This window comes from Mercenaria mercenaria, chromosome 11 (genome assembly GCF_021730395.1).
Source record: "Mercenaria mercenaria strain notata chromosome 11, MADL_Memer_1, whole genome shotgun sequence".
In the NCBI taxonomy this organism is placed as follows: Eukaryota; Metazoa; Mollusca; class Bivalvia; order Venerida; family Veneridae; genus Mercenaria; species Mercenaria mercenaria.
Window position 1 is genome coordinate 14,014,293 of NC_069371.1, and position 144,179 is coordinate 14,158,471.

At 35.2% G+C, this 144,179-nt stretch overlaps 4 protein-coding genes across 5 annotated transcripts; 3 read left to right on the plus strand and 1 right to left on the minus strand.

Moving 5' to 3' along the window:
• The first annotated feature begins 18,977 nt into the window (after positions 1 to 18,977).
• LOC123530696 (uncharacterized) lies at positions 18,978 to 23,174 on the plus strand. Its single transcript, XM_045311450.2, has 3 exons — positions 18,978 to 19,385; positions 20,299 to 20,513; positions 22,475 to 23,174. The coding sequence occupies exons 1-3, from the start codon at positions 19,083 to 19,085 to the stop codon at positions 22,491 to 22,493; spliced, it is 537 nt and encodes a 178-aa protein (XP_045167385.2). The 5' UTR covers positions 18,978 to 19,082; the 3' UTR covers positions 22,494 to 23,174.
• A 7,038-nt stretch (positions 23,175 to 30,212) lies between these two features.
• Positions 30,213 to 39,150, minus strand: LOC123532546 (collagen alpha-1(X) chain-like). The gene is made up of 5 exons (XM_045314004.2): positions 38,991 to 39,150; positions 36,775 to 36,851; positions 35,567 to 35,635; positions 34,507 to 34,695; positions 30,213 to 30,992 (listed from the first exon to the last, which is right to left on the minus strand). Exons 1-5 carry the CDS (start codon positions 39,083 to 39,085, stop codon positions 30,517 to 30,519), a joined length of 906 nt encoding a protein of 301 aa, XP_045169939.1. The 5' UTR covers positions 39,086 to 39,150; the 3' UTR covers positions 30,213 to 30,516.
• A 14,672-nt stretch (positions 39,151 to 53,822) lies between these two features.
• Positions 53,823 to 88,149, plus strand: LOC123532505 (ATP-binding cassette sub-family C member 3-like). The gene is made up of 32 exons (XM_053517962.1): positions 53,823 to 53,876; positions 58,072 to 58,248; positions 58,786 to 58,917; positions 59,949 to 60,077; positions 60,986 to 61,111; positions 61,447 to 61,508; positions 61,950 to 62,087; positions 65,904 to 66,093; positions 67,441 to 67,609; positions 68,153 to 68,304; positions 71,079 to 71,216; positions 71,546 to 71,692; positions 72,265 to 72,349; positions 74,373 to 74,442; positions 76,083 to 76,209; positions 76,901 to 77,077; positions 78,306 to 78,473; positions 78,727 to 78,913; positions 79,749 to 79,857; positions 80,188 to 80,287; positions 80,654 to 80,891; positions 81,570 to 81,714; positions 82,292 to 82,457; positions 83,115 to 83,314; positions 83,781 to 83,901; positions 84,277 to 84,378; positions 84,977 to 85,129; positions 85,628 to 85,786; positions 86,039 to 86,205; positions 86,514 to 86,629; positions 86,849 to 86,927; positions 87,394 to 88,149. Exons 1-32 carry the CDS (start codon positions 53,823 to 53,825, stop codon positions 87,503 to 87,505), a joined length of 4,395 nt encoding a protein of 1,464 aa, XP_053373937.1. The 3' UTR covers positions 87,506 to 88,149.
• Positions 88,150 to 101,631: 13,482 nt separating this feature from the next.
• LOC123532121 (uncharacterized) lies at positions 101,632 to 116,637 on the plus strand. Of its 2 annotated transcripts, none has more exons than XM_053518584.1 (6): positions 101,632 to 101,753; positions 102,587 to 102,752; positions 107,676 to 107,841; positions 108,864 to 109,384; positions 111,289 to 111,406; positions 112,168 to 116,637. In XM_053518584.1, exons 2-6 carry the CDS (start codon positions 102,612 to 102,614, stop codon positions 114,612 to 114,614), a joined length of 3,393 nt encoding a protein of 1,130 aa, XP_053374559.1. In that variant the 5' UTR covers positions 101,632 to 101,753; positions 102,587 to 102,611; the 3' UTR covers positions 114,615 to 116,637. The 2 variants fall into 2 exon arrangements, with proteins under 2 accessions (XP_053374559.1, XP_053374560.1); XM_053518585.1 differs by having other exon boundaries at positions 101,664 to 101,744.
• The last annotated feature ends 27,542 nt before the right edge of the window (positions 116,638 to 144,179 follow it).

The window sequence follows — 144,179 nt, forward strand, 5'->3', positions numbered from 1 at the left end:
AATTGTTACCATCGATTTAGATTAACCTATCAATCTGGTAACACTCGGTGCTGTTATAAGAGAACGTTCTTAACCAATGCATGATAAATAATAATAGCTCCATCGCTTGCATCTAGATTGGTAGTTGTCACTGGACCGTAGTAGGTGCATAATTTTCAAACAGTTAAACACTGTTGAATCAAATATTATAATTTCAGCTTTCCAGTTAAAAGTTTAAAATATGATTGTTTTTAAACTGCTCACGGTTTTTATGGTTTCTGTCTGTAAATTACATTCCCAGACAGTGTTAACTGACTTCGCTGTTAAAACTTTAAAATGTGATACGCTATATGGAGAAATATTGAGGACATCGTCTGTTCGCTATTTTCCGCAATGCGTTCGGTTGTGCGAGATAAACGGACACTGTCAGTCGATTCTTTTTAACGAACTGAACGGTACCTGTCAGGCTAACAGAAATCTTCTGTCCACAGGCAATGTAACTCAGGAGTGTGGAGAAACACTCAAATATGCTGAAAGGCGAAAGGTTAGTATATTATTCGTTACTTAAGAAATCTTGTATCCAAACAGTGATTTGTCATTGAATGAAATAATGTTTGGAGTTCAGATATGAAGGAAATATGTCGTGTGTGTGTGTGTGTTTGGGGTGGGGGGAGGGGGGGGGGGGGGCGCAGCTCACTGATAATACATACACATCTGAACGTTAAACAATGATTCTATTCAAGGGAAACTCTCTGTTTGAGATATATCATTTCGATTCTTACACGATGTTAAGGATTATGATGTTTATCTCAGACAAAGTCCCAAAATATCTGCTAGATGTTTTTGTTGTTTTCTTTTTAATTTCGCTGCTTTGACGCCATGGCGTAATAGCTGTGACGTAAAAAGGTGATTTTATTTAGCAAATAATCAAGGCCTTCGAGTTGTTTATCGTCTGATTTACCACGGTTCAGAGTTCAGATGCGTAGGAATTGAACCACGAGGGCGTTAGCCCGAGTGGTTAAATACTGAAGCATCTGAACGATGAACCGTGGTAAATTAGACGATAAATAACAAGAAGGCCTTGATTGTTTTCATTCTGACATGCTCATTGATATATTTTAATAGATATTATACTGGACTTCGTTTACGCGAGGAGTAATGTATCGAACATCATGCGGCAATATGACGTCATAATTGACGTCATAATGCTCTCTTACCGGTCCGCGCGTCAACCGTTGTTTATCGCAGAATATATAGAGCTTGATTTTCTTTTTTGTTTAACTTGAATCAAATCCAGCCATGTTAGAATTAGCAAATAATCAAGGCCTTCGAGTTGTTTATCGTCTGATTTACCACGGTTCAGAGTTCAGATGCGTAGGAATTGAACCACGAGGGCGTTAGCCCGAGTGGTTAAATACTGAAGCATCTGAACGATGAACCGTGGTAAATTAGACGATAAATAACAAGAAGGCCTTGATTGTTTTCATTCTGACATGCTCATTGATATATTTTAATAAATATAATACTGGACTTCGTTTACGCGAGGAGTAATGTATCGAACGTCATGCGGCAATATGACGTCATAATTGACGTCATAATGCTCCCTTACCGGTCCGCGCGTCAACCGTTGTTTATCGCAGAATATATAGAGCTTGATTTTCTTCTTTGTTTAACTGGAAATCAAATCGAGCCGTGTTAGAATGAATAATAACATATGGCTTCGGCCTTCTTCGTTTATAGAACAACAAATCGGTTCATGTTAGAATTTTGTTTTGAATTACTGGCTTAATTCAACAAAACATCAACAAGATTATTTCTTCATAACTTTGCAAACAAAAGAAATATAACCTTTTCCATAGTTTCATATAACAAAAAAAAATCTGTTAATTTTTTTTATACAAGTCGTAATAGCAGTAATAACATAACGAACGGACGAAAATCATGATTTATACCTATTATCTGCCGTGAGTATTTTTTTCAATGTTTGTTTTGATACCAACATTTTCAGTATTTTACAAGTTACATGTTTCAATACATTCTCCAACAAATCTGGCAGATTTCTTAAAGTACTTCTTATTAAACTTTTCATCGGCATGTTTGGTGTATCAGAATCCTTTCAACAAATGCATGTTTTAAGTTAGCACCAGCGTTTTGATAGACTAGTAAACAAACAATATCTTTCAAACGATACATTTTCCAACAGCTCCAATATATTTCATTTTAAATAGATATATAATCTTGATTTATCATTTTCGGCAATGGAACATAGCCTTCAGAGCGATTCAATGTATAAACGTACTAAAAAGGTTACACTATACCAATTCAGTTCCTTCTTTATTTCATATATTAATAAAACAATGAAATATTGAGACCTCATTTTCAGTACTTTAGAGCATTTCAATGATATGAAAACCATACATGGTCATTTAGTATAACATGTCTTCTTATCAAAACAAATTGAAATGTTATGTTACATATAAGAAAAATAATCTGTTCTGAAAAAACATCATCCTCTGAAAAGGCTCCGATGAAAATAGCCGTATAGCAATTACGCGTATGTAGACATTTTCTCAGTGATTGAAACTAAAATTTGGAATTTCACAATTAGAATGGTCTAGATCTCTTCTCAATACAAAGCCAAAAATATTACTGCCACATCATCATATGATTCATTATACCGGATTTCATCAACAGCATGGAACTACATTTTGGACTACTTCACATATACCGCTGAGTAGTCACTTCCTGTTTGGTGGTATGCCTCCTTTAAGTAAAACTTTCTGTACTATAATCGTGTCATTTTTACTTAAATTGTTCCAGTAACCTAAATGCATGAAAAAATACCAGTTATAGTTTGATAAAATCAATTTTCAATATTTTACGACTTTTTCGGTAATATATGCTAGTCCAAAAAAGCTGCCACATCATAATTCATGACCACTTCTCCTTGGTGGGATTTATTTTTGCCATATTTTATAATTTTTCACTCTAAACTGCACTCAAAGCACACACTTTTACTGTAAAATATACCCAATCTCACCTCTGACACCTAAAATTTAGCAATATTTAGTCAGTAAATATGCAGTTAAAATACACCCTAAACAGTAAATTGAAATAGTTTTTGTTTTCTACACTTCCTCTGCAACATTGCACTGAAATTGTCATTTTCTATCATAATCTGACCAAACTAGCCCATTTACAGCCACATTTAAACAGGTTCCAATTGTTACCCCTGCTAAACTTGGTTATAAAGCAGCACTCCCGGGCTATCAGATAATGGCGGAAAGAAAATCACCTTATTTTCCCAGTTATAGTAGCGTTTTCATGTTATTTATGAGCCTGTCTCTGTTTTTCTTTCATTGTGGATCTGTACCTGATACTATGGCAACATTTTCAAGGAGATATTTTGCATTAGTTTCTACTCCTAGTTTAGCTGTCAGTTTGGAAGATGTTCCTTCGTGTTGACTTGTCAGACAGAAAATCTCTCTTAGAAGATATATGTATATTTTTGTTTTATCGGTCATTTATGCACATAAGGTAAGTAATTTTTGTTTAAAATGGACCTGACTATGTGTGACAGCTCACATAAAATTGTTTATTTTATATAGAACATATAGCATTTTTAAACATGTGCTACCTATAAAAACAACAATGGCAAAAACTGAAATTTGTCCATATGACTTTGGTCAGAGTTTGATAGAAAATGATCATTTCATTGCAATTTTGCAGCAAAAAAAAGGATGAAAACGATAAATGAAATTCACATTTTCAATACTTTTTTTTTTCAAAATTGCATAATATTATGCGCAGACAAATATTATTCGCTGGAATATAAAACGATAAAGAAAGGCAACAATAGCTTCGGCTAGGAAATCTGGTTAAAAGTTATTGTGGGAGAAAATTGACGTTTCATTGAAAATGCCATAAATCCTTGAAACATTTTCACTAAGGTTATTGGTAGTACTTAAACGAAACTGACACTATGATAGAAAAATGCATTTAATGTACGAATGCTTTATTAACACAAGCAATGAGGATGCAGACCAAATAAATTCATTTGAAAATGTAAGTGATTGTAGACAACATAAGGAGCGCCAGTGCAAACATCAAGAATCTGAAAACGGACTGGGTGCTTATGGAAAAAATGGTTATTGATAAACTTACAGTCGATGAAATTACATGCAATACAGAGAATACTCTTGAAATAGTTCACACAAACTACTTTTAAAATCTGATTTCCAAACAGAGAGTTATTTTAGTGAGAGTATAAATTGAAAAAAAAATCCTTGCCTAAGGAAGGATGTGAATATAAGAGCTGATCGATGTATTAGAATTGTCAAAGGTTTACATTGAAAATTACCCAATTGCCCAAAGTTCATTAGAAATGTAAATTTGAAAAGGTGTATTTTATCTCCCTTTGCCCGTCTTGGTTGCGCAACCGAGAAAGAATGGAAATAAATGAATTTCGAAGCTACATACCTTTTGTAAATCTTACTATTGGTTTAGATTCTTGAAATTTCCAAATATCTGTCAAATGCAAATGTAAAACTAGAAATTACATTGAAATCAAAAGGAATAGTCCAATGTTTATAACTTTCATATTAACGGGGGTAATTGAAGGACTTCATAAAAAGAAATTAAACATACAATTCTAACGGGGATCTTATTTTATGTAATACAAATGTAGTTCTTTTTGTTCCTTTAATAAATCTATAACATTATGTACGAAAACTAAAAACTCATGAAATGTTGCTTACTTTTAATTTGCCAAAAAAAACACCGAAAAATCCAATAGCACTTTTCTCAGTATTATTTACAACTGATGAAAATCTATTCATATTTGCACTGTCTTACAAATCTAATCAGAGAATGATCAGTTATCATTAAGATCCCACAATGAGGAACATTTGCTTGTGGTCACAATTAGCTAAATAGTTTTCCCTATATATTCTATATAAAACTGACCTTTTATAAAGAACTACCAAACATAGCTAGACCCATTTCAGAGAAACAATCCTTACCTCATTTTAAAGAGTTATGATAAAACTGATATAAAATGAAGAGATAAGTAGGGGTCATGTATCTTCTAAGAGAGATTTCTCTGGTCACATTTGCTTACTGTAAACTGACATCAAAATCACACTGCTGTGGCCTGGAAGTACTACTCATACTAAAATTGAGCTTCACTTCACCAAATACAACCTGCTCTCCCATTTTTCCTACCAAAATGTCAAAAATACATCCACAATGAAATTTAAACAGAAACTAGCTTCAATTTAGACCTCTGTTGCCAGGCCAAGTGAAAAATTAGTGTTCAAATACCTGGCAGCCATTACGCGACTAGACCAGATGGCTCCCACGCTGGTTCCTTTAGTTTAGTTAGGCCTTGTTACTTCCCTTGAAAAGTTGTATGATAAAGCGCAAGGATAACCAAATATTACAATGGTCCCTTTCAGTTGGATTCCTCTGACTTTTTCGTTATAACCTTTATCCAAGATGTTGCGGTTTGTCAAAATAAATATGCTTTTTATGTGTAGGTTTCTTAATAAAAATGATTATTTAGCAGAGGGCCACTAAAACAAAACCTGTCTTTAATCGTTTTCATATCCAGTGAAATTTAGTATAGATATTGCTTTTGAAAATTACAAAGACGTCAACGATAAAAACAGAGGAAGGACCAATCTACTTCTTGGACATAATCAGGGGAAGTAACTGACTAATGTTCCCCATTAACCAATTAATACTGAAGGTAACTCCTTAGTTACTGAAGACCGTGGATAATTTCTGTCTGTAATAAACAAAGCAAGTATGACCAGAAGTATGTTTGCTTTCATATTCCGGTGACATAATATACATAGGGCAATTATTAAAAAGATTGAATTGTTCTACTTCAGAAGGAACAACTAAAAACGTTAAATGTTTTATGCCTATTCCAGGTACCCAAAATATCAAAAGTATCGAAATAAACGCCCAAGTAAATGTTTTAAAGGTATACAACTTATTCAAAACAATGCGTCCGCCCACAAAAGTCAAATTGTACAGTCATTCTTAGAACAAGGAAATTGTTATTCAGGTTGAGCTGCCACATTATTCTCCTGTCCTAGGTCCCTCTGACCGTTTCCTGTTCTCCTTGCTATAGAAAACGCTTTGCCACTAGAAGTGCCCTAAGTTTTGCTTTTGTTATAGTCTCAAGAATATCCAAAGGGGAAACTACTTTGCAGACTTTGCAGCATTTACGTCGTGGATAGCAATACTCCAAAAGTGAGTTTCTGTGCAGGGAGAATACTTTGTAGGGATGGCAATAAATTGTCTTGTATAAATAAATTTAGTTATCTGATACTAAAAACAGATATCAAGAAAACTCTAAGATATCAAGAAAACTCTGTGTTACTGACATATTTCATCAAGACTTAGAAACTGTCCTAATGCGGCTATGTATTAATTTCAATTCTTATACGACCAGACTATCTTTCCTGATTGAAACTGAGCTATTTTGCAACAAAGTCAGTGTTAGTACGTCTCAATTATTACGTCATAGCAGCTTTCGTTATATAAGTCCTTCGCGTCTAAACTCAAAACAATGATTGTATTCAACAAAAAAATACAGTTTGGAATGTATTATTTCTTAAATATATATCGTTATACATATTTGTGTGTAAGAAGGCTAGCATGGTGCATTAGATTTACTGCTGTTGACATGCTGTACCATTAATGTTAATGCGAGCACTTAGAACTACACTTACTCAATTGCTGAATTCAAAATGTCATTTTGTATTGTTATTTATAAATCATCCATACAGGGACCGACATCGACACCAGGTCCAATAAGTAACGCAGCCATACATGGACAGACATCAACACCAGGCCCAACAACTACTGCAGCCACACTAGGCACAACATCAACACCAGTCCCAACAACCACTGCAGCCACACTAGGCACAACATCAACAACAGTCCCAGCAACAACTGCAGTCACACTAAGTACAACATCAACAACAGTCCCAACAACTACTGCAGCCACATTAGTTACTACATCAACACCAGTCCCAACAACCACTGCAGCCACACCAAGCACAACATCAACAACAGTCTCAACAACAACTGCATCCACACTAGGTACAACAATCACAGACCTTGTTATTAAGAGAAGCCTTATCGAAAAAGCATGTTTTGGTAGCAGTAGCTGTACTGTCATCCAAAGTTCGTGTATAAACGGAGTATGTAAATGTCTACCAGGCTACAGCTATGACTCTGGTATTGTGTTGTGCGTTGCAAGTAAGAAACGTTACATTTGTTGCTTTATAACGTGTTTTAGCCCGTGCTAGACCGTTTACACGCCGGCGTCAATTTTTATAATGATAATCTGTCACAGGTTGTAGTTACATAGAAGTATGCGGTTCGAGGGTAACTGTTTTGGCGGTAACGAGGCTCTGTCTGATTCCTATCTGCATTTACAATCACTGGTAGATTATTTTTCTTGCATACCATTTTTAACGAAATAATAGAATAAATAAAGCAAAACGAAATACTTTCTTTGTCGCACTCTTTCCTACAGTAGCGTATTTAAACAAAGCGCGGGAAATTAACGTCCGTAAACAGAAGTGACGTCATGACGTTTCAAAATTCCAGTTAGTTTTATCATTTGTAGAGTAACGTTATGTTTTTCCTTAAAATAACTTCTTTTGAATCTAGAAATATACTAAAAGGAACGGAAAGCAACTATCAAGGTAATTGATTTTTATCAATTTTATTATATGTATTTTACATAAACAATATATAAAACGTGCACGAATCCTAAATTGTCATTAACAGTACGAGAGTCATCTGGCAAGGTGGTTGCCAGATGGGTTTTGCCGGAATGGGTAAAATCACTGGAAAAGCCGGTCTGGTGTACAAGAAAAAGCTATTCTTGCACATCGGACTGGTGTTTCCAGTGATTTTACTTATGCCAGCAAAACCCATCTGGCACCCCCGCCCCCCATGGCAGATGACTCTCTAGCTGATAATGACAACTAGTGGTTCATGCACTGATACTATATTGTTTATGTAAAAATACGAAAAAAGCAGGTACCTTGATAGTTTCTCTCCGTACCTTATAGTATATTTCTCGATTCAAAATACGTTAGGTTACCGTAAGACCATAATGTTACGCTACAAACGATAAAACTAAAGTGGAGCTTTATTATTGTGTGTAACGCAAACATCATGACGTCACTACTGCTTACGGACGGTAATTTCCCGCACTTTGTGTTCATTGTCTACTATAAGAAAGAGTGCTACGTAAGTATTTCTACCTTTTATTTGTAAAATACGGTATGCAAAAAAAAAAATAATATGCCAGAATAAAATGCTAGCATGTATACAATATGCAAGAAAAAATATCAGTCATGCGTTTATGAATTGGATAGAAATCTCCGTCCCGAGGGCACCTGCGCATTGAGCGGTAATGAGGCTTACACACATGACAGATATTATTATTCATATGTAAGAAAAGAATCGTACATCTGCGTCTTTTCACGTTGAATTAATTAAACTCGTTGAATAAAAGAGATATAACGTTAGACAGAGCATCGCATTTAATTATTTTATTCAACTCGTTTAATTAATTACATACGTAAGATTCTTTATGTAAACGAGAAACAAAATAAGTTGTACTGAATAATATTGTATCAATTTACAAATTAAGATTTGCCGCAATGCTATGCTAAATGTTGTGTCATAGGAAGATAAAATCGACAATAAATTATTTTGCTTCATAACGGCCATATATTTCACTGCTTGATAAATGTCCAATTCGCTTAACGAAAGGCGGATATGTTGAACCCTACATACAGTAAGTGTTTTCATAATTTTTGAAATTTTAGCCTAGCTGGAGTACTGGTTCCAAAATAGCCGCAATTACACTAATGTACATGAGATATTTATTTATTTTCCTTCTGTGATAAAGATATTCTATGAATGGAATTCAACTTTAAATCATCGTCCAGTAGATTAAACACAGTACACCAAACCCGGGAGCCACAGGTTTGTATCCTGGGCGAGTTGAATGTCTGTCATTCACTACCTTAGATCCTTTTGGAAAAATTGACAGCGTTAGTACATCTGGTAGTGTATAATAAATATTCCTAACACCTGTTGTATAGAAATTTAAAGTAGATTATCGTCTTAATATAATAATTCAAATACAAAGTTCCACATCAATTTCTGAAATGTTCTTAATTGTAGATTGCGGAATGTACGGTAGAGCTTTCCAGTTCCATCCAAACTCTCTACTTGTAAATTATAACGATCGTACGCTTACTGGAGTATCTGAGTATGAGTGTACAGAAGAATGTATCGACGAAAAATTGTTTATATGCCGTTCTTTAGACTACTTTCCGGCCTCCGGACTTTGTCTTCTATCGTCTGAAACGGCTGACTCTCAACCACATGCCTTTACGACGGATGTGAATGTGATTTATCGACAAAGAGACTGTTTTTGAGCTATTTGTCCTTTTTATTTCTGTGGTATTCTTTGAAAATTGTCCACATATGTTTGATCAAAAATATGAACATCAAAAAGATTGTATTCTTTGTGCTACTAAAGCATGACAACCGCTCGTGATAAGTTTTTTTCAGCATGAGCATTTTGGCCTGGGTGGTTCCAATACTCCCGCTTTCATAGCTTTGGGTATTGTTTAATCACCCCTTGGATATGGTGCCTGCTTTTAAATTTTGTCTTTTGGCAGTTCCTTTAATATGCAGGCTCCATAACCTCAGATCCCCTTTCTAAATTCCAGTTTGTTTAGTTCTGCTCATTGTTTTCTCGTTAAGGGCAAACCCATTATTTTAACTGGGGACCATACGCCGCTTTTCATGGAATTACACACTAGTGTAGCATTGAAGGTTCCATGTGCACCGCCGTACGAACACATCTGCGGATGTCTCTAAATTGTCTTTTGTACTTTTAGCATGTGTAAATGTTGAGTTCTGCTCAACACGGGGCTAGAGGGCGTGAACGGTAGCATGCATTTCCACTACCGTCCATGAACAGGCTCAATCAAACCGAGCCTGCAACATTTTCGTTTTTGTTGTTTTGAGCGACCTGTGGAGTTTCCACTTTTTCTATTTTATTCAGGCCTGTATCAAAACAACGAAAAAGACCGAAGTCATCGAATTCCACTTTGGTAGTTTTTACCTTGCTTTCTGTGCTAGCAATTACAGTTTAACTGCGCTGAGAACTAGACTAATGTCGTTATGAGCTGCCGAACAGAATTTCATCAATCCTTCGTCGTAATTTTCTTTTACAGCCTATCGAATTGACTTTTTTTTCTGATGAAGACGTCGTGAATTTGTAGAATTTTAAAAATAATATATACGAAATTTTAAAGTAACTGAACACATCTAATATGAGCCGCACCATGAGAAAACCAACATAGTGCGTTGGCGACTAGCATAGATCCAGACCAGCCTGCGCATCCGCGCAGTCTGATCAAGATCCATGCTGTTCGCTGACGGTTTCTCTAATTGCAATAGGCTTTGAAAGCGAACAGCATGGATCCTGACTGTGCAGGCTGGTCTGGATCCGTGCTGGTCGCAAACGCACTACGTTGGTTTTCTCATGGTGCGGCTCATATGTTTCGAAAATCCTCCAATTTCTACATGATTTTAGTGAATGTTATTTGAACGAAACCATTTTTTGTATTTAGGTTACATTATACTAATACTCAGTTCATTCTTAATTTCATATAAACAATGAAATCTTTAGAGCTCATTTTCTTCAGTAATTTAGAGCATTTCAATGATATGAAAACCATTATTAGCCAGATAGTATAGCATATCTGCTTACCAAAAATAAAAAGTAAACGTATTTGAAATGTTATTTACATATAAGAAACACAATCTGTTCTGAAAGACAACACCCTCTGAAAGTGCTTGTTGAGCAATTATGTGTATGTGGAAATTTTCTCAATGAATAAAAGTAAAACCTGCAAATTCACAACGAAAGTGGTCTAGATCTTTTTTTTTTTTCAATACAATAAGTAATAAATCCAAGCCAGTACTAAAACTGCCACGTTCTTAAAAATTATGCTCATAGTATCACATTTCATCAACTACATGGAACTACATTTTGGACTTCTTCGCACGTACCACTGAGAAGTCACTTCCTATTTAGTGTTAAAGCCCTCTAGAAGACTTATTTTTTGACGTAATCTAAACAAAGAAAACAAAATGTCTGACTAGATTAAAACTGGAATTACAGACATAAACCGACCACAATCTTAGACCAACATATTTAAACTAAATAAAATCGTTGGCCAATCAGAGGAGGTTAAACAAAACGAGATGTAGTCTACTTGATTTCAGAGGCAGAAAAAAAAGCTATTTAATAAAATCGCCTAAACTGCAATTTCAATGACAATCTGAGAACTAGCTATTACAATATATAAATTTAAAAAAACTCTCTAAATGAAGTTTATTTTTAATTTCTTTTTTTTTTTTTCAATTTTTTTTTATTTCACTTTAAAGCAAATGAAACAATTAACAACATATATACTTTCTATCTGACAATACAAAAAGACTATTCAGTTATATATAGCTATAGTTTTGAACTAAACGTTGTAACAATGAGAGACAGTGATAGAAATAAAGTATTTTGTTTTTGTTCATAAATGTTTTTTCACTCCATAGGGTTTGTATTGATTGGCATTCCCAAAACATATGTATAAATGTTTGTAATGAAATTTATATACATTTTGCGTAACTGCTCGATGGTATACCAGTTTTATGTTAATCCCCAATGATAACGTGAACGCGAGGACGAGTCCATTTTATGATTATTATTATTGTTACAAGTTTATTCAATACTCAATTCATGTAGTACATGACAATATGAGCTATAACATATATACAAATTATAATATATAAAAGATATGTATACATGTACGTGTCTCATTTTGTACAAAGGAGGGAGATACGTTTATAATAGCAGTCAACGTTTATAACTTCAATGTATATTACTTCTACATAGAAATATCAGATACAAAATGGACCGACAGATAATAGGTGGCGTTTCTAACAGAGACGAATTAATAAAACCAGTTAGTGCTTTGAAAACAATTCAAACTTTGCATAATACAAATAGTTCCTAAAATGTACCTGTTATGAAATTCATACTAATTTCCTTTACAAACATACAAAAATGTCTATATTTATTAAAATGTTTTATGTTGATGTTCATAATAGATTTGAACAGCATAATATTTGGGCGTCTTAAATTTTGTCGTTCTAGTAATCTTCTTCTTAATACAGACAGTTCTTTACATTCTAACAAATAGTGATATTCATCACCTATACTTCCTATACAGCTATACAGTGTACATTTACTTAAGTGAAGTTTTGTTCCATTCCAGCTTCCCGTTTCAGTCGGGAGTCTGTTATTACGCGTTCTAAATTTAATTACATATCTAAGTAAGTTATGAGGTGTATTAACTAAGTAAGGTTCAAACTGGAATTTTTCTTAAATAATCGATAATTTTTACATTTACTTGAATTATTGATGGTGGAATACCATTCATTCAAAAATAGATCGGAGAACTTCTGTTTGACACATGCAATCAACCATTTGTGGTTTGGAAACTCTTGATTAGTCCACACATTAATTAAAGAACATTTAACAAATATATCACGGATATGTTTGATCCATTGAAATGTCTGCCTATTAATATTTACACATTTATTAAAATTGCTAAGTACTATAAAGTATAAGGAACAAGACAGGTACAACAAGTTTAGACCAAAAGCTAACCATCCTGGTATCTATATCAATACTTAATGGTTTATCACCAGTTTCACCATATAAAATGCAATTGGGTGTACTTGATTTCAGACCCAATATATGTTTAAGATATTTCAATTGTATTTTTTCAAGAACATTATTATTACCATAACCCCAACATTCACAACCATACAATAAAATAGGTTTAACAAGTTTATCAAATAAATCTATCTGCATATCTATAGGTAATTGTAGGTTTTTTGCTTTTTTAATAGACACTACATAGCTTTGATAGCTTGGTTTGCAATATGATGTTTTGCCTTAGAAAAAAAGCCACTTCTACTAAATGATATACCCAAATATTTGTATTCGTCAACAATTTCTAAAATCTCATTCTTATAAGTAAAATTATACTGTAAGGGTTTTCCTTTGGAAAATACAATAACTTTTGTTTTGGGTGTATTGACCGTTAATTTCCAATTATAGCAATAACATTCATATAAATTAATAGCATTTTGTAAATCAATAGCCGACTCTGATACAATAACATTGTCGTCTGCGTACAGAATAACAAATAATTTAACTAAACCAATCAGTTCATTATTTAGAGTAACTCTTTGTGCACTATTTCTGCCTTCAAAATATTCATGTAGATCGTTGAGATAGAATGAAAACAAAAGAGGTGATAGATTTTCACCCTGTCTTACACCAATGGTGCATGATAAAAAATCCGATTTTTTACCATTTACACACACACATGTTTTAGCAGTATTATAAATACTTTTAACAACATTTAAAAACTTTTCAGTTATATTATAATGACTAAGTTTTGTCCATAAGTTTGGCCTATATATATAGTATCAAAAGCACTTTTCAAATCTATGAATGCACAAAAAAGCTTCTTTCTAGAGGTATGCAGTAAATCGATAAGCATTTTAAGTACGTACATATTATCAACAGTGGAATATCCCTTTCTAAATCCTGCTTGATATTGATATATAAGCTCATTTTCCCCTGCAAATTTTTGTAAGCGTATATTTAATATAGACGTAAACAATTTACCAAAGCAACTAAGTATCGTTATTGGTCTATAATTGCTGGGCTCAGTAACATCACCCTTGTTTTTAAATATCGGGTTAATTATACCAACTGTCCAACAATCAGGTACAATACCATGGTTAAAAACAATATTGAAAAGCTTATAGTATACATGTTTCAAAATAGGTATAGATTGTTTAATATGTTCATTCAATAGAAAAAGTAGAAACTCCTCAGGTCGCTCAACACAACAAAAACGAAAATGTTGCAGGCTCGGTTTGATTGAGCCTGTTCATTGACGGTAGTGGAAATGCATGCTACCGTCCACGCCCTCTAGCCCCGGATTGAGCAGAAGTCAACATCTAAAACTTCATCTAAGCCACATGCTTTATTATTTTTTAGCGCTTTCACAGCAAATGCAATTTCTTCGATTGATATTTTAAGCATATCATTATTGATAGCATGTATATTTAGCATGTCATTATCTGGTGGCATATCGTCACCATTATTACTACTGTTAACATTTTTGAAAAAAATCGTACATATCTTTTAACTGTGCGGCAACAACATTTTTCTTACCACCATTCAAAATTTTCCAATACCTTCTAGGGCTTGATTTCTTCAATTTGTTTAGTTTTGACCTTTTGAATTTTTTATGATTTTCATTCATAGATTTTTTATAAAATCAACTGCAAGATTCAAATTTTGCTTATGTAATTCATTTTGCCGTAATTTATACAAATATTTTGCTCGGTGAAAATTACGCCGTGCTGTTTTACAATCAGCATTGAACCACCGTAGCATAGAATTAGTTTTCGTTCTAGTACCACTTGGCTTATCATTAACACTGTTTCTAACAAAGCTATTTTCAACACTATCACTAAATACACAACATATATCTGTTACTATTTTGTTAACAATTTCCTGAGTACATGTATTATCATTTTCAATCTGACATAATTCTTCATATATTGTTTACACTACCAACATCAATATTAGAAATAAAATCTTGTTTTTGGTTTTCATCCCATAACTTAGGGTTTTGATTTGTACTCTCCTGTATATTTCGGATTATAGCATCTCCATACTCAAAAATAATTTGAACAGGAGTATGAGCATCGGAATACAAGGGACAAAAATCTAACACATTTAACTTGGAGATCAACTTAAACATACTAGTGGTACTGACAAATAAGTCCATGGTACTAACATTTTTGCTGCTTACACAACCAGTGCGGTCACCATTAGTCCGTCCATTGAGTATATACATGTTATTGTCTTTTAGAAAATCCAAAAGTTTATTGCCGTAATTATTCACAGACTTGTCTTCGTTATTTCTTTCTTGGTGTACATTTGTACCAAGAAATACATAAATTTTGCTTCATGTGATAGTTCATTAAATAAATCAGTCATGTCATTCTCGAGAAAAATATCATAATCAACATATTCTTGGAGACGTTTTGTTCTGGAATTCCAGTTTCCGAATAAACAGATATGTTCGTACCTGTTTGTAAATGTATCTAATTCTGTCTGTATTTCGTTAAACGGATCTTCGACAGCGAATACAGAGTTTTCGGGTGGCACGAACCATTGCAGAAAAGGACAGCTGGTGTCAACAAAAAAAATATGCGGTTCAAGGTTACTTTTATAGGCTACACAAATACCACCTAATTTTCTATTGGCAATCTTTTTTCTGTGATTAAAATATAATTTAAAGTTTTCCAGATTAACAGTATCGAGCGAATCAGTCTTTGTTTCTTGAAGCCCAATAACATCATATTTTTGTACCAAAGAATTGAATTCTGGAGTATTTTGTTTGGATACTAAACCACAGACGTTTAATGATAAAACAGAAAAGTATTTTGTTTGGCCTACATTTTCGGAGTTTAATCGTGAGAAGTTATTTTCTGCAAAATTACTCTGTCTACTTCCGCTAATCCTATTGTTCTCAATACCGCGTTCTCCCTGCCTGGCCTAGTGACCAGGTGCATTGGAATTTGCAGTTATGCTTTCATCTGTACAATTTTCAGGTTGAATTAGTATGCTCGATTGAGGCCCGTCTGGGGTGACAATAATTTCAGTGCAGTTTGATCAGATGGTGGATTTGAGGCACCCATAATTAAGCAATTATCACTTTCGTGCTCTTTTTCGACATGAAGTCTTTTGACGTAAGTTTCCTCTAGTGGAGATCGAGCTTTTTGCTTGTTTCTTTGCGCAGATTCAGAGCGTTCTCTATTAAACGCGCTAAATCTATTGGGGGTCCTGAAATCAATGGACTGTCTCTGTTGCTCGCGTCCGCGGGGAGGCATTTCTACTCGATTTGGGGACTGTTTTCTCGTGTTATGCGGGGCGTCATATGCGTTTACACGATTTGAATTGTTCCGTCTGTCACGATTCTCGTATGGATATCTTATTGCATATGCGTTTTCGTTTAGTTCTGCGTTATTGAATGGTCGTTTCGGATTTTTCAGGGTATTCGTGTCAGGGTCATACATCCTATCATTCACATAAAGTTTGTCACGAACCAGGGTACATCTGTTGTTTTTTTCTCGTTATCATGATTTTTTTATCTTTTTTAAGTTCGCGCATCACTGGATAGTGTTTTCGGTTTTCGGAAGATATATTTTTCTCTATAGACTGCAGACGTGTGTTGAGTTTACTGATCATTTGTATGAATAAACCAGTTTGTTGCTCGTTCGTGGGTTGTGCAATACTGGTCTAGGGCTGGATACTCGGCTGGGCGGATCCGGGCGGTGCAATATTGGGTTGTACAATATTTATCTGTGATCCCGTTTGACCAAACCTGTTATATGTTTGTGCATTTGGCATTTGAAAAAGTAACTGTTGTGCTGCATTTTGGTTCATCATCGGCGGTAAGTAAAAGTTTGGATCTGTATACTGCATGTTCTGCATGTTCTGCATGGTTTGCATGTTCTGATAATCATCTGTATCTGTACCGTTCGACACATTTATCCCACTGTTTATTCCATTTATTCCATTGTTATAGGCACCATTAACTCCATTCTGGTTTAAAACTTGTCCTTTGTTCGCGGTGTTGATATGCATGTTTGTTTTGGCTCCTTTGTTGTCATGTTCTGTTGTTTTTAGATCACTATTTACACTTTTTTCCCTCGTTTTTCGACTTATTTCTAGTCATTCTTATATTTGGCTACTTTAAAACTAAACAATCTGTTAATTCATTATTCCCTATATTCCAATTCTATCAATAAATTCCATTTTTTTTTCTTTATTTTTTGAATTGAGAAAAAATATCCGCCATTAAACGGAGTCTCGTTTTCCATGATAACTGATAAAATAACAATTCATAATGCTTGCACATTACTTGACAAGTAAATATTAGTATTTGTTTCATTTTAACTATCCAGTTAGTAAACTGCAACATAGCTCAGTCGGGTAAAATGCAGATAACAATTGAATATAAGCAAATCGTTTTGTGAGTTCGAATCCTCATGAGAATTTTGTTTTTCAGATTTTTTTTCCCTTTCGTTTTCAATTTTTGTTTCCATATTTTTCGTTTCTTTCTTTGATTGTTTGTATTTGCATAATATTATGCTCATCATTCCCTTGCATGCATTTAATCAATATCATATTTGATATTATGCTAAATCTTTCTCAATTCTACCATATCGGCTTTAGATAATTCTCTTGTCATGTCCGTTATGAACAGAATATATATCAAATCTTGTTAAATCCTATTTATGATAATTGCTTTTTCTTAAGATAGTAGAAAGTTTTAATGAATTTATTGTTTTTGATTACCTCCCTGACTCTGTCTGTAAAGTTCGTGTGTATTTTTAAGAGTAGCAATTTCCTAACCGTGTAATTATGCATATTGTCTATTTGGGCAGCTGTATCATCTATTTTTAACATTAAATTTAAAGCATTATGGAACTTTAATTGTTACTTCGACTTTCAATATCGCGGTTTCGTGATTTCGACTTACGATGTGAGGGGTTAAGGAAAAAAATCTCGATGGTACAAATGGAACACCATAGCACTTGCGAGTATGGACTACTGAGTGTAATAAAAAGCGATTTAGCTGAAATGACTAGTATAGTCAAAAAAAGCTAGTATATATAGAAAATTGTCTGTGTTTTATGACATTAATTTTGATACATTTCAACGTATCTTCAAACGGGTTTAATTCGGGGTTCGGGCGGGTATCCGGATACCTGCGGATCTGAACCACTTTTAGGTATGGACGATTAGCAATTTGTATTATCTGCATTTCTGTCAATGCATCATGCGACTTAGATCCAGTAAGAAAATTGATATACACGGTTGTTTACGAAATATGAACAGGTTAACATTTTCTATAGTTTAAGTAAAGAAGTAATCTCTATTAAAGTCCCATCAATGTACAAAAATACCTTCTATTTTTATGAATAAAAAACAATAGTTAAAAGTACATTGCCACTCTGCAAAAGGGTAATGTTAAGACATCCCAGTATACGAACAATTCTGCGACAACAATGATATAAAACTGTAATTATTAAAGCTATTTTTGTGCGTTTATACGGGTATAAACCATATTGGAATTTCTTGCAGATCATTCAAGAATTGCTTACGCAATTCGTGGATCTGCCAGAAAGCCTAGTATGATTTATACCCGTATAAACGCACACAAATAGCATTTAATACTTGAGTAGATTAACCACAAGGGTTATCAGGTCCTAGATTTCTGCTTATCCGATCCTTCCTTAAACGTGAAACAGAAGGCAAAATAAATATTTCAAAAAATTATCATAAATCTATACAGCTTGAGAACCATACCATATGTCAGGATTTCATGTTTTACTTTAGGTATCAGTTTTAAAAGCGCTTTAATTAAGAATTACCAAGGTCCGGAATAAACCATTAAATGAATTAATAAAATATCAAATATTAAACCTATAATAATGTCAAGGGTTTTCGAATTACAAAGCGCCCTATTTATACAAACTTTTTAAGAAAACTGAAAGAATACATTGACGGAAGTAGTGTTTACCTTGTGTATAATATCCTGGAACGTTTGAGTATTTTTGAATATATTAATTCGCATTGGTATTTGAAACTGCTATGGTAGCCATAAATATTTTGCCTCTCACAGTTGTTGCTGTATTGAGCAGGTGATTTTCGACATCGAATTCAATTAATATATTTGGTTTTAAACTACCCAAGCTGCATATAAAAAGGACTCGCACACAAAGAAAAATTGTTTGTAGAATAGTTTTACACAGTTGGTAAATCATGTGAAATTATTTGATTTAAATATAATTATTCAAAAACCTCTGATTGTATCTGAAATATGATTGTTTTCAAGTTTTTCGTAATTTTATTTCTTTCCGTGAGTAAAATACATTCACAAACAGTGTTTACTGAGTTCGTTGTCAAGATTTTAAAATGTGACACCCTGTATGGAGAAATACTCGGGACATCTTCTGTTCGATATTTTCCGCAATGCGTTCAGTTGTGCGAGATAAACGAATATTGTCAGTCGAATCTTTTTAACGAAGTGAACGGTACCTGTCAGGCTAACAGAAATCTTCTCTCCACAGACAATGTAACTCAGGAGTGTGGAAAAACACTCAAATACGCTGAAAGGCGGAACGTGGGTATTTTGGTCACGATTTGAATTACTTTTCCATATAACGGATTATTAATGAGACTAATGCACAATTTGAACCAAATATAGATCATGCATCATTTTATTTTATACTAATTGATCGTATCTCTCACACTGTGGATGACAAAAGTCATGAAATAAATATAAAATGTGTTTCTTTTCGCAAATATGGAATATATCTCCGCTCAAAATGAGGCATCGGTCATATTTTTCTTGTTCTTCACTTGCGCTACGCGCTTGTTGAAATCTAAAATTTGGCTAACTTCTAGAGTGAGATAATATTTAATATTCACGAAAACCAAACAAATATACTCATGGCAAAAACATATTTCCCTCGGATAGAAAAACTACTGTGTAAATATTTTGGAACATAAAACTTAGAAAAAGTAATGGAAATTCCATAAAATAATTAGTTAAAGAATTTTTTTCTTAAGTGGGACATTTGAGAAAATTGCACTTGAAACAAAAAATAGGATAAATTCCAAATTCTGTCAAATACTACGGCCTAAAATGATTTAAATGGACCTTTCAAAACTCATTATAGGCGCTTATTTCAAAACTAATCGAGCTATTTTGAAATAGAAAAGACAAATTACATTCGAATTGTAGGAATTTTATAAAAAAAAAACAAAAACAAAAAAACATTTCTGATGTCAGAATCTGAGCTGTTGTCCGTAGATAGCCGAGACATTGGAGTATTATTTTTCATCATGTTGTTAAATTCATCTGGACTTGGATGGAATAAAATATATCTTTATACTTATGTTCAAAAATGATATACCGGTAGGCTGGTAGGCTGCCGTTTCACAACTTGATAAATCAAAGTTGTACGATCAACTTAAGCGACATTCACTGAATAACTGATCTGTTTATTTCGAAATCATCTCCATCTTTACAGGATTCTACAACATCCACGCCGGCCCCGACAACCGCTACGTCTACACTTAGCTCTACGACCACGTCAGCACCGAGCCTTGTCATTAAGAAAAGCCTTATAGAGAAAGAATGTTTTGATAACAGTGGCTGTCCTGTTAGCGAAAGTTCGTGTATGAACGGAGTATGTAGATGTTCACCAGGCTACAGCTATGACTGTGATTGTTTTATGTGTTGCAAGTAAGAACAATATCTTCTTTTCCTTAGTATTTTATCAAAATTCAGAACATCGCAACATCTGTAATATCCGACATAATGATTATTGGTAATAGCTTAAGAAAAAACTCATTATCAAGCTCATTGCAGTTTTGCATACCACTACATTCATTCCGATATTTAGTGTAATTTTACGCGTTCAATTCAAATTCATACAGAAGCCAAGGCTTCTTAAGGTTTTAGCTTCCGCTTCACACTGCGCCGTTTATTAACAGAAACAGAAATAACATAATTCAGCATGGTTCGGACTTTACAGTAGTTGTATCCAATAAGATAGTGAAAAGGTATGTTCTCAGTCTTCTTGCACTAAATTTGAAAACTTTTGGGTATATTCATGTGCAGCCCTGTAAAAACTGTCATTGAATTAATAAATCATACAAACAGTATATTGCCAGGCAGGTAAACAGATATCCCATTTTATGTCGCCACCTGCTGTCCGATTACACTTTAAATGAAATAGTACCCGCATCCTCTATAATCTTGTCAGTAGGAATAAAAGCTTTACAAAGAAACAAATGTAACTAAATTACTTTCTACAGCATAAACCACGGAAGTTTTAACTTCCGATCACGGTAGATGCAGAAGATATTTGTTTGTTTTAGTGCAAGATGTAATTTAATTTCATTTCGTGAGCTTCTAAATTTTATTCTCACGAAGCCACTCGTGAGAATACTATTTTCGAACCTCACGAGATGAAAGATGTGTTTTCCGCGACAAAGAGAGAGAAGTACTGGTATTTTTCATTTTGTTCGATTTAGTGTTCCCAGATTGAATCCCCAAAAGCAAACGTGATAAATACAAATGAGCCGTGCCATGAGAAAACCAACATAGTGGGTATGCGACCAGCATGGATCCAGACCAGCCTGCGCATCCGCGCAGTCTGGTCAGGATCCATGCTGTTCGCTAATAGTTTCTCCAATTCCAATAGGCTTTAAAAGCGAACAGCATGGAGCCTGACCAGACTGCGCGGATGCGCAGGCTGGTTTGGATCCATGCTGGTCGCATACCCACTATTTTGGTTTTCCCATGGCACGGCTCAAATGCCAAAACAAGGTGTGCCAAAATATACCCGCAATAAATATTTGCCAAAAATAATTTCTGCCAAAAGATTAAATCGGCTTTATGTTCAAAATGACAGTTATCAAAGCCGTAAAATTTGAACCATCGCAACGTATGTTAAAATGTGTCCAGCGGATAAATATCCATGGTGAAGCATTGATACGGCCGCCATATAGGGAAAATATGGGAATCGAGGAAAGTTAGTTTGTATCATTTCAGAAACAAGTACTTGAATTAGTTTAATTCAATGCAAGAGTAAAGCGTAACTGTTCATTTAACAGCTATATTAATGAAATCCGACAGTGGTATCATATCACTCCTTTTACGATTTCAAGTTACAGAAGTACAAGATGAATATTTTGTTTCTATTAAACGATTAGTATCATTTATAAGAATACAGATATGGTAAAATATCAAGCCGTGTTTCTATTTATTTCTATGACATAACGACATAAAGAAGGTATTTTCCTGCCTTATAATAAAATCGCTCGTTTCTTAATACTACACATTTGTGTGTATTTTTGTAACTTTAAAAAAAATGGATTAGGTGCTAAAATTAATGACATATTATCAGAGCAGTATCCAATTTCGTTGAAATTTTAGCAAGTTATTAATCACTTACTGCTTGTCTCAAATATAATGGAGTGTGATATGAAAGATAATTCCAAGATATCTAAAAAGCGTCTGTTTCTTTAAGTGTACATTTACATGCTCAGATAAGTTTATATCATAGTAACATTCACACAATATCAGCTTTCACATATTTTAAAAAGGATTTTAATTTTTACTCAGACAAACGTAAAAGGGTCTCTGTTTTGCATACTCAATGTTTGATATTGTTACACTGTAGTATTATTTAATTGCAGATTGCGGTGCGTACGGTAACGCTTTCCAGTACTATCCAAACTCAATCCTCTCTAACAATAACGACCGTACGATTTCAGGTATATCCGAATACCAGTGTACTGAAGAATGTATCAACGAAACAGGATTTGTATGCCGTTCATTAGACTTTATTACAGGAATATGCCATCTGTCATCTCAAACGGCATCTTCTATGCCACAGGCTTATATAACTCATAGTGGGCTTTATCGACAAAGAGACTGTCTGTGAGCTACTCATGTTTTGTATGTTCTCACTATTACTATGTATGTCATGTAAATTATATGAACCTTACAAATATTAACAAATGTATGTTTTCATGAAATTTTGAGGAATTAGAGTTTATTCTACTGTTGACAGTTCCGAGGCAGAATTTCATCCTTTTCGTTAAGGAAAAACATATACCTTAACATAATATTGCTACTTTTCAAAATTATGTTGTTGTTTTTTCGCTTTTAACGATATTTTTCGTACCATCTTCAGTCATTAAGTTTGAATGCTAAAATTGTAGATTTCATTTGCTTGTTGTTCAAACGTAATGATATAAAATGCCATTCAATGGATCATAATGTCCCTGTCTTAATTTTAAAAAAGAAAGCTGGACTTTTCAAGTATGAAATAATTACATTTAATTAATAATTGTTATCAACATGGCTATTGTAAGGAATTCCATTGTAAACGGTGAAATGTTTTAGAAAGATATAAGTAATATTCTATGAAATAAACATGTTTCAACACGTCATGTTCTGGGGAGAACTCGGGATAAAGATTATGAACTTTTGTGAAACAAGACCAGATCCCTATTCCTTTATTTTCTCAATAACATTGCTAATAGTGCCATGCAAAACCCGGGGATGTCTTTTAATTGTATCTTCTTACATTTCCAGTTTTAAAAATTAAGTATTCCTTAAATCACCTTCACATTTTTTGAACTACAGTAAATTCTCACTGTGACTCTTTCTTATATGTGAGGAATATACATCACTCAATAAGTAATATGACTAACAAAGCAGTTACAGTACGCCAAATCTGTCCGTATTCATTTCTTTGATTTATTGCAAAATAATAAGTTACAGTGATTTTGCAGAATCTGCCCCTCATAGAATCCTATCATTAATTTGATACTAAAAATGCTATTATACTTTTTTTTTTATTTCATTACTATCACTATCAAACCTGTCTAGAACCTCAAGTGTAAGATCTGCTTGCAACACCTCATGCATTATAGTATTCCTAGCTTAACTGTAATATTCATGACGGTTTCTTAAAATTTCCTGCTATTGGGATCTCAATTACTAGTACAGGATTACATGTTAACACAATTTCAAAAGAAGCCATTATGCATTCACACAGATTTTAAGGGTGCTTATAAATTTACATGCATAATTTTTACTGTTGCATATTTCTAGCATACTTGCATACATTTTCTCATTAGGGGCCTCCGTGACCTCCGTGGCCGAGCTATTAAGCTCGCTGACTTTGAATGACTTGCCTCTTACCGATGTGGGTTCGAGCCTCACTCATCTGGCACCAGACGTCTTCCTCCACCATCAAAAGCTGGAGAGTCGTCATATGACCTTTAATTGTGACGGTGCAACTTTAAACCCAACAGATTACTTTCTCACTGTAATCTCGTATATAATACCTTTCTAGACGCATTGGAAAGGACTCTCGAATAAAGCTGACAGCTAAAATAGGTGTAGCTGTAGAGTGGTGGAACCTATGCTCGCGGTATTTTGTACATATGGCGGCCTCAACGCGAAACTAGTCTATCTGCTTCTATTTCTATATACACATAGACTAGTTTCGCGTTGAGGCCACGATATATAATCTTTTTAAGAAGCAAGAAAAAAATATTATTTCGATTTGCCTATGCAAACTTAAAGTTATCGTCCTTTTATCGAAACATATTGTTGATGTGCGTTATCACGTGACTTGGTCGTCTCGTGAGCTATCGACACGGCATACGTGAAAAGGTGAAAATTCGCCCTGAAGGGAACCTATGCTGGCGGTATGTAATATCGATTAAACTAAGGACGAAAAAAAAATTCAGCAGGCTTAAAATGAACAAACAAGCATAGGCGAATATAATATTTAGCACATTACTCATTTATTATGTGAAAAACAAAAGAAATGAGGATAAAATTTAGTATGTGCCTCTATGTGTATATTTCCATTACAGAAATAGAGTCACTATCAGAACAAAGCTTAAAAACGTATAATAATGTTGTTTAACAACAGAATGTTCAAGTATTAAAGATTCAAACAACGACAGTGATTAACTCGCTAATGTTTTCTACACTTCTTTTTTGTGTAGGAAGTTTACTCCTCCCTACATCGCAGAAAGAACCATTTGGACTTTGTCAAAATACTAAGATCAACATCGATCTTTTTATGGTTCGCAAGGCTATCGTAGTGTAGCCAGGCGTCACATTCATCCCATCTTGCTCTTAAATGTATCTTATATCTGAATGTAATGCATGATTTCTAAAAAAACTAACTTTAGTTAGTGATTTTGACATATTTGTGTGAGATTTGTGCGACGGATACAGATTGTGTAAAATGTATCGGCTGTTGTATATGTCACGTGAGCGGCACGCGCGGCTATCGCTACGTTTGTTGTAAAGGCATTTCACCACTGACCGGTGTTGAACATAGCATGATGAAATATTTTTTATCAGTGCTTCTGCAGAAAGAATATTTATCGAAATACCGCGAGCGTAGGAATACCGCGAGCATAGGTTCCACCACTCTATATCGTGCGTTTTTATGTTATGGAGATTGAGTTGAAAACTGATGTCTTATTTGTAATTTGAGATTTGAATTATGAAATGGAAACGGGTCTGCTCATCTCTGTTCGTTTTACACTAGACTCAGTAGCCTGCATTTCGCACTTCGCAGTTTGAATCGGAAAGTGCAGACCCGTATTTATTGCGCATTTCAAATGTTTACTTTCTAGACAAGTTTGATCATCAAAACATAAAAACACACGACATACAGGTACACCTGTTTTTGTTGTCAACTCTATTCAGGAATCATACCAATGCGCTTATACACAACTATATTTTGTCATTTCTCATGAATACAACTTTTCATTCGCAATCTGAAATGCAAACTGAAAACTGACTTGCTGTACGTAATTCGAATAGAGAAGTGATGACCAGATTGCACTTGAAATTCGAATCGCGAACTGCTGACCAGTTTGCAATACGCCATTAAATTCCCAAACTAGGACCTGTGAACTGTGAGTCGCATGCTAGTCCGCAGTTAGCAAATAGAACAGAGAAGTGCTGACCAGATTGCACTTTGAAGTTTGCAGACCAGTTTGCAATTTGCAATTCTGTTCCCAGACCAGGACTTGCAAACTGTGAACTGCCTTCAAGTCCTTAGTTCGCAATTCGAATAGAAAAGTGCTGACCAGATAGCACTTTAACATTGGAAGCGTGAACTGCAAACCAGTTTGCAATTCGATTCACAAACCACGGCCTGCGAACTTCGAAGTGCATTCTGATCCTAGGCTGACCAGATTGCACTTTAAAAAATTGGAATCGTAAACTGAGACCAGTTTTCAGTTCGTAATACGAATCAACAACTTCGACCTGCAGACCAGCTTAAACAAGACAAACAAAAACTATTTACCCAGATCAGACTGCACGGCTGGCTTTCGCTTGGCGGGGCTCATATCGACATATCATTGAGTATCAAGATCCGAAATTTTATTAAGCATAAACATTCAATGATGCGTCAATATAAAAGCGAAAACATAAACTTTGTAGACTTTTAAAATATGTACCTAGGCTGCTAACTAGGCTGCTAAGTTCACGCTTCTAGGTTGCTAGTTCTTGCTAACTTCGCCCTGATTATAGTCTGCTATCGTCAAGAACATTTAAAATCCTTTACCCGTGAAAACCTAATCGTGATTCGATATATCATATGCTGAATAGCAAAACAAAACTCTCGTCCTTACCTCAGGATTTTGATACATCGATTTTTCATCATTGATTTGAGTATTATTCAGAGTTTTAAGGCTAATGTGGATAATATGATGAAAATATTAATGTAGCGATTAATGTAGCGAGGAGGGACGTGGAGGGAAGGGGGAGGGGGGAGGGGAGAAGGGTAATTGCTGCGGGAAGTTTGACTTTTCACTAGACCTCGGGTTAAATTATCAAAAGTACGACTATAATAAATATTCGATTAGTAATTTAGTTGAAGGAGTATGATTTTTTGATTTTGAACCCACAGTCCTTGTAGTCGAATATCTTCTAAGAGAGCTTCTTGTCCACGTTTACAACATGTATGGCCTACATTTTCCCCATGCCATGTCAGTAGAAAGCATGCAAAATGTCCATCTTTACAGCTAAGTGACCAGATAAATAATTGAGGCCCTGGTTTAAACTTTATTTTTTACCACAATCAGATATACAATAGACTTTTAGGTACGGTAAATGGAAGCCCAACTCGTGACGTAATTATCACTTTCATTTCATTTCGACCTGGGCGGACTGTAACAGGAGGTAACTACAGTCACGGACTGGTACGGAATTCTGTTCGTGCCAGTGGTAACGTCGTCCATCGCGCTTAGAAAGCGACACATGACAATGCAAAGTAACATCGCGACAATGCGTTATGACACTTGGCAACTTGAAGCGACAATAAACAATGCGAAGATGCGAATTGACATTTGAGTGATATCGTATACTAGTAACATTGTCGTTCTGTCGCATTGTCATAATCGCATTGTCACTATTTCACTTCGCATTGTCGTGTGTCACCGTCTTACTGCGATGGACGACATTACTACTGGCACGAACGGAATTCCGTACACTGAGACTAGGTAAATATTCTTGCAAATGATGCATATACCTCTAGACATGGCAGAAGCATGTATAATGACTAAAGAAGGGTTTTAGTACACCGCACGAATATCCTTCGGTAAATTAATTATAATGATAGGACTGAACTTGTTTCTTTTCTATTATCCGCTTTTTTGTCAACAAGACAGCAAAAGGAAAGTGGCAGGGGTATCGTAAATTCGTCAATAAAAATTGCAATTTATTTCTTTAGATTGTAGATGTACGGCCCACTCTTTAATGAAATTCAGTCGAAATGTAATGGAAAATAAGGCAGATGCTACAAAATTGTTGGTCTTAATAAAGAAGGTATTTCCTGTGAAAACTCAATACCACATACAGTTGAAAAAAAACTACTACTTTCTTACAAAGTGTTTTAGAAAAAAAAATATGAACTATGATTAAGGCTCTTTCATTACGAAATGGACAAGAGAATGATAAAACTGTATGAATACTCATTCTGTAGCTACTGACAGCTCTGTAAAATCTAACCAGTATTGACAACTTGAATATTAACCATTCTTAACCCTAAGTCAAAGATTCAAACTTTAAACATTGATGAATACGGACTCTGCTGAATAAAACAATCTACAAACTATGGGGCGATTCGAACTCACATAAAACAATCTACGAGCTAGGGGGCGATGATTCGAACTCACATAAAACAATCTACGAGCAAGGGAGCGATTCGAACTCACATAAAAAGATCATCGAGCAAGGGGGCAATTAGAACTCATGTAAAACAATCGACAAGCTAGGGGCAATTCGAACTCACATAAAACAATCTACAAGCTAGGGGGCGATTCGACCTCACATAAAACAATTTACGAGCTAGGGGGCGATTCGAACTCACATAAAACAATCTACAAGCCAGGGGGCAACTCGAACTCACACAAAGCAATCTACAAGCAAGGGGGCAATTCGAACTCACATAAAACAATCTACAAGCTAGGGGGCGATTCGAACTCACATAAATCAATCTACGAGCTAGGGGGCAATTCGAACTCACATAAAACAATTTACAAGCAAGGGGGCGATTCGAACTCATGTAAAACAATCTACGAGCTAGGGGGCGATTCGAACTCATGTAAAACAATCTATAAGCTAGGGGGCAATTCGAACTCACATAAAACAATCTATAAGCTATGGGACAATTCGAACTCACATAAAACAATTTACGAGCTAGGGGGCGATTCGAACTCACATAAAACAATCTACAAGCTAGGGGGCAATTCGAACTCACATAAAACAATCTACGAGCAAGGGGGCGATTCGAACTCACATAAAACAATCTACAAGCTAGGGGGGCGATTCGAACTCACATAATACAATCTACGAGGAAGGGGGCGATTCGAACTCACATAATACAATCTACGAGCTAGGGGGCGATTCGAACTCACATAAAACAATCTACAAGCTAGGGAGCGATTCGAACTCACATAAAACAATCTACGAGCAAGGGGGCGATTCGAACTCACATAAAACAATCTACGAGCAAGGGGGCGATTCGAACTCACATAAAACAATCTACGAGCAAGGGGGCGATTCGAACACACATAAAACAATCTACGAGCAAGGGAGCGATTCGAACTCACATAAAACAATCTACAAGCTAGGGGGCAATTCGAACTCACATAAAACAATCTACGAGCAAGGGGGCGATTCGAACTCACATAAAACAATCTACAAGCTAGGGGGCGATTCGAACTCACATAATACAATCTACAAGCTAGGGAGCGAATCGAACTCACATAAAACAATCTACGAGGAAGGGGGCGATTGGAACTCACATAATACAATCTACAGCTAGGGGGCGATTCGACTCAATAAACAATCTACAAGCTAGGAGCGATCGAACTCACATAAACAATCTACGAGCAAGGGGGCGATTCGAACTCACATAAATACAATCTACGAGCAAGGGGGCGATTCGAACCACATAAAACAATCTACGAGCAGGGGCGATTCGAACTCACATAAAACAATCTACAAGTAGGGGGCAATTCGAACTCACATAAAACAATCTACGAGCAAGGGGGCGATTCGAACTCACATAAAACAATCTACAAGCTAGGGGCGATCGAACTCACATAATACAATCTACGAGGAAGGGGGCGATTCGAACTCAATAATACAATCTACGAGCAAGGGGCGATTCGAACTCCATAAAACAATCTACAGCTAGGGAGCGAATCGAACTCACATAAAACAATCTACGAGCAAGGGGGCGATTCAAACTCACATAAAACAATTTACGAGCAAGGGGGCGATTCGAACTCACATAAAACAATCTACGAGCAAGGGGGCGATTCGAACACACATAAAACAATCTACGAGCAAGGGAGCGATTCGAACTCACATAAAACAATCTACGAGCAAGGGGGCGATTCGAACTCACATAAAACAATCTACGAGCAAGGGGGCGATTCGAACTCACATAAAAAAATCTACGAGCTAGGGGGCGATTCGAACTCACATAAAACAATCTACGAGCAAGGGGGCGATTCGAACTCACATAAAACAATCTACGAGCTAGGGGGCGATTCGAACTCACATAAAACAATCTACGAGCAAGGGGGCGATTCGAACTCACATAAAACAATTTACGAGCAAGGGGGCGATTCGAACTCACATAAAACAATCTACAAGCTAGTGGGCGATTCGAACTCACATAAAACAATTTACGAGCAAGGGGGCGATTCGAACTCACATAAAACAATCTGCAAGGTAGAGGGCGATTCGAACCCACATAAAATACTCTACTACCTACGGGTCGCTTCGAACACACAAGTTATGGGCAAGTAATTTGAAAAAAACGACCTGAACTCTTCAGCCGCAGGGACGGGGAAAGAACACAATGAAGACCAGTCTTAGTTTCGTAGTTTACTTCACAATCATTTCTATCTTTCATGCTTTACATCTTCTTTAAATCTACAAATTATTTCTTTATAAGAAATTGTTTTAAAAATCAGTTATTTATCCCTGTCTGAGTTTGCACTTCTTGTGATAAGGCGTTTATAATTGGGAGATTGAATTAATTATTTTTACAAGTAGAACGGTCCTACAATATTTTTTATTTAGTAATTACGTTATTTCGTACTATGAGTGATATTGCTTTTCATTATTTCTGCAATGCTTGTAGAGTTTGAATACGTATTGTTCATCATCTTATTTATCCTGCTTTAGTATAGGATCCTGCTTTAGAGTAAGCCGGTGCGGCATATTTCATAGGCTGTGCTGCGGCGTATTTTCCCCTTGCTGCCTGGTAATATACTGGTGCAGCTACATAAGGATAACTAACATACTGGACGCGACCCGCGGCACCCTGTGGCCCTCGTGGTCCCGGGGCACCTTGATATCCACGTGGTCCTTTAACACCGGGAACACCTGATGGACCTTCAATACCTTGTTCCCCATCAGAACCTTTTGGACCTCTTTCTCCTGCTAAACCGCGTCGACCCGGTATACCCGCTACACCATTTTCTCCCATAAATCCTGGAGGTCCTTGGATGCCAGTATCTCCCTTTTCTCCCTGAAGTCCGGGGAATCCTTGCGGTCCTGGAGCACCAACATCGCCTTGAGGACCGGCCACACCATCTATTCCGTCTGCACCTGGTTCACCTTCATCTCCTTCCTCGCCAGGTATACCTATTAACATTTAAATACAAGTTGTACATCCCATTGCTTTGATTAAACGTCACATTTTATATGAAACTATTGCATAACAAACAAAGTGCCGTTATATTTATTGAAAAGTATGAGGCGAAGACATAAGGGCACGAAAGGACGACAAACTGCTTTCATGTGCTTGGGGCGGAGGCATAACGACACGAAAGGGCGATCAAATACCAATTTGCCATGCCTTCGTGTCATCGTGTGCCCGGAGCGAAGACACCTGGGTATGACAAATTAAGAGCGGTGACACGACATAAACTCCGGCCGACACGACATATGTTTGTTTTCCTTCACAACGTTTCGTTATTTCGCCCTTAATGTTTCGTGCCCTCGTATCTTCGCCCCGACACGCTAAGACATGAAGACACGACAACTGAGCAGTTTGTCATCTTTTCGTGTCCTCGTACCGTCGCCCGAAGAAGGTAGAAATCACACACCATATCTCTATAATATTACGTATACTCGCCCACAACGTTTCGTTTGTTTCGTGCCCTCATGTGTTTGCCCCGACACGCTTAGACATGAAACCACGATCAAACAGCAGATTGTCGTCTTTTATTGTCCTCGTATCGTCGCCCGAAGACACAAAGAGTCTAAATAATAGAAATCAGCCAACATATATATCACTATATTATTTCGTGTGCTCGCCCACAAAGTTTCGTTATTTCACTTCAATGTTCACTGTGCACAGGTTTTCTCACAGATACGAGAGGACACGACCGCAAGAAAAAACTTTTTATTTAGGCCTGCGATCAAATTCTGTAGGTGCTATAAAACAAATTTCTATTAAACATACTCGGTACATTTGGTCTGTATGATTAATAATGTTGGTAATTAAGAAGTTTTTAATAAATGATATGTTAGGTTTATCGTTGATTGGTCATTTTTCAGAAAATATGGAATATCAGCCAATATAATATGATAGTTGCATCGTCATTAAAATGTTGTGTATATTACAAATTCTAGAAAATTTAAATTGTTAGTGTGCAGCTTGGTATTAAGCTTGCTAATCAAAGTTAATAAGTCAAAAGTAACCACTGTGGAAGAATGCATGCGAGTACTACTAATGCTTTGAGTTAACGTATTGTTTTGCAAAAAAGTAAATTGAAATATCTTTTCAGAATAAAACTGTATTATGTTTAGGAACACCTAGAAACGTTTAAATGGTGTAAATTAATATATATCAGATACTTTCATCCAATATTAACATATTATGAGGACATACAGTTATGTTATTTACGTTACATTGATTTACTGACTACGCTTGTGAAAACATTATAACAATATTACAAAGTATTACTTGATAGCAGATATTAAGTCATGTTATCTGTTCCATGTACATACATCGGTATTATATAAAGACTACATTTTAAACAATTGAAATATCTCATATAGGTATACATTTTATTTAGATATAACAAAAGCCAATAAGGAGAAACGTAATTTACCAATTTTGAAATATGTATTTTTTTTTTCATATCTTCAAATCACTTTAATAAAAGAAAGTGGAACTGTTAAGAATATATATCTAACAATGATATTACGTCTTGTGCTAGGAGAGTACTGTAGGTTACATACATAGTCCTTAGATCAATCAATTCTTCCATTGACGTAATTAAGTTACTTTGTAGCAAGTCATACAGGTATAAGGTTCTCAACAGTTTCCTGATGCAACAAACATAATTGAGCCGTGCCATGGGAAAACCAACATAGTGGGTTTGCGACCAGCATGGATCCAGACCAGCCTGCGCATCCGCGCAGTCTGGTCAGGATCCATGCTGTTCGCTAAAGGTTTCTTTAATTGCAATAGGTTTTGAAAGCGAACAGCATGGATCCTGACCAGACTGCGCGGATGCGCAGGCTGGTCTGGATCCATGCTGGTCGCAAACCCACTATGTTGGTTTTCTCATGGCACGGCTCATATGTTAATTTAAAAATGCGTTGCCTAATGGCCATTTTCATGGCAAATTATCAATATAATTATTATTATTATTAAAATCTTTCGAATATTAATGTAATTTGACTTGATTTATCCTTCTACAGTCTTAAACTATATTCTTTCATTTTAATTGTTAGTTCAACATCCGTTTCTCTGTTGTAGTTCTTTTGATCGAATTCTGTATTTGTAGTAATCAATTTATATTGACCTAATGAGTAAAGTTATAACACTTGTGCTCAATGCTTTGATATTTGATATTGATTAAGATTTAAGGTATTAGACCCGTAATAGAGTACCTCCTTTTTGAAAAGTATTCAATTCCTACAATAAAACTACTTTGACTGAAATATTTCATGGGGCGTAGGTTCAAACCCCACTGGGACCAAATTTTTTTCCCTTATTTTCCTTTTTTCCTAGTAAGTTTTTACTTTTATCAAGACATATTATTGATTTATTGTACAAATGTGGATTGTTTTCATTCAAAAAGCAATTTCTTGCTGTTCAAAGTGAATTTACCTCTGAAACAGAAGGGACAGAGTTAGACATCTTTAAAAATACTGAGTTACATGCTGTAAAAGTTCTCTATTTTGCCTTTACTCTTAAGACTACATATTGTGGAAGAAATGTAGGTAGGTTTTACTTCTGCCCCAAGTTTTTTTTGAATGAAGTGAGCAAAATTTAAAACAGTCCCACTTGACTCGACCATATTTTTTCAATGTTGGAGTTAGAATTCGGTCTCAATACTGTTTACTTGAGGCACCCTTGAAAAAAAAATATATTTACAGTTTTATTTTGTGTTTTGTTATTGTTTACCAATAGTTTAGTGTTTCTTTTTGATAAAATCAATGGTATAATGAAATCTCTGCAAACGTTTTAGACAGTGGCCATTACTTTTAAATTTGTCTCTATTTGATCTTGCGGAAATACCATAAATTATACAAAATTTATTTTAAAAAAGGCACGGTAAAAGTTGCTTAAAATTTGCAAGACAATGCAAAACACAGTCAACTTTAAGAATATACCAAGCAAATACCATTTTTTTTAAACATTACTATTAGGGGTCTAATACCTTAAGCTTAACTTCTAGTATCATTTCTCAGTCAAACCTGTATATTCCGAATGTATAGTTCTATATATAAATGCTTTTGTTTAAGCATTTATATATCAAGCTATACAGGCGGAATATACGCCATTATTGTATTGTTTTGATTTATGCTACGTAAATTTTGATTTTGATTTTTGTAATTTTCTCAAATCTGACCACTGATTCAAAAAGCTACCATCTTGATTTTCGATTACGATAGTATCTTTTTTTTTTTCAAAAATAATTTCAAACTTGATGTACCAGGTATGTGTAATAGATCGACCAATTGTAAACTTTGGCCCTTAACTAAATTTGATTGGGTTAATGTCGCTGACGAACATCTGATAATATTTTTCACTACCTTCTAGTGAAAGTCAGTAACATTATCAACAGACATCTTGATCTAAGATGTTAAAATCAAAGTATTCTTTCATTAGAATTTTTATTTTGTTAAAGTGTTATACCTGGGTATCCTGCTGGTCCTGGTTCCCCGGGTGGACCTTGTCCACCCGCTTCTCCTTCCTCGCCGTCATCTCCAAATGGCCCATAGGGACCTGGTGGACCACGAACTCCTGGTTCTCCCTTCTCACCTTTCAGACCAGCCTCACCCGGAAGTCCTGGTTTACCTGGGAGACCAGGGGTACCTGGGGCACCTGTAAAACAAACATGTCAGACTGATTTTCTGTACTGTTTTCCCGTAAGTCTCTTAACATATAATAATTATGAAGGTACTTTGTAAAAAAAACAACAATTTATCAAAATCTTACCCTATAATAGAGTGCAAGGTGGTGCTTATATTGTTTATTTCAGAACCATCAACATACGTAAAAAGAATGTAGTAATATAGTGTTTTTGAATTTAATATCTGAATTAGGATACACATTATTATCTCCGTTATTACTATTAATTCATATAACTTCAGCAGGTCCAAAGCCTCAGAGTGAAATCAAATTAAGCATATACCAATGGGAAGAAATTCTTCAAACATAGTATGAAGAGGGTATAACATAGAACACCATTGCTCTTTACATTTAAATAGAAGTTCATTTTATTTAAGAAATAATTTATAGCAAAACAGTGTTTTATCACTATTTAGGCACGATGGGCGGGCTCAATAATACCATGAGGGCGCAGCCCGAGTGAAAATATTTGTACGACGTATTACCGCCCGAGTGTATAGATAGTGTTAAAACACGGGTTTGCTGTACATTATTTCGATTCTAACATGCCCTTAATCTAAAACAGTAGATAAAATATAGTAGCGCTCTTTCTTGGTCGCAACAAAAACATTGACGTCACCGCACGTTAACGTGGCGTCATTCAAGCGTAAGAGTGTTTTAACAGAGAAAAGCATATTAGAAATAGTTTTTCACACGGTATATCCTAACACAGTGTTAACATATGTTATTGCACCTGTAGAATCACTAGGAATACGTTGGTACCCTTCCACCCGCAAAGCAATCTCTCACATTATGCAGATATTTGAAAACGAAAAAAAAATATGTGTTATCCCTTCATGATTACCTGGTTTTCCTTTAGGCCCAGCGATCATCGGCATAGCATATAGGTATCCGCTTCTCTTTTGTCGGCTAACTGCAATATAAATCATATATTTTTGCGCCTTTTAGGGCATGGTGCAAATCACATATGTTCGTATTTTTCGTCACGTGATCCAAATAGAAGAACGCTCCATCATCGCCCGCCACCGCCCTACTCCCCACACCTCAAAATTTATTTTCGGAGAAATGCATTAGATTTGAAAAAAAACCTTTGCAGAAAGGTAATGAAACTGAAATTCCTTCTACAGACATGTTATAATATTATTCTGGATTCCTGCATTGACAAAAAAAGAGATAATAATTTTGATGTTTCGCATCACATATAAGAAACACTATGCTTACAACATTTATATCAATCAAAGAAAATATACAATTAATCCAGCACCAATTAATTTCATACCGGTAAATTTATCTGCACCCGGAACCTCGCCATATTTAATATATATTGTATATTACGACGGACATTTTACACAGTGCCGGTAAAATATGTTGACATTAATCAGAATATTTGACAATTTGTGCAAATATTCAGTATCTTACCAGAGTTTAAAATATCAAACAGTTTAAACCGACTTCCCGACATAAACACATTACAGATTTGTCAAATATCTCGATAAGTATCTTCTATATGTTGCCATGTTTTAGTGCGAAAGCTCTTGTCGTATTATTCTGTTTCCCTGTCTGGTGTAGTGTTTCCATTTATTGTAAATATGTTATCTATTGCTAGCTCTCAGACTTGTGGTAAAATATATTGCATGGCGAAAGATTTGCGTTTGCACAGGCAGAAATTTTGCGCAGGGTGAAATTATAAAACTGAACAATGCTGAATACAATGATTCAATTTTTTTTGTTATAACTATAAAAGAACGACGATGTTTAAGAAGTTAGATTTTTTGCGTATAATACAGTAAATACTGAAATAGATAGAAATAATTGAATGTAATGTTACTTCTTTCATTCCAACAGCAACAAACAAGTTTAAATAAATCTACGGACAGTTATGGAAAAGTTACGTGTTATTTTTTAGTTTTCTGTTACCATTAATACTAGTTTCTTTACTTTTTATTCAATTATTTCTAATTTTGATGATTTAAAAAATACTTTTTAAAATCTGTTTTAAAATGAAAAGAAGAAAAAACCGTTATTCAGTATAGCATTAAATTATCAGCTTACAGTCTTCCTTCGACTCTGCCATGACGGCTTCCATCGCTGTTATTCTTTCTTCACATTTTTGTATCTCTTCTCTGTCTCTGGAATTACAAGTTAATTTAGATATCGTATCATTTGAAAAGTAGAGCTAAGATCAAAATAAGATAACAAAAGTATTTTAAAAAATGCTGGTCTAAAATGTCGAGTGAAATATTTGGGAAGAAAATCGGCAGAAAGTATGATAAGAAATGTGCATTTTTAATAAAATGGTACTAACAATTGCTGCCAGGTGAACAATAAATATTTAGTGAAAAATATCTTTTTGTGTTTGCGATCTCAAAAAAATAGCATAAACCACTTTTATTTGATACTGTGAATAAAGCAACTTGATTGACTTTTTCTCATAATTTTTTATACAGATCACTTTTTAATGAGCCAACAGTGCGCAATAATTATAATAAAAAAATAATTCTGTTATATTTTCCAGTGTCGGCTGGTAACGCTATCATTAAATTTTAACTGAATCTACGTTCCCGTATTTCAGTTATTTTCAAATGTAAAATGAAACGATACATTTATTATACGTGAACAGCAGCCTGTTTAATCAAAATGTAATAAAAAATCAAGTGTACATTAATAAAGTTTTGTCTGGAATTGTTTTCTTGTCTGTGGTACACTTTGATGTCAGAATAAATGCCAACCAAGCAAATATCTACTTCATGTTTTTGCTGTTTCTATTTTTTAAATAAATAGATCTTTGTGATTGATCATCCATAGTTAGTTTGATTTTCTTTGTTCTAGCGAATTTATAGATATCTGAATCGATGTTTATCACATGCATGACGTCATGGGAGTGAAATAATGCCATCACTTTGTATATAATTTTTGATGTTTCAGCTAAAGAAAAAGCTTACATGTGATGAAACAGTACTACAGCTTCGCCTTTCTAGATTGATTTTATCGAACAATAAAATGCTTGACAGGGCCTCGCATTTTATTATCTTATTCAACTGGTTTAATAAATTCAGTATGAAAAGATACTCACATAAAATCCTCTATTTATTTTGAAATAAATATCATCAAGCGCATAGTCGCTTCAGTAGTTTACTGGTTTAATATTTTAGTTTCTCTTTTTAAGATGCCTTCTACAAAATGCACTTAAGGCATACATACACACATATATGATAGTTGCGCAACCAAGATAAATAAACAAATTAGTTCCAATAGTTCACGTAGTTTTAAAACTTCCCTTTTGGTCAAGATTGTTGAAACATCCCAAATGTCTATATAATAGGGCTAAAGGTAACTCGATCTAGGATGATGTATTCGGCTTGAGTGGAATTTTCAAGAGCGGATCACATGAGGCGCGCTAGCAAAATTCCAAAATCAAGCTACTGTTATAATGACCATTTTATTATATACATCCACATATTTGTTTTATTGTTCTGTTATAGAACGAAACGTCAATGTTCATTGATATAAAGAAAATACAGATCTATATAAAATAGAACCGTGAGAAGTTGTTATGTACACTATTTATAGAACTGTGTTATTTTTGGCAGACTTTATATTGATATAGATCTAAAAAAAAAAAACAAACAAACAAACAAACAAACAAACTAGAAACTATATTGAAACAGGGATTATTGGGACTTTCATATTAAACGGGATAATTTACAAAATTAAAAAGAAATAAATAAAGTATACATTTCTGATAGGGATTTAACTATATGTAATAAGTCTTTTTTGTTACTTGATTTCTCACAAACGTGATAGACCGCCTTTAAAGTCATAAAATTGCAATAACAAAATTTACTAAGTTAATAATCATGATCATAAATTGTATATTTAATAGTGTTTTTTAAAGTAGGAATTGAAACAGAAAGCATTAAGCACGTTCATTACGTTTGAATAAGTAGCATGTCACATGCATTTTACAAGCATTACACGGCTTTAGATTTTAAATAGGCCTGGCACAATAAACCACATTTTAATCGCAAATATTTCAATAAATTTCGTCATATGAAAAACAAGGAAAAACAGTCCTACATTCAAACAACGCAGCCGCCCATACAGAACCACGATGAATGCTGTATACTATCCCCGAGGGACCGTTTTCATTTATTTTAAAAATTGTCCTGCAGATTTAATTTTTCTTTCAATAAAAAATTAAAATCAACGTTGAAACATTTAGTTATTTTATCATTCCAAAAAAGTCAGACATATATAAAACTGCCTACCTTTCAAGTTGAGCCTTTAATTCATCAAAATCGGTCCGTAGGTCGGCCAAAACCACAGTGGCGCCGAGAGCTAGTAATATGATGCGGCCTAACATCCTGAAAACTGAATGTTACTGCCCGGTTCGGCAACAAAGAACAAAGTAATGAGGGCGGAAACGAGATGTTGAGTTTTATTTTCCCGAAGCTGCCTGGAAATTAGAAAAGTTAGTTTCTCAGATAAGGTCTTGCCAATATGTGTAAATGACGTGATGAGGCCCGAACACATGGACGTAAGGCTTTTGAATTTCATTTCAACATTCTCAGTAAACATTTACTCTCTTCTTTATAGATTTTTGATTATTAATTCTCTCAGAAAATATCTAATTCAGCATCTCATTTTTATAAAATTATGTGCGAGTATTTTAGAGTACGTGTTTAAAAAAGTAATTTGGTCGATCTGTTTATGAAGTCTTTAGCATTTTCAAAATTGTCTATTCTTTTTGGCTATAAATGATTTTACACATGTTGAAATTTCTACATACTTCCCAACAAATATAATTAGTAACCATACTAAAGACCTTTGATCTAATGAGAGACCGTCACGAAAATAATGGCTTATTTGGTGATTTTTTTTTTCAAAGTTATGATGGTGGAAGTCATGGTAAAATGTCTTTGGATAACTGTTTTGAAATAGCTGAGAGTTAAAAGGTAAAAAAAAAAACAAACAAATGTAGGTTATTACGGGACAAATATTGTTTCTGTAATGAAAATGTAAAACAGACCTTACGCATAATCTAAAATTAAAACGGGCAACTCTTGTCTATTGTTATAAAATTTGAAAATGTGTTTTTCTTTATCAACACTTATAAGAAAGGTCATTCAGTGCAGTGAAAGTTCCCTTTCAGTGAGTCTAAAACCCCAAAAATTGACATTGAGCAAAGTGAATAAGTGCACATTGTAAAAAGATCTTTACAAATTAAATACAATATTTTCTATGAGACCTTTAGTTATGACGTTACTGTAAAATCCTACAAAAACCATCTTCTTTCATTTAAATAGCTGTGATAATAAGTATTACATTATTTGTTTATCGGTGCGTTTTCATTTTGTCGAAAAATTTATTACAATTTGGCAATAGACGTGTGACATTAACGTAGAATAGATATTTATCTATTATTTGCAAGAGTTGAACTTTGATACCAAAATTAAAAGTTGAATTTAATGTAGGTGCAATCGGTATGTCACGCATTTATAACTGACAAATATATTTCGCAGCGCTTAGCGAAATCATTCGTGCACATAGCAACATTTTGGGGTTAATAAGAGAGAAAACCATCCTATATAATTTCATGTAAACAATCTAGTCAAAATATTTATAAAAAATCTCCGTGTATGGAGTTTAGTCAAACAACATCTATCTACAGAATGTGGGAAACTGTTTATCAAATACCTCGCATAAACAAAGTCAGTAGGTGCTGGAGTGTGGGGAGCTGTTGTAAATACCTCCCATGAACAGTCAGTAGGTACTAGCGGGAATTAGGAGAGCTGTTTATTAAATACCTCTCATAAACAAAGTCAGTAGGTGCTGGAGTGTGGGGAGCTGTTGTAAATACCTCCCATGAACAGTCAGTAGGTACTAGCGGGAATTAGGAGAGCTGTTAATTAAATACCTCTCATGAACAAAGTCAGTAGGTGCTGGAGTGTGGGGAGCTGTTGTAAGTACCTCCCATGAACAGTCAGTAGGTACTAGCGGGAAATAGGAGAGCTGTTTATTAAATACCTCTCATGTACAAAGTCAGTAGGTGCTTGCGGGCGAGAGGGAAGCTGTTTATTAAATACCTCTCATGAACATAGTCAGTAGGTGCTAGCGGGAGTGAGGGGAGCTGTTTATTAATGAACAAAAGATGACATTTTATACCAAAATTAAAAGTTGATGAACAAAGTCAGTAGGTGCTAGCGGGCGTGAGGGAAGCTGTTCATTCAAAGTCAGCGCTCGAATCTTACGAGGGATCTTCTTAAAGATTTTATCAAATGATTTATATGGATAAAAGGATATTTCTTTGTATATTCAAGACGCGTCCAGATACTTTTTGAACTTCTAAATGTATTTTGTAGCGGATATGTAAAATATCAAATTAAATATTAATGTATAATTTTCATGTTTCTAAAAGTTAATATCTGTGTCCAGTATTTGGAGCATGACCCTTTGTGTTTTCGTTCAAGAATATTTAACAATTTAAGCATGTATAATTTACCAAGTTTGTACCTTAAAACTTTTATTGTTGCAAGTAAATGCATCCTTCTTTTATTAAACACCATTCTAATATATTTAGGTAATAAATTTTCAAGCAACAAGCTAATACCACAACAGGGCCTGACTGAAAGAGTGATTGTCTAAGCATGTTCATGCGGCCATCTGCAAAGATAAGGATATCTTTGAAAAATCTGAGCTTAAGTAATTTAGGTACTTTTATGTTTTATACATGAATAAAAATGAACGAATTTGAAACAGACATAAGATTATAAGCCAAAATTTACACGCTCAATTTCCTAGAGAAACAGCAGCAGAAACAAAAAAGAATCCCCGAGGCAAAGCAATTTACTATTAGTTCTTTTAACATTACATGATGAAGATAAATTTAAAAATAATATATCGCTAACAGTGAACTTGTCGTTCAATAAAATAAGTGTATGGAGTTCAGATGCGAAGGAATTATATCACGAAGTTGCAACTCGAGTGATTAATTATAAGCATCTAAACGGCCAACAATGATTTCACTGAGGAAAAATCACTGTTTCTGAAATATAATTTCGATTCTTATACGATACCAAGGATAATGCTATTATGACATTCACCAGATATTGTTCTTTTCCAGCGCGACACTCGGACGTTTGACGCTATGACGTAATGTTGCGTAATAATAGTGATGTTGCATAACACCTCACAGTTTGTTAGAATGTTTTATAACGGTCTTTTCGTCCGTTGTTATGCCGGCATATACATTATTTAACAGAGCTGTCGAGATAACATTGAATTGTAATTTTTTTTCACTAATAATGCAGCAAAAAAGTATTTTTTAATAAAAAGGATAGTTTTATAGAAGATTGCAGCAATAAAAATGTATTTTTTAAATAAATCTTTATGACCTTTTGCAATTTCGCAAAAACACACGTCTGTCAGCATTATATTCATCACTATGTATAAGAAATTATGATTTTATTTTCATGACATTCAAAATATATGTATGGTGGGATATTTGTTATTATTAGTTATTGAGATTTTGCTTTCCTGCTTTTCAATTTCTGTATAAAAAAACAGTCCTTGTTAAACATGGTATCTATTATTGCATGTCTCCTCATAAATTGCCGGTACATTTTTTATGATAATGCCCGTTTAAAGTTCAGCAAGAAATTTTGTTGGGCTTATGAAAACAAACGAACATTTATTTTCTATCTCTTATAAAGAACCGCTTACTTAAAAGCTTGTCAGTTAGTAGTCAAAACTATTGACCGTCAAGGTTATTGTAAATGTAAATTATTACATGATCCCTTACAAGTTTTGCCGGTCCATGACATGAGCTATTGACGGGTCTACAGTTCAACACAAGTCCACGGAGTTCAAGCAACATCTTCAAAATTTATTTGTGACATCATTTAATTAAACAAGTATTGAAATGCTTACCGATCAATAGTCGAAACAAGTAGTTGTGATTATAGACCTGCAAGGTATTAAATAACTGGATTAAACTATTTTTTCTCTGCACAGCCCCTTTTTATCTAAAAGGAAGTTAAAGTTTGTAATATATTTTCATAAGAAGATCTTGGCAAAGCCAGATTGACAGCAGACTCCAATCAACTGAGCTAGTCCATGAGAGGTAATGAAAACTGCAACGTCTCTTACCTCCCTTGGCACTGGCTTATTATGCGGAAATAAACACTGAATGCCTCACCCCAAGATCCAAAGGAACAGGAAAAATAAGAACACTTTGCACACCGAGCACCCGAGCATTAGCAGCATAGTCCATGAACTTGCATATAGACCTCGCGACCAGGTATGAGAACAAGCTAACTGTAAAACTACCAACAACCATTACTTATTGCCTAATAAAGGTTTGATTGTATTAAGACTGACTTGAACAAGTAGATTTTAGTTTCCTCTACTTGTCCCATGATAATGTACCTAAAGACATTATTCCAAGCTCTGGTTTGTTTTAATCTGCATTGATAAGAAACACTTATTTGTCTATATTTAGATCTAGTTATAGTTGCCTCCAGAAATACATAAGGGCGACTCATCCAAAAGACCTTTTGTAATTTTAGTGGGTACATAAGACGCCTTGATTTCAGAAACTGTCCTGATTCTTTGGCGTGCCAGGCAAAATCACCAGTACATGGGACTCTAATTCAGACGTAAGTAATTTTCAGTAGGCGTAGCGGAAGATCGAATTCTGCTGGACCACTGGACCTCTGCTTCCGCTGTTATGTGAAACACAAACCAATACATTGCTTAGCCTGAATCACATACTTTCTAGAAAATGCTTAACCAGCGAAATTAACTGACAGCGAGATAAACATTCATGTTCTGAGAATAAAGAAATCCCCTTGAAACAGTCTATTACAACTTAATACTGCTTCTCTCTTTTCAAATTGAATGTTTTGTTAACTTTAAAAAACGGTCTATGTAAAAGCAAACATATGACTTAAACGTTAAACTTGAATTTCGCTTGGCAAAACATTGTATCAAAAAACAGTAAGTATAAACTGTATACTTAAGTTTGGTTGGCGGCGGTTATGGCACAAGGAACTGAAAGTGTGTGTGTGTGCGGAGGTGGGGGCGTAGGTTAATTTGTGTGGTGGGGGGATGAGTAATGTGGATTGTTATACTCCTCAAATCGTCTTATCACAATCCACCTATATTCCAAGTTTAAAGTCAGCACCTTGAATAGTTTTGAAGTTGTGCTCCGAACACAAAATAAAAAGGACAAATTTGATCTCAATTTGAGACCGTTACCTTTGACCTACCAACTAAGTGCTTTCGTTCTGCACATCGTCTCATCAACAAGTCTGAGGTCAATACCTTGAGTGGTTATTAAGTTATGCTCTGGACACAAAATATAACGGACAAATTCGACCTCGTTGTGCCCTTGACCTTTGATCTACCTTGCTCATGCACTCTGCACATCGTTTTATTGCCATCTACCTATATAATACCTTGAACGGAGAATAAGCGATGTACCGGACACGAAATATAATGGATGGATTTGACTTTTGAGCCCTTGAATTTTGGCCTACCGACCTGGTTTTTGCGCTCTGCACATCGTCTTATTGCCAACTACCTGTATGACAAGATTAAAGTCAACACCTGTAACAATAATAAGTTATGCTCCAAACTCGAAATATGAGGGACAAATGTAACGTTTGAGCTCCATTTTTGACACTGATATTTGACTTACCGACCTGTTTTATCGCCATCTACCTACAGGCTAAGTTTCAAGTTGGTACCTTGAATAGTTATTAAAACTGTAAGCAGCCAAACGTATTTTGTATCCAGATGGTAACGAAATTCAGGTGACATTTTTCATATATAAACGCCGTCTATTACAGAGAAAACACTAGCATATATTCACCCACTGCTACTATACAGAGAGATATGGGCTGGAAAAGCTCTTTTATCGACAAATTGTAATCTGTGTGAAATCCCTAGAATCGTTGCGCACTCTTTGATGATTTCAGAACATTCTGGAAAATATTTGACTGGTCAGTACAGAAGGGGAATACTGGTAATAGATGGAAGAATTGATCTGTTATTGTTGCAGGAAGTTGTGTTTTAGGCTCTTAAAATAGATCTACTTAATACCATTTAGCAAGACTCAGATGTTGAAAGGGCCAAATGTACTAATGTATATTCATATCGAACAGTCGTAAACTTTACTTAAAAGGTACATGTTGTCAGTATAATGACCATAACAAGACGGTTAAAAACTATGTACTAAAAAACCGTAAAATGCAATTAACATATTGTTATGGATTGGCATTGGCCAAGTTCAGATGTGAGGTTACCCCCTTCGTAGAATAGAAACAAGATGTTAACAGAATCTCCCAGCATCAGAATGGGTCTGTCGATTCTGTTTTGATGCAGTCGAAACAGAAATTTATTTCTTCCCTACCTAGCGGGGAAAGTATACATTAATCCGAGCACGCGCCGGGGATAAATATTCCTGTCTTTCCCTTGTCTAAAATAGCGTGCACTAAGGTGACGTCACATAGTACTGGTACCATTGTGACGTCATAAACTTTATAAATAATGTCAGGAAATACCCAAACCTATTTGTCTCCACGATCTATTTTGAACATGATAGGCAAGAAAAATGATCTAACATGTCTGCCTGTGTAAGACAGCTGTTTTCCCTACCCTCGTGACAGCATGGATAAAAAACCTCGCTAACGCTCGGTTTTCCATTCCACACTGTACCTCGGGTAGGGAAAACCCCGTCTTACACAGGCAGGCATGTAAGATCCTTATATTCTTGCCTACGTAGCGGGGAAGTATACATTTGTCCGAGCACGCGCCAGGGATAGATATTACTGTCTTTCCCTAGAAAAAACCTTGTCTAAAATAGCGTGCACTTTGGTGACGTCACAAACATATAAATAATGTCAGGAAATACCCGAATTTATTTGTCTCCATGATCTATTTTGAACGTGATAGGCAAGAAAAATGATCTAACATGTCTGCCTGTGTAAGACGGCTGTTTTACCTACCCTCAGGACAGCTTGGATAAAAAAAACCTCGCTAACGCTTGGTTTTCAATTCCACACTGTCCCTCGGGTAGGGAAAACCCGTCTTACACAGGCAGGCATGTAAGATCCTTATAGTCATATTAGATTGTCCATTGTCCGAGAAATATGCTCTTTTTGTAAAAGCAAGCTCTCATAATGTTTACCTCAATTCACTAAATGGCAAAAGAAATTTAATTGTTTTCTACCCACCAAGATATGATCAGGGCAATAGCGAAAACTTGTTGCAATATATTGAAGTGCCGTAATAATGCGCACTGTTGAGTAAAAGTCAAAGTTCTAAGTTGATTAAGTTCGAAAAATACTTCAAATATCAAACAATACATTGTATATGTAATTTGCTTTAAAACGGAACTTTTTTTTAGTTTTTTTTTTTTTTTTTTTTTTTTTGCTACATTTTTGAAAAGGGGAATATAGAACATTTCTGACAATAAAATCTCTTAAAAATCCTTTGAAAGCACAGAATGCAACCAAACAAAATAATAGCAGACTCGGTTTGATTGAGTCTCTTCATTAGAGGTAATGGATGGTACAACACCTCTCAAGCAGAAATCTATTATATAAGATATTGAATGGACTCTATGATCCAAAAGGGCCAGAAAATATAAAAACACTGAATTCAAGTACGGGGAGAATTTTTACGGCCGCCACACGGCACTTAAAGGTCCAATACTAAGGAAAGTGAACATTTTAATTTCTTTTAAAAAGCACAGAAACTATTTCATTTTATTGGAAAATGAAAGTTGGTAAGTAGAAATTCGAAATAAATCGCAGTATATGTACAATTATTTTTCTATGAAGTATGAAGAAAGTTAAAAAGACCTGAGGGTCATTCTGTCGATTCATTGAAATTTCAACATAATACACATACATTTCTTTGAGTTCCAAAGACCTTCTGTAAATTTTGACCTGCCAATCTTCATTATTTAGTGTCTTGCAGAAGTCTATGCACTGGCTGTGAAAAAAAATTGCCAACTCACTTTCCCTTAGTAATGGACCTTTAAAGATGTTGTGATAATTAATAAAATCTGTAAAAAGAACCTTTGGAAGCATATAATGCAACCAAGTAAAATAATAGCTGAGTCTGTTCATTAGAGGAAATGAAAGGTGTAACACCTCTCAATACCCTCCTGGCACCGGCTTTAGCGGAATTCTATTAAATAGATAGTCATAGCTGGGTTACAAACAAAAACGGTACCACCTATTGTAATAAAATGTTAGCCCTTTTGGGCACAGTGACAGCATCAATCTTTCCTTATATTGGCATTACCATACATGGTAAATCCTTGAATAACAACTAAGAGAATCATATTTTGCGGGCCATAACATAAAATGAACCATAGTTTATGTGTAAAAGTCTATACCTTAAATCTATGCTCCAAGTTTAATTTTATTTAACATAATTTCGCCACAAAACTATCTTTGATAATGTCTATATAAGGAAAGAACAATGGCGTCACTGTGCTTAAATAGCTGCTATTTCATTAATGATTCATTTGTAATATTTTAAAAAATTGCAATATTTTTTGTTAGTTTGTAATCCGATTTTCGTTTTTTTTTTTTTCGCCAGGCTATATTTTTCATTAAACTTTTTCTTGATACATACATTGTCATTGCTGAATATCCGCCTTGAAGGAATGGATATTATATGTATTTTTTAAAAAACTAAATACTTTATATGGTTGGGAAGTCTGTCCGTTCCTTTGTTGAAGGCTCTTTTAGACTATGTGCATCTAGTGCATACATTTGCGAGGTTGAGAGCCCTTGATCGGGCTCAGCATGTCCTCCTGGCGGGAAGCGAGAGTGAGTTCCTTGATCGAGCTCAGCATTTCCACCGGACGGGAAGGCCATACTGTTCCCTCAATAAATGTCTTATTGTTTGTCTGCCAGTCAGCGCTCTCGAGTGTCTTGAATGGGTTCTTGCCAGACGTGAGTGGTAGTTTTGGAGTTGGGGTCCTACCATCAACTAATGTGTTATTGGCAAACGTTCTATGGTATAATGTCGTTTTTATGTGTACAGCTTTGATACTAGTCTATTGTAATTCTGTTAGCAGAATGGCTATTCATTTATGTATTTGTAATATTCTATATTATGTAATATATGTAGACGAGGTCTCATTCTTCTTTCAGTTACAAGACGATTCTTTACATTGAAAAAAAAATGAAAATATTTTCTCTATTTATATTTAGCTCAACGAGAGTACCTGATTCTACCCGAAAGAATTACTGTGGCAACGTTAAATGTCGCAACGCCGCTAAATGTCGCAACCACCGTTATATGTCGCAAGGTTGACGTTAAATGTCGCAACCACCGTTAAATGTCGCAAAATCGTCTGCCGCTAAATATCGCACCTTTAACGTTAAATGTCGCAAAAATTTGCCCACCGTTATATGTCGCAACTCCAACGCTAAATGTCGCACAGCAAAATAAGGTAAGTTGAACAGTCTTTACAACTTAGAGATAAGATTGGGTAATGCATGCTTGCATGCATCAGTATGCAATGTGATGATTTTGGAAGGGCTAAAATGACCTTTCACTCTAATCTGCACGTTTGCTTTTCAGTGGTCCCGCACCACACGTACGTTTTATCTTTTATATATAAAGGTTTGAGCACTAACGTAGTACTCGCCGCAGTACTAAAATTATTTCATGTCTGAACTATGTAATTCTATGGAGTCCTGTTTATCTCATGAGATATTAAGCTCGCGCTCCGTATTGTCGCGCGTTGTATCGCATGTCTTGAGTCGACCTAAATTTCGTTACACAACAGCCCGGGGGCCAGCAGTTGTTGATAGAGGAGGGGGGAGGGGGCACCAGTTAAAAACAAAAGTGTCACCGGCGACGTGCGGTAGGTACAGGGTTCCTCTATCCGTATTTGTGGGAAAGTTTTTTTATGTACAGGTATGAAATGCTGGCCTGTGGTGCATTTTTGTCTATTTTATGAGGAACGCACTAGAGGGGCACTCCACTTATTTTAAGTGGTTATGGTCTTTTCCCCTTCACAATACTGGTATGGAATGCTGGACTTCTATTGCATTTTTTGTTCAAAATTTCGGTGCATGGGAGGGTTATCCCTGCCATTTTCGAGGGCTCAGGGGCTCTCCCCGGGAAAGTTTGAAAAACAGATATAAAATGGTTGCCTCTGGTGCATTTTTGGTCTTAATTTTAAGGTACTGGAGGGGTCAAGGGTTTCCCCCCTGGGGAATTTTGAAATATAAGTGTAAAATGTTCGCCTCTGGGGCGTTTTGGGTCTACATTTTGCGAAAATATTATTTCCAAAATAGTCGGGTGTAACCTAGATGAGTATAAGTCACTACTAAGTCAACAAGGGTGAGGTTGGGGGTGGGGGATCGGCTCGGGCCGCGATCAGGACCTGTTACACAACACGATGTTTAACTACGCGATACGAAGACTGTAACTATGTTTTGCTCCAGCTGTAGAAAACCGTACGAAGATTTTCTATTGGATTATATTTCTTTGTTTGGAGGTTTACATTTAAAGTCATAAGGTAAATATTAAACTTCAATGGCGGAGAAAGATCCTATGTGGCCCTCTGTACATTTTTAAGTAAAGCGGGAATTTTGATATTATTTTACTTTTAGTCTCTTAAAATTGTTTTGTTTAGTCTCATTCTCCTAATCACCCTACTTTTCCGCCTACCCACACATAATCCCCTCTCTCTCACCCCCAAACACCTCCAGTGTTTGTGTCTTAGATTTCTGTGTCGTTATTCACCCCGTTCTCCAACCATACCCAACCCCCACAAACATACAACATCATTACCAAATCGTATTTAGTTAGAAGAAACATCAGAATATTTCTGTCCTAAAACACTGGTCCTATTACAAAATAATAAATATTTTTCTTGCGTGACTGTTCAAGCAAGGTTTGGAACTCAGGTGAGCGATCTAGGGCCAACAAGGTCCGCTTGTTGCTATAAATAACAGTACTTATCATTAAGATAATTATTTGTATTACATAAACCTGTTAATTATTCTTCCCTCAAAAAGTAAATATACACAAGGAATTGATATTCATAGTGTCAAATAGGAAGTGCGACATTTAGCGTTGGTGTTGCGACATATGACGGTGGGCAAATTTTTGCGACATTTAACGTTAAAGGTGCGACATTTAGCGGCAGACGATTTTGCGACATTTAACGGTGGTTGCGACATTTAACGTCAACCTTGCGACATTTAACGGTGGTTGCGACATTTAGCGGCGTTGCGACATTTAACGTTGCCACAATTACTACAGATACAGTAGTTTTGAAAGAAAATCGAAATGAGATAGACCGCACAAGACGAACAAACGCTTTTAGTAACAAACGTTAAATTAATGCGTGAAATAAATCGCAAATTTAAATAGCAGTAAGAGAATAATTATCTCTAAAATGAAATTGTGTAGACGGTATCATAAATAAGTATATTAGTTTAATTTATTATTAAACTGCAGCTCGTTTTTCAAGAATGTTTTTCAAAGTTATAGAAATTAATTTAATTTGATGGTTAACAGATATATGATTATTTCCTTCTAATATTTCCGCATGGACATTTAATTCCAAGTAGTGTTAAACCTGCATTATAAAGTAATAGTCTTTGAATACGGTCGCATGTGTACAGCAACGTAATAGTATTACAACTCTCGCCATACAGGCCCACAATTTAACTCAGTGAAAAAATATATGCATATCTATAGACCATGACAAAGAACAAAATGCTTAAATACTCGTCAAGATATATAGTTATCAAAAATCTGATGGATCTTCATTTAAAAATCGGTCAGACAAACGTACTTTAATGTTTTATCAAAAGTACGTTCAATTTACCCGGCTCATTGAGACTCATTCAATACTAACTCTTCTTCCGTGAGAAAACATCTAAAGATGAATTGTAAAAAGCAATAATAAATATTTAAATTTTAATTCATAAATTGAAATTAAAGTATCTGGTCTTAAAACATAATGGATCATTAAACCTCTCCTGATTGGATAAAAAGGTAAATGATAAATAGGATGCTTTTTTATTGCACCCCATGTTCATAACTAAACGAACAAAACTTAGATTTATTAAAGTTACATCAAACAAAATGAAATATTTCTTTTGTAAAATTTATATCCAATAAAGTTTATAAATATTTTAACGACTAGTTGCCCACACGGTTTAAAGTAAGTATTTTACAGAGCTTTTAATACACTATTTGAACTTCTTCAAACAGAACGGAATGCCATTCAACGAAGTCTATATTTATATCTTTTTGATGACAATAGCGTGCTGTATTTATTAAGTTTGTTTAAAGTGCAACTCGGAGTTGGGTCAAGTTCAAATATTAGATAAGTTATGTAATATTGCTACTTTTCTATGGAATGCGGGATTGGACATGCAAAATGCCATTTGCTTTTTGCTAAATGCTATTTGCAATTTCCGTATTGCTATTTGTCAAAATGCTTATAATTATTTGCAGATTGCGAGTTATGACAATCATCTGCTAATTGATATTTGCCATTTGCTTACTGCTAACTTCTATTTGCCAAATGCCTCTTTCTCAGTAATTGCTTTTTGCTATTTGCCGATAGTTCATTTGCCAAATGATAATTGCTCATTTGCTCATTTGCTATTTTACCGATTGCTCTTTGCTGGCTAAATGAATTTGCCAATGGCTTACTTGCCGTTTGCTCATATGCTTAGTTCTACTTGCCAGTTGCTCATTTGCAAATTGCTAACTGCCGATGCTTATTTGCTAGCTAAATGCCATTTGCCAATAGTTTATTTGCTGATTATTTTTCGTTTGCTCACTTGTTAAATTATATTTGCCAATTGCTCATTTCCTAATGCAAGAGTTACACGGAAACACGAATTCCTCAACACCATAAGCTAACATATTGTTTTATGTTCTTATAGAAACAACATTTCTATATCAGTCTATTAAAGAACATATTTTTTTTATCGCAAATAGACAATATTTTTCAACTATAATGCAGAGGATTATATCTATCTACAGAAAAGTATGCGAGCTTTATTTCAATGTATTGCCCAAAGCAATACCAAGATCAATGCAAAATCTATCAGATCATAAATGATAAATGATACGGCTTTAACGATTGTAAGGGATACAATCCAGTCAGAAGGTATTGCTTTAACACAATCACGATAATCAGAACAGGTCACCTTTCGTGAAAACAGAACGCGTATCACTTCATTGTTTGATTATTATCCTATACATCTTAAAATTTCTTATTCAGAAAAATTGCGATCACGCATCTTAAAGAAGTACAAAAGTAATTGAAATAGGACTCACAAAATGAAGGAATTCGGTTAGTGTGTGAGAAGATGAAGTTATTTATAAATTGTTGTAAATAACCATGTTAGGTTAATAGCCAAATATCTAGTGCAACCATTTGTAAAACGAAGGAATACCATGTATACAAGATCATGACATTATTCAATTTCCCGTAGATAATACGTGTTGTTTATATCTAGTGGTTATTAATGTTTTGCATCTAAACATCCTATTTTGTTTTTCAAATCTATGTATAATGACATTATATGATGTATTAAACATTGGAGACTTACAGACCAAAGAGGCCTGTTGCCTTATCTACTGTGTATAATCAATGTATTATTTATATTGCTATGCACAAGTATAATTTAAGCTGATAAATTCAACTGTAAATGTATATACACTAGCTTGGCTTTTTTCATGCAGTTTAAAGTGTATATGCAAGAACCATTTCATAACGAATTTTTGTACATGCGTCTTTTAAATACGACACTGAAATGAAATTAAAATATACTTTAACTTTGCACATTAAAAAACAAACAAACAAAAAACTTTACACATTAATTTGATGCCAGAATAAAAGTAAATGACCACCGGTTTGACACAATAATGAAGGCGTACAAAGCAACAGATATGCAAAAATCTACTTGGACTATTTTACACTTATATTTGAATAAAAACAAATAGATGACAAGCAATGCTCTACAAAGGCGGCAGAATAGCTTTATGAAATTCTACCCGCACCAGTCTTCAAATGTTTGTATACTTTTTTATATTTTGAAATAAAGTTTTGAAATATTTATGACATTTTTTAAGGATTTCTATTTTCAATTTTTAATATAATATCTTACCATGTGACATTGATTTATCTCTAGAAAATCAATTTCAAAAAGAAAATGCAGCAACTGAAGCGTTATACAACACCTTCAAATCACATGATGTAACTTACCCAATAACATGTGATTAATATCAGATTTTTTTGGAAACCATTTGCATGAAATATACGCTCACTGCACCTTTTAGCTTTAGCATGAGCGGAGAGTACTTCTTAATTTTGGGGAAGAGAAAATATAATGTACCATACATCTGTCTTTTTTCAAAATTTCAAAAATTATTTTCAGAAAAGCTTGATATATTAAAATCTCTGCATTGTTAAACCACTTACACTTTGTTGAAGTTACCTTGTGTTTTTGTCTTATAATGTGTAGTTTTGACACCAGCAGGGCTAGAGCATTGGTCATCCGGGAATATTACGAACGTCAACATGTTTTAAAATCTTATTAAGGTTTTCTTTATTTGAGTCATACCTTTGAATAATATTGACTTTAGCAACAGGCACATGTGCAGCGCCATAATGTAACGAACTCTGGATGCTCTGGATGTGATGCTGGAATTTTTGTTTTCTCTTTTGCATTACTTCAAGTTGTGAATCCAATTTTCTCTCTTCCGATATGTTTGCAATACAATCGTATTTATCCTTATAGTAGAAATAAAATCTAGTATGTTATGGAAATAATTTATTTATGTGTCACTCAGAAGCACGTATTTTAAACGTCCATACGTCATCGACGCTTAAACCTAATGAAAGCGTTATAAAACTGGTAACGTATCAAACAATAAATGAGTATTTCAAATAAAAGACAAGCACCATTTGAAACATCTGTCTGAATGAAGCTATCATCCCAACGAGCTACGCCCCTCTGCCAGTCGATTACATAACTGATGACAGACTATAAAAGCAACTGAAGTTTAATATATTGCCCAAAATAGAAAGAATGGGAGGAAATGTGAATATCTTCGGGGAATATTGTGGCGGAGAAATATTCTGGGTAAGTAGTACTTTAGCTAATATTTTAAATGAATTGTCTGTCTTTGATTCATCAAATACGTGTCGTTTTTTTTTCTTTCTATGAATAGCTATTTATTTTATATAATTTAGTTATTATTGTACAGGTCTTCCTCGGTGACAGAATGTTTCACTTTAATACAAAAAGAAAATATTTGATAACGCTTTTTCTATGGAAAATATATGTTTTCCCCGGTTTTATGTTCTGTCCAATGAAGTAGTTTTATGAACACAGATTTTTTTCGACGTTTTACATACTTGTAATTTTGTCCTCGAAAACGTGCTTTTATGATATTTTAATACATTTCGAAAGTTGTACAAACAGTCTAATCATCAATTGAAGCGAAGATGAAAATTACTGGTACAAAAAGACTGATCTGTACATTAAAATAAAATCTTTTTATTTTTTACGGGACAAAATTAAAATTTAAAAGGCCACCACTATCCGTTTATTGTTTTGCAATGATATGTATCATGATTTGTAAGAAATACTTATATTGTCGCCAGTTTTTAAGCTCCGTGCATTATTGGTGTCAGTATGGCGTAACCATTTATAGTGCTTAGAACCGCGAAATATAAAAATATATTCCGCTTTTTATGCAAATATGTGCTAGTTTCATTGATTAAAACATTCGACATACAGTCTCTCTTCTTGTAAGAAAGGAGGTCATCATGGAAAATACGTGTGTATATGTGCTGTTGGATCTTCGTGAAAATTTATAACAATTTTATAGCAGCAGTTTCCACCGTGACTAATATTCAACAACCAACTTAAATATTATCGTTAACATCGACACCACGTGTAAGAGATGCTAGTATGCGTGACGGTTATCGCGTACAATCTAAAATATCGTCATTGATTGACATATAGGATAGAAATTGAATATTAATACCATTGCTTTTAATCGTTTAATCGTTTAAAGTAAGAACGACAATCGGTCATGTGTCATTAGCACTAAATCTGTGATTTGTGCAGTGAATCAATGACGTCTGAGATATGCAGAGACTATATAAATTTACATAAAAATGAAAAAAAAAAGACATTAAACACAGTCAGTGTTATCGATAGTAGCTCCTTCCGTTGAAGTGTTCAACAGGACAAAAGTACTTTCGACTTACGTATTTGAATCTTTGAAATATTTATTTTACCATATTTACTGTCATAACAATAACCTTACATTCCAAAACTACTTCTACAATATCGAGGATTTTTTGTTAAAACACTAACTCTCGTGCGTAAGAGTTTTTAACAATCTTTGGTTGACGTCAAAAGTAGTTTAGTGTACAAAAATAAAGGAGCACATATATCCCTCAAGTTCCAGAAAGTCAATCATCCATTTTTACTTAAGCGCTATCTAAAAAAAAGCATTATCCAAGCACATGGCTTAAACAGACAGTACTACCCCTAATTGGAAGAAATGATCAGAACTTCAGTCATAGAGTTTACTTTAAAGTATAATATTTGTTTCTTTGAAAGACAGTCTATACAAATTTACAGTAGAGTCAGTCAAAAAAAAAGATGGAATTTTGTGTACAAGTGATTCGAGTGACTATTCTAATGAAATTAAACAAATGACTTTATTACGCTTGAAGTGAATATGAGCGGCCCGATTTGCATCAGCATGAATTATTGAGAAGTTATTGTATATAAAACGATAGCTTTATTGCTCAGCTTCTCCGGGAATATTCATACTGGTAAGTGTTTATTACTGAAATATTTATTTTACACCTTTCAGTCTTGATCATCACAACAGGTTTCCACTTGTTATCTGTATCAAATCTGATTAAAAAGTATTTCATCCTTGGTTCAATATACTACACTGTCTCAACTCTTAACAACAACTAGAACATAACAGGAGATCACTTGGTAAAAAGAAATATAAAAAGAAAACATACAGTTTTGTCTCTGAAATATGGCAACTTCTTATAAACATAAAACGGGATGGTCAAGATGTCCATGGTATTGGTGCAGCCGACAGGAATTTCAATGGGATAGACCATTATGATGAAGAAAGTGACAATGAATAAAGGAATACATGTCTTATCTTTATATAAATGATTATAAAATAAAATAAATGTTTGGTGTCCACCGTGATGTCAGAAAATAACTTTGTGAATTTAGTTACATAAATTAATCAATCTATTATCTGAAAGACTAACAATTATAATTTATAAGCATGAAGTATATCTTATTTCTGAATTAGACATAATGAATATGTTATGGTATTCAGTGAAAGTTAGCATTTTCTTTTCAAGCAGATTACAGAACTAGAATTATATTCACTGAGTTTTATATTGGGGTTTGTCACTTGCAAAATAAAGGCTATGATTTAGTGATACTGATTTTTGTTAATATCTAAGATCTATATTGATCTTTTATTTGAATGTTGCATTACAATGTTATATGTAATCAGTATTAATATATCTATATGTAAATATCTAGTATTAATATATCAATATGTAAATATCTAGTATTAATATATCAATATGTAAATATCTAGTATTAATATATCTATATGTGAATATTTGAAGAAATTGAATAAAATGGAACTGATGATTGTAAGAATCGTACAATTATAATCTGTTATATTAAAATTACAGTACTGATATAATTTTTTTATCTAAATTCTTTCCTCCTATCTCTCATCTTTTATTGCAAAATCCAGAGTGCTTTAATGTCCTGAGATGACCTGAGCTAACCACAGAAATTCCTACAGATGTTATCAATCCCTGTAATTTATACCAAGAAAATTTGTTAACTTTATTGCCTCAACCCACAAGGTGTTAATGATATGTGCCAATCATCGAAAAGTTTCCCTGGACAACCAAAGTCGGCCTTTAATATTCACACTGTGAACTATCCTTCATATTTGCACTGTCAAAAAAGCATTATGCTTATTTTTATCGCGAATCCTATCATTTGCCGCGACTGTTTGTGATATATTTACATTCGCCCTATTCTTTTCCATTGAAACTTTTGACGTTCATTTCGTATGAACAGCAAAGGGAAAGGCGCGAAAGTTACGTCATCGCTGCTTAGTGATAACCGGCCGCTGTTTTGACGACGTCCGCATATACTCAGGGAGAACGTTCCTTAGATAACGTCGCAGTTGTTCCGTCTGGTGAACAGAATGGCCGGGAAGCTGATTTTGATGCTAAATGCTACAAATTATAAGCAGTTCATAATATTATTTTTATATACGTTACTATAAATAGTAACAAAAAAGCCGTTTAAACGGCCATTACCGCTTCTATTGACAAATCCATAATGGCGCAGTCCGCCTCACGCGCCATAATCATAATGGCCCCGGGTAACCGGAACGTCAGCGCGTTTTGACGTTGACGTCATGTAGCAACGTCATTATGGTGGGTAAAAGGGTGCTGAATCATTTTCAGATCGATTGTCAAATACTGCTAGCACTGTTGATGAAAAAATCAATATAAATGATACTAAGTTTTTAGAAAAAAATATGTAAAATGAAAATACCAAGATGAATATGAAGAAGGTATATAATAAAAAGGTCAATAAACGGCTGGTTGTGCCTTCTAGCCATAATGGCACACCTAGTTTCATAATGGCCCTCGGGCAATTATGACATAGGTGTGCCATTATGGCAAGAAGGCACAACCAAGCCGTATATTAACCTCTTAATAGTTTACAAATGAAAAGGAAATATAATGTAAATATAAGAAATGAAACTATTTTTTTCGGTGTTCTTGCAAAATGTACGACAGAATAGGATCTAGCGCGATTCATGGATTTACCGATCCTATTCTGTCGTTCATTTCGCATGAACACAGAAAAAACATCATTTCATTTCTTAAATATATCTTTTCAGTAAAAAGGTAACCCTATCAAAATCTCGGTTCTTTCATTTTGTTTCAACAACAAGAATCATGTTCAACATAGTTTTTCGTCTATAAACTGTTCTATCTATTTAGATATGTCACTACATCAAGATAGTGAAAAAGTGTTTTTAATAGATATGTACATTTTAATGCATTTGCAAGGCACTAAGATTGTATGTTTCATTTATCATATGACCAATACTCATTACATTATAATCTATAGATTCATGCATATGCTTTTAGACATGCGTTCAAGCCAACCCTTGCTTTATGTTTTTATAACGTCAGATGTTTCTTGTCTCTGTTATTGAGTTCTTTCTTTCTTTTAGAATTCCTCAAACGTGCTAAAACAACAACCTGAGTTTTCAACATGCTTCCTAAACACAGTACTCGTTTGGGTTCCTTGTGGGTTTCTGTGGATTGTGTTTCCTTTGTTTATCTGGAGTATATGTACGAAGAGAAATGTTAAACCGCTGCCACTGTCCAAACTGAATGTATCTAAAGGGGTATGTACATGCATCAGACAGACAAACAAACCGACAAAGTTTACATAATGATGGCATGTAGAAATGAAAATGTTTAGTACGTTTGATACAATAATTAGCTATAATGAGTAATATAAAGTTATAGTTTGGCGGCAAAGAAGGAAATAACGCGTCTAAAAGTGATGTCAAGTTAGGTCCTGCCTACGACGTAGAAAAATCAGAGTGTCATTTCAATATTGATATTGATTTTCAGATAAAACAAGAGAGGTGTCCTGTAAGATAGGCTGCGCAAGACGCTGCTGTTTTAGAGGTCGTTCCTTTAGTTATATGAGTTACATACGTGTCCGTTGCAAATTCTTATTCAGTGTTGAAATGTGGCTTTGAATTTACAAATAAATCAGCACAATAGAATCGAGGTACATATTTTTCATAAACCAGAAGTAGGGATTTTTGTTGATGTACAAGACGAGGAATATTACATTATCGAGCCTTTGTGTCCCGTATATCATGTATACCGGGGTCTTTTTAAATGTGACCAAGTTAGTGGTTTTGTTACAGGTAATGTCTCTCTTGGCAGCAGTGATGGTTGGCTTACAGCTTCGTCATGTTCATTTTTCGGATAGGGGGTGTGCGGGGATGAAAGCGTCTGTGGCATTCAACACGGCGTGCGGTATCAAGATTGCTACTTTTGTAAGACACTTACTATATGAACGAAATTCACTAGTAAAATATAATCAGTTAAAGATGCAACTGAAGCACGTGCTGACTATTTGCAGCATCATGGTTTTAAATTGCATGACCAGTTTCATATTTACAAAACGTAGAATATAATATGTTTAAACTGAAGGCCTGTACATGTAACTAAGGTAGTAGACCTGTAATGACGAGCGTACGATTACGTGTTTTCCGAATGCGATTTCGGCATTTTCCGACAGGTACGGAAATCCACGAGCATCGCCGGAGAATGCCGAAGTAGGATACGGAGAATAGGTAACCACAAGGAAATCGCTAAGAGCCCACTGTCTTAATATCAAACCATGTCATAAATACTACACACCAGTAACAATATCTTTACTGTTATCAAATGTGAAAACATTTTACAGTCCAATTTTTTAAAATATCTACGAATTTTCGGCCTGAAATACAGTCTCTATTTCTCTAATGAATACAAAATCCTGTATTCAGCTCCCATCGGATAAGGAAAAATATTCACTGGTGGGACTACTTGTCACATTTTTCTAAAACTATGATCCTTTTTTGGCTGATATAACAGTAGAAATAGGAACATGTATATGCTAAAAATGTCATTAAAACAGCACCTCGATCTGCAATGGTGCATTCGGCTTTCGTGGATTTTGCCAGGCCAGATCACACTCAACGCAATCGCGTCGTGGGATCCAGGTCTGGAAAAATAGACTCGAGCCTAATACAACATTGCATATCAGGTCACTGTTATAATTACCCTATTATATTTAAGCGTTTTGTTCAAAAATAAAAAAAAAAAATCTTTCGAAGAACCCCTTCATTTGTTTTGTTTTATTATAGACATGTGTATAAGTAATGAATTATATTGTTTATCAAATATGGAGCATTTCTCTTCGATGTCAAACTAGCGTCAAAGTGGCGTTAATAACACATTTATTATATGACTTTTTATTCGACAGATGATTCTATGCAAAACTTATATTAATATAAATATTGCATTTTATTTTATTTTTCAGTTATTATCCATTGTCTTGCAACAGTTTCAGCGACTCAAGGGAATTAAAACATCAGGAGTTCCGTTAGCTTTCTGGGCAATCCTTGTAGCATCAGAGATACCTACACTTTATACAAATATTACAAACCAGGTACATTGTACATGACGCACTTGTTTGCTATAACACAAAACGCTAATTCTGAGTTTTTATAATGAGAGTGCAAGTTCATTTACACTGTTGATAGTCGTCAGGTTTAAGTGGTGACGGATATAAATAAACAAGATATGTTAGAATTGCTGTAAACTGCTACAAAAGCCGGTTCAAGGGTGCTCTTATCATTTTAATTTGTCTTAGATTTGCTTTGTTTTTGTTGGGTTTAACGTAGCAGTTCTTATGACAACTTTCCAGCATTGATATTGGCGGAAGACACCAGGTGCCTGTCCGTGCATTATTTCATCGCGAGCAGGTACATGGGTAGAACCACCGACCTTCCTGTAAGCTAGCTGGAAAGCTTCCTCACATGGAGAATTCAACGCCCCGAGCGAGGCTCGAACCTATATCGGCTAGGGGCAAGTGATTTAAAGTCTGCTATCTTAACCACTTGGCCACGGTAACCGAATAATTGAGGTCAGTTTGTAAGAGTTAAACTTTTTGTAAGGAGAAATGAAATCAAATTCTTCCCAAACCGAAGAGCTTACTTATAGAAAAAGAAACCGGTAATCAAATACCCCAATTGTCAACCTAAGTTTATTGATTTTACCTAATACTTTCCTTACCGGAGTTGTGTAATTTCATATTTGATGTTTATACAATATGATCCTAATAAAAAATCAGCAGGGAATTCATTGATGTTCATGGGGACTAATTCCGTGAAATTCACTGTTGAGTCAATCCTCGACGAAATTAGATCTCATGCAAGAAGTAAAATTCTCACTCTCTTTATGTTCAAAAGTTGAAATCCTAAATTGCATATCCCTATGAAATAGCAGTTTTGGTCCAAACCACGAAAACTGGAGGCCATTGAAATTATTATTTAACAGCATCGGATTTTTCTTCAGGGAAAGGATGCCTGCCTCCCAACTTTTGAGTACTATGTCTTCTTCCTGTTCATAGTCGTGCAGTTTGTGCTCCACTGCTTTGCTGAGAACTACAAACATTCCGAGAACACTGAAAAATCAGTTAAGGTTAGAATTATAGTCACAGTTACCATGGATAAGTAAATTTCTCGAAAATGAATCCATTTCTTAGATTTGATTGTCTATGTACATGTACATTCATAAAAAATCATAAAAAACACTAATTAATTATAGCCTTAATGAATTCTACTGTGTCAGGCTCAAGTTTTTAAACGTAATGACATGTGTGTAAGTTTTTCCTGCTTGTATGGAATAAACTGTAAGGCAAAAAAAGAAAGTTTTTTTCTCAATAGATAAAAATATTCATCAAATCTTTGTAAAGTAAATATGTTTTCAAAACTGATTATTTACTTATTCTGTGACCTTTTGACTTCTGTTTCTAGAATGCATGTCCAGAGGAAAATGCGTCAGTGTTCAATCACCTGCTGTATGAATGGTTTACACCGTAAGTTATATCTGAAAAATAGTGCCCAGCGCTGTGAACAGATACGTCAAAACAAGAAATAGTTTTTATCAGTAGCACATTATGACATAGTGTGAAGATACATAAACATGTATCTTTATACGTATGTCTTAAAACGTATCTAACAAAAACTTGTTTATTCCACAAAACTACCATCAGAATACTAACCTGCTCCGAAAACACCACTCATTTTCTGTAACAAAATATACACTGCACATGCAGAAATAACTTTGGAATGATTTTTACATACATTTACAATTTACTACGCAAGACACAGTTCCTGTAGGAATGGAATGTTCTATCCAAAACGAAATAATTATTAGAAATTACTTTCACCAGTATATATGACATTTTTTTCCATTGCAAACGTTATTCAGCTTGAGTTTAACACATTATATCACTAAATTTCTTACGTTCTTACAGTGTGGTTCACGCGGTATACAAAAAGACCTTTGACATCAAGACGTTTTGGAGCCTGCCTTGTAGACTGAAGAATGAAACTGTTGGACCTGTTCTAGAGAAAGCTTGGGATAATGAGGTCACTTACTGTGCAAAAGCTAGGTATAAATGTTGTGTTGTTTTTGCAAATCAGTTTTGAAATCAGCAATTTATCTTTTTAATATGCTTAAGTACACTGAATTCTTTTTTCTCACACTGAAATCGGACGAATGTGTAATAAGGAGAAATATGTCGATAGTCACAGGAACCAAAAGAAATAAAAATGTACTTTTACAGTGTATTCGCATATAATATTATTTCAAAATATATAAACACTTAAAACTTTACAAGCGTAAACATCAAAGAGTAAATAAATTCTTACTCGTGCATGCGTAAATAAATATGTGGACATAAATACCATACTGCATATAAATGTGCACTTTCATATTTATGCGTGTGTGATTTTATAATTGCACGCATTATTAAATATCAACAATGTTTTAGATCATGTTTACTAAAGCAATAAGCATTATCATAAAATATTTGTGAAATAATTTCAGTTCTGCTGATAATTGGATAGCTGTATCTTACAGATGAAATCGTAAGATATTTACATATATAAGATAGCCACCATATTTTGGTAATTACAATACCTATTATTATACAAGCAGATCGGCCAAGACACGAAAGAACGACTTGATTTATCATAATGGATATTTGTTTCAAAACGGGAGTGGAATGAAGGCTTTACACAATATGTACATGGGAAGTTGGCTGTCTACTGAAGAGACCCCTTTGCTTGCAAAGGGGCAACTAGCAAAACATAAACCATGTGTTACAGGTATACCTTTTAACTGTCAAACGAGGAAGGCCGGTGCGCCATGCTAACTGCCAAATTCCAAATGTCATATAACAAATGCAACAATTATTTAAGTGGCAGGGGCCAGTTTCGCATTTGGCCCGGGTACGTTTTTTAAATAAAATAGATAGATGCACTTTAAAGGCATTTATATTCAACTGGTTATTTATGATGTTTATAGAACTGAGGATTCCTGCCTACGAGTAGTTGTTGTGTAAAGTAAATGTACTTTAATCGATTTTCCTAGCTCCGTGTAGACGGCCGGGTCTAAAGTCTTACCTGAGGTAACGGAATTCAGACGAAATGGAAACGGTCATTCATCCATCCAGATTCAGCTCAAAATAGCGGAAAACGTAAACGGTTATGAGACACTTTTCTTCCCACCATTGTTTTCGTCTGGTCACATGCTTTAAATATATGCATGTGTTTTAGGTCAGTCATTTGCAGATAATACGGTACAGGTCGCGCAAGGTGTGCATTTTGGGCCATTTTTGCCTCAAAATTTAGTGTCCTGAAACCTGCGTTTTACTCGTTTTTATCACAGAAGTAACAGAATAGGCAGACTGGAAATGTCACACAATGAAGTGCTAAGTCTATGCAAAACATTCGCTACACTTGCCTTGAATTTATCAAAACTGGATTTTTCATGATATTTTCGCACTGCCATCAGCGCAGATTTGTGGAATTTTCAAATTAACTGTCCCTTGCCCCCATAAATGTTAAATACTACAAAGCAAATGATTTATGACATATAATTTATGCTAAATGCCAGATACTAAATGTCAAGAAGCTAATGCGTATTGCTAAATGATAATTTCTAATTGTTGAAACATGTTCTACCGGCCATAACAAACTTGTACCGAAACTGTTTACTCTTAAAATGTTTAGAATTTATTTTGATAGAGCATGTAACAAAGGCTAACGACTATTTTAAGGATGCATTCATGCATATTCATATTCAGCTCTATTTATAATAAGCAGATAGCAAGAAGCATTTAGTGTTTATTGTTTCTAATTTCTCAATTAACGGTTATCATTTTCCGTTTGATAAGCACAGTAGGGCAGTCAATATTTAACATCAAGCATATGGCAAAAAAAAAAAGCATCTCGCAATAACTATTGGTCATTTAGCATTTGGCAATTAGCATGGTGCACCGGCCTTCCATACAAACACTAGAATAGGTCCGGTGAAAAAAGGTTGATTTACTGCCCAAGAAAGCAGTTTATGTAAACGGCTATGCAGTGTATTTAGAAATAATCCAGCAAGCACAATCAGTCAGGCAGATACTCTATCAATTGAGTTAAGCCACAACCTTAACAAGAGCACCGCCTGTACCATCGCTGGTATGCAAGTGTTGGACAATATGCAAGAAAAAATATGGTTCCTGGCCTTCTTAGTAGTCTTAATCGGTTACAAAAATGTCTGAAGTTTCAAAGTTTAAACAAGTATTCAAGAAAATTGAACTTAAACAAGAACAACCAACAAATACTGATTTTCTAAGTCAAAAAGGTTCATAATTCAGACACAATACAAGAGAGAGAGTTCTGGTTCTTGACCTACTTACTAATCTAATAATAAACAAGTAAACAAAGTTTCAAAGCTATAGCTTTCATACAGTTCAAGCACGGTGGACCTAAATAAAAAGAAATTCAAATTCAAAGTTCAAGGGCTATAATTCCGACAAAGTGCAAACCAGAGTTAGACTACATACTTACTTAATGATGACAAACAAGTCTGCGAATTTCCAAAGCTAGTGTTCTTGTAGTATTCAAGTAAAGTGGACATAAACAAAAAAAAAAACCCAAGAAATTCTAATTCTAAGTACAAAGAAGTAATAATTCTAATACAATGCAGGTTAGAGTTATGGCTCTTGGTCTGCTTATTCATCTACTGGTGGTTAAAAATTGTGCAAAGGTCCAAAGCTGTAGCTCTTTTGTTTTAGTTTTTTGGGGAAAATATTTTTTACCGAGAAATTCGAATTTTCTCAGTACAAAAGGGTCATAATTCTGACAAAATGCTTATCAGAGTTATGGTTCTTAGCCTACATAGTCATCGAATGATGATAAACAAGTGTTTCTAAGCTGTATTTCTTAAAGTTTTGAGAAAAAGGACCTTAACAAAATTTCCAACCAAAGCCAACGCCGACGGCGTTATATCGTTGACTACTTTACTAGTATATATTGATGAAAATATTTACTATAAGTACCGGAAGGCTTCATATACGGTAACCTTATTAAACAAAACTTGCAGTGTTTGGAACATCAAATATATAAGCAAAGATTTGCCAATGCCTGTAAAATATTTTGGAGTTTCTTTATTTGTGTTGCTTAAAGTCAGATACGGGTTTTGACTTTATATTAAAAAGTGATGAAGCAGCTACCACTATAGAGAGTTTACATAATCAAATATGGTTAGCAAAGCACTACCTTAATCATTGCACATGATCTTATCTGATTAGAGTCATAAAGGGAGGTAATAGAAAACGCCGGATTTGATAATACTATATAAAAGTGTTTGAAAACAATTTTCGAAAGTAAGAGTAAACAAAATATTGATATATTTCATGTTCTTAACAAAAAAAAATGTGGTTGCCGCATTATAAACAATGTCATTATCATGCTATTTAATTCAAAAAGAAAATTTAGTTTTTTTTTTTTTTAACAGAGAAAGATGATAATATTATGGAGCCGAACTTGTATAAGACTCTTGTAAAGGTGTACTGGAAACTCTGGGTTGAAGCCATGCTTTTCCTGTCACTAAGTCAAGTCTTCTGGTATATGATACCCTTCATGTTACAGTAAGTATAACGATCGGAATCGGTTATAATATGATATCCGTAAAAAATGGTGTGACGCATAGAGCCAGAGAACAATCTACATAATACAAGCCTGGAAAGTGAAGGCACCGCGGCAATCAAATATTTTTGAATAAAATCGAAAAGTAATCAAAGTCATTCATAATCCAAGAAAAACATGAATACAAACGAAGCCCCCACCCCCCACCCCTGCCAAGCATTACAACGTAAAACTAGAAAACTAAAAAACACGTATATCTTTGTACTTAATTGTCCTTATTACAGGTATATTATACAACTGATAGAGGACAACGATTCTGGAGCAGACAGTCCGACGTGGATTGGGTATTTTTACTGTTTGGCCCTTGTTTTGTTTACGTCTGGAAGTACAGTCTATCACCACACATCTTTTACCCACATGCTTGTATTAGGACTAAATGTAAAAAGCGCACTTATGGCTCTTATATACAGAAAGGTAACAGAACATTACATACGTAATATTGTGTAATTACATGTGACTGAAAGGCTGGTGCGCCATGCATTTGGCATTTTTGTATGAAATTAAAAGTAGGAAAATTTTTGATACCATTTTAAGCGCTTCATGATTAAAAGTTTTATGTTATAGAAATATAACATTACACTGACCAGTTTGATTTTGTAGATTTATTTCATTTTTGCGGGAGGTGGGGGAGGGGACGTAGGGGTGATGGACAGAATTATAGGTCTTTCAGCGACTTTTCAGAGTTTAGTTTATACAAATTTACTTTAGCTCGATTGTGATGAAAGTTTGGAGCTGATTTGAACCACTCTCAAGTTTCATGTTCGAGGAAGAACCTAGGTGCCACTCCAAGCATTATTTCAAACATTAGCTAGCACCTTGGTAGAACCACTGACCTTCCACAAAATAAATCTGCTGATTGGTTTCCTCACAGGAAAGAATTCTACACCCAAAGTAAGGTTTCGTAGTGGCAACTGTTAATGGTTGTTGATTTGAAGTCAGCGTGTGATTTTGTAATAAATGGTTTAAATAATAAATTACCAAGCGGTATTAAAATGATAAAAATCTCTCATTGCAAACTACATCACGCTATTGAAATGTATCGTTTCAAAAAATGTGTCTTGATGCGTGTGTTTTTCCAAAAGTTGGGCTTACTTAAATTCAATATCATTCACGACTGTTCAGAATATACAACTTTTGAAGAATATGAACGGATATAATTATGCTTATAGTATATCAAAGTCGTAGCGCGCATGGAGAGTCAATGCACTAAATTAACTATTAAACGGGTATATATTACATAAATGTGTGACACAATTCCCATAAAAAATAATAATTAACACTTTATGATAACTTTATTAATGTACGAACTATGGGGAATTTAAAACGCATTTTATTTAAATAACTTTATGAATTTCAGCTGCCGGTTAAGAACTTTTCAAAAGCACAATTTTAAAATTTCAGTCCAGGTGAAATAATATATTAGTGCTATAAATATAATGAAATGAATAATTGGTTGAAAATAGGCGAATAAAATAGACACCCGTCAAAAAGTAGGACGTCATGTTAAATTCCAGGCATTTGATAATGCCAGCTTTAAGCCCTGTTTAATCCTTAAGCCAGTCAAAACAAGTTCTTTCATTACACATGTTCAGACGACACTGACATGTAACAAATTGTTGTCATCATAAACTGACACAGTTACATTTTTAAGGCAATGCAGTGTTTTGTCACAACTTCCCGTCTCAAAACGTCATATAACCAGACACTGACTTGCAATAGTTGCTGTCGTCATTAACTGACACAGTTTTACCTTTTTTGAAGGCAGTAAGAATGAAGACATCTGGAAACCAGACCACAGCTGTGGGAGAGGTTGTGAACCACATGTCTGTAGATTGTCAGCGTATACAAGACGCTTTCACATTTTCGGGCTATTCAGTACTTTTGGTGGTGATAACAACATTTACAGTTTTGCAGCTATGGGGGCTCATGGGTAACTGTTTACATATTTGGTTACATATTTGTTGTTTGCAATTATTTTAGTATCTTTTCTTACGTCACAGTAGCAAATTGAGGTTTTTTTTGTATTTTCTTTGATTATTTCACTATCATTATCAAAAGAGCACGTGCCAAGCTGCAGTCAGAATGAATATAAATAGAATGAAATATACAATGCACGTAGGAGATATTGTAATAACACTTAAACACATGAATGGTAATCACTGGCCGTCTTGGTCGTGTTACTGGTTGTCCTGTCTGTAACAGATAGTTGTCCTGTATGTAACAGAAAAAAGTCCTGTCTGTAACATAGAATATTGTACTACCACTTACAAACACATGTTGTAATGTTTCTACGGTTACAAGTTACCAGGATAGTTTTAGGGCATCACTTTTTATTATTGTCTTGGCATGTAGTACGGCATTTTAGAAGAAAATTCATTCACAACCGTGATACATAATTAGCACCTCTAGTGTGTGATGGTCTGAAGGTCATTTAATATGTTAACATAAAACTCACAAAGATTCCTTTCTACAGGTATAGCTGCTGCAGGGAGTCTGGTCGTGATTCTGGTTGTCCTGCCAGTAGTAGGGTTCATTGGAATCCAACAATATAAGCTGCAGAAAGAGTTGCTGAATTTGAAAGGATCAAGAATAAAAATATTGAATGAAGTCATCAACGGAATTAAGGTATCAGGGTTTTTTACCTCTTCCTTGCCACAAGATGTTATTTGTACCGAACAAAGAACTTTTGTACTGTCATAAAATTATGAACCGCCTCGATAGCCGAGTGGTAGAGCGTCCGCTTCGAGTGCGGGAGGTCGTTGGTTCGATCCCCGGCCGCGTCATACCAAAGACGTGAAATATGGTACCATAGCTCCCTTGCTTGGCGCTCAGCATTTAAAGGGAAACTGACCTCTTCTCTCATACCTTCGTGGCGATGGATTCCATCAGGAATGAGGTGTGTCGAGAGTGATTAATATAAGTTGTAAAAATTGCTTCACAATCGACCTAAAATAAATTATGTATAAACTAAAATTATGATTGTAATAAGAATGCACACCAAATTTCTCTTGCATAATTATTATAGATGTGAGCAAACGTCTGTATGATCAATACATTAACTAATGTTACCATAATGTACTTTACTTTAAAAGCTCGTAAGAAAGTTATACCTGGTGATGAATTTTTATAGGTCTTCTTCGAAGACTTGCTTTCATATCATTCTGTAAATGTGACACATTTTTGTGCGTACATAAATGATTTAAGGAGGTAGGTTACCTTTATATTTGTATGTGCGCATGTCCAACCGGAAGCTAACGTGACGGTTTACGACGACGTTTACGACAAACTAAATGTGTTTGTATATTCATTCTTCTGAAAACAAATCATAGACCTGTCTTCGATCTGACGCTTTATGGTTTAATAATGCAGAAATAATGAATAAATTGCCGCAGAAACGCTTCAAAACAGTGTTGCCTTAAAATGACGTCATTGACGTCATGATGTTACGTGTCAGTTACCGCGCAAAATTAATAGCTTTTATCTTGAAAGTACGTAATTCTGTGCATTTTCTTTATTCAAATTATTTTCAAATAACCATTATTTGCTGAAATATTTTTTATGAGTCTTTTGCTCTGAATAATAATCAATATTTTGCTTCTTTTATGTAGTTATATTGAAATGTTATGCGGAATGTAAGAAAATGGATAATGGTAACCAATGTTATTTGGTATATAGCTGGGTGAGAGCTTACCTGTTACGGCCATTTTCAAATAAAAAATCTAGCAGTTTGATTTGTAATACCTATTTTTCAGGTTCCGTTGATAATTTTTTACTTATATACTAAAACTAAGATCTAAAATTGTTCAAATTTCAGTAGAAAATTGTGGTTTCTTGAATTGAATTGATGTTACCATGGAAACGAAGCCCGTGACCTATGTATCTAAATGTAAAATTCAAAAGCGTTGACACTAGTCTATTTAGGAAACACAGCTTCGGCTTTTTATTTTCATTTCAACAATATCCATGAGAATAATAGTAGCATGCTGAACGATTTTTCCATGAAAAATGCCAGACGATGGGTACTGCTGTAAGTATTCTAAGCTTAGAAATTTGTTTGAATAAATGCAGATAACACGAAAATATAACTTACGTTAGAAATAATATGTTTTAAAGCTACATCAACTAGAAAGATAATCTTATTCAATATTATTTTATAAGAAATTACGACAAAAAGCAAGATATTAGACATTTTAAACATCTCTGTTGCCATGGTTACTTTAAACTTTAAGAAAAATAGGGTACCATGTATAGTGCTTGGTATTTTGCTAATAATATTACCCAAATATTCCAGTTTGGTCATTAACAGAATGGCACTGAAGCCGTCGAAAACCCCTATTTTTATAGATAGTTGTTTAAAAATGAGAGAAAATGCGTTACCATGGAAACACGAGCCCCGCGACATATACATTTTAAGCTTATATTAGAAAGCTAACGTGCATATTAGTAAAATTATAGATTATGCTGACTTCTACGGATATCAATGAAACTAAAATACACTGAAAAGTGTTAAATATCCGTATTTTCCTTCTTCTTTCAATATAAAATACCTTTGAAGGGTCATGTTCTTCAAACCTGGATAAAAATTGAACTTGAAGGGACAGAGACAAACGAAACTGATATTTTAGCAGTTAAAACTTCATATTACACGAAATACAAAAAGATGCTGCGGTTCAACTAATTTGAATTTACTCTTGTAACAAGGTAACCTACCTCCTTAAAACAGCAACACGTTTGTAAAATTCAATTTTTTTTTGCAGTTGAAGCAAACTAGATAGGAGGCACTTTAAAACCTTTAAACCTTTGCCTTCTGTCGACCGTGGGAATGTAAAGTAACTGGAACATTAAGCATGTTGAGACGTGATAAAACAAACTCACATATTTAATTTAAGTAGAACAATTACGTGACAAAGTTACAAAATGATATTAACAATACTACTGATAGCATGAACTACAAACCTACTTTGTCAACTGTTCCATAATAAAGTTACTAAATGTCTTTTTTCTCCTTTTATATGGTTTTTATTGAAGAATAGTACGATAAAATCATGCAATATAGATTGATATCAGTTTTATTTTTTTTAATAAAAAATGTTCTCAAAAATGACTTGTATTAACGCATTAAATTCAGGCCAATTTGAAAGAAAAATATTACGACCATGACTTCTTTTTTTTTTCCTGGTCCCGTGTGCATCAACGTGCTGGGTCTGAAATTTATATCAGAACTGAAAAACAACTGTCTAATTTGCTATAACTCGTTCGCAAAACAATGGAGCTATAATGCAGAAACATTACCAGGAAAATATACTCAAAATACACAATTAGGATTAAGAGAATTTGTAACACTCTAGTCTGAGTCTAATACACAAGGCTGAACTTTTTCTGTTAAATTGCACTTTCAGGTTTTAAAAATGTATGCCTGGGAAACCTCGTTTATAAACAGAATTGAGAGTATCCGCTCTAAAGAAGTTACGAAGCTATGGAAGTATGCGTGGCTGTCCGCAATATCGGTTGTGTTGTCCATGCATACTCCTTTTATGGTACATTCCATATAACACTTAGAAATAATATACATCAATTATTAATCAATATATTTTCAATGATTATAATGATATTATTTACACAGTAGGTCTCTGTAGAATTACTTGTTTCTTTACAGATAAATTAAACACATTATTGTACACATTATTAATACATTGTACATCATCAATATCATTTGACATGTTTTGTCTTATTTTTTAAGGATCGTTCATGATTTATAGTTTAAAGTCTCTTTTACATTGCACAAATACTTCATCTCAAGATTAAATATCTCTGAATTTTCTGATGTCCCTTTTCACCGAAATATGTGTCCGTTTTCACCTTTCAGATGACCTTCACCTTGATAGCTATCTATGTTTCAACATCTCCGACTCACTCCCTTCAACCGCGGGAAACATTTACAGCTGTTACTATTGTGAATGTTATCAAATTTGCAATATCTCTTTTCCCTTCGTTGGTCAATGGCCTGGTACAGGTATGTTCTGTTTGTTGTGTTAGATCAGTTAAACCTAGTTACCATGTACCATGTATATTATACAAATTTCTACGTTCATTTACTATTCTCAAACGACTATCAAAGGAAATATTTTTTTTATTCAATACGTATACATATTTCATCTCGAGTTTGTTTGTTTCTTAGAATTCAACAGCAAGGAGGTTTAAATGTTACTAGTATTTGTTATCAATGTAATAGACACCCCTTGAAAAGTTTAAATCATTTCTCGAGGCTTGCATTTTGCTATCTATAAAGCGCGAAAATAAAACTCATTTTTAAACAAATGCTGAAATGAGCCGTGCCATGAGAAAACCAACATAGTGGGTTTGCGACCAGCAAGGATCCAGACCAGCCTGCGCATCCGCGCAGTCTGGTCAGGATCCATGCTGTTCGCTAACAGTTTCTCCAATTCCAGTAGGCCTTAAAAGCGAACAGCATGGAGCCTGACCAGACTGCGCGGATGCGCAGGCTGGTCTGGATCCATGCTGGTCGCAAACCCACTATGTTGGTTTTCCCATGGCACGGCTCAAATGTATTTCAACTTTAAACAGGCATATGCTTCAATCGGAAGAATTCAGGCCTTCTTGCGCACACCGGATATAAATGAAAACAATGTCCAGGAAATAAAGCAAGCAGGTAGGTTTCCATGCATTACATTTACTTGTCCATATGTTTTCTTGAGAGTTTTTTAATTGTGCTTTCCATACGTCAAATAAATCAAACAACTTCAAAGTATCTAAAACTCATGCAGCATTTGATCTGTCATATGAATGTCACCTTGATTCTTTCTTGCTTTCGCCGAAACCCTTAAATTAGGCGACCCGGTTTACTTTCTTGTAAATTCTGGGGTCATTAATATACACAGCAAACCAAATCATTGTTTTTCGTCACATAGTCGAAATTTTATAAAGGCATGTAGGCCTAAGGGACAAAACTCTAAACAATTTTTTGTCATAGATGATTATGTTATCTCCCTTTATCTATTTTCCCTGTATTGTGTCATTTCTGCCTATTCACTTGTGGAAAAGTACGTAGTTTGTTGAAGCTTTTATTAGATTTTTCAATTGTATTAAACCTCTAACAAAATCTACAAAACGTGAAAAATGTCAAAAACTGTTGCTCAAGTGCGACTGGCCAATATTAACATGTCTGACAATTGCATATACCAAGACGTAAAGACAAATGACTTTGTTTCCAGAACATGTAGCAAGTTAAAAAGAATGCTCTCATTTGAGAAGGGAAAACCCATCGACTGATTTTCGGAACAGTGTCCCATACATGTCCCCTAATGGTTATTATTATAATGAGTTAGTACTTTAAATAACTTATAAATGAGTAGAAAAAAACAATACAATTAATGATTATCAACGGATATAAAACCAAAGAAGATATCTTTGTTCTAAAGTTACTTTATTCTGTTGCTAACAACATGATACACATGTTGAATTAGGCGAGTTGGTAATCTGATATTCCCTCGTTTATAGAAGTCACATGGTCTCTAAAATGTGAACTATTTCATGTCAGCAAGCAACAAAAATAACAACACAAAAGGCCAGCATGATCACCTATCCAGCTCAAAGAACAAAATATTTGATTGGAGTCGATCAAATAATCGCATTGAAAAGCTAATGAACAAGAGCTGTCGGAGAACAGCAACGCTCGACTATTTAACAGCCTTGTCGCTTGAATGTATAAGAAAGTCGAAAAAGGGGCATAATTTAGTAAAAAGTAAAATAGGGTTATGGAACCTGCATAGTGCTTATCAGCTCATGACAGTGGACAAGTGTATGAAGTTTCAATCCATTCCCATTAGTGGGTACTGAGATACCAGCTTACATATAAGAATTTAACCCAAAAACTCCTAAGTTGAAAAAGGGGCATAATTTTGTAAAATGCAAAGTTGAGTTATTGACCCTTTGCACTGCATGTCATATCATGACAGTGAACAAGTGTGTGAAGTTTCAATCCTTTCCCATTAGTGGATACTGAGATACCAGCTTACATACAAAAACTTAACCAAAAATTTCTATGTTGAAAAAGGGGCATAATTTTGTAAAAAAGCAAAATAAAGTTATGGGACCTGCTTTGTGCATGTCAGATCATGACAGTGAACAAGTGTGTGAAGTTTCAATCCATTCCCATTAGTGAGTACTGAGATACCAGCTTACATACAAAACCTTAACCAAAAAATTCTAAGTCGAAAAAGGGGCATAATTTTGTGAAAAAGCAAAATAGAGTTATGGAACCTGTGCAATGTAAGTCAGTTTATCACAGTAAATAAGTGTGTGAAGTTTCAATCCATTCCCACAAGTGGTTACTGAGATACCAGCTTACATACAAAACCTTAACCAAAAATTTCTAAGTCAAAAAAAGGGCATAATTTTGTAAAAAAGCAAAACAGAGTTATGGAACCTGTGCAATGTAAGTCAGTTTATCACAGTGAATAAGTGTGTGAAGTTTCAATCCATTGCCACAAGTGGTTGCTGAGATACCAGCTTACATACAAAAACTTAACCAAATCGGGACGCGGACGCCGACGCGGACGCCGACGCCGACGCCGACGCATGGGCGAGTCCAATAGCTCTACTATTCTATGAATAGTCGAGCTAAAAACAGGATATGCGGTCGATATGCTGTTTTCATTTCGTATTTGTTTCAGAGTTTGCCATTTCAATAGAGGATGGAGATTTTGCATGGAAAGAGGACCGAGCACAGATGATTTTGAAAGAGTATGTATACAACTGAAAGTTGACTTAAAAATAATAAAGATCAAGGACTGTGACTGAGCGCCTGTGCTAATCACGGACTCCAGTATACACCAGATTCATGCGATTGAATAATAAGAATCTTTAATATATAAATTTTGTTACCAAAGTAATCCCAACCCTAACCTTTAGTCAGTATCTTATGCATATTATACAGTAATGCGTGGGGACATGCAAGAATTTGCCTATTTTTGATGTGCGTTCCGATAGATAATCTGCCTGTGACCTCAATCATTTAACAAATTATAGTTCACCAATGCCATAGAAGTTGACACTGTTTAAAATGTTTAACATGAATTGATAATTCTTCCATGAAAGACAGGATTTTTCTGTGTTTTTACCGGAACTGGAAAAACTCGTCTTACTGGGATATGCAGTCAGATCCCCTTTCTAAATTCCAGTTTTAGTTCTGCCCATTGTGTTCTCGTTTAGGGCATACCCATTATTTTAACTGGAGACCGTACGCCGCTTTTCTAGTGTATCACTGAATGTTACATTTGCACCGCCGTATGCACATATCTGTGGTTGTCTCTAAATTGTTTTTGTACTTGTAGCAAGTGTAAATGTCGAGTTCTGCTCAACCGGGACTAGAGGGCGTGGACGGTAGCATCCATTTCCACTAACGTCCACGAACAGGCTCAATCAAACCGAGCCTGCAACATTTTCGTTTTTGTCGCGTTGAGCGACCTATGGAGTTTCCTCCTTTTTCTTTATCACATCTGCGTTGTTTGTGCCGTGTGGCGGCCGTAAAATGTCTCCCCGTGCATTCAGTCAGTGCTGTTATATTTCGATCTTATCAGATCATTCAGCACAACTTTTATGTCGTGTTATTGGTACTGTTTAGTTTCTCAGCTTGAACATTTCTTCCTGGATGGTTCCAATATTCCCGCTTTCATAGCTTTGGGTATTGTATAATCGAGGCATATTATTTTAACTGGGGACCATACGCCGCTTTTCGTGGAATTACTCGCTAGTGTATCATTGAAGGTTTCGTGTGCACCGCCGTAAGTCTGCGGATGTCTCTAAATTGTAGCATGTGCAAATGTTGAGTTCTACTTAAACCGAGGCTAGAGGGCGTGGACGGTAGCATCCATTTCCACTACCGTCCGTGATTAGGCTCAATCAAATCGAGCCTGCAACATTTTCGTTTTTGTCATGTTGAGCGACTTGTGGAGTTTCCACCTTTCCTATTTTACATCCTGGGATGTAAGTTGCTTCTCATGCTGTATTGTATGAATGAATGAGTAAAATACAATAAGTTACCGTTAAAAATTAGTGCTAAAAAGAGAAAATTTGTTTTATTTTATTTCTTCTATAAATTGAAAAATACAGTATGCAAGAAAAAGAATCAATCACTAGTTGAAGACGTGGATGGAAATATCGGACACTTGGGCAGTAGTTTAGGCTGTCACATTCTAAACAGATACCATCGAGCCAGATATTTGAATCCGCATCTTAAACCAGTGACAGATTATAGAACTCAGTGTACATTTTTCCATGCACATTCATTTGCGCCTGGTTACATCTCATGTTAGTGATATATTTGTTAGTGCAATCCTTTGATTGGACTTCTCCAATGTCATGTTTTAGTAATATCTTTTCAGCATAAACCTGCAGGTAAATGACGGTGAATTGCTGGCAGTTGTTGGACAGGTAGGAAGTGGGAAGTCATCGTTAATCTCCGCAATTCTTGGGGAAATGGAACGCTACAATGGAAGTGTGAAAACGAAGGTAGATACATCAAGATATCTATTTAACATTGTAATCCGAATTCAGTTTTACCATTATAAAAGATATAAAGAAATATATTAGTTTTACAAAATGTTGTGCAAGGTAACTTTTCCTTATCTAAATATAACAAAAAAGCAAAGTATTCAGCATAGCATATGGTTGGTTTTTATCACATGTTTGACGTCGCGGGAGTGTAATAAAGTCATTAAATAAAAACGATAATACACTAGTGTAATAAAGCTTTGACGTCGACGTCGTTTATAGTAAAGGAGATGTTGGTCAAATTGACTTGTTTATATAGTAAAAGAAAGTAGAATTTTTAATGTTTCGACAGGAAAGGTTAACATGTGATAAAAAGAATATTACATTAGTGACTTTCCACATTGAATTTGTTAAACTCGTTGAATAAAATTGATAAAATGCTCGGCAGAGCCTCGCATTTTATTATTTTATTCAACTCGTTTAATAAATTCAATATGAAAAGACACTCATGTAATATCCTCTATATCTATGAGGTTTCAATAGTGAAGCAAGTGCAATGGTTCAGATAAAAGCCAGAAAAATACCCAAAATGTGTCGTGTTTATGTTGACACATTAAACAAACAAACTTTACATTGAAAATAGACGTCAAAATAGCTATATAGTTGTGTTCACTTTATATGTATTTATATCACATTGTCGGAAATATAGGGATCGACAGCCTACGTTCCACAAGCGGCGTGGATACAAAATATGAAGTTGAAAGACAATATCTTGTTTGGCAAAGAATATAGACAAAAGAAATATCTTAAGGTGATTGACGCATGTGCACTTGGACCTGATCTTCAAATTCTTCCTGGAGGAGATGAAACAGAAATAGGAGAAAGGGTAAACAATTTTTATCAACGTAAGGGAGGTTATAAGTATATGAAGTTAGAAACGTATTCATTACAAGCAAGGTTTAGACAGATAAAAACGCTTTTGTTCGAGAAATAATTGGCGTTAATGATACTATTTCACATAGGTAATGGAAAGAATGAGACATAAATTAAAAAGAAATGCTTTAAAGTTACCAACCGCTACCAGATGACAGCTGTAAAAGTTTTGTCAAGTCATTAAAAATGAACAATTGAATTTAGTTTGTTGAAGATAAATGTAAGTCTGTACTGTTTAACAGTTTATCTAGACATTATATGATATCAGATTAAAAATAGATTTATTTATTTCGTTGGGTTTAACGTCACACTGACACAGTAATAGGTCATATGGCGACTTCCCAACTTTGATGGTGGAGAAAGACCCCAGGTGCCTCTTCATGCATGATTTTATCACGAGAGGACACCTGGGTAGAACCACCGACTTTCCGTAAGCCAGTTGGATGGCTTCCTCACATGAAGAATTCAACGCTCCGAGTGAGGCTCGAACCCGAACCCATATCAATGAGGGGCAAGTGGTTTGAAGTCATCGACCTTAATCATTCGGCCATGAAGGCCTCTTAAATATAGAATCCAGTGAATATCAAAGAAATCCAGGGCAACACAATTGAAACTGGCACAGCTTCTCTTTTAAAACCAAACTTCCTACTACATAGTGATAAAGCTTCTGGTCCTAAAGTATCATATCATGTTTAGACTTTCTAATAAAATTAGGGAAAAGAACGCTAAAGTTTATTATGATGAATAAACCATATTTCATTTTGCAGAAACGTTATTTTGGTATCACACTGACTATCATATAGTGTTGCTATGTCTATATAGTTAAATATGCATGTTTTATATCAATATTTATAAATGGAAAGGAAACAGCTAAAGTAACCAGTAATTCAAAACCAAACAAAAATAGAAACGACACTGTACCGGTAATGTTAAGAAGTAAGAGAGGACGCTGTTTGTATGTAACATCATAAACATTAAGATACGGTTTAATATGTACACTTAAGCAAGGTTCGAAATATCCACATATAGATATGTTATTGTAACGTTGGACGCTACATATTATATAAGTAAGAAGTGTCAATTAATAACAATCTTGCTCAAATAACCACATCTGCTGTTTCAAGCTGATTTTAAGATGGCCAGAAAAATGTGAACTGAATTGATAACAATTTTTATATTAGGGTATCAACGTTAGCGGGGGCCAAAAACAGCGGATAAGTCTTGCAAGAGCAGTGTACAATAACGCGGATATATATCTTCTGGATGATCCGCTAAGTGCTGTGGACTCACACGTTGGCAAAGATCTATTCGATAAAGTTATTGGCAACACAGGCTTGCTCAAGAATAAGGTAAGGTTTTTTTTTTATCATGGTACTTTAATTTTTCGGCATGCTTTTCATATTTTCTTAATGTATGTCTTTCTGCATTTTAGCTTCTCCTGAGACCTGTGACGATATGTATTAAAATATGAAATACACAAGGTCTTTGTCTTTACTTTCGCCAGTACAGTCCTTGTTGAAAGTCGGATTGTAGGGTTTTTGTTATTTTTACATTGCAGTGATACCCAGTATCCATTATCATTTACACGGCTATTTTTTTCAGACGCGAGTTCTGGTTACCCATGGATTGCATTGGCTGCCCATGGTTGATAGAATTGTTGTTCTCGTTGATGGTCGGATCTCAGAGATTGGGTCCTATGCTGAACTAATGAGTCACGACGGACCTTTCGCACAGTTGCTTCATCAATATATGCAAGACGAGAATGAAAATGAAGATACTGATGCGGAATGTGAGTTCTAAATCATCATCCTACAATGAAAATATAAATTATACAATGTTTGTTTGTTTGTTTGTTTTGGGTTAAACACCGTTTTCAGCAGTATTTGAGTTATGTACCGGCGGGCAGTTAACCTAACCAGTGTTCCTGGATTCTGTACCAATACAAACCTGTTCTCCGAAAGTAAATGCCAACTTCCCAAAATGAATAGGAGGCGGAGGACACAATGTCTTTTATCAAATCGTCACGGAGAACTCACAACCCCGCGATCCGTACATCTGAGCGGGCGGGCTCCTAGAAAGAAGACATCTCTAAGCATTGTTAACTTTACCTTTATTGAAATGAACCTACGGAAGCACATCGCTTAACCTCTACAAGACCTCAGATATAATGTTGCTGATCTTAAACTCTTTTTGATATAGTTAGGCTTAGAGTCAAACTGATACAATTTGATCATATAACTTTTATGGTTCAGAAGGACCAAATGCATGGGAGGGCACCTGCATGAGTAGAACCATCGACCGTCCGTTCACCAGCTGGATTCTTCAATTTCAAGCAATGTAATTTATCAAATAATGTATGCAACAATGTACATAAAATGTGAATGTTTACTACAATATCTTTTTCAATTGAATATTGTGGACCTCAATCAAATCACCACCAGCTTTTAAAGTTATACGTACGGTTAGTACATGTGCAGTATATGCAATAATTCTGCACAATATTCCAAAAACATTTTCGAGAGGAAAACGCCAAATATGAAAGTTTGTGTTTTTTGTACAGAGATAATATGTATAACAGTACGACCAATCTGCATGAGAATTTAGAAAATGAAATGTTTTTGTAGTTGAAGGATTTATGGAAAAGATGCGGCATGATTTAGAAGACATTAAATCCGATGGAGGTTTGACGACCGATGATGATATGTATGGACGCTGTAATTGCTGTGTTAAACGGTGGGTAATTGTTCGTATATTCAGACTGACACAACAAGTGTAGTTGATTTGTACAGAAAAATAATACTTTGCAAAAGGTTTTATTGATCAGACGCAACTGAGTTTTTGTTTCCACGCCAACACGTAAGACCAACGTACTTTAAGAAATTTTAGCTTTTGGAAATGTTTGACAAATTTCAAAAACTGAATCCTCCTCCTTATTGAATGAATAAACAAACGAGTTAGCTCGCATTTTTCCAATAATAAACAGACAATCTGACTAAAGTACATCTCCTATTACGCTACGCTTAGGACGTGAAGTCGGATGTTTCAAGATATTTTTTGTTTCAGGAAAGGGAAACTGAGGAGAAGAGATGAGTCATACGAACTGTCTAGAACTGTTGCTAGAACTGTTAGACTGACACAAGATGAATTACCAGGAGATGGGGCAGTGAGTGTGATTTCCCTTAATAACTTAAAAACATCATATTTCGCCTGACACGTGTTCTCTTAAAAAAAACGAAACTATAAGACATACAAAATTAATTATACATCCAGTCAACTAACATTCTGTTAGTTTGTCTTTTTCAGATGTTCTATATTCTGCTTGTAAAAGCTGTTTCCCGACTCATTAGTTGAAAACATTTTAAATTAAACTCAGGGCGTTGCTGTCGATACATAGTACAAATCCAACCATAGCCCTATGTCTTTTAAGGTAAGGTTGAAATTATACTTACTAATAAGGTTAGAACACGGCCATCTCCGCTACTTCTTCGTGTTTATATTTAACTTGTTATATTCACTTTTCTCTTTTCAGATTAAACCGTCGGTATTTTTAAACTTCATTAAGGCGATGGGTTTTGCACCATTTGTAGTGTTTCTCATTTGCATGAGTTTGTACCAAGGTCTGAATTTATACTCAAATATCTGGCTCTCAGTTTGGACACAGACAAACGTTTATATGCAGAATGCCTCCAGTGTCCTAGAAACAGAGACACATAGAAATGCATACATGTTTTACCTCATGATTTACTTGGCACTCGGTATTCTACAAGGTAAGTACTTTTCTGTCACCATTCAGGCTACGAACTGGCATTTTTTCAATAATAAACAGACAATCTGACTAAAGTACATCTCCTACTACGCAACGCATAGGATCTGAGAACGAGCTATTGATGGCCTCGTTCTGACGGCCCTTTCGCTAGCCAATCAGAGATTAACTTACAACATTTTGCAAATCTATAGTTAGCCTTGATTATATTTACAATTCTTATGTCGTTATGTGTCAGATAGCCGGTTAGCTCAGTCGGTAGGCCACTTGCTCTGTAAGCGAGGTGTCCAGGGTTCGGGCCCTGGATTACCTGCACATTTTCCTTACTCTGACATTCGAACAAGTCGTCCGATTGGTTCAAATAAAAATAGATTTGCGAAAATAAAAATAACAATATTGGAAATCCAAAATATACAGAAGACGAATGTGAATGGGTCGTTCTCAGATCTTCGTTTAGGAGATCAAGTACGTTAGTCAGATTGATAAATGGACAAAATATTGTTAAATGAATTATATATTTACTCGGAAATCTTGTTTCAATCCTTTGTTATTTTCATTAGAAATGAACCTCATGAGAAAATGCGTCACCCTGAATGAATAAGCCTTGTATTCTTCTCCAATAACTATGCTGAATCAGTTTAAAGCCACGATGAGTGATACCGTATCAATTACAAAATTACAGGTATATTCATATACATCGCGTTTCACTTGGTTCTGACAAGGATGGCTCGAGCTTCAGGCAAATTACATACTAAAATGTTGGAAAGCGTACTACGGTCTCCGTCGTCTTTCTTTGACACAACTCCAAATGGGCGTATTATGAATAGGTAATTATTAACTTTTAACTGGTATTTCAGGTTTCATATCTTTTTAATCACTACATACAAGATACACTATTTATAGTGTCGTCTTATGTTCATAAAATACCATATTTCTAACATGCTTTTGAGGTGGTGTTCGTAGCGTGACTGTGGTTTCCATTTAATAACGTCTATCCTTGATGTTCTTTCCATTTAATGCACCATGCGATTGAATATATCTGTATATCTGTACGTTTGTAGGCGTCGTACAATTTCTGAGATCTGACCAACTTCGCCGATTTATTATACTTTCAGCATCTAGCTTTTCGTAGGAGTTTTTGGCATGACAAAGAAATAGCGTTTACATACAGAAAAATAACATGTCGGGCAACTGTTTCCTATAGCTCGGTTACAACAAAATAGATATAAGAAATAATTCATTCAACGAAGATGTATTTAAATATAATTATGTGATGCCACTTGTTTAAACTGTCGTTTTCCATTTGCTTACAGATTCTTTGACGATTGTTTACCCTCTATGGCAAGCTGCTTTGATGTAATTACTTAGTAATGTCATCTGAATATTCTTTTCATGCGTTTTCAGATTCTCAAGCGATGTGGATATAATAGATACCAAGCTACCGAACAACTTCAGGTTATTTTCGCTGATGACATTCTCCGTCTTAGCAATTCTTGTTGTGATCAGCATTCTCACACCAGTGTTCATAGCTATAATGGTTGTAGCAGGAATCATCTATGCCCTACTTGTGGTAGATATTAGTGCTATGTAATCTATATCTATAATCCTTTCTACTGGTCTAACAAAGACACGTTATTAGTGATAAAATCATTTTTACTAGAAAACGGAAATAGAAACAAATATAGGCATGCGCTAAAATTCGCTCAGGGTAACATACAGGGATAAAAGGGTGAACCCATGTGTATGTGTTCGACTTCACATGTACACATTACACATGCGAATGCAATAATAGTAACACAGAAGTAACGTATAGACGCAAACATATATTAAGGACGCAGCCTTTAATGGACAACTTGGTAGTTTAAACTAGTATTCTGGCGCCAAGTCTCATATTTAAACCCTAATTATGCTCCTATATTACATGAAAACAATTGCTACATTTAAGACTCGATTAATACTTAATAAGACATCCTTCTTCCACATGCGTTTAATCAATTAACCTTTAGCCTGCTGCCGGCATATAATTCTGCCTTTGCGACCAGTGCAGACCAAGATCAGCATGGTCTGCACTGTTCGCTATTTAGTCAGTAAATTTTCAGTGAACGCCCCTTTGAATAATAAATGGTACTGTCCTAATTGAATGATAGACCAATCCATTTTAGAAGTTTAGCAGGGTAAAGGTTATAGCAATATCTAATACTTTTCCGAATGTCTTTAAAATTTACAGAGGTACTTTCTACCAACAGTCCGTCTGATGAGACGACATGAGTCAGTAAGGAGATCTCCAATATATAATCATTTTAGTGAGACTCTTACGGGATCAATGGTGATAAGGGCGTACAAATGTGGACAAAGATTCGCGGAGGAATTCAGAAGAAGAATTGACGACAATATGAAATACTACTATGCATCTGTCATATGCACAAGGTATTTTTATTGATAATGATGGCTGACTTGAAGAGGTTCCATTCAATGAACTCTTAGAAGGATTTATATAACTGATACTCGTACTTGACTGAAGAGTATCAGAAACAGCCCTCTAGTACTAACACGTTTCTTTTTGCTGATTCATTTAAAGGTATAAAAGATGTGCGGCCTGTGTTATTATACAATTATTTACTCAAAGCTGTTATAATATTAGAGAATCTTATCTGTACAGAATACAAGGAGGAACAGTCCTGGTCCAAGAATGAAAATTCAACCTCGCTATCAAACTGAGACCAACATACAGTTATTCAATGGCTACCACAAAGATTCTAGATGGATTGTTTGCTCTTATGTATCATTACTTTGGAAACATATTGCACAGCTGAAAAACTTCACCAATATACCTTACCGTAAAAATTAGTAAAAGATACATTTTTCAGAATTTTCCATTTTTCACTTTCACTAGATGGATTGGTATACGTGTTGAGACGATCAGTAATGTGATCATACTGGTAACAAACATCATGACGATTGCATCTGGTCTAAGCGGATCCGAAGTGGGGTTATCTGTCTCATATGCCACTATGGTAGTCATTTTCTTATTACAAAATTCTAAAATTCCATAGACTAATTGAAAAATGAGGACAATCCATACAGCGAAAATCCAATTGTCAAAACGCCAAAAAGTATTTCAATTTGCCATTTTTTGATTTAACGTCAAACCGACACAACTACTTGCCATATGGCGACTTTTCAGCTTTTGATTGTGGAAGAAGACCTCAGGTGCATCTACGGGCATTATTTCATCACGGGCGGGCATCTGGGAAGAACCTCCGACCTTGCGTAAGGAGGTCCCTTCAAACGTCAGATACGTAATAATACGTTTTACAGAATATAGTGAGAACGGAATTATCTGATATATCTGTAGCAAATGTTTTAATCCAAATTATTTTGGTTTTTAGATAACAATCACAATAAACGTGGCCATCTTCGCTGTCAGTGAGCTACTGATGGACACAGTGTCTGTTGAACGGGTAGCTGCATACACTTCCCTTCCGGCTGAGGTATGAACTTTAACCATTACCCTGCTAAATTTATGTAATGAAATTGACCATCTTTCAATAATATACTGACTAGATGGCGAACAGTGCAGATCTTGTTCAGACTACACGGATGTGCAAGCTGATCATGATCTACACTGGTCGCAAAGGCAGTATCGATTGTGTCCAGCATGCTAAGGGTTAAAATAAGATCTAAATGAAATCCTTTCGAAGCATAGGGTGAAAACCAAACAAAAGAAGCGAGTTTTAAACTTTTTTTCGTTTTTATAGAATATAAAAATTAATTTCATTTTTAACATTCTCATAAATATTTCATTTATAGTCGGTATTGTTATAATACTGCGACATATTACTTGTATTTTGGCACTCTATATGACAGTCTAATTTATGTCTTTCTGTTTGATATTAACGCATCAAGTACTCTGAAGCAGAGCTTGTTGTCCTTAAGTACGTTCCTTAATATGTCTGATTACTTGACTAGAAAGTACATTTAATTTATTTCAAATAAAACACAAGTAAACACTCCAAAGGATGTGAGATAATGAATGTAAAAAGGTATTCTGTCATGATCATGGTGTACATTTATGTCACTAAATTGTAGTTTCAGGCAGATAAAATGCCACCACGAAAACATCCACCAGTCGGTTGGCCACGGACAGGAAAGATCGAGTTCAAAAACTTTTGGACAAGATATCGACAGGGACTCGATTTGGTTTTAAGAGGCATAACGTTAACAATCAGGAGCGGTGAAAAGGTTAGGCGAACATTCCAGTGCAATCCAATGATGCAGTTGTTGTTGCCATGTAGTATTTAATGTTTAAATAAATTGTTTTTCTACAACGTTGCTTAAATATATCGACAAAAATAAATATTAGACCTACGCCAACAAATCGATGGCGTTAGCATTTGTTTAATTCATGTAATAACGTTCTTATTTCATATCGGGCGTGTGACGTCATTTGTAACGTCAGTTTCATATATGCCGTCGCGATTAAAAGTTCTTTAACGAGAATATTTTCAATTTCACACATGCATAATAACAAATTTGAATCATTTATGTAATAATTTTAAGTGTAGATGCGTATGTGATAAAAAGATTATTAGATTTGCATCGAGAAATATGCACTCGTTCTTTCGCGGAATAATATTGCGCTGCTAAAGTCACGCAATATTTCCGCTACAGAACACATGCATATTTCTCAACGCACATCTAATACCCTATAGATATCAATAACTGTTGCTTTTTCCATAGGTCGGTGTAGTAGGTCGGACTGGTGCAGGCAAATCTTCTTTGACATTGAGTATATTTCGTATGTTGGAAGCTACTAGCGGGACTATTTACATAGACGGTGTAGATATATCTGAGCTAGAACTAGATGTACTGAGGATAAATCTGACTATATTACCGCAGGTAAATAACAAAATCCACAAAGGTTTTGTCCTTCCTATTCATTGTCATTTCACACAATATGCGGTAAGTAAAATCTTTTTAATAAAAACATTGATTTAATGCAGGCTGCATATAAATTTAATAAAACAATCTTGTTGGACGTAAATACAGTGAAAACATGCCTTTTAAATATTCGGATAAAAGCTTATATATGTTGTTTTAATGTTATTCCATATTCTTACCTTTGATTCTAGTAGTTTCATGTCTTTTTAGGATCCTGTTTTGTTTTCGGGCTCTCTTCGTTTTAACCTAGATCCATTCGGTTGCTTTGATGACGACAGTATCTGGCGTGCCATCGAATGTGCTCACCTGAAACAATTTGTACTGGGATTGGAAGATCGTCTGCTACATGAATGCGGAGAAGGCGGTCAAAATCTTAGGTACTAGAGACGCTTTTATTGGCGAACTTTTGGTCTAACCTTTGATAGACTGTTCTAATACCATTCCTCTTGTTTGTTGAATTATTCACTGTATTAGAGTAAGATTTTGTATGTGTTGTTGTTAGTTAGGATTCTTTATGGAAATGACGTAAGTGAATGAGACTCCCGTAAATGTAGTTTATATATATTGGTAAGTCCCTTAGTAATAATTCCATCATAGATAAATAGATCAGTTACTGTGTAGATATTAAATGTCTCGCATTTTTTGTAATTTGACATAATTATATGTAACGTTTTTATCTTTGCAGTATTGGACAGCGGCAACTTGTTTGTCTGGCTCGCACATTATTACACAAAACCAAGGTTCTCATATTGGACGAGGCAACGGCTGCTGTTGACATTGAAACTGACGACCTGATTCAAGGTGTTTTATTTCATAAACTAAACACAATTAAAAAAATACCGAGATGATCATGCATTTTATGTAATGGAGCTAAAATTGAACGTTTTAATTAAGAAATAGTCTTTTATTTTTCTGTTTTTACAAAAAGAATATACTACAGTTCAGTATGTAGGTTATCTTTTATAATGGTACGGGTATGCATAAAGTATTTTGACAATGATGAAATAATTCTTATTTTAGATACAATTCGCAAGGAGTTTAATGAGTGCACGATACTGACCATTGCCCACAGGCTTCATACTGTTATGGACTATGACAGGTAATATACACTATTTAGTCGGTATGTTGTCATAAAATTGAAAAGAATTCATCCAATTGAATATATTACGCGCAGGAAAGTCACGCATCTGTTATGTTGTAATAACTTCGATTAAGTCTATTTGTTTTGTTGTCTGTTTGTTTGTTTTTTACTGGTAAACTAAAATATTTCTTATAATTATAATACTCCAAGTAGCGTAGCGTCAGTGACCATTTTACAGATTTTCATGGAATCCCTATCAGTTTTAAAGTGTTTTCCCTAAGTATGCAACAAATCTGAATTGAACCCGCAACATTTTGTGCTCTGCGTTCTGAGCTAATCGGCCGTATATTAAGGTAATACAACAAGTTACTGATGCGTATGTATCTTTAATTGACCGACATTTTAGTATATGTTTCATATACACTTTATTCATCTATAATTGAATTATGTAGCCAATATTGTACGTTTCTGTTTTGTTTTCAAGGGTTGTAGTAATGGATGCCGGGTGCATTAAAGAAGTTGACGCTCCCCAGTCTTTATTACAGAATCCGAACACAATATTTCACGGAATGGCAAAAGATGCTGGGCTAATCTAAAGAACTTCACGTTACAAAACTCACGCGATACAACATGATATTTGTATATAACAGTGCCGATGATACCTTCAAATTATTGCGCCCGACTTAAAGAAGATACACATACTTGCAAGTTATACTGACAGTAAAATAAGTAGACAAATTATTGGTAATTAATATCTCAAAAGACATGATAATAAGTGATGGTGTATGCTGAAATTATCTTACATGTTACTGTGTTCCTTTATTTCGTTTTGTCCTCAAGTGTTTGCTTTGTATGTGCTTGTGTGTATCGGTAGTGTGCACATCTGCGTGCTGTGAGTTTCGTTTTGGGAGGCTGCGTTTCCGGAACGTGGCATTCCTCGTTTGATATGTGTGCTTGTTCTTATTTTTATTTATTTATTTTTTTTTTTTTTTTGAGAAAATTCACTTTTCAGTTTTTTATGAAAGATCTGGCGAGTAATAGGATAGTATTGTTCCCAAAAGCGTCCAAAGAAATATCAATATTTCATTAATGTTTTCAATCTATCTAATTGATATTTTACACTCAAAAATATTGGAATCGTTTCCACAGAATTTTTTTAGGCACTCGTACATCAACTTTTTCAAGGAAAAAGCATGGTAAAGACTTAACCAATTAGAATGTTAAACAGTAAATCACTTTTTTTAAAAATTTATACAACATAAGACCGATCATCTGCTCTTAACCATTGTGCTAAATGTAAAACGGTTGAACTCACCTACAGAATGAAGCATAGCAACCGGTACAACAGGCAATACCACGAGAAAGCTGTTTGAATTCCATTGAACAAGAAGATAAGACCATAAATTAATCTTGCTGCACAAAATAAAGAATGGTCTTACTCCTAATTACTTTACCCCCTTCCCCCCCCCCCCCCCCCCCCCCCCCCCCAAGTATTCCCATCTTTTCGCAGCGCTTCCAGATATACTAGGGAAAGTTGACTGTAATTAATTTAACAGCTGTTACATTCAGAAAGTAAAGTTTTACCTCATTCTTTTGAACGCGCCCTTGAAAGCACATATTACCATAGTCTTGAAAGGAAGCATTTGTTTAAAAGATTTCTAGCTATTATGTATCACGTGGATTGAAAACACGACGAAAAATGGAAACGTGTTCGTGTAAGTCCATGAGTATAATTTGAGATTTGTTTAATGTGTCCGCTGCTCGGTACACTTTACAGTGTAACACCAAATTTAGACCACCCCAATATTAAGACCACCACGGTATAGAGACCACTTTGTGTAAATGAAAGTATTTCTTCTTCATTTTAGTCGTCAGTCACAAACCGTTTAAAAAAGACTGATCAGACTATTTGCTGCAGTCTCATAATGACCCATATCTCAACTATTCTTATTCTATATTTCAATAATTGCTCATTTTTGGTGTGTCAATTCTGGGATAAATAAGATTTATATTTGTTGTACAATACTGTCATGATATTGTTTTAAAGTAGCTCTGCATGTTCGGATCAAAAATTGGTCTACAATGTAGAATTTGATTAAACCCTGATTTTTCGAAATTTTAGAATATAATTAGAAAATTCAGCAAATAAAAAAGCTCGTGAGCTGAATATTTTGCTAGACTTATTTGAAAAATTCGGACCTCACGCATGTTTTCATAATGGGTGTCTATGGGAAAATCACAATTTTCATAAAGCCCGCCCGCTTAACTCAGTAGGGAGAGCGTTGGTCTACGGATCGCGGGGTCGTGATGTTCGATCCCCGGGCGGGGGCGTATGTTCTCCTTGACGATTTGATAAAAGACATTGTGTCTGAAATCATTCGTCCTCTACCTCTGATTCATGTGGGGAAATTGGCAGTTACTTGCGGAGAACAGGTTTGTACTGGTACAGAATCCAGGAACACTGGTTAGGTTAACTGCCCGCCACTACATGACTGAAATACTGTGGAAAAACGGCGTTAAACCCAAACCAAACAAACAAACAATTTTCATAACATTTTGGCAAATAAAAAGTTTTCTACAAAGTAGATTTTAATGCAACTTCTCACATTTGTAAATAAACGTATGGCCTATAATATTGTTAAATAAAAGGTATAGGTCCGTGTGCTTGTTTTTGAGGTATTTGCCAATAATTAAAGTGATTCGCGCAATTCAAGCTGATTTTATGACATTATTTTGAATTATATATCGTGGCAGATGTTTCAACATTATATTTTAAGATAGTAACGTTGCCATGGTAGTAAATTTACTCACGGGTTGCCATTAATCCATAAAATGGTTTTCATTTTCGTACGTCGAATTCAGACTTTATTCTACGGCATCCGGATAATTGCGAAAATAAAAAGATATTTACAATAGAAAGTTTATTCCCTAGCATTTGTTTTCTTTTAAATATTATTTCTTTTATTTTCCCGGTTATTAATGTTTCATTAAACAAATTAAAAAGTTACGTCATTTGAAAATAGAGGATATAACCGGGAAAATAAAAGAAATAATATTTAAAAGAAAACAAATGCTAGGGAATAAACTTTCTATTGTAAATATCTTTTTATTTTCGCAACAACAAAATAGTATAAGTAATATAATCATTTAGAAAGTAATTCTATGAATAGAAGATACTTACAGTTGAACAATACTCCATATCATTAGTACATGGGAACTCCCGATAATAAAACCAGACCTATAGGTTTTGAACATTCGTAGTTCATCATATTCCTCTCACCTTCATTCGTTCTTTTTGAGTTTGTTGTTTAACTGTCAATGGTTTCTCTTAATATTCATCTTTGTTTGCCATGTAGCCCAAAACACGTTACTTTCATTAGATTAGGCAAATTACACTTATCACACTTATCAGACATGCGCACAACGTTTACTCTGCTTCTCGTGATTAAAGCATATTCATATGTTATATGAGAAGACATTAACGTTATTTACTAATACTGTCAAATCTAATCAAATTTTACAGAATGTTTACTGCCATAAAACATTGAATTAAGACCACCCCTTACCCAAGATCACCTCCACTTTTTGAGATTTTGATTTGTTTTCTTATATATTTTAATGATCGCTAATGTCTGGAAAAACCACCCATCCATTCGCTTATAAAACCACATTGGCGGAGTAACTCCGTTATAGAGACCAGCTCTTTACCATTTCATATGTTTTTCATTCAAGTTTGGAGTAAAATGGGAAGATTGCATAGCATCCACAAAAGACTGTAAATATGATTTATAGCAAGCAACCTTTAAGAAAATACATTTATTGTTGATTTTATTTCAAAGTATTTTTAAGTTTATTAAAAGTAGACATTAAAAAGAATTTGAATGACAGATTAAAATATTTAGTGTTTTTGTTTTCAAACAACGGCCTATGATAAAACTAAATTTATTTTCATTTCTATTAAACTTGCAAAGGTATGACGTCTGACTTGCAACGTTCTTTCCAACTTCATTACCATCTTTTCGCTTTGCGTAACTCAAAGTTAAACCCAGCACGAGAAAATCGTGAATGTCCGATATATTAAACAATGTACTTTTGTATCAGGCCGTGGGAATTTGTCCTTACGCTAGTGGTATCATAACCACGCCTTTTTCTGTTGACCTTTAACAATTATTTCCGTCGGTATTATGTTTATGTGCTTATGCTCGTAGTAGGACATAAATTTACCACTTGACTGGCTACATCAGTTTGTCAATTAAAAACCTACGTAAATCATGCACTGATCCATACCGTGTTAATTGTATATTTTTGTTAGTGGTGTAAGCGTATTAGAGCTAATTTAATAATAGGTATACAGGTAAATTCCATGTTGACCATTGTTATTAATAAATCAGTTATGATATTTAATAAATAATATTTCCGCTTATTGTACCTGCCAAATATTGTTTTGAAATAACGTGTTTGGTTGCTTTAGACATAATTTTACTTTGCTTTATACACTTCACATATACCATTGTCACAGATTTTGTCTTTGCTTGTACTCTGTTGCGTTTTTTATGCGTTACTTTGCTCTATATTCTCCACTTAGAATTTTGTCTATGCTTGCACCGCGCAGTATTTTTAAATGGCGCGATTTTTGTTAAAATAATTTACTACATGTTTGAGTCCTACTATAGTCTGCCAGCAAAACAATATCACGAAGGTTAATAAATTAAGTTAGTAAATAAATAAATAAATATAAAATTATATATTTATATATCGAGCTCCACTATTCGGTTAAGGTCATCAAGGTGTTACTAGTATTCTTAGTTATTTTAAAGTAACCTTTGCTGTTTTGAGTATTGCTTATATCTTACTGTAAATTCTTATAAACACTGTCCAGCATACGAACAAAGTATGTGCAGGGGCTGTGTTATACATTGGTTATTTCTAAGGTTAAAGCTCTTAGGCAACCTTTGTTTTTCTGTCATATCTTTGTTACTATTGTTTATATCTTACTGTAAGTTCACATAAACATTGTCCAGTATACAAAGAAAGTATGTGCTGGGGCTGGGCCCATTATACCCAAGTCAAGGTCACAAAATTGTTACACTTGGGATTATTTTCATGTAATTTTTTTTTCGAAACCTTCGTTTATAGACATATCTTTGGTATTTTAAAAGATAATGACTTGAAAATAAAAACATTTCTTTACAGTTGTCATCTACATATGTGGTTACAATCCCCATAACTCCTATTGTATTATTGACAGAATTAAAACCCTTTCATACTTTAAGTTTTTTTGGGTTTTTTTTTTTTTTGGAAATCTTAGTTTTCTGGATATAACTTGATTACAATATAAGATAAAGACTTGAATCTTGAAACGTATCTTTATCATCACCATCTGCATGAGAGGTAACAATCTTTATAACACTATTTTGTATTTTTGACCAAATTTTAATTATACTCCTTTGCTCCTTTCATACATTTTTTGTTGTTGACAACTTTCGTTTTCTGGACAAAACTTTGGTGCTATATAAGATAATGACTTGAAATTCAAAATATTTCTTTACCATCATCATCTGCATGTGTGGTATCTGCTCTTGACAGAATTATGCCCCTTGTTGTATCTTCCTTTGAAAGCAGAGGTCTCTTATTAAGACGTATATTCATTCTATTGTCAAATTGTCGAAGAGTGGAGCGCGCTGTCTTACGCACAGCTCTTGTTAACTGATTACAATCTGGTGTGTGCATGATTGTTGTACATTCTATTTACGATGCGTCGCCGGCGCCGTTCGCTATGTTTTTTTAACCTTCCCTTAAAACAGATGTTAAACAATTCAAATGTTTACCTTATTATTTGTACTTATATGTGAATCTCTGAAGCTCCTTACAGTATGTTTTGCAACTCTCTTTTTCTCGTTTGTGGACATTTTCGCCGCTAAATTAAACATTCTGTTTACGATGCGTCGCCGGCGCCGGTCGCTCTGCTTTTTGAACGTTCTTTTAAAACAAATGTTAAACCATTCAGATGTTTACCTTACTATATGTACATATATGCAAATGTCTGAAGCTCTTTAAAGTATGTTTTGCAACTCTCTTCTTCTCGTATGTGGACATTCTCGTCGCTAAATTATTGCCCAAACTGTTTTTAATGTATCAACATTTTTCGTATATAATCGTAATTTTTGCATGTCAGATTTTATGAAAAAAATATACGAGGTATTGTTGTCACTTGATCGTTGTGCTTAGAAAATTTGAGTTTACTGGTTGGTATTTTTGTTTGGGACCACCTTTTATCAAAAACTATAAGTATAGCTTTGAAATTTTGCACTTGTTTAGTATAGTTAGTTGAATGTATTAGGCCAAGAACCACAATTATGATATGCATTTTGTCAAGATTACGGCCCTTTTTGAACTTAGAAAATATGATTTGCTAGGTAAAAATTTATTTAAGTCCACTTTTTCTGAAAAGCTGTTAGTAGGACAGCTTTGAAACTTTCCACAATTATCCATTATCGTTATTTGACTGTGTGGGCCATGGATCATGATTCTGATATGCATCTTGTCAGAATTATGACCCTTTTAGTAATTAGAAAATTCTGTGATTTATGTTATTTTTTTTGTTTTTGTTTAGGTCATCCTTTTCTCAAAAGCTACAAGAGGTACAGTCTTGAAATTATGTACACTTGTTTATCATCATTCATTGTCAATATAGGCCAAGAACCATGACTCTGTCCAATAACTATTTGAATACTTTAATGAACCGGAACTTTCATACGGAATATCTAGAATTCCTACTTATGCTTCTAGAAATATTACCATTGTTAAATTCGTCCTTTATGGATCCTACCGCTGTATTCTTTTTTCTCCATTTTTGTTTTTGTTTTCATCTATCCTTTCCCCTTAATAAGACCACTAGAAGAATGCTGATTGTTGCTGATTTCAGAATCATGTCCCGAAAATTCTTTAAATCTTGTTCGTGTCCTGGTCTGCGATGGGTTTCGTGGTGCCGCTCTGTCTCTGTTCTCCTTATGACCCTTAGTGAATGTATCACATAAGTCTTAAATTGGAGACAGGGAGGTGCGTAGCGAGGATGAATCTTCTTTCTCCGACTGGATCTACTTGCTGCATAGCCAAATTATACTTGTTTCCTGCACATTGCTATAGATTTGTCTCACTTGTCCCTGCTGTTTCATTACTATTATCTGGAGACGTGCATCCTAACCCAGGTCCTTCAAATGATTCCTCCGACGAATCATCGGTTTGCAGTGATACTGATTCTGAATCTATAAATATCCTGAATAGTGGTCTAAGTATTATGCATGTGAACATTCAAAGTCTCCGGCCAAAACTAGATATTCTTGAAGCAGAGGCACAACAATATGACATTCTTATCTTCTCTGAAACCTGGTTGGCACATGATGTTAAAGACGAATCTCTCAAGATATCTAATTTCAACCTGCCTTTCCGATGCGATCGAGTTGGAAGACTTGGCGGTGGTGTTTGTATTTATCTTCGTGATAATATACATGGAAAAATAAGAAATGACCTTTCCTTACCAGGTCTTGAGGCACTATGGGTTGAATGCGTCTACCAAAATAAGTCTTTACTACTTGGCGGGTTCTACCGTCCTCCCGATGCAAATAATCACTATTGGTCTTTAATAGAAGAGAGCATCGATAGAGCACACAATACAAATATTAAAAACATCATAATTGCAGGCGATTTCAATTATAATATGAAAGGCCCCAACTCAAATAAAATGAACAACCTGATTAGTTCATACAACTTTATTCAAACTATTGACGAACCTACCCATTTCACAGAAAGTTCCAGTACTCTTATTGACATTTTTATCATTAAAAACCAAAACAGTGTTCTAACCAGTTTTGTAACTGATCCGTTTATCCCTGATCTAACTAGATATCACTGCCCAATAGTCCTTGTCTTGAAAATGAGAAAACCAATAACGCAGTGCTATAAAAGACACATATGGAAGTACGATCAAGGAGATTATGACACCTATCGAAACACTCTTGGCTCGACAAATTGGGAAGAAATTCTATCTAATGAAGACCTTGACTTAGTAGCATCTAAAATAACAACCACCATCAACGAAGCAGCTAAAATTTCAATTCCAAACAAGACCGTTACGATTCGTCCTAACGATGTTCCCTGGTTTAACTCTAATATTCGAAAACTTATCCGTCGAAGAAACCGAATTCACAATACAGCAAAATCGCGAAATACCGACTATCATTGGGAAAGATTCCGCCGAATGAGAAACGAAGTAATAAAAGAAATTAAAAAGGCAAAAACCCAATACCAAAATTCTATAATTGAGAAAATAAATACAAATGCACTTACTTCAAAAAATTGGTTCAAATTAGCTAAAACTGTTCTCAAACTTGAAAAATCTAATCAAACAATTCCAACATTGATAAATGGTGACACTATAGCCAATACTAACCTAGAAAAAGCAAACTTTCTGAATGTCTTCTTCAGTAAACAGTCCTCCATTAACGATACAAACAAAGAACTACCAAACTTACACTTCACAGCAGAATCCGTCCTTACCAGCATTAATATACTTCCTCAGGATGTAGCAGATGCCATATCAAACACTGATCCTTCTAAAGCCTCCGGCCCAGACTTGATTAGCCCTCGACTGCTGAAGGAAGCAATGGACGAGTTGTGTTCTCCACTATCTGAATATTTTAATCGACTTCTGTCCAATTCCTATGTCCCAACAGGTTGGAAAAAGGCTAATGTAACCCCAGTATTTAAAAAATCCGATCCATCAAATCCTAGTAATTACAGACCTATTTCTCTCCTCTCATGTCTTGGAAAAATTATGGAAAGATGTATCCGTAAGTATTTATACAACTTCCTTATGTCAAACAAGCTTTTGACACCACTTCAATCTGGATTCATCAAAGGTGATTCTACCACAAATCAACTTCTCTACATATACAATGATTTCTGCAAAGCCTTAGACGAAGGAAAAGAAATAAGGGTCGTGTTTTGCGATATATCTAAGGCTTTTGACCGTGTCTGGCATAAGGGGCTCATACAGAAACTATCTTCTATTGGTATCCGAGGTACACTTCTTACTTGGTTTAAGTCTTATCTCTCTGACAGAAAACAACGTGTTGTCATTAACAACGCTTATTCTGAATGGCAAACAGTTCCCGCTGGAGTGCCACAAGGTTCTATCTTAGGCCCCCTTTTATTTCTTATATACATCAATGACATAGTCAATGAAGTAAACTCAAACATCAGACTCTTTGCAGATGATACAAGTCTTTATGTAATCGTAGACCATCCATTTACTGCAGCTCATACTCTAAATACAGACTTAGATAAGATTCACAACTGGGCGAACAAATGGCTCGTAGATTTCAATCCTTCCAAAACTGAAACGCTCCTAATCTCAAGAAAAAAGAACAAAGTAAATCACCCAGTCTTAAAAATGAACAACATTCCAATCAAAGCTGTCAAACATCATAAACATCTTGGCATTACTTTTGACAACAACGGGAAATGGCAGTCACATATCACAGCAACCACATCTAAAGCATGGCAAAGATTAGGAATATTAAGATCTTTGAAATTTATACTAAACAGAAAGTCTCTTGAACAGTTATACATATCCTTTATCCGACCTCTCCTAGAATACAGTGACTCTGTCTGGGACAATTGTACCATAGAAGAAAAAAGAAATATTGAATCCGTACAAATTGAGGCAGCGAGAATTGTAACGGGTGCAACAAAATTATGTAATATAGAAAAACTTTATATTGAACTCAAATGGGAAAAATTAGCCGACAGAAGAAAAAAACATAAACTGACAACCTTTTACAAAATGAATCACAATATCGCCCCAGATTACTTATCTCAACTCATTCCAGGTCAAACACAATCAAGATATAATCTCCGTAACATCAATAATACCCCTCAAATTAATACACGTACTCAGTTGTATAAAGACTCCTTTTTACCTTCTGTTATACGTGACTGGAATTCTCTTCCTGAATCAACAAAACTAGCCCCATCTCTGTCTGCTTTCAAAAACAAACTCAACACAAACTGCCCAAAACCCCACTCTTACTATTATCATGGTACAAGAAATGAACAAGTACTTCACACAAGACTACGGCTAGGATGTAGTTCTTTAAATCATGACCTTTTTCGAAAATCAATTACTGAATCACCCTATTGCTCTTGTGGTGAAATCGAAACTGTAAATCACTTTCTTCTCCCATGTCAAAAATATTCTGCTCAAAGACAAAGATTCTTTTCAACTTTGCCTTGTCCTGTAACGTACCAAAACTTGATATATGGGTCGGAAAATCTTTCTACTGATCAAAATGCTGTTGTCTTTTCAACAGTACAGAAATACATCCTCGCTACTGGGCGATTCACATCGTAGTCTGATCCACGAACTCAATAACTTACTTGTATGTTGACTTCTGAGGACGGGTAGCACTCAGCATTCAATATCTTTGAAGTATTAATGTGATCCTACAATTCTTTTGTCCCCTCTTCTTTGATGGTCTATTATTTTATTTTTTATATATAAATATTTTTTTTTTCTTCTCTACTCTCCAAAATATGTTTGCTTAAGTAGTCGTACACTAAACATCGCAAGACAAACTTTCAAGGAGCTGTATTAATATAAGCCTCTACAGGCTTGTTTACATATCCTTAGACTAGAAAGCTATGTTCATGTTATTATTTATTGCTATATAAAACTGTTTGACTTTGTGTATAATTTATAATGAAAATAAATATTGTTTAAACTAAACAACGTTTTGAAATGTTTACATGTATTAGGGGAAAGAGTTGAAATAGTCTTCCAAAAGTAACAGTTTCAGAGCAATATAAAAATAATCTTACACTTTGTAAATTACAGTAACTGTTACTACGACTAGGTAACACATATCATTTCAAGATTGAGTTTAAAGATTTATAGTTTTAGACTTCTCCATATCATTGTGAAATAAAACCAGCCCGCTTACAGAACTGCCTGTGTTGTTAGCGGGATTCTACTGGACATGCTGCGTTTACTTTATTCTCCCCTCTTTCCCCCGTTCTTTAACCATGATAATATCTTTCCTAGACAGAGAGCTGATAGTTGTTTGTTTATATTCAATGTTTATTTTTATTTTTATCTCTTTTTATTATTTACCCATTAACAATTTACTCTCATTAGGTAAAAGGAAAATGCAATATATATTATCAGACATGTACCCACTTTGTACCCACTTTGTACCCACATTGTCATGTTTTATTTTATGATTATAGCTAATTAAATCTTTTTATCAGGAGATCTTAATTAGATGAACTAATCTATATTTACACATTTACATGTATTAATGCAGTGGACCGGTAACGAGAACCAGCCATTCTTGTGCAATTACGTATATTCTTCTTTCGGGTGTAATGTCATAACAGAATACCGAAATCGCGTACGGAGAATACCGAAATCGCGTACGGAGAATACCGAAATCGCGTACGGAGAATGCCGAAATCGCGTACGGAGAATACCGAAATCGCATACGGAGAATGCCGAAATTGTGTACGGAGAATGCCGAAATCGCATACGGAGAATGCCGAAATTGCGTACGGAGAATACCGAAATCGCATACGGAGAATACGTATTCGAACGGAAAAGGCCGATTGTCATTACGGGTCCACTCGAAAATATTTTCTTGTTTATATGTACAAATATTTAAATAAAATACACTTAAACTAAATCAAACTATGTGTTGTGTCTTCTCTGTGTATTAAATAGTATCAAATTTTATCGTCATGGTCAAACCTGAAAGTATATTTATGAAAGATGATTATGCTCTTTGCTCATAAGAACCCCATTTGTGCCAACCGATTCTTTCTAGATTTAAACAGCGAATGAGTAAACAAGTACTTTCCTGAATAAATAATGGCAACAACAACTTTGTTTTCATCCTCTAACCCGTTTACCTTGCATGATGTTATCCTGCTCTATGCACGTCAGAGTGTAGATCCATTGGGACTCCGCTTGTAAATCAACAATTTTACTGTGGTTCCTTTTTCTGTTAATTATTCTCTATATGAAATTTGATATGAAAAAACTCGAGCTTAAAACTAAACTGGAACAGAAAAATACAACAGCATTTTAACAGACATCTCGAGTTACACAAACAAAGCGTTCTACAATGCTGTACACTGCAGTGGATAATGACTTTGAGTAACTTAGGTGGTAGGGGAGCAGATTTTAATTTTGGCCCTGGTTAAATACATGTTTTGCAAAGTGTATTAATATTAACATTTTAAACTAATGAAAATAAACCCTCAAAGAAATCTATTTATATGTACAAATTGCTATAAGGAATAAATGCAGCTGTTTGTCTGCATTCAGGTTCATATATTTTGTGAGTCATTTAAACTTACACACTACTATTAAATTCTGGACACTCCAATAAGTACATATGTCGCTCCATGACAAAATAACCTTATATACGACATCGTAGTATCATATGTGTTAACTTCTTTCCATAAATGAACATAAGTAAAATATAATTGTGTTTTAAAAACAAATGTTGCAACAGTAGAATATTCCACAATAACCTTACATTATTTTTAGAGACCTTCGTTTGTAAATAAAATTCATTTAATTAACACTTACTCACTTCAGTAGATTTCCGCGTTAAAAGTACAATCTGGCCAATAAAAGATATTATTTTTATGCATAAGACTGCAACACTAAACTTTAAAAAGCTCCTATGTTTTATTGAAGACGCTAATACACAGTCTAACAAAATATTTGTAAAATATTATCAAATAAAAGTTAAGAACATTATAAATTGATATATGTAAAATAATGACTTTTTCGAAACATTTTGCATTTAAATTTATCAATATTTTGAAGAACATATAATTCATTTTTTACTTAAAAGTACATTATGTTATATTTTCCTCCTTTTACAACCGCAATTAATACTAAATCATTTCCGCCAGAGAACATGAACATGCTGGTTCATTTCAGGGAAAGAATCAGTCTGTGGCACAGGTTAGGTCTGACCATAGTGCTTTTGCTACTTCAATGTACAAATGTTATTGTCAGCAAGGGTCTGTGCATCCCAGCCCATAAAATCAGTTGTCATTAATCAAGCTTTTTCATTAAAACCAATTGTGACTAATGGAGCTCACTAAAATAATTGTTACAAATTTTAGTTCTTCAATTAAATAAATTGTTTTAGAATAGCTAAGTTGAGGGAGTAAGTGCGTGTTTTACCACCCACCAGAATAGGTACTAGGGTGTTAAGGCCAGAGAACATGCTGGTATATATCAGGGAAAGAATCGGCCTGTGGCACAATCTTTCTTTTATCAGTCTGCTGATATAACTGCAATTCTGTTGAAACATTCTAGAAAATATATCCTAAAGTAACACAAAAATTTACGAAAATATTTGGTAAAAAGAATAAGTGCATCTGAATATTCAACCTGAGATGTCATCAGTATGAGCAGTGTTATAGGCAATGACTTTGTGCAAATGCAAATTCTAAAGTTGTAATTTTAATCGTAGTTTAAATACATTCAGAAGAGGAAGTTTTGTTAAAGTTTACATTGACTGAAGTTGTGCACTAGCAACAGAATAGTCGACATATTTCAACAATAATTTAACGAAGATTGTACAAATATTGAAACTGCATACAAGTCATCCTACATGAAGCAGTTGAGGAAGAATTATCTATTCGTCAGTTTGGCATGACCTAAGCTTACATCCACACAAATTCAGCTGATGTGAACGAATTTGTCCACGATTTAGGCTACGATTTGAGAGGTGCTCTCCGGAAAGGAGGTAGTCCAGCAAATACGATGCGGTCAACTGATTACTGCGGTTGGACGAATGGCCACCATGAAGACTACCCACCGTGATTTGACCGATATTTATCTTATTGAAACTGTTGATATATGTCGTCACCAAATAACCAAAAACGCTTCTTTAAAGTATTCACAGAATGCATGGTATCAGTGCCATTTTAATCATTTGAAGGTCGACAGGACAGAACCCCCCCCCCCACACCCCCACCCCACCCCACCCTACACACACACACACACCCTCTAATGTCTCTTAGCAAAAGGAACAGAACAGAACAGATCTTTTTATTTGATAAACACAATACACTTTTAAATTACCTCTTCTCCCTTTCTGTACCTATCAGACTGAACGTTGCATTATTAGGTCTAGTTAGTCAAAACGTTTGTTTTCCTTAAACCAGTTTATATTATAAAACATAGGGGAATGTTTTAGAAATTAATACACCAGATAAGCCACACTGTTGTGTATTATAAGGTTCAAAGGGGTTTGGGGATCTTAACTCCATACATGGATCAAATTGCGTCATTTCCCCAAAACATCTCTAATTTGTGCCTGTACGTTTATTTTTGGCTTGCTACGCCCCTGGTTGCCTATATTTCTTTTAGGTATAAATCATTTTTATCTATTTATGTACTTAATTAAGCAAATAAAGTCCCCTAAATGAAAGTTTTGGCAGCTCGTTTCGCTCGTATCTCTTTGAACAGTTAGTACTGTACTAGTCATACCACAGGGAGTGAACGGAGCAAAAAAGTAATGTGAAACTTCTTTTCATATATCACGTAAAAATAAACTTTAAAATTACCAGAAGTTCACAACCTCTCTAACCCGAAATCCTAGAGCCGCCCCTGATATTGGAGTATTACAATAAGTTATTTTATTTCTCTCCCTTAGCAAAACAGGAAATAACCGAATCGATTACGTGTACTATATTAAACTGCAAAATCCCATTTTATGAGTTGTTACATTGATTTCTGACAAAAAGCGAAAGGTATGACAGGTAAGAGTATTTAAACGTTTATAACATTGTCTAACTTAAAATGTTTAAATACATCAATCGTAGAATGATTTAGATATACATGTTTAACCTGTCGCTGCAAACGACGAGTAATGAAAACGAAAGTGGTTGAAAATAGCGTCCAGTATCTAGTCCAGCTGATCACTGGGGTTTCAGTCACACAAACTTAAGAAATGTTTTAGGATGAGCCTTGGTAACGGGTTTGTGAGCAAAGTTTCATAGGTTTCAGGAAGATATTTGTGTTATTTACCGTTATCGAAAACGAAAGTAGGCTGGTATTTCACAGAGACCCCTGGGGTGTGGAACACTCCTGCCCCAACACAATCAGCCCCGACTACTATGTACATGTATTGTATGTTCCCACACAGAGAGATAACTGGCTTAGACAAGTTTCACCTGATGGAAAAAAGTGTTACACAGCCAAATAACACCGGTGCGTAGTAGTTTGGGGTGTAGGTGTTATACACCCCTATCGTCTGTGGAATTTCACAGAATAAACTTTTTCAACATTTTAACTTATTTTTTGATAAAAATGCATCTTTTTGGGCCTAGAAAAGTGACAAATCCGTAACCAAGGCTCGTCCGAAAACATTTTATTTGTATGAGCGTGCTTTAGAGACGTTGTTATGACTTCGACGATAAGCCGAATGTGGAAGGCTACTCCTGTATCAAATAGAATTACTGTATATGTATTTATTTCAATCAAGGAACGGTGAAATCTTTACTGTTAAGTAACTCATTCAAATCGTCATTCTGATTTGTTTTCGGCTAATTATTGGGTTTTCCATAACCTAGAAAATATTTCGAACTTTCAGGTAAACAGTAGCTGTACAGATCAAGATGCCAGGCCATGAGTCGAAAACGCTGTCCGACGACTTTATTGAGCGAGTGACGAAGGCTTTCAGACCAGAATTCATAGAGAATGTGAACGACCCAACACTTCTTGTAGACTACCTGCAATGTTTGGAAACAATTGATGAGGTGAGGATTTCAGATCTTTTATCAGTTTAATTACTTCGAATCTCTGAGTGTAACTGTTTTTAAGTCTCTTATATTTATAGGTCTAACTGTGAAATCATTAAAAGGTCTATTCGTATTATTTATTTATTTATTTCAGTCTCTTCCATTTACAAACATCAAATATATACAAATAAATAAACATCACAGCATTAAAAACACATGTAAATGGCCATTCAATTTTAGAATTATAAGAGACATACCCGTATAAAATAGTAGAAATAACGATACATACATTAAAAGTAACCAGATTACTAAACAAGTACAGATTTATATGTATAAGCAAGTGTGTGCTTGTGTGTTGTGAGTGCTTCAGTGTGTGTCTGTGTGTATGTGTTACCAGTTGACTTAAAACATACTGGTGTGCGTATGTGTGTAACCAGATTACTTAGAAACATACAGATATGTGTATATGTATGTATGTATGTGTGTCTGCATTTGTCTGTGTGGTTTGTGTGTGTGTGTGTAATTGAAACTGGTGGGGGAAAGTTACCTCAGAGTGTACTGATATGTTAAAAGGAAGTCAAATCCATATTTCAATGAACATATGACTAATTTATTTAATTCAGTCAGTGTGTGTCTGTGTGCAGGTGTCTGTGTGTATGTGTTACCAGTTGCCTTAAAACATACTGACCAGTGTGTATGTGTGTAACCAAATTACTTAGAAAAGTACAGACATGTGTATGTGTATGTGTGTCTGCATTTGTCTGTGTGGTTTGTGTGTGTGTGTGTGTGTGTGTGTGTGTGTGTGATTGCTACTGGTGAGGGAAAGTTACCTCAGAGTGTACTGATATGTTAAGTGGAAGTCAAATTCATATTTCAATGAACATATGACTAAGTTATTTAATTCAGTCAGTCACAATCCATTAACAATTATTAAGCATACTAAGTAAAATGAGGACTATGTATGCACTTGTATGAAAAAAATTGTAGACATAACTTAAATTTACAATAACTACAAAATCTACCAGTTTAATGGTGGATTTCATAAGAAAACAAACTATTGTTGATCACAGACACCCAGTGTGGTCTATATTAAAGCAACTGTTTTGTCTTGTCAAGTAATAAAGCCCCTTGTTATCCATTCATGTTCGAATAAGGCAAACATCCCTATTCTGAAAATGACTCCAACCTATTAAGTCTATGTTTTAACAATATCGTGTCATAGAAACACTATATGTAAGAAAAGTTAATAATAGTAATAATTGATAAAAAGATTATTTTTACAGTAGTGAACTTTGTACAAATATCACACTACTACGTACATACCCATGGATAAAATTGAGCAACAACTGCCTATAAGTCCAACCAGACACAACTTTACTTTTTAAAATGTAACTATAATACTCCCCTAATTCGTAGGGGAGTAATTTACCTGGATTTTATGATTGCGTCAGTCTATGAATTCTCATCACAACGAATAAGTTGGAATTCCGATTGAGTTGAAAACTATGTACGAAATGACCGTTTTTTTTCCAAAACAAGAAATTTCATTCAAAGAAAATTACTTTTTTACTGTTTATGTACTTGTATTATTGATATGATTGGTAGTTGTACGCAGATTTGATTATAGTTGCACGTGCAACTTCTCACGTTCACATGTTCATAGATTAGCTATTAGACATGTGAAAGTTTCTTAGAGGAGCAAAAATACATCCAGTGTTCCAATAGTGTAATTATGATAGTCTTAAGATCATTTCTCTGAGAAAGTATCAAGGATATATTCATGTTTTAATATTTTATATCAGCCTAGTTGGATACCGGACTGACTAGTCCTAAATATTTTTTGATGTATAGCGCCAAGCGATGTAGCCTTACTCATTTGGCTTATCGGGATGACCTATTTTATGATCTGATATTTTATAGTTGTCATCCCTCTGACGGAGACAGCGACAGTCAAAAGTTATCACGCTGTCACGAAACGTCCGATTTTTTGGACTATAAGTGATGAGGCTGATAGTAGGTCATTTTAACGTCTGTCGTATGACGCGGTTAGTGAGCGAATCCACGACCTCCCTCCCCCGAAGTGGACGTTCTACCATTTGGCTATCGAGACAGTTATAAAAAAGACCTTTTAGAGGCACAGAATGCAGCCAAGCAAAATAAAAGCAGATAGTGTTTGATTTAGTTCGTTGACGAGAGGTAATAAATTGTGCAGGAATCATCTCGCCGCTTAGCACCGACTTACGCGAAATTGTATTATACAAATACTGTACATTGTCTGTTTTCACAAAGGTATCAAAACTAAAACAACGCTATAGTCAAAATACGGGGAAGCTTTTTAAGGTAGTAATTTCATGGACGAATGGTTGAGGCCGCTAACTTAGAATCTCTCACTGCTGTCGGTTAGAAACTGCGCTTAGCGAGTAGAATTCTTTCATGTAGGGAAGCGGTCCAGCTAACTTACGGAAAGCCGGTGGTTTTACCCATTGCCGGTGCCTGATATAATGCTGGAGTGGCACCTGCATGAGACCATCCTCAACCTGGTCCAAGCATGAAAAGCTAGAAAGTCCCTATATGACTTATAATCATGACAGTGTGATGTTAAAGTGCCTTCCGTGGCATTGCAAGCAGTATAGATTTTATTTCCGATTTCATCGGGAAATCGAAAGTAGATCGTGAAGTCGAAAGTACATGCATAGAATTTTCGTCAGTTTTCCCCATAGGTAAAAAAATCCCAGAATAGGATTTTGGTGTCAGATTTTAGATTATGGACAGGCACTGCAATTATTTTCTCCATAGACTTCCATTATAAGAAATGACCCTGTCACATGCCCAAAAATCGAGAGATGACCATTTAAATGTGATTCTTTCATTAAGACAGCATTTCAGACACAAAAAATGGCAATTTTTTATCTATAATTATGGGCGTATCCAATCCATTTTCTTACAATTGTTCTTCAGACAAACCTACACCCTTTGTTGAGTGTCATTTAGAGGCAAAATGCCCACTGACACTTACTATAATGAAGTCAAGCATTCAGCCAGACACTTGTAAAATATTCCAAATTTCACAGAAAACATTTCATTGCTTGATTTTAACACATTTTTTATCCAATTAGCTTACGTCTCATTCAGTCTACACTTTTTTTCAACCAATCCAAAGCCGGCTTTCAATAACAGTATCTGACCTTATTCTAATATATTTACATGAATAAATTTACTTTTAAAATTAAACTCTCAAGTTTTGAATAGATAGCTAGTAAATTGATTTAATTTAAACAGACACTATGGGTTTTTTACACATACGCGCTAATTATCTCTATCTATAGTTATGACGTCATCCTTCGTAGAAGAAGGGGTAATTGTCCTTCCGTCTGTCAGTAGAGCCTTTGGTGTCCTCTCAGTGACTAGAGATAACTTTGTCTCACAATCGTAAATCTTCAGAGGATGATTGGCTGTAGTCAGTATGTGGTCCGTATTGTTTTTATGGTCAGTAGGTCAAAGATCAAGGTCACAGTGACCTTTATACTGTAAATGGGTTCTACTCTATAATTGAAAATATTTTGACCTTCAGCCGTCAGACTTTTTATGATGATTTCTTTGGGAACGCTTCATAGGATGATTGCCCATGGTCAGTATTACCTTTTTCTTTGATTTTGGGATCAGTAGGTCTATGAGCAAGGTCATACTGACGGTGACCTTGAAACTTTAAACTTCGGATGATTGTCTGTGCTCAGTAGATGTCCTATTGATCTTTGATCAAAGGTCAAGGTCAAAGGGACTTCTGAATCGAACTCCTCGGTAAGATGCTTCTCTGTAGTCAATAAAAGGCACTTGTTGTCATTTGGTCAGATGTCAAGGTCACAGATTACAAAATTATATACATATTGCCTTCGACAGGCTAACATTGAGGGCATAGAGTTTTAACAGATAGCTTTAGTTAATAGTTACTGTAAGAATTTATTATTTTGAAACTGCCTTTCAAATGGCATTGGAAAGTATATTTATATTACCTTTTTGCAAACTCTAAGGGTATGAATATAATGTGATAAACAATTGCTTGTGAGATAAGCGGAACTTTCTTTAAGAAATACTAAAACTGTTCTTATACTTTATCATTCAATAAAATATGGGCATAATTCGGGTCATATACTGTTACAATATACCCCCATGATTAAAAAGTGTTGCATAGCCAACGGAACGCATAGATATTTGTTTCTTTTTCCTCAGATTTTTGAGAAGTATAACTAGTAATCTATGAGCTCGCAAAATATTTATGTTATAGATAGAGTTATCAAGTGAATTCTTCGTGAAAAAGAAACCGATAGGGAGGGAAACGGAACGTAGCGGAGTGACCGACCGAGGTTTCTTTTTATCGAAGAATTCTCTTAATGGACAGTATCTGAAAATAGTGTGCAACCTACATTTTTGACCAATCGGAGCGAGTTATATTTTTAAAAAATCATCAAATTAGGTTAATTGACCCAGTATGTATGACGTCAAATCATCACAACGTCAAACTTTATGTCGTACATTTATGACGTCACCGCTGAATCATAATTGAGCTAATTGAATTTGCTCGTCGAGATCGAAACGTGTTTACGCCCTACACATAAGTCAGTGACTTTTTAACGTAATTCATAATTGTGTTTTCAACCATTTGTCCGTGAAATAATTCGTACGCAATGGAACTGAAGGAAGTAGAATCTCTTATTTTACAATCAAAGGGGGCAAAATGTATGAGCCAGTCATATTTTATGGAAGATTTATATAGGCTTTTTGCTATATCTTTATATAGCAATTAATGCGAGTCATGTTTGAATAGTTCGTAACTGTTCAAAGCAAGACACAGGGCTGTACTTTACTGAAACGCCCGATAAACGAATACTATTCACGAATACTATTCAATATGCTTGTTCCTAATCTATCGATTCATATTTATAGGAAATGGTGAAAGCTCAGCAGACACAATATGGTGCAACGCATGCTGCCAGCGTCCTGTTTGATCATCTTATTAGAAGACCGGAGTGGATAGAAGATTTGAATAGAGCTTTAAGAGAACCGGGCATTGGGCTTGGCTTCCTTGCTGATAAGCTGGAGAACTTTGAACGTAAGTTCCTTTCCTTGAAATATTCTTCATATATACCAAGCTATTAGTTAAAACTAACTTTCATGCAAATACAACTGTTCTACAAAACAAAATTGTAATGTTTGAATAGATTTGATTATGTAACTGGTCGAAGCCTGTAGAAATACTGCATCAGATTTTTGAATGTACACTATCCCTTATGTAAATCGGCTTTTTATCAATAAAACACTTTTTGTGTAGTCAAGCAACTGAAACTATAAACAATGAGAGATTACACACAAAAAAAACAGCAAACAACAAATGATCATAACACGTTTCCTTTTTGAAGGATTTAGGATGACGGATATCGCCAGACTGAAAACTGGTATAATACTTGATTTATTCACAGAATCTGATACAGAACGAGATTTAAGACCAGTCTGCGTCTTCAAAATATTACTTCTATAGCCATGAACATGTGTGGCTTCCAGTGTTTCAAATATATTTTACTGACTAAAGTTTTTGTTTTCAACTGTATATGTCAAAACAAGGAAATTACTGTTTTAGAAAAATGTTTTACACAAATTAATGTATCTTTGTAATTCATCTGAATTTTGTTCAGGTGAGTTATTGATATAGGTAGATGGTCGGCGTCATTCGCCCGTCGCCCTGCATCAACATTTTTACTTTAAAATCTTCTGCTCTGAACGTACTTGTCAGATCCAAACCAAACTTGTTCAGTATCATCCTGGCATAGACCTCTATCAAGTTTTTACAAATGGTTCACAGTGGGCCTTTTAGGAGCCATCAGAGCTAAAAATAGAAAAAAATAGAAGAAAAAGTCTTTAAACGACTTCTCACGAACCGCATGATGGATCTTCATCAAATTTGATCTGCAGACTCTTTATAACAACCTCTCAAAATAGGGGGCTACAAAGGCTTTAAACAAATATAACTTAAATCAGCTTCATCAGACTTAGTTTGTCAGATGATCAGGGTCCACTGGAGGTGAGCAACTTGTAGTTTGAAGTTCTTACATGTAAGATGTTTCTGTATTATTGCAGTTACCATATCTGGCCGTTGGGATATATGCATGTTCACTGATGAATACGGGAAAGCTTGTTTCAATGGCAACTGCTCAGACACAGACTTAGTTGATGGCAAAGATCCAGATTCGCTGTTTAACAAATTGGTCGGTGGTAATTCAGGAAACGATGAGACAACTAAATCTGCTCCCGTACAAACTGACCATGAACAATCTCCTATGGAAATAACAACCCCCGAAACCACCGTGAATCTTGGTATTGATGACGTGAAAGAAGCATTACGTATGAAAAGAGAAGAAATTCGCCTTAAATTTATGGAAAAAGTATACTCGTTTGTACAACTTCCCGAAGACGTGCCTGTTGCAATACATTATATGGAGAAAATAAATGTACAGCTTGATAAGATCGACCGCGGTAGCGTCATCTTCAGTATCTACGTAGGCTCTTTCGATGCGCTGCAAACCTTCGAACAGCTGTGGAGATACGGGGGCCTGAAAAAAATGCTTGACAAAGAGATGCTTAATCAGGACATGTTGAAGGTATAACGTTGGTTATTAATTCGTTGAGATTTTCGGAGAATCTGTTTGTTTTTTTTTGCACCTCTGCTCTGTGGAGCGGGCATATAGATTTGGTCTTGTCCATGCGTCCGTCCGTTCCTGCATCCGTTTGTCCGAAAAAAAGTTTGTGATTGCGTTAAGCTCCAGAGTATTTGAAATAAAGTGATGAAATCTTGCATGATGTTTATCATGACATGAATTTGCGCACCTCCTATTTGTCGTCTGCCTTGCCCCAGTTTCCAGAGTTATGGCCCCTGAAATAGTAAAAGATGCACATTTTCACACTGTGACGCGCCAAGCTCAAACAAGTATTTCGTATAAATTGATAAAAACTTACATATGGCTTTATCATGATATGAACTTGTGTACTTGCTCAATTTTTTTTTATCTGGCTCCACCACCATATATCCAAGGTTATGGCCCCTGAAATAGTCAAAACTGCACATTTTCACGTAATGACGTGCCTAGCTCAAAACATATTTCTTGTAAATTCATGAAACCTTGCATAAATCTTTACCATGATGTGACCTTAGACACTTGGCATAATTAGAGTTATGGCCCTTGAAATAACCACAATTGTGGATTTTTGTTTGTGATGTTCATTGTTTGTGATGTTCATAGCTCAAAAAGTATACATGACCTAGAATAATTCCTTTATATAAAATGTTTGTTGAGACTATACCCCTTTATATTGCAAATATTTGAATTATTGTCACTTATTTGTGACAAATATACCAGTGAGGGCACACCCTGGGTCCTACAGACACATTCTAGTTTAGGTTACTTTATAAACGTGAGTCAGACACAATCGTCATGAGGTCAGTGCAGAGTGCGTTCTACAGAGCTATTGATTTAATGAGTACGTGTTGACCACTGTCTGATCAACATGCGAATGTAAATTTCAGTTTAACCATTGTTAATTGACATAAGATTATCAAACGTAAGTAGTTTATTCGGAAGCAAAGGTATACTCCATTTTAACTCATCTGAGCACGAAGTGCTCAAGGTGAGCTTTTGTGATCGCCCTGTGTCCGTCGTCCGTCGTCAACAATTTGACTGTTAACACTCTAGAAGTCACAATTTTGGCCCAATCTTGATGTACGAATGTTACCCTCAATAAAATCTTGGACGAGTTAGATATTGGGTCATCTGGGGTCAAAAGCTAGGTCACTAGGTCAAATCAAAGGAAAAGCTTGTTAACACTCTAGAGGTTACAATTATAGCCCAATCTTAATGAAACTTGGTCAGAATGTTACTCTCAATACAAACTTGGACAAATTCGATATTGGGTTATTTGGAGTCAAAAACTAGGTCACCAGATCAAATCAAAGGAAAAGCATGTTAACACTCTAGAGGCCACATGTATGACCATATCTTAATGAAACTTAGTCAGAATGTTAATCTTGATGATCTTTAGGTCAAATTCTAATCTGGGTCAGGTGGGGTAAAAAACTAGGTCATTGGGTAAAATAAAAGAAAAATCTACTTAACACTCTAGAGGTAGAGGCCACATGCATGGCCATACCTTAATGAAACCTAGGCAGTATATTAATCTTGATGATCTTTAGGTCAAGTTTAAATCTGGGTCAGGCGGGCTCAAAAGCTAGGTCACCAGGTCAAATCAAATATAAAGCTTGTTAACACACTTGAGGCCACATTTATGACCATATCTTAATAAAACTTGATCAGAATGTTAATCTTGATGATCTTTAGGTCAATAGGTCAGGTAAGCGATAGAGGGCCTCCATGACCCTCTTGTTTAAACGTGTAGTAATATCTAAAACCTTGTAGTTTAAGATTATAATTTCTATGTGAATATTTAAGCAATTCATTTTGTCTAAATTCATTTGTTGAAACTGTTTAATGTAGTCAATATTTTTTGACAGGAGCTGAAGGCGGTCGCTGTAAAGGCCGGTCATCCAGTTGACAATATTCAGTCACAACTTGAAGTTTTTGACACAGATATAGAGCGATGCAGATCTGCACTAATAAAGTCAAACTTTGGTAATTATCATGTTAATTGCATAAAATATATGATATGTTAAAAGTTGAAGTATTTTTAGAAAGCACACAGCTTGATTTATGTAATAGGATTTCAAAGGCTAATTTGTTTTGGCGTGATATAACACCTGTTGACTTTGACCTTTTACGTTTGCTTTTGCGTCTAAGAACTCCCGGTCTTCAGATAGGCTGTGTACAGGCATGAACCTAAATAATGTTTTTGTTTGCTTGTTTATTTTACGTTTAACGCCGTTTATTGAACTGTATTTCAGTTATGTAACGGCGGATACTCGGCTTAACCAATGTTCCTGTATTATGCGCCGGTTAAGCATTACCAGTGTTCGTTGATTCTGTACCATTTCCATTCCATTTGCGCCGTAAAACCCAAATAAATAAACAGTTCAAGCATGTTATTTCGCAGGTAACTGCCTACATGTATCAGAGGTGGAGGACGAATGATTTCAGACACAAATGTCTTTTATCGAATCGTGACGGAGAACATACGCCCCGCCCAGGGATCGAACTCATAAACACGCGATCCGTACGTATGCGCTGTCCCTAAAAGTGCGGTCTAAATAAAGTAGCTCTTGGGATAAAAGGGCGGGCTAAATAAAGAAGCTCTATAATACTGTTTAATGCATCAGCATAGGCTTTACGCGAACAAATTAACACTTTGTAGTCGCACTAAGTATTTCATGATATTGATATCAATTATAAATGATTATTTCCGAACTAATTTGTAAATACGTTTCATCATTTTTTAGGTTTCCGTCCAACGAATTTTGCTGACAGCTATTTACTACAAGATAAAAGCAGAGGTAAGGAAAGAAAGTTAAGAGAAATTACATTCTATGCCACCGAACGCCTACCTGACGAATTGAAATGCATGCTGGAGGACCCGTTTGTTTCGGATAGAGTAGCACGATTTTTTGAGTCAGATTCATTGAGGCAAAAGTTTAAAAATGAAGAGGACGGAGAATCTACTACTTCATCAATGTCTGTTGCTTGGCACTTTACTGAGTGGTTGAATGAAGAATTGGTAACTTACCTAACAGACCTCGATCCTGATACAAAGCAGCATCTGTTGACGCTAGCTGTTTACCTCATCCATGCGATTGGACATGATGGCACTTTAGCGATTCCACATGAAGCATTGTCCGAAAACTTCAAAATAGAAGAGGTGAAGACGACATTTCCTACTGTATCAGTTGACAGCGGCTGTTGGCTTGATATGATTAAGATCCCAAGTGAAGTGATTGTTGACAGTGGAACATTATTAACAGCTTGCAAAGAACTGATGGCAAAGAGGGTTATGTGTCGAAGTAAAAACCATCTGATTTGTCTCAGTGAATTAATTAAAGATGCATTTGTGGCAAAGGTAGTTTTGTGCAGTAACTGCAAAGGAAGTATAAAGGTCATCGCTGGCTCCTTCGAGTACATGCAGACGTTGATAGGACTTTTTGAAGGGAAGGTTCGAAGTTATTTCAGCGACCAAGATATGGGAGAAGTTGCCACTTGTTCTTTTAAAACAGATGAACTGAGGAAAATAGGTATTCATGGAACACATACGCTAACTATTGGTTCAGAAAGCAGCTTTTATAACACAGATCTTTTTTCTTGCCGGCCTGGTACAGTTGAGCTCACAAAGGAAATTTCAGATGCCGGGGAAACAATAAAGAGGCGTTTAAAGGCAAATCTACAAACCAAAAACATATGTTTTGATATTTCGGAAGTTACGGACGAGGAGTCTTTCTCTGTAGAAACAGGATTGCACTGGCTTAATGCCTTAACAAGGAAACAGTCTGGACAAGAATCTTTTCTTGGTATGGGATCAGTTTGGAGACAGTCAGATTTTGTCAGAAGTATTTCAGTGAGCAATTCATTCGTAAATGGTAAAACCCTGAACAGTATCGGCATGTATCTCAATGTTACTCCATCCTTATCAAGCATGAGTTTGAGACACTGTCAACTGAAGAGCAACCTTCTCAGAAATGTGTTACAATCTGGACACTTCAGAAATATCAGACATGTCAATATTTCAGACAATGATATCTTCCAAGGAAGCTCTCAGCCGATAGGATTGATGTATATAACATCACTAGAAAGACTTGAAATTCAGAGTTGCCACCTGGGTGATGACGGAATGAAACTTTTGGCTGTTGATTTACATCATATGCAGAAATTGAGAGAATTGAACATAGCAAACAACAGAATAACTTCTCGAGGACTTCTGGCACTGACAAAAGCTCTGAGCAAAAATAGACGGATATCCGGTCTTCGTATCCATAAAAACTACATTGGAAAAGAAGGTAGCCTAATACTTGCAAGTTGGCTGGAATCAATGATCCTTCTAGAGGTGTTGAACATCAGCGAATGTGGAATCGGAGACAAGGGGAGTACGATGATTGCCAGTGCACTTGTTAGCAGGTCTTTGAGGAAGCTTTCTATGCGAAAGAATGACATAACTCCAAAGGGATCTCGTGACTTTTTTAAGACGTTTCATCGACCGCCATATCTGGAACATTTGGATTTCAGTGAAAATGCATTATTTGCAGTTTCAGATAGGAGAACCATCGCCGTGGCTGCAGACCTGTTTCCGACTGCTTCAAAGGAACCGTTCTTGAAATTTCTTCAAGATCCAACACCAATGAGTCATTTGTCTCTGTGGAATACCTGTTTAGGTGAAAAACGCCTTTTTCAGGGTTGGCAGAACTACAAATGTTTTGCAGACATGACATACCTGTGTCTGCAAGAAAATAATCTTTCAGATGATTTTGCAAGAGATATATCGGAATGCATCATACAGTCAAACTGCTCCAATCTTCAACATTTCAATCTGCGCCAAAATCATATTGGGAACATGGGAGCGATAGATATAGCGAAGGCGTTGTCAAAACAGATGTATCTCAAAGAAGTTCTGTTGGACAGAAATGAAATAGGAGATGAGGGAGCGAAGCAGATAATGGGCAGTTGCATTTCTTTACCATCTGTTGAGCGCATTGACTTGTCTTGCAACAACATCTCAAGACAAATGATGGACAGTATCGTGAATGACTTATACCAGATCCATAGCACACACACATACGACGGCGTACCAATCTCTGAAGATACGCAACGTGTTATTCCTGATATTGTAAAGATACCAAGTTCCTTTGATGAAAATAGTTTCATCGTTAAAAAAGATTATGATAAATATTTGATCACTATGTAAAGACTGTCAAGTATTTGATCAGCCTGGACGAACGAATGTATGACGAAAGTACTGACGATGTTCCCAAATATAACGATAACGTAGTCGGTTTCGCCCTGGGGTTACATGAGATATTTTAGCCATACTTTTTGAGAAACATTGAACTCTGTGTCTGATAAAGAGTTCTGCAGCAATACATGAAAATTATACGTCTTTATAAACAAAGATTGCCAAATGTTACATCGGCGTATTCCTCGTCTCCTCGACGAAATAGGTTTCTTTTGTAGAACGAAAACCAATAGGTTCAAGAATATTTTCACATATTAAGAGCTTTTGATTTGTTTCATAGAATTATGTTCTTAAATCATATTCTAAAATGTTTACTCACATATTTTGATTTTATGTAATGTATTTTGTTTGTTAAATGTTCTGTGTTTAAAATGATTATACATTTCGATGTCAAAGACACGGCAGGCATAAAACATTTAGACAGTCCGTTCGTCAGATAGTCGATACGGAGTACTTTTTGTCCTTAGAATATGGACATGTCTATTTTTTTAAGTATAAATACTTCAGGTATGTAGAGCGGTTAACTAATTTATCATGCCGTTTAAGTTTACTTTAAAAGAAAGAGTTTTTTTTGTCCAAAATTTACTTTCCTTTGTAATTTACATATGTTATCACTTCAGTGGTCGTACACTTGAAGTAGGAAAAACCCTTTGCAAATGCTTAGAGAACTAATGTCATGTACAGACGATGTAATCAATTATTTATCTTTATCACATGTTTGACGCATGGGAGAGAAATAAAGCCGTTACATAAATTTGATATTACACTTTTACTGAAGTCGTTTTAAGGATGAAGGATACTAAGAATGTTTTCATAAACTTTGAGCTTCTAAGACATGTAAGAGAAAAAATGCAAAGTTCATCGCACTCGGGTTTTTCTTAGGAGAGAATTTCCTCATTCCACTGTTCAGGTATTTCTGAAATAAACGGGGTTACATTATAAAACGCATAATATCCAACTTCATGTTATAGAAATTTCAGGTGTTAAAGGTTACTATGGATGCATCTTGATATCAGTACAATGTGCCATGATAAGCAAAAATGTTACAGACAGAACACTTTTATGTTTACTTGTTGACATAATTATCTTAACTGTCCACATTTTATTTCAGTTCAGATCTGTAAAAATATTTGATGTTAAGATTTTAGAAAAATATTATGCTGCTGTAATGACACACAAAATGCTTTAAAATGAGGAGAAAAAGGTTGGGGGTCATCGTGCATCTAATAGATATATTTAGACAAAAATGTTGTAGTTTGATATTTTTGACATTTTGTTTTAAAATTAGATTCTCTTGCATCAGATAAAGGCAAATACCGATAAAAAGTAAGTGTGAATTGTTTGTTCGAAACAAGTAGAATGTTTGGATAAATGGAGTAATATTATCCATGTTTTGTTGATTTAGCATTTATTTTCAGCATAGATTTTGTTAGGAATAAATATTTAAAGAAACAGTTTTCAAAATGGCGGACATCCTGAAAGAAACGTTCGTACATCCTTAAGAATAGAAAACGTTTGTTGAATTGACTTGTTCTATAGTAGGTAATGGAAGTAGAAATTCTGATGTTTCAGCAGGAAATGCTTACATGTGATAAAAAAGAATATTTCATTTGTGTTTTATATATAATAACAGATCTACATAGACAATAAAATATAATTGATACAATTAAACAGAGTAGAAAAAATGTATGTAAATGGAATATCTGTTCACGTTTAGACTGTGTTTTTTAATATTATTTGCAAGATCTTACACATTTCAACTCTTTGTATTTTATAGTTAGTTTCAACTCCTGTTAAAATCAATTTTAGATTAGTTGAATACGAAATTACTTGTAAAGGGATGTTCAATAAATATCCGAAAATAATTATCTAATTTCTACACATTACTTAAATCTATGCTGTAGATAATGAAGATTTTCTTGATCTGTAGAAATATATTTTCATGTCAAATAAAAATAAATTGTAATCAGATGAAGATTTATTTGTTTATGTTTTTGTTGGTTTGAACAACGCAGCGACACAATTATAGCTCATAAGGCGAATTTCCAGCTCTGATGGTAGAGGAAGACCCAAAGTGCCTCTCTGTATAATATCACGAGCGGGTACCTGAGTAGAACCAACGACGTTCTGTAAGCCAGCAGGAAGAACATCCTCACATGGAGAATTCAACACCACGAGTGAGGCTCGGAGCCCACATCGTATAGAGACGAGAGATTTGAAGTCAGCGACTTTTTTAACCACTCGGCCACAGAGCCCCTTAGATGAATATTTATATGAATAATGTCAAAATATGAATGAGACATTATTGAAAGATTTGACAGGCATATTGTGTTGTTGAACACATGAAAATTAGTGTTAAACAAAGATATACGATTACATATTGAGTTTTGAATTAAACCTCAAAGTGACAAATGCGTTGTGGGACAATGTCATCTTATCAATGGCATGGTAGGTTTAAAGCTATCAAGGAGAGTATCACTAAGGTCTTGAGGGTCAAACGTCAGACAAAACAAAACACCCAGTCACTTTAGCTTCTTAACAATGTAGATAGAGCATTTTTGACTTGATCTGTACATAAAACTCTGTCAGTTTAGCAGAAACTTGATCACCGGGTCAAATAAAAGAAAGTTCTTGTTAACACTCTTGAGACCATGTTTATCACCGTGAATGTAAGTCATGTTCAAAACTGGGTTACCTGAGAATTTAAAGTAGGTCGCTTGGTCAAATCATAAAGAAATAATATTTACTGTCTTGAGACTACATTTTATACTTTATGTTCGTAATACTTTACCAGGATCTTTGCCTCTTGGAAATTTAGGTTAAGGTTAAGTTTGACACTGGATTATCTTGGTCAAATACAAAGCCACTTGGTTAGATCGTAGAAAGATCTTCGTGAGAATGCTTAGAATGTTTGTTATAAATGTAGGATAAATTTGTATCAGGGTCATGTGGGACAAAATCTAGGTCATTAGTTCAAATTATAGAAAAGTCTTTGTCAACGTTTTAAATTTGATATTCATAAATCTTCGTTAGAATATTTGTCTGTATAAAAAGGACACATTTAAAAGTGGGTAACGTAATGTTAGAAACTGTGAATAGGTCAAATTATTGAGAGCCTGGTGGGCTAATGGTACTTTGCGGAACGGAACGAAACGGAACGGAACAAGTTGAGAGGCACCCAACGGAGTATAATCAAAATGTAAAGAACAATGCTTTCAAACTAATCCGACCACTATTTCTGAAAAAAAAAGAATGATCTTACTGTAATCTTCAAGTAATGTTTACATCTGACACATTACGATTTAACTTCTGTTGATGTTTACAACATATTCAGACGGGTCAGTTCTACATTAGATGCAGCTGCGTTTTATTCCCGACTTTGTTCCGTTCCGTTCCGCAAAGTACCATTAGCTATATAGGTAATGATATTTTGCGGAACGGAACGAAACAAGAAATATTTTACTTGATGTGATTTCAGCTTGTGCCACAGACAATCAACTGACCAGTTTCAAGGACTGCGTCTGCACCAAATACGTTTTGCAAGCACTGGAATGGAATGGTTTAGATTGCTAACTCAATTTGCATGTTGAGGCACGCGCGTGCAAGCTAAAGTCACCAAAACGGCCCCTGGGTCATACATCCACCATAAAAGCTAGGTCATTAAATTGCTCCGGTATGATTTAAAACATAACAAAACAAAGGTAATCTACAAACTGAATTTGACGACATAAAACAAAATAGTCTTATATCGGTCCGCTCGTCAACACGTTGTTTACCGCTGAATAGACAACGCCTGTTTTCATTTTTGTTGAACTGACGTAGAATTAGGTCTCCCGTTACAACAACATAAAACATCCCAGATTCGCGTTTTTCTCTAAGGTATGAAATCCTATTTAGAAAAAATAATTTTAGATATATGTGTTCATCAAATTTCATGTCTATCCCACATCTCCTTATCTGTTATGAGTATGAAAATATTGTTATCTGTACTTATTTTTTTCTATATTCAAACCTCTATAAACTTGTCAAATCAAAAGTTTAAAAGGTAATATCTTTGGAGGCATTGAGCATATCGAACGCAGCCAGTTTTGCACTCTAGCTCGAACAGACTTAATTGAAAGATATAACGGACTGATTCTTACATGTACACTAATCATCATTAATAACAAAATATAAAATACATGTGAGAATCGACTCGACAAAAACTTTTTTTTCTTTCTTATTTTCACAGGTCATAGATCTTCTTGCATAAGACAGGAGGTTTCCGTAGCATTAACAGAAGTCAGTATATGGGCATCTTAAGAAATATACAATAATAACTCCAAAATTTGTTGCAAGACCCATTCTATAACATAACACCGCTTGTATCATTTGCAAAGTTATTACAATTTTCAGGACAATGTGTGGCTATTTCGTAAACCCAACCGGCTTCCAAATGTGTAGCTGGATGTCTACACAGGTGCTACAAGTTCAAGTGTGATCTTAGTTGCCACTGTTTAAAACTCAACAATAGGCAAGAAATCAATATATTTTATGCTTGTTCCTTAAAACAAGGAAGTGTCAAATATATACGTAAATGTTGAGAAACAAACTGTTTAATTGTTTTTTCCCGATAAGATAATAAGCTCTCCTCCATATTGATTCTATAAAATTGTCAGAAAGTTTTTCTCAACTGTAGTCTAGAATAATATTTAGGCCCTTTAGCATGTTTAGGAGTAGATAAAAAGGTTGTACTGAGGACCCAGTTACCACTAAGATTGAAAATTAATAATAGACTGATGTCTACTCGACTGGCCTTAGAATCTCCTATGGTAGGACAAATGGCATTTTATCTGCTCAGCATTTTTCTAATTCCTACTTAAATGTATCACATGGTTTTGTAGGTTCAAAGGATGAGAAAGTGCTTTAAAATTGAAAACAAGTAAAGGTTGTTGTGATGGGTGAGATAAAAACTGCATTCAGCTTCAGCATTTGTATCATAGTACTTAAAAGTAAAACATGTGCAGGCAGTATTGAGTAGAGGAAACAAAAGTTCTCAACACAGGAAGAGGTATACAAAGTGAGAGTTTTTAGTACAACTGATTAGTCTTTGTAACATACATACCAGCTGCAGTGGTATTGGATTAAAATAACGGTAACACGTAATAACATTTTCTTTGTGAAATAACACAGAAACCATTACAATGATATATCTTTATGAAGTTCAGAATTTATATTTTAAACTGACAATCTACAAACAAATTTACGCCCCTAGTTTCTTGACCGTTCTTATCTTATTTTGCCCTTCCAATTTACAAGTTATACTTTCTTTGTAGTATATTTATGCTGTTTCAATTATAATATTAACTTACTACTTCAAGGTATATAGCCAATGATGATTATATGTCAGAATATTTTTTTTATATTGGTAACGTAACACATAAGCACAGATAGTGCTTGACCCCTTTTTCATGGTATTATTTGTTGAATTGCTGTTTATGATAGGATATGGGTATTTGTAGCTGATTTGGATTCATTATGTCAATGTCTGGATCCCAGCATCACACATTATGCCATATACAATAGTTAAAGGGAACCAGATATTTGTTAGAGCAAGTACTCGTTGTAAAACCCTTTGTATAAATTTAGACCAATCAGAAACAAGTTCTATAGATAGTACGTCTGCTAAGGTATAAATAGGTAGACGGATGACAGACATTCTGTATCCGGAGATAGAAGAAGACGCATCGAGGATTCAACTAATAATTTATCCAAGTACCTTAATAAGGAAGTTATTGCAACTACACTGTCAGGACAGATAAATTATCAAATTGACGTTTGAAGTTCATAGACGAAAGAAGAGTTGCAGAATTTCAACAAAGTTTCGTGCTATAGGCCAGCGCATAGGAGTTTTGCCATAACGATAGTTGAATGCTATAGACGATAACAAGTATAGGCTGAACACGGAACGCTGAGACAGAGACCCAGAGTTTGTTAATAAACTGAGATCGCAGGAGAGTTCGAGCTTACAGACGGTTCCACGTTATTGGCGAATACAGCTCCAAGGCATTGGGGATATACCTATATAGCAATTGAATGCTACATGTGATAGCATATAGGAGCTGAGCATCCAGGAGTTAGTACAATCATATAGAGTTGCAACTTCAGTTATTAAGAGGACAGAGGCCGAGCATCTATGCGATAGGACCCGTATGTTGGAGATTCAAAGACATTATCTTTCGGGAACTTCAACAAAAAGACCAGTCAAGTATAGAGTCTCCAGCCTATAGGAGTTTCAGCTTACCATTATTCACTGAAGATTGTTATAATTTTGAAACATTTAGTGATTTGCCTGATACCTGACATTATTTAGGTCCTAATAGAAATCATTTACGAATCATTGGTATATGAATTATTTAGGCAAATTAGCCAGAGGAAAATTCTATATATGAGATATTTGGTCTCACCAGCTTTACGTTTTAACAAAGGACATTCAATATCGTTTGTCAGCTAGTCTAAGACATGGTCACCTTAGCGATTGGACCCAATTAATTGTTCAAGATATTAAAGGCGTAGGCACTTCCGTGGGTCACATAACTTGTATCCTCACATTATATTTGTAAGGATTCTTGCTGATTTGAATCTGTATCTGTAGGGTATACGACGCAGGACCACTTCTGGTATAAGGCGTCGGGGTGAGTGGGGTCGTTCAGTAACGATATGTGAGAGCTGTTTTGAAGCTCTCTACTGTTTCTGCGCACGCGATATTGTCTTTCAGTTTATTCCAGTCCTGCACTGCCTTAATAAAAAAGAATGTCTATATTGATCTGAGTTGGCGTTATTTACTTTGAAGCAGTTTGAGTGGTTAAAGCAGAATTTTTCAACGATGTTTGAGCTAATGCTGTCACTTATAATTTTAGGACGTATACGGCTTTTATTATACTGGTGTTAGATAACTGGTCTTGTTGATTGCCGGCACCATACCCCTGATGATTTTATAGATAAAAATTAGTCTTGCCTGCTGTCTTCTTTCCTGCAAGCGGTCCAGGTTGAGTCTTTGTAATATGTCAGTAACACACCCATCTTCTCTGGAGTGGTAGTCTTTTAAAATGAACCTTGCTGCGTGGCGTTGAATTTTCTCCAGGGAGTTGATATCCTTAACATAGTATGGATCCCAGATAATTGACCCATACTCAAGTGTAGACCGGACAAGTGAAATATATGCAAGTTTCCTACAGTCTTGGGCACAATTCCTAAGGTTCCGTTTTAAAAATCCCAAAGTTGAATTTGCTTTTTTACAAATATTGGTGATATGTGTTTCCCATGTAAGATCCTTTGATATAGTTAATTCAAGGTAGAGATTTGAGTCCACTTGTTGTAAGATGGTTTTATCTAGCTCGTAGAAGAAATTTGACTTCTGGCGAAAACTTAAAATATAACACTTCTTGGCATTAAATTTCATGCCCCATAAGTTCGCCTATTTTTCTAGTGCGTGTAGATCATTCTGTAGAAGAAGATGGTCATTATGTGAACGGATGGGTCTGTATAATAAACAATTATCAGCAAACAGGCGTACTGTAGATTTAACGGAATCTGGAAGATCGTTTATGTGACATTAAAACATAAGGGGGCAGAGGACTGTACCTTGGGGAACTCCGGATTCAACATCTACACTAACCGGGTGTTCACCTTCTACGACAACGTTCATAACTCTATCTTTCAGAAAGGATTGTAGCCAATGTAGTAAATTTCCACGGACACCGTAATTTTCTAGTTTTTGCAATAATTTATCGTGTGGAACAGTATCGAAAGCCTTAGAAAAGTCTAATATTGCTATATCCACTTGGCATTTTTATCATAAGATACTAATAAGTCATTCATAGTTACTAATAACTGAGTTTCTGTCGAGTATCCTGACCTGAAACCGTGATTTCTATCTGTGAGTATTGAATGGTTTTCAAAGTGCCTTAGTAAGTGACCACATATAATATGTTCTAACGTTTTACACAAAACAGTTGTTAGGCTCACAGGACGGTAATTTTCTGCAAGGTGTCTGTCTCCTTTTTTGAATACTGGACTAATGTTGGCATTTCTCCAGTCTGTCGGTAGTGATCCACTGTCTACAAAAAGCTGAAAAATTTTGGTTATTGCAGGTGCAAGTTCTTGAGCACAAGTTTTCAACACAATATTAGGTATTTGGTTTTACTTTGCAAAACACTTTCATATGTGCCGTTGAGGTGATTGAGAAAGTTCACGTGTTGATATAACTGCATAGTCTGCCCTGTATACTTTATACAAATGGTAATGATTACAACATGCATTAAAAACAGATTTCCTTTAAATTTGAATAAATTTCAACCGATTCTTTTTTATCTTTGGTATGTAATTATGTTCGAAGGGTTAGTTGCATGCAAAACCTTAATCTAATTTTCTAGATAAAAAAGAGCAGTATCAAATTCAACCACGAGTAATCTATCGTGGTTACATAGTAGGCTTGATGACTAGAGCCTTGCGTCCTGCCATTTTTCGGAATATTCGAGGTTTTTATGAAATGTACTTATTTTTTTTTAAAAAAGATGGTCAATTTTGAGAAACTTGTAGTTTATAAATTTATATGTCAACATGAATTACAACACAAGCCCAATTTGCGGATGTGGCAAATGTAATGCTTTGAGTACCGCAGAATAAAACACCATGCTGATCAAATTTAATGAATAATGATAAACGTATGTCAAAATATTTGCACGTCAATTGCTACAAATGGATGCTGCGTTTTTACTTTTTTGAGTTTACACAATTACAGCAATTAATACCTAGGGAATTGGATTACTTTTGTCTGAAAATTTAATATCATGAAACCGATATTTTACTCCTTTTTATTGTATAAACGACCGAATGAATAAAGTGAAAATGACATGCAGTGATGGGCAAGTATGTGTAATATATTTACCCTACTCGTCCCTGAAAAGTTTTACAATTACATATATTTTCTCGCGCTCGTATAAATGTATTTTGCGAAATTTTCAGTTTTAATGGCCCTTGATCGCAACGTAATCTGATGCTACAATAATAATTAACAAAGACGTCACTTTACAGTTCGTTTACTGGGTCATGCGTGTTTACACTTTTTTCAAACTAAACTTTCTCTACTTACAAAATGATATTTCTATTTTTTGAATATGTTTTGTTTTAGGTGGAGTTCACGTTTTACTTATACTAGAAACTTTAAATTATGGAAGCCAGAGTTAAGGTTACAAAACATTATCTTTAATGTTTACAAACATGATGTTTACAAAAACGAACTGTAGTACAAATTATGTTTGATCATACGAGAGTGTATAATTATCCACTTTCGGAATGCCACATTGCCGCCTCGATAGCTTAGTGGTAGAGCGTCCGCTTCGAGTGCGGGAGATCGTGGGTTCGATCCACGGCCGGGCCATACCAAAGACATGAAAAATGGTACCAGTAGCTCCCTTGCTTGATGCTCAGCAGTAAAAGGGAAACTGGTTTCTCTTCTCTCATACCCCCGTGGCGATGGATTCCATCAGGAATAAGGTGTCGAGAGTAATTAACATAAGTTATAGAACTTGCTTCACAATCGACCTAAAATAAATTATGTATAAACTAATTGATATGGCAAAATTGGCATGTAGCTTGTCCATTTTTGAATGTTCTTTCCGTCAAGACCTCATGAATTGTATATTAAAACACAAAGAAATTCGTGATATATTATTACTGGTGGCCGGTGGTCTAGTGGTAACACGCTTGACAGCCAATCCAGAGGTCCGGGGTTCGAATACCGGTCCAGACGCTGGAAATTTCTGAGATGCTCTTGAGTGTCTTGGGCCTAACTTAGAGGCCTGTACTGGTTCTTCCCAGAAAAGACGGCTCCGCGTGTATCAGTGCTATACACCGGGCACGTTAAAGAACTAGACCGTCTATCCGCAAAGAGCTAGGCTAAGTTAGCCGGACAAGTCTGTATCTGAAAAATAAAGATTTCTCTCTATCTGTTCTGTGGGCTTTATCTCACTCTGTCCCTCTGGTCAGATCGTTCTGTGTCTTTACTAGTAGCGGATGAATTTCGCGCCCTGTGTCATAGGCGTAACCAGGATTTTTCGTAAGGGGTGCGAGTTGACGAGGGGGGTAAACAATAATGCCGAAAAGGGGGGGGGTGCGATCGCACCCGTCGCACTCCCCCTGGTTACGCCCTTGGGTGTGGATGCGTTTGCTATATGTAAAAGTGCCTTTGAACGTGTTTATCATGAAAAGGGCGCTATATAATATCTGGTAATATAATAATAATCATAATAATAACAAGAGCCATGTTAGACATGGCCAATTCCCCCGCCGGGCATATTATAATTGAAGGCTAAAGTTCCTGGTAAGTTAGTGTCTGAAAGTATTTTTTTTTTGGGAGAAGCTTTGAAAAACCATTTACCATTTAGTTGTGGTCCACATCACGGGTTTTAAAGATGTGGAGGAAAGAATTATTCAGTGGTGAAGTGGTTTACTGCTAAATTTTATTAATTTTCATGAACAGTATAGCTGTATGATGTTTTTCTATATGGCTACTGTAAATAGAAGGAATGGAAAGCTTACAGGGAAAAAGAGTGCCAGAATGTCACAATATATGCCCGTCACAGCAAATTGCTTTACTCTAGCAGCTGTATTTGCAAATGGAATTTTAATTTTGTGGTTGTTTAGTAATCATTGTAAGTCTTTTGTTTTTCTAAGTCCACAAAAAAACTCCTTACCAGGTAGAGATGTCTTAAAATTGGAAAGTAACATCCAGGTTGTAACACAGAAAAGTGGTCTTGTTTTTTCCCTGTGGTCAATTATAAAAATGTTACAACGTAAGTTATTTATAGTAACAACTAATGGAAGTTAATCTTAAAAAAAAAAATTGTAAGTCCACACAAAAATCTTTACTAGGTAGAGATTGGTCAAAATACACCTCAAAGTTGGATGTAGCATGCATGTTGTACTACTGAAAAGTGGTCTCGTTTTTTCCTTACGACTAGTAATGAAAAAGTTACAATAAAAGCTATTTAAAGTAACAACAAAGGGCAGTAATTCTAAAGAAGGGAACTGCGCATGACACTTCGTCTCATGATGGTGTATAATTGTGCCAAGTTACATCAAAATCCCTCAATGCATGAAGAAGAAATGCTTCGGACAAAGTCATTCTTGTATCTGACCTTTGGCCTCTAAGTGTGACCTTGACCTTAGACCTAGGGACCTGGATCTTGCGCATGACACTCTGTCTTGCGGTGGTGAACATTTGTGCCAAGTTATATCAAAATCCCTCTATGCATGAAGAAGAAGTGCTCCGGACAAGGTTTTCATTCTTGTATCCTTTGACCTCTAAGTGTGACCTTGACCTTAGAACTAGGGACCTGGTTCTTGCGCACGACACTCCATCTCGTGGTGGTGAACATTTGTGCCAAGATATATCAAAATCCCTCCATGCATGAAAAAGATATGCTGCAGAAATTTTTTTTAAGAAAATATGATAAAGGGGAATAACTCAAAAAGTAGGCAAGGTAGAGTTATTGTTCTTGCACACTGCACTTCCTCCCAATGTGTTCTATCAGTGTTTGAAGTTTGAATAAAATCCCTCCAGTATTTTTGGAGTTATGCTCCGGACAAATTTTTTTTAAGAAAATATGATAAAGGGGAATAACTCAAAAAATAGGCAAGGTAGAGTTATTGTTCTTGCACACTGCACTTCCTCCCAATGTGTTCTATCAGTGTATGAGGTTTGAAGAAAATCCCTCCAGTAGTTTTGGAGTTATGCTCTAAACAAAATTTTTAAAGAAAATATGATAAAGGGGAATAACTCAAAAAATAGGCAAGGTAGAGTTATTGTTCTTGCACACTGCACTTTCTCTCAATGTGTTCTATCAGTGTATGAAGTTTGAAGAAATTCCCTCCAGTACTTTTGGAGTCATGCTCCGGACAAATTTTTTTAAGAAAATATGATAAAGGGGAATAACTCAAAAAATAGGCAAGGTAGAGTTATTGTTCTTGCACACTGCACTTCCTCCCAATGTGTTCTATCAGTGTATGAAGTTTGAAGAAAATCCCTCCAGTAGTTTTGGAGTTATGCTCCGGACAAAGATCGTTGCGGACGCACGGAAGGACGGACGCACGGACGGAGAGCATTTCTAATATCCCCTTCGCCTTTGGCGGGGGGATAATAATAAACTGAAGTCACTTTGTATGACTAATCTCATTATACAGGATTTAAGAATGATTTTTCACCTCTCATGTTTTTTTTAACAGATCCTATTATATATTGAGTTAAATTATAAGTAATTTTTTTAAGAATGAACTGTTACACGAAATTATGCAAACCCCGTCTTAATTAATAGCGAGCTCGAAGAGCAGGCCCAAAGGGCCTGCTCAAGAATCGAGCTTTACGGTAACGCAAGTATACTTGCACACTTAATTGGTGATGGATTTGAAAACTTTCGTCGGAAGTTTTTAAAAAGCGCACCCTAGCGGATAGGTGCTCACAGGAAGTACTTCTTTCCGGAGTGAATACAGAACTTCATTCAATTGCTAAAAAATATTCATCACTCAACAATAATGAAAGAATGATTTCAAGTTGTTTGAAAAAAATATTATTTTAATTTAAAAGATCAAGCATCGGCCAGAAAATGGAAAAAATGTCATTAATAAGCAGAAAGAAAAGGGAACGCGATAATGACGTCACCGTGAGACCGGCTTCCCATTAATTTTGCAGCGTATGATATTCACTGTTATAGGTATAGTGACACTAAATGTAGACTTTTTCAAGTGAATAGGTTCTCCTGAATTCTTGTGAGTAGTGAATAGTTTCTTTGTGACAATGATGCATATATTTTTTAGCTTAATCCGATTTCTTTGAGCTCGCGTTGAGGCTTTGCCTTATTTCATATTAGCAGAGCCACCGGCGCCGCGAAGCGGCGCAGACAGCGTCGCATTACGGTTAAACGTGTGAAAAACAAAATGAATAAAACTGTGTAAAAAATTACTATCGAGTTGAAAATTCGTGGTACTTTTTTGGAATCGGTGTTGTTCGGATTTCTTCCAGCATACAATGCTCATAGTAAGATGTCAGTAGACGCTTGCTGTTTACGGTAGACAAAAGCGTTTCGCTTACTGCTTTGAACGTTGAATAAAAATGTAAATGAGCGTTTGATAATAAGAATTTAGTGCTAAATACATTTTCTACGAAGAAAAAACAGATAAAATACAATATTTTCAATGCGAAACGATTTTCATCACGCTTCCATAACTGAAATTTAATACGAAATAAGGCAAAGCCTCAAAGCGAGCTCAAAGAAATCGGATTTATCTAAAAATATTATGCATCATTTATTTGTCACAAAGAAACTATTCACTAGTCACAAGAACTCAGGAGAACCTATTCACTTGAAAAAGTCTACATTTAGTGTCACCATACCTATAACAGTGAATGTAATACGTTGCAAAATTTATGGGAAGCCGGTGTCACGGTGACGTCACTACCGCGTTCCCGTTTCTTTTTGCTTATTATGACATTTTTTCCATTTTCTGGACGATGCTTGATCTTTTAAATGAAAACAATATTTTTTTCAAACAACTGGAAATCATGTTTCATTATTGTTAAGTGATGAATAAATTTTAGCAATTGAATGAAGTTCTGTATTCACTCCGGAAAGAAGTACTTTCTGTGAGCACCAGTCCGCTAGGGTGCGCTTTTTTAAAACTTCCAACGAAACTTTTCAAATCCATCACCAAGTTTGAAAGTATACCTGCGTTACCGTAAAGCTCGATTCTCGAGCAGGCCCTTCGGGCCTGCTCTTCGAGCTCGCTATTATAATACTTATATTTGAGTTGATGACGTCATACTTCCATATTGGTGCAGTGGTTAGCAAGTTCGCTTCGAAAACCAAAGGTCGGGAGTTCGATCCTCAGCTGATGCATTTTTTTTTATTGTTTTTTTTTTTTTTTTTCAGTTTTTATTTATTTATTATGAGTTTTAAAAGCATTGTAAAAACTAAAGTCATTCATGGGATATTTAACAAGTATTTTGTTAGTGATGTCAGGTTCCAAAGTACTATCTGTAGATAAAACTTACTTTTAAAAAAACTTTTGGGATCAAAATATACAGGCATTGAACTGTGAAAAGCACATAATGCTCTTCTCCCCGTTCACATATATTTCATCCACAAGCTTAAAAATCACTGACCAGAGTTTATTACTAGGAAAAAAACCCTATTGCCTATGAATTATCAAACATCAAAAAGGCTCCTACTACCATTCCTATTCTATACCAGTAGTGCTAAAAGATTAACCATAAAAATGTCATAGACTGTTAACTTCGCAGTTCAGTAAATAAAACAGAAGTTTTCGAGAATTTCGGCAAACAGTGATTTTCTCTTGGTAAAATTCTCATCACTAACTTTTAAAGATGGCTAGTCTTTTGGATTTTAAACAAGCTTTGTACATGTAAATGATTTTCATTCTCCCATACCAGACGTCTATCATAGAAGTATGTTTGCCTCAATTAAAGTTGGACACATTCTTCCTTCTAAAAAGAACCGTAACTTTCTTTAGTTCGTATATAGCATATTTGTAGTTTTCGCATGTCAAGATTTAATCTTAATGCATTCTAAGACATTCATTCAGAAATCATGAATTATCATCAATTCTTAAAATTTTAATAGAATCTAGATCTTAATGAACATAAACTTCCTAAAACAGATTCCAGATAATTCCAGCAGCACTCCTTTAATTTTCAAGGGGCACTGGTGACTTTTTCAAGGGAGCTCTGCCTTCTAGGTAGCACCTAAGTTCATATTAGAATTAATTAACAAAATATCAGTAAATAAGAATAAATTACATAAAACATATCAGTATTCAGATTTATTGTATGTGTATCCAAAATGATATCGGCTCTTTTTGAGTCTGGTCCTTGAGTATGTCCTAGGAGAAGTTGTTCGAGATCAATTTGTCCAAAGTGATAAGTCGGTCTTATTTTCCTTAAAGATATGTGATGATGATCTGTCACATTTTCATACGGCTCAGCAACTGTCTAACTGGCTATAGTCTTTCCTGTTAAATACATTTTTGGTCACATTGTTCGTTGTCATCTTTGTTTAGTACTCTCTGAAATTTGTAACATTTATATGCGAAACAAATGTTTCGATGGTTGGGGTTAGAGTCCTAACTAAGAGTTTAACTGTACGCTTTTCCTAACAGTACCTGTTTTTGTTCCGTTGTTTAGTTCAGTACTATTACCGATAACTTGTCTGTAAAAAATTAAACCATTCAAATGACCAACGCCTTATCAATGTATCAAAATCGTGTTCCAACGCAATCTTCTACCGAAATTTCCACCCAACTTCTAAAAAGGGCATCACTACGACTTGTTCGAAGTTCGCTTTTGGTCAATCTGATCGAGACTTTTGATACTCGCAATTTTTTCACAATAGAGAACATGCCCGCCTTCGAAGTTTTGCATCTAAAGGGGGCCCCTTGCAATGCTATATCTAGACTTTTGATACCTGCTCGGTTTTTTCACCAATAGAGAACAAACCAATTGAACAAAAAGGGGACTTTCTTTTGTGACAAATGTAAACACAACTAACTTTTTTTTGTTGTCTTAATTAATAAACAGATCCTCTTGCTGCATTTTTCAACGATTTTTTCTTAAAACAGTATTTCATTGAAAAAATCTCGTCCAACGCAATGTCAAACCCAATTAAACCCCCAACATCTAAACAGAGCCAACACTACACGACTTGTCGAACTTTTCGACGTTGGTCAATACGTATTTTGAATTTTTGATACGTCGCAAGTTTTTCCAAAGAGAACAGACCCCCAACGAATTGTGCATCTCAATTGCGCCCTTTGGGTCAATGCATATCTGAAAATTTTGATACTGCTCGGCTTTTTCACAAAAGAGAACATACCAATTGAACGATCGGACTTCGTTTTGAAAAATGTGAACAAACACTTTTTTTGTTTCTTAATTAAAAACTTAAAACCCCCCCTCTGTTCGCATTCTTAAAACGATTTTTTCTTAAAAACGTATTTGCATTTAACAAACGCGCCAACGCAATGTTCACCCAATTTCAACCCAACCCCCAAAACAGAGCTCAACACTACTACAAATATTCAGTACTATTACCGAAACTTGCTAAAAAAAACCTTCAAAGACAAAGCCCCAGCACACCATGGCAAAAAGGTTTTCCAAGGGGAACAAGATGGGCCCTTTTTTGTGAAAAATGTGAACACAACTAACAGTTTTGTTGTCTTAATTAAAAAAACTTAGATCCCCTTGTTCTGCTTCTTCAACAGTTTCGTAAGAACATATTGTCATTGTAAAAAAATCGCGTCCAACGCAATGTCACCCAAATTTTCAACCCAACAGTCTAAAAAAGCATCAACACTACTATAAATATTCATAATTACCGAAAAACTTTCTGTAAAAAATTAAACCATTAAATTGACTAAAGACCCATGGCAACCACGGCATAAGGCCAAGGAACAACAAAACGTTCGTTAGTGACAAATGTAACAAAACTAACATGTTTTTTTGTTTTAAATTTTTAAAAAACTTAATCCCTTTTTCGCATTTTTAAACGATTGTTTCTGTAAGAACAGATTTTCGGGGGTAACAAATCGTCGCCCAAACGCAATGTTCTACCCAATTTTCAACCCCAGTCTAAACAGAGCATCAACACTACTACTGACTTGTTTCGAACGTTGAGTTAGTCAATACTGTAGCTTGAATTTTTGAACGTCGTCAAGTTTTTCACAATGAGAACTGACCGCCCTATCGAAGTTGTGAAACCGGGCGCCCCGGTAAGCTAATGTTGAGACATTTGATACCTGCTGGGTTTTTTTCAAAATAGAAACATACCAATTAAAAGATGGGACTTCGTTAGTCAAAGTAAACAAAACTAACTTTTTTTGTTGCTAAAAATAAACTTAATCCCTTGCCATTTTTAACGATTGTTTTCTGTAAAACAGTATTTGTCATTGTAACAAATCGCGTCCAACGCAATGTTCTACCCAATATTCAACCAACATCAAAAAAGGCATCAAACTACTACGACTTTTTCAAGCGACTTTGGTCAATACTGTATGCTTGAGACTTTGATACGTCGAAATTTTTTTCAAATAGAAACATGACCGCCCTATCGAATTGTGCATCTAAAGTGCGACCTTTGGTCAATGCAAAGTTTGAACATTTGATACTCGTCAATTTTCACTAAAAAAAAGGTCCCCCCTTTTTTCTTTTTCGGCTGTAAAAAGGGTGACCTCTGGACCTGTTTTTTCAATTTTAATACTCTTGAGAAATTTTGTACAATTTTCGCCCTTTGTCAAACTACTTTGAACATTTATACGTACTCGTATCTACATTGAAAAGGTCCCCCATAACGGGCATCTAAAGGGTGACCGCTTGAATTTCCTTTCTAAAGTATTAAGAACTTGACTTTTTTCCAACGAACGTTCGACTTTATTTCATGCATGAATAATTAATCTCGATGAACTCGTTGAATGTTTGTTAAAATAAGGGAAACACTCAATTTTTTATCCCTGTGAAAATTAAATTTTTACTCAAAAATTATTTTTGGCTTTGTGCAGCGCTTGTTTCAAAATAAGGGGACCTCAAATATACCCCCCCCAATTATAGGGGGGGGGGGGGGGTTTTTTTCCAGCCCTTTTCCATTTTTTCGCGCCAAAAATATCTTTTCAACAACCTTAGTCATAGAAAAACTTCATTTCATTAGCATTTTTTTTTCAAACTCTTTTTGGTTAAAAAGGAACTTTTTTACTCTGTCCCAGACAATTTTTTTGGGGCGGCGTTACTTTCGAAGTAACTAACTTTAGTGAAAAAAGGGGGGGAAAGTACTCCCGCATATCTTTCGAATGAACGGAAAACGACAAGGGGAGAAACGAGACCATTTGCAATATTCAAAAAAAATATGTAATGCTAATGAAAAAACATGAACGTCTACAGGCATGATTTTAAATGATGAGAGGGGATCTTTTGAGACAATAAGAATTTAAAGATTTTTTTTATTTTTTTCTGATGCATTAACTTTTGGTGTGTTTCATTATTTTTCAAGAACAACAAACAGCATGCATGTTTTTTACGTTTAAAATTTTGGGAATACCGCCAGTTGAAAAATACGTTAAATGGGGGAAAATTTTTCAGAAACGGGTCTCAACACCACCCCCTCTCTTAGTGTTGCCCCGTCCCTTGTCCCGCCCTTTCCCCTTCTGGGAACAAAACTGATTCTATTATATATATATAATAAGTAGATGTAGTATCGAAAAACGGGACAACCCTGACAACGGACGGACAACACAAGAAAGGGGGATAGTAGGGAGCCCCGTTTGGAAAGTCAGACCAAACATTGGGCAGTGCCTTTGCTTTACGTTTTTTTTAGAAAACACGCGCAGGAAGAACTACTGTTTCAATGTGGGATCTTTTTTTAGAAAGGGGGTCTCATACACACCCCCCTCTCTCTTAGTGTTGTCCCGTCCCGTGTCCCTCCCATGCCCTTTCTCGAGACAAAACATTTCATAAATATATTTTTTAAGGAGGTAGTATCGAAAAAGGGGAACGGACGGAAAAGGGGACGGGAAAAACAAAAGAAAAAGGGTATATTTTAGGGAGCCCCGTTTTAAAAGTCAGACCAACAGAGCATGTGCCGTTTGTCTTTACGTTTTGCTTTAGAAGTACACCCCATTGAAGAATACTACTTTTTCAATGAGGATCTATTTTAGAAACGGGCTCTCACACCCCCCGTCTCTTGGGGTTGTCCCCCCCGTTGCCCCCCATTGCCCCCTTTTTCTCGGACACAACTATATTTTTAAATATAATATAATAAAAGGAGAGTGTTATCGAAAAAGGGGAAAAAGGACAGACAACGGCGACAACACAAAGAGAGAAGGGAATGTATGGGGCCCCGTTTTGAAAGTCAAACCAACATGCATCATTTTTTGGTTTTTACGTTTTGCGGGAAAAAGTAGCCAATTCTCAAAAATTTTTGAAAAAAAGCCAAGGGCAACAATTTGGATATATTTTCTAAATTTTTTCACAACAAAGAGACAAATGTCTACGATTCTTGTTTATTGACAATTGAACATTCAATTTGAAACAAAAACAGTAAAACCCTACATTCAATATATGTTTCTTCATACCAATCGCGCTCTTAAATTTTCCTTTTCGATCAGGTTTTTTTTAAAAAACTTCTAAATTTTGGTTTCTCTTCCACTATTTCTATTCCTGACTGGCACAAAACGAAACATTCTCTGCTTTTTTCTTTGCACAACCTGCGTCTTTTTCCGATGTTTCTAACTCTTTGTCCAGGTCGTAAGCTTTGGGATCTGTCTTCATGGGGCTTAAACGCCTTTTTCTTTATTCCACCATTAAAACATCTTTGATTGCCGGAGTAAATCAGCAGTTTATTGAAGTCCCTTTCCTTTTTAGTTTTTCTCTTTCTTCCCCTTTTTAATTTTTATGGGAAACTTTTTTCAGAATACATCAATTGTTGATATAGAGGGGCTCTCCCAGCGTACGTCGTAACATCTACTCTCATCGTGTTCATAAAACTGGTCATCCCCCGAAAACAAAAGCCCATGAAAATTTCTGGTACTCTTTCGTCCAACCGAAGATGTAAAACGGCGTAACTTTTCGCGATCCGGGCATTAAACGCCTTCTCGTTTTTGGATCTAGGCTTCCAACGCCTCGAAAAGATGCAAATAGACATAAGATGACGCGCGCGCTTGGCTTGAACGATTTTCCCCAAATGTCTTCTTTTTCCCCCAAATGCTGTGCATTTCCCTCGGAATTGCTTAAAACCTGGGCAAAAAAATGTTTGCCGAAGATAAAAACCGCTAAGACAAAAATTTGGGCTTTGGAAATTCACATCAGAGAAGTTTTTAAACGCCTTGGCAAGCTTTAAAAATCCTCGGTCACCGTCGTTATGAAGACACTTTACCATAGCCTGGCCTAACAAATATATAAAGTGTTTCTTCTGAATCGACGACCCCTCTCATTCTACGACAATTTTTGTGTCTTCTTGCATACGGGACGAAAGGTTCTTCGAGTTTGTTTTCCATCTGTGTCATTTTCTTTGGGGTTTTTCGTCACCTTGAACGACTTTTTTTAATCTTTTTCCCCCGTTTGATCCACATGATAGTTATGCAGTGACGCGGGCAAATAAATTTTTCGATCTCCTGGCTACTTTCCACTCATTAGCATTTCAAGCGGGGGCTTGTAGGCAACAACTGACTGGCGGGGATATCTCCATCGGGGAAACACGCAAGTCCCCTTATTTTTCATTTTAGTCACTGTGTTTTTTTTTTCGTCTGTCTGAAGACTCCTCTTTTGATATTTGAGCATCTCTCTGCATCTTTCCCAACAATTTTACAACATTGACTTTGTCAACACGATTCCGTCAGTTTTTTGAAAATAGCAGGAACGGAGACCGGTCAGAAACAGAAGGGGTCGATAGACATTTTTATTTGTTTTAAAACTCTGCACCGTTAAAACGAAACCTATTTTTCCCGGTAAAAAGGGTTTTCCATTACCAAAACTCCGCTCTAAAATGGAAAGAATTCAAGCAGAAAGTTCTTCCCTTTGCCTTCGCTCAGCAAACGAGAAAAGGTGTCGTTTTTTTTTTCAAGTAACTTTCCTGGTTTCCCAGGGTTTAGTGTGCGAAGGAAACGGGGGAAGCTTTTATATACCGCTTGATTAAAAATTTTTATAACAAAGTTTTAAAATAACAATCAAACAAACCAAAAAGGGAACGTTATACGGGGCCCACTAAACCTGCAAAACCTACTTTTTTATCGAATTACAAAACGGGGCTTCATACACACACCCCTATCCTTATTTGCCCGTCCCGTGCCCCCGTCCCGTTTCCCTTTTCTCGAACACAAATATTTTCATTATATATAAAAAAAAAGGGTAGAGGGAGTATTGGAAAAGGGGACAACGGACGGGACAACACAAAAAAGGGGGTATGGATGGAGCCCCTTTTTTTACAAATAACTCACAAGCCAACGTTCAAACGGAGAACTGTCCTCTATTGAACTTAAAGCATTTCTTTTGCATTACGTATAGAACATATACGATAAAATCTTACTTCGACATATCTGACATTTGATCTCAGAACACAAAAAGGACCATCTGAACAACTGAATAATATCAAATCAGTGAGGGAATTTTAAAGTTTTATCCATGACATTTGCTTCAGAAAGGCCCAAAAAATCAATTTAGGGAAAGTTCATCAAAATACGACATGTTTAAAAAAGTTCATTTTTATCACAAAAATAAACCCGGGTTTGCCATCGATTATGCTGCATGCATTTAATGAGTACCCGACTTACTCGAAGATGAGGGAATCAAAGAATTGAAGAGAAATTCAACGCTTTGACGAAAACGGAGGCTTTCTGCCGGGGAAAAGAAAAATTGACGGGGGAAATGGACAAAGTCTTTTCACGCTGTTCAATTTTTCTTTTCGGATAAAATTTCCAGTGACAGCTGCACGCTGTTTCAATGGGGGACTGGCATGACATTGTTGTTTTTTTTCAGACTCAACGGTGAAAAACTGGTTCCAAATACCAAAGTTATGAAAAAACTCACACCTCTACTGCATGATTTTTGGAAAAAAAGCTTTGCGTATTACAAATCCCCAAAAACGATATGAAAACTGAACGGCATAGAGGCAAGAAGGGGGACCACATCGGGATAAAAGAAAAGAAGCGAAATAAAAAATTGCACATGAAATGGACGTACACGACTCATGTTTTTAGGACACGTCTCAAATTTTGTAGAAATAGGGGTAAAAATTGAATATCTTGCGTTTTTCCGAGTGTTTGATTTTTTTTTAAAAAAATGAAAAAATCATAACAACTTTGAAATTTTATGCTACATTTTAAACTTGTACGGAAAAGTAACGCAAATGTTAAAAAGTACCGTCATTTAAAACTTTTCGTGAAGCTCGTCTACTTCCCGGTGAAGTTAAACAGCCATTGATTCAAACGAACACCAAAGCGATGGGTGATTTACCCGATTTTCTTAGACACGACAAAAGATATCCTAAAAAAAACGAGGGAAAAAAACACATGAAATAATTTTTGTCTCGACACTGGTCCTTTCTGTTCAAGGGGAGACAAAGCTCACTTCAAGTACACAGAAAACATAAAACTCCTGCAACAAAGTTCAAAAGTTTTTTACCAGTATTCGACTTAATTTTCAAGGGGCATGAATCTAACTTTTTAAAGCAAAAGCTACACCCTAAGCAAATACATTTAACAGAGTAACAAAAACAAGTTCTTGTACCGATCAATCCATATCTACAAACTACCCTTCTACTACTTTTTTTCCAACCAGGATCGATTTGCCTGACAGTCGACAAAAAGAAATTTTTAAAACCTATCTTTTGGTGTCATGTGTTTATTTGACACATTATGACTGAACGCTTTTATACGACTTTTCCTAAAACACTACATATTGGGGGACTTTTGTTATGTGTCCGCCTTTCTGTTAATGTCAAAACACCCAAAACACTTTGGGTTGTTCACAAACCCGAGAACAACGGGTTTCAGCTTTTAAGTTTGAACTCATAAACCCCATCGACAACAACGGGCTTTCACTTCTTCTAATTTATAAACCTTTCAGGGGCACCAAAAAGAAAAACGGTCTTTTTGAGTCTGGCCTTTAAATGTCCAGGGGAAGTTGCGAGATCAATTTGCCCAAAATGAAAATCGTCTTATTTTCCTTAAGAATGTGATGATGATCTGTCACATTTTTTAACGGCTCAGCAACTGCTAACTGGGAAAGCTTTCTTTGCTACATTTTTTTCCATTGTTCGTTGCACTTTTTTTGTACTCTCGAAATCTTAACATTATAGCAAACAAATGTTCCGAGGTTGGGGGGAGAGTCCTAACTAAGGTTTTTCTGTACGCTTTTCCTAACATACCTTTTTTGGGGGGTTTCCGTTGTTTAGTTTTTATACATTACCGAAATTTTTCTGTAAAAAATAAACCTTAAAAACCCCCGCCTATCAATGTTCAAAATCGTGGGGGGGGCAAGAATTTTAGTTTAAATTTTAAATTTCTAAAAAGGCATCAACACACTACTGACTTGTTCAACGCGACTTTGGGCAATACGTAAGCTTGAGACTTTGAACCCCGTCAAGTTTTTTCCCAAGAGAACAGACCGCCCACGAAGTTGGGCATCTCAAGGGACCCTTTTTCAATGCTATATGCTTGGACATTTGATACCTCCGCTTTTCACAAAAGAACAGACCAATTGAACAAAATCGGACGTTTGTTATGTGACAAATTAAAACAACTAACATGTTTTTGTTGTCTTTTTAATAACTTAATCCTCTTGTTTTTGCTTCTTCAACGATTGTTTTTGAAAAAACAGATTTGTCATTGTAACAAATCGTCGTCCAAAGCAATGTTCTACCCAATATTCACCCAACCGTCTAAACAGGCTCAACACACTACTGACTTGTTTCGAACGTTCGACTTTGGTCAATACGTATGCTTGAACATTTTTTAAATCGCAATTTTTTACAATAGAGAAAATGAACGCCCATCGAAGTTGTGCCTCAAGGGCGACCTTGGGGCAAGATACTTGAGACATTTGATACCGCCGGCTTTTTCACAATAAGAACAGACCAATTGAAAAAGACGACGTTCTTATTGGCAAATTGAACCAACAACATGTTTTGTTTTCTAATTTAAAAAACTTAATCCCTTTTTCTCATTCTTTAACGATTTTTTCTGTAAGAACAGTTTTGTCATTGTAACAAACGTCTCCAACGCAATTTTTACCCATTTCAACCCAAAAGTCTAAACAACACAACACATACTGACTTGTTTTGAACTTCGACGTTTGGTCAAAACGTATCTTGAACATGAAACGTCTCAAGTTTTTCACAATAGAGAACATACCGCCCTACAAGTTTTGCTCTCAAGGGCGACCTTTGGGCAATGCTTATGCTTTGGGCATTTTTTACCCTCGGCTTTTTTCACAATAAAAGAACATGCCCAAAGAACAAACGGGCGTTCTTATGACAAATTGAACCAACAACGGTTTTTTTCTAATTTAAAAAATTAGATCCCCCTTTTCGCTTCCTTTAAAATTGTTTTTTTTAAGAACATAATTGTTTGAACAAACGCCCTCCAAAAACAATTTCTTACCCAAATTCAACCCAAAAATCTAAAAAGAGCACAACACACACGACTTGTTCGAACGGGCACGTTGGCAAACGATGCTTTAGACATTAAAACGCGGCAAGTTTTTCACAATAGAAACAACCGCCTATCGAAGTTTTGGGGATCTTTAAGGGCTTGGCATGCTAAGCTTGAGACTTGAACCTGCTCGCTTTTTCACAAAAGAAAAACAACCAATTTAAAAAGACGGCTTCGTTATGGACAAATTTAACCCAAAAACAGTTTTTGTTGGCTTAAAATAAACAACCTCTTTTCTGCTTCTTCAAAGTTTTTTTCTTTTGAACAGTATTTTTCATTTTAACAAATCGTCGTCCCCAAACCCAAATTTTTTTTCCCCCAAAATTCAACCCAACATCTAAACGGATCAACCCTACTACTAAATTTTTCAACTATTACCGAAACTTGTCGTAAAAAAATTTTTCCTTTTAAAGACTAAAGTACCCAGCCACCCTGGATAAGTGGGCCCAAAGAACAAGATCGGGGTTCGTTTTGGGACAAAGTGAACACAACAACAGTTTTTTTTGCTTATTAAAAAACTTTGAACCTTTTCTGCATTCTAACGATTTTTTCTGTAAAACATATTGTCATTTTAACAAAACGCGTCCAAAGCAAGTTCAAACCCCAAAATCAACCCAACAGTCAAACAGAGCACAACACTACACAAATAGTTCAGTACTATTTTCCGTAACTTTTCGTAAAAAATTAAACCTTTAATGACTAAAGACCCAGCACACCCCTGGGATGAAATTCCTCAATTGGGAAAAGACGGACGTTTTTTGGACAAATGAACACAACTAACTTTTTGGTCTTAAAAATAAACTTAGATCCTCTTGTCGCATTCTTCCCATTTTTTGAAGAACAGTATTTGTATTGAAAAACGTCGTCAAACGCAATGCTACCCAATATTCAACCCAACTCTAAACAACATCAACACACACGACTTTCGAACTTTGCGTTGGGCAAAACTTATGCTTGAGACTTGATACGTCGCAAGTTTTTTCACAATAAGACAAGACCGCCCTATCGAAGTTGTGCATCCAAGGGCGACCTTGGGGAATGCATAGCTGAACATTTTTACCTGCCGCTTTTTTTCACAAAGAGAACAGACCAATTGAACAAGACGGACGTTCGTTATGACAAATGGAACACAAAAACATTTTTGTTGTCTTAATTAATAAACAGACCCCTTTTTCTGCATTCCAAAAAGATTGTTTCGAAGAACAGTTTTGTCATGTAACAATCTTCGTCCAACGCAAGTTTTTACCCAAATTAACCCCAACACTAAACAAACATCAAAAAAATACTACTGACTTTTTGGGGAAAGTTTTTTTGACCGTTTGGTCAATACTGGATCTTGAGACATTTTTATACTCGTCAAATTTTTCACAAAGAAACAAAGACCCCCTATCGAAGTTGGCACTCAATGCCCTTGGCAATCATATGTTTAACATTTGTACTCGTCTTTTTTCACTATAGAAAAAGAAGGTCACCCTTTTTCTTTCGCGCGAAAAATGGGACCTGCGGACCTGTCGTTTTTTCAAGTTTTAATACCTTTTAGTAACTGTACAACGCGACCGGGGAAAACACTTGAACATTTTAACGTACTCGGGTTTTCACATTAGAAAGGGTCACCCCATGAAGCTGGGCATCTCAAGGGGGACCTGCTTTAATTACCTTTCCCCCAAATATTAGAACACAGACTTGATTTTTAAAAAGAACGTTTGACTTTTTCAGGCTAATAATAATCTCGATTAACATGATCGACTTGCGTTCCAATCCAGTTTTTTTACAATGAAGGCAACACCAATTTTAAACCCGTGACAATTCAATTTTTTCCAAAAATTATTTTTTGGCTTTGTTGAGCGTCTTTTTTTGCAAAAGAACGGCCACTCATAATAGTACACCCCCATTTTATAAGGCGGGGGGGGGGGGGGTCTTTTTCCAGTCCATTTCTCATCTTTTCGCGCACAAAAATATCTTTTCAACAACCTATAGTCATAGAGAAAACATTCATTTCAGTTAGCATTTTATTTAAAACTCATTTTGGTATTTGTATTCATATTATTTCCATGAAATATATATTTTAACCTTCCACTATAATCATGCATGTTTGTAATGTATATATATGACGATGAACGTTTAATGTTCAAGTCTTACTGTGAATAAACTCTGTTCTGTTCAAAAAAAATTATTATTATTATTATTATTATTATTATTATTATTATTATTATACCAGATTCATATTCATTTCTTAATATATGTTATTATGTGAAAACAATATATTAATAGATAGCATAGGGGGTCTGTCTGCTAACCTGTAGATGTTGGATGATATTAAACCCCTGATTCATGCCTCCAGATCTTTAATTTTACTTGTAAAATGTATTTTGTCCTGAACTAATAAGATATAGTTAATTTCCCAGTATATTTAGTCAGGTTTTAAGTTTGATTGTGATTTAAACAGTATTTCATTTTCACTGTTATTTCTATCAAACGGCCCCTCATTGCGCCTCATTCAACCTTCAGCTTGGTATCCACCATGAATGATTTGTTTACATTTACTTCAAATAACATTTTGATGTACTACTCTCGCACGTTATTTGTAAATGCCTACGCCGGATTGTTTTATTCCGGGTTATTCCGGGCTCCGTGTCGAGTTTATAACTATGATAGTTATAGAGCTAGCATAGCAAAATACTTCTGGGTTGAGGTTTATGTTACGATATTTTCACCTGATCTATTGTAAACACGGCTCTAAATTATAACACCGTCTGTGATCAATATGGCTGAAAAGATTTTATAAAGGTAAGCATTGTTATTTCATCGAAAACGAACAGATATATGTTGATTATTTCCTTAACGAATATGCTTTAAACTATAAACGGTAGAGCAGAGTAAATTATGAATAATTATTTTAAACAATGGCGGTTGATAAAAGCAATAAAAGGTCGAAGTAAAAAGCTAAAGAGATTTTTTGTTGTGTCCTAATTTCGTACCTACTTTTTTACGTAGGTCTTATTAGTTGATATCAACGTAGTAAATCTATCTGCGAAAAGTCCTTTTGAAGCATAGAAAGTAACCTAGCAACATATTAGCATATTCGTATTGATTGAGTCTGTTGAATTTTTCAAATGGTCCAAATGACAAGAAAATATGGGTCCAAATCCGTGAAGAGTTTTTTACATCCACACGGCATTTAAAGACTGCTATGTGAAAATATCCCTAGGAAGTATAGAACACATCCAGAACGAATCCAAGCGACATTTAAGGAGACTCAGTTTGATAGAGTCTGGTCATGAGAGTAAATTAAGTGAGCAACATCTCTCACCCCCCCCCGCACCTCCCCCGCCCCCACCTACATATGACTTGAAAACTTCCACGTACTTCTTGCTAGCTCTTACGTAGGACAAAATGTCTCCTTACCAACTATTACAAGCCTTACAATCTGTTAACAAAATTGCTACTAGTTCCTACGCATGACATAATAACTCTTACGTAAAAACAGGGAAGAATATCCAACAGGGAAAGCCACGTTCCTAAAATGCAGCCTCCTAAAAGGCACACACGAATGACACACACACACACGCACGCACGCTCGCACACACACACACACACACACACACACACACACACACACACATCCCCCGACAGACGCACAAAGAAACACACAATGACAAATCAAACAAATACTGGAACACAGTGGAACACAGTGGGACACTGCCTTGGAACGATCAGTGGCAAAACAACCACTGGGGAGTTTAAACCGGTTTATGGTGCACCTAACCTCACTCTTACCCCATCATGTTCCAAAGTCACAAGACAGGGTAAATAAAAGTTATCCCCGTCAGGCGAAACCCTAACGTACGTAAAGGCAACAGAAGGCATGTAATGTAAAAGACAAAAATGCTCTTGTAAGACTTACTTATTCCAACGCACGACTTTCGAACTCTTACGAAGGACATCATTCGTCCACTCTGTATCCCTGCAGTCTCAAGCTTCATTGCCCTGTTGTACCGTTTGCGGTACATATATAAAAGTTATAGTTAGTTGAAGGTAGGAATAAGTAAATCGTCCTTACGAGGTATTATGTCCTGCGTTGGAGTTTGTATGTCATACTTTGGAGTTGTAATGACCTACTTACGATTTATTAAGACTTACGTATAACTAAGAAATCTCTGTGTTTGCACCATCACAATGTCTTACAAATCGGTGCCCGATGCAAAGGTATATACAGATGTTTTTATTACATACACGTTTTTATTCCTCGTTAAGTTACACTGGTTCCGGAAACGTCAATATTTTTCCATATACTGACGCCTGAATTTCATATCGGTTGCGTGACGTAATTCAGTGTTTGATCTTGCACTATTTTTTTAAAATTTATTTCAGTATTTTGTCAATCCTATTCAGGCTATTAAACACATTTATGACATTTACATTATATTTATACGTGTAGATGTGTATGTAATAAAAAGGTTATTATCTTTGCATCGGGAAATATGCATTCGTTCTTCTGCGGAAGAATATTGAGCTCCTAAAGTCGTGCAATATTTCCGCTGAGAACTCGTGCATATTTCCCGATACAAAGCTAATAACCTATAAATATAGAACATTATTGAGACAAATATTGCATCATGTTTTGTTGTATATCTATATTGTTGTCTTGCAAAATGACATAATGTTGACGATAATAACATAATTTCATCATATTTAATACCATAATTATATGTGCAATCATTCTCAATATGATATTCGTTATAATAATTAATATACTATTGAAAATGATAGGTTTATAGTTCACACTATCATACCGAGTTATCGTATATCAGTAAATAGTTCTACAGTTCCTACCTGTTACTACTGGTGTTGCTAACCTTTTTAATCAAAACGAGCGAGGCATAAATGATATCAGCTTTTATGTTAATTATTGTGTTGATTAAATTTAATAGATATCGTTTTTTCCCGGGACATGAACGGTACACTGGTATATAAAATACATTAGATGCCTTACTGTCTCAACAGCACGTGCGCGCACGCACGCACGCACGCACGTACACACATACACACGCTGTAAAGGTCTAGTGTACGATTTCGTTTTTCTTTTATAGAAATGTTTCCCAACAAGATATAAGATTAAAAAAGCATTTTTAATTATTTTTGTCTCCTTATATTTACTAACAGATTTGCTTCTTCAACATTAATTTCAATTGACTTTGTTTCATTATTGCTATTACAACACAGGTGTTTGGTTAAAAAAGGGCTTTAAGATACGCATGCGACGTTATTAAG

Excerpts from the sequence above, each read along its gene's own strand:
- LOC123530696 (XM_045311450.2), top strand. The coding sequence starts at position 19,083 with ATGATTGTTTTCAAGTTTTTCGTAATTTTATTTCTTTCCGTGAGTAAA. Across the intron at positions 19,386-20,298 it reads AATACGCTGAAAGGCGGAAC|GATTCTACAACATCCACGCC; the intron begins GTGGGTATTTTG and ends CCATCTTTACAG.
- LOC123532546 (XM_045314004.2), bottom strand. The coding sequence starts at position 39,085 with ATGTTAGGCCGCATCATATTACTAGCTCTCGGCGCCACTGTGGTTTTG. Across the intron at positions 36,852-38,990 it reads TTAAAGGCTCAACTTGAAAG|AGACAGAGAAGAGATACAAA; the intron begins GTAGGCAGTTTT and ends TTGTAATTCCAG. Across the intron at positions 35,636-36,774 it reads GGCAGAGTCGAAGGAAGACT|TTAGCCGACAAAAGAGAAGC; the intron begins GTAAGCTGATAA and ends TTTATATTGCAG.
- LOC123532505 (XM_053517962.1), top strand. The coding sequence starts at position 53,823 with ATGGGAGGAAATGTGAATATCTTCGGGGAATATTGTGGCGGAGAAATA. Across the intron at positions 61,509-61,949 it reads CTGTATGAATGGTTTACACC|TGTGGTTCACGCGGTATACA; the intron begins GTAAGTTATATC and ends ACGTTCTTACAG. Across the intron at positions 76,210-76,900 it reads ATGGAAGTGTGAAAACGAAG|GGATCGACAGCCTACGTTCC; the intron begins GTAGATACATCA and ends TCGGAAATATAG.
- LOC123532121 (XM_053518584.1), top strand. The coding sequence starts at position 102,612 with ATGCCAGGCCATGAGTCGAAAACGCTGTCCGACGACTTTATTGAGCGA. Across the intron at positions 107,842-108,863 it reads TAAGCTGGAGAACTTTGAAC|TTACCATATCTGGCCGTTGG; the intron begins GTAAGTTCCTTT and ends GTATTATTGCAG. Across the intron at positions 109,385-111,288 it reads TTAATCAGGACATGTTGAAG|GAGCTGAAGGCGGTCGCTGT; the intron begins GTATAACGTTGG and ends ATTTTTTGACAG.